The following is a 144,179-nucleotide window of genomic DNA, read 5'->3' as shown; positions in this document are numbered from 1 at the left end:
ATCTTTTGAATGTTTTGCTAGTACTTCATAGAATCGTATTATCTATCATCTATGGAAGCTAATGGATTACTGTAATTTGGATATTGCTATCCAAAGATGACATCACTCAATGTAAATTTATTTCTATTGTATAGGTATATTTCTGTGGTGTTTGCCAAATGTGCAATTTTATAATCTTTTCAATGTTTTGCTAGTACTTCATAGAGTCGTATTATCTATCATCTCTGGAAGCTAAAGGAATCTGAAATAAAAAGTGTGATGGACTACTGAAATGTGGATGTTGCTGTGGGATCTTCCTAGAGTTTGAAAACACCCCTTAGGTAATTGAGATATGTTATATTGTTACCGAGATTTAATTAATCATTTATACCTTTTGAATTCATGTTGTGGTCGCCTGGTGTCATGAAGTTATAGATGTGTCTTGAATGTGCTGAATAGTGCTCATAGTTTCATTATTAATTTTTTTATTGCCGCAAGCCTTTGCTAATAAACACTCTGATCGTCTGATTTATTTAACATTAAACAGGGAAAATGGAAAATCTTGAGTGTTATTGGATGTATGATTGGTTTTATGTTCGAGGGAGTATTTAAGTGCAGCACATTTACATCCCCCCTCCCCCCCCCCCCCCCTCTTTCTAACTCTTTTTGTAAATTTTCTGGACTTCGTCTTGCATCTTTGAAAGATGATCATAGGCTGGCCCAGTCGGAACTTAACTCGTATTGTCTGAAGATGAAGGAATGCGATTCTCAAATCTCGAGCATTCTCAAGAAGGAGCGCAGCAATAGAGTAAAATTTATCCTGGTGTGCTATTCTTCTTCGTGATGTCTCTTATAAAGTTGTTGATGTTTGATCATTTTCCTTGTTTTGGTATATATTTTTATTTTAAAAAGCATACAGCAGAAGAAGCTAATAAGATAGACAAGATGGCTTTCAAAACATTTCTTCACTTCCATGTCATCTACAGTTTGAGATAAATTATCTATGTATATCACACCATAAATTCGTAGTCCCTCTATCCCATTTATATCTTGCTTATTGTCCTTTAATGATGAGAAATATCCTTAAACCAACTGTTTTGGCGTGTATGTTGTTTGTTGGTCTCCGTTCTGGTTTTCTTTTGGCTTGTTTGTCCAGTCGGCTTAAAACCTTCAATTTACCAGTAGCTAGGTCTTTTTCAATGATATGGATTTAGAAAATGGGGAATGTGGTACTAATATTAATTTTCCCTTTAGAAATGAATGCGCTAATATAGTCTTGAAGCCGAAGCATGTCTTCCTTTGAAATAATATTTGTTTGAGTTTCCTTTTGTACTGAATAATTGCCCCACTACAATCGAGGAAAATTTTCAATCAATATGGTTTGATTTAAATTTGATGGTAGAATCTATCAGTGAATATGATATCATTTCCTATAAGGTGTCGGTGTTTAACTAGGTTGTAAATTAGTTAACGGTTTATCGGTGCGGGGGAGGATTACTCAATTTCCTTATTGGATAAACCGTTAACCCGTTAAGGATGATTATATTTACATTTTTAACCCTAAGTTTATAAAAGCCAATGTAGCAGAAACATTAGTTAACCCGTTTAGCTCCATACTCAAAAGTAGTATGGAGCTTTGACTTGATGTCAAGAAATAGTAGTTAATAAGATATGCATTTTGTTTTCACGGTATTCTTGGTGTGAATTTAAGGGCGAACTAGAAGGACTAAGATTTTTAGGTACAGTTAAATTAACATGGGTAAATAGAAAAAGAACAGAAAACAAACAACAATCTGTTTTACCAAGAATTTATCAATCATATGTTTTTTAGCATTGCAAATTATCTTTCACTTCCTATAGTTTCTTAACAAGTTTTACTGTGCTTTTGCATTCTCTTTTCTCTCTTGCCTTCGGTGTAGTATGGAGGACTAATTATGTCTGTAAGGTTACAATTTATCCTAAGTTCATTTCTGGATTTGTACTTGTTGTAAATGAATTAATTACCTTTGTTTTTATATTTTCCTTCCCTTTAATTTGAATATAACAAGTTCAAGTGGGTGAATTAGCTATAACAAGAAATTAGTTGATACACCACCCGGTAACTGTTCAATAATTGCTAACCTGATACCAAACCAACCGATAAGCCGAACCGTTGGCTAGTGGCTTAGTGCATTTAAAAGCCGATAACCAATAAAACTAATTATCCGCCTGATAAGTAGCCCTAGTGTTAATCAACCAGCTAAAAACCAAGTAACAATTGTAGCATTATTTTTGTTTGATTGAGTTGATAATTTTTCTTAGAGAAGTCGTCACCTAAGTAGCTTAGAAACATTGAGAATCTAGAGCGCAATTGTATGTATGACAGGCTAGATGTCCTTAATTTATGTTGCTATTGAGTAACTTTACTTTGGTACAATGTATACTAGCGAATTTCATCAATTTCTATGTCTTTGTGAATCTTGCCTATAACTTTATTTCACTGCTGGAACTTAGTTACTTTCATTTTCTCTTTGCTTGCCATTAGATGGATGTATCATTCCACATTATAGATCTCTTTTGTTTGCTATGAAGCTAATCTATTACTAACTTTCGTTTGTGTTAGGTGCTAGCAAACCATGCAAGGATGTGTAGGCAAGTCCCTTGAAGACTCTGATCCAATAATGCGACACTAGTATTGGGAAAAATTGTAACTTAGGCTTGCTGAATGACAGACTCACTGCGCTACCCAGAAGAGGATTTTTCTCCTACATACTTCTAAGTGTTTGCTTCTCAAGGAGTATACTAGTTGTGGGAAAATTGCAATTTGTTTTTTCATATTGAAATGTTAATTTGCTAGTTTGAAAAGAATTGATTAATTCTTGGTGTAGTATTTTACTCCGGACTCGGTAACTCTCTAGCCCTTCATTAGTTAGGCTTTTTAATTTTGACTTTATTGGTTTTGTTGTGGATATTCGATTTGACTATATAATTATTATATTCATTGACCTTGTAAATATTAGTTTATATGAATTTCAATTATTTTTAAGTGTATCTAATAATTTTGGTAAAATAAGCTTGAATAGGGTGTATTTAAAATATTAAACAAAAATATTTTACAAATGTCGCGAAGGATTAGCGACAAAAAAATTTGACACCAAAGCAGGCTTAATTGGCACTCAAAATAATTTGCGACGCATAGCGACAGAATATTTCGTCGCAAAGTAAGTTGAATGACAAAATTTGTTACAAACATAGGGACAAAATTGATGAAAATAGCGATGGATTTTTCTGTCGCTAAACTTAGCGATGGATATGATCCGTCGCTAACCTTGCAACGGATTTGATTTTTCCGTCGCTAAGAGGTTAGTAATGAGCAAAACAGTCGCTAATCCGTCGCTAAACTGATTTAACTATGGAAATATGCTATTTAGCGACGGATGAATCGCTGTTTTTTTTGTAGTGATCTCCTGTTGAACATGTTGCAGGAACTTCAGGAGAAAGAGGATCAAAAGAGAGGCCAAATATTGAAGAGGAAATGAGGGACAAGGATGCTACAAATTTTCAGAATCATCAAGGGAATCAGAATTACTCAGGAATTTCTAGATATTCAAAGTTGGATTTTCCAAGATTTTCTGGAGATGATTTGAAATCTTGGTTATTCGAAGTGGAGCAGTTTTTTGACTTTGACAACATTGCCATGGATAAGAGAGTTGGCTTGGCTGCAATACACTTTGAAGAGGAGGAAATCCAATGGCACCGGTCTTTCATGAGGTATAGACAATATACTTACCCTCCTATAATGGGATTAGTAGAAAGGTTTGGGTCTGATTATGATGATCCAATGGAAGAGATCAAGAAAAATAAACAAACTGGTTCTGTGAAGGATTATCAAACTGTATTTGAGAGCAAATTAACTAGGGTCAATCTTTCATAAGAAAATGCAATTAGATGCTTTATTGGTGGACTTAAAGATGAGTTGAATAGAGCAGTTAAGTTGGCAAGCCCTACCACACACTCTCAACTATATAGGACTGTTAGAATTCAAGAATCATTCTTGGATGCTAAGGCTAAATCTTACAGACAGTCTGCATAGAACTAGTAGTTCTGGTTATGGGTACAAAAAGGTGAATAAACAAAGGGTCCAAAATAAACCCTTGTTACCTACTCCTATGGGTGATAACTTAGTTGCAATAAAGGAGTTGTCAGGAGAAGGTTAAGCATAGAGGAAATGAATGAAAAAAAGAGCTCAAGGATTATGTTACTTTTGCCCAGAAAAGTATGTAATGGGGCATAAGTGCAAGAATCTGAAACAACTCTACTTGTTAGAAGTGGAAGAAATAGTAGTGGAGTAGAGGAAAGCTTCCATGGTAATGATGAATTGGTGGAGGATGCAGGATTGGAGATGATAGAATTGAATTAACCTTTGGAACAGATGGAAATTTTTGTGCATGCTTTGAATGGATCTTTTGGTTTCAAAACTTTGAGAGTTACAGGTTATAGTTCAAGAAAACCATTGCACATATTGATTGACATAGGCAGCTCTTATAATTTCATAGATCCTATACTAGTACAGCAGTTGGGCTATAGTACCAGATCTAATACACCACAGATGGTTGCTGCAGCAAATGGCAATGATATGAGAGTAGATCAAGTATGCAAGATCACTTGGTTGCTGCAAGGTACTGAGTTTTCAACAGAATTTTTAATACTTCCATTGGGATCCTGTGGCATGGTCCTAGGGTACAATGGTTACTCACATTGGGTGACATCAAGATGAATTTTAGCAAACTTACCGTGGAATTTTGGTACAATGGCAAAAAACACCTTCTCAGAGAGGCTGGTAAGCAAATTACCACTTCTGGAGCTAGAAAACTTGAGAAATTTTTAGGTAATCTGTCTCAAGATTGTATGATATAAGTAGTTCCTTTTATTTGTCATAAACTACAATGGCATGCATTAGAAACTAAAGAGAATAAGAAGGCAGAAAAGGATCTTAAACTACTGAGTCTTTTAAAAGAATTTGCTGAACGTTTTTCTAAACCAACAACACTGCCACCTTCTAGAGGGATATTTGACCACAGAATTGTGCTACAATGAGGAACTGAACCTATAAACAAAAGGTCGTATAGGTATCCTTCAGTCAAGGAGGACATAATTGATGGCTTGGTTAAGCAAATGTTGGACCAAGGAATTGTGCAACCTAGTTGTAGTCCATTTGCTTCTCCAGTTGTACTAGTTGGTAAGAAAGATGGATCTTGGAGATTATGTGTGGATTACAGATATCTTACTTGGAGATTATGTGTGGATTACAGATATCTTAACAAACACACTGTTAAGAACAAGTTTTCTATTCCTATTGTAGAGGACTTGTTGGATGAGTTGGGAGGATCCAAAAAAATTTCTAAGATTGACCTTAGGGTTGGTTATCATCAATTGAGAATGGCTAAGGATGACATACCAAAAGCTGCTTTCAGGACTCATTATGGACATTTTGAATATTTAGTAATGCCATTTGGTTTGTCAAATGCACCAGCAACATTTCAAGGGTTGATGAATGTTGTATTTCAAGAGTTTCTCAGAAAATATGTGTTGGTCTTCTTTGATGATATTTTGATCTATAGCAAATCAGGACAAGAGCCTGTGGAGCACCTCAGGTTTGTATTTGTGGAAATGAAGAAACATCATCTTTTGGCTAAAGTAAGCAAATGTTTCTTTGGAGTTCAAAGAATTGAATATTTGGGGCATTTAATAACTGAGGAAGAAGTATCTACAGACCCTCAGAAGTAGCAGTGCAGAATTGGCCAACTCCTACTACTATTAAGCAACTGAGGGGTTTCCTGGTTTTAGCACGATATTATAGGAGTTTTGTCCAAGGTTTTAGTATTATCACTAAACCTTTAACAGATCTGTTGAAGAAGGATAGCTTCAAATGGTCTTCTTCTACAGAATCAGCTTTTAACCAGTTGAAAAGTGCTATGGTTCATCCTTCTGTGTTAGCACTTCCTGATGCTAATAAGACATTCATTGTAGAAACTGATGCTAGTGGTTATGGCATAGGTGTTGTACGGATGCAACAGGGCCATCCTATTGCTTTCTTAAGTAAAACTCTATCAAATAGACAACATGCTTTGTCTATATATGATAGAGAATAGTTAGCTATGGTTCATGCAGTCACTAAATGGTCACAATACTTACTTGGTCAGAAATTTATCATCAGGACTAATCAAAAGGCTCTGATACCAATGTTAGCAGAATTCACATGAATTCTATGAGAATTCGAGTAAATGCGCATAGCTTGACAAGAATTTAATGGAATAAACTCGATTACTAAGCTCAATTTGATGGAAAGATAGAAATGTACATAAGAAGATAGGAATTGTATATTGAGAATCAAGTAATATGTATTGAATGATTGCAATGAATAGAGAATTCAACTACTTATAGCTAAACTGAAAATTGGAAGCTCAACTACTTGTAACTAACTTTCTTGCCAAAACTTAATTCAACTAACTTTCAAATTCTAGCAACTAACCATTGAATTTCCAGCTGTAAATTGAATTTCCAGTTGTAATATCTAATTTCATGCATCACTCTATCGATGAACTACCATCAAATTATTCTAAACAAAATTAATAAGTACAACACTAGTTATGTTTTGTCGTCTATAAAATACTAGTCTTCGATTTACAGCTACATTTACCAAAGTAAGTGAATTACACCACCAGAGAAAGAATACTCAATAGACTTCCCCTCTAGTTTGATACCTAATACCTCTCTATGATTGCTTGACATTCTCAGATGTGTAAGATAATGTATGCTTCCTGCCAAAACTTGCGGTGCGTATAATCCTTTAACCTAATGGAACAAATATAACTGTGTGAAAAAATAATAAATGGAATTCACCACTATTTTTCAGTTGGTTGCATAAAGAGTCAAGTGACCTATATAGTTCTTCACAAAATCATCTAATGGAAACATACTCACACTATTAAAAATAGAGGGTTTTCTCACCGACATTCAGTGGGAAATTTGTGCTATAAAACATGATTTTCCCACCTCATTCCCACCGAAATAATTCACTGGGAAAACGCATAGTGGGAAACAAGTTCCCATTAAAACGCTGAGAAACTTCATAATTTTTTCGTGTGAAAAACACTACTATTTAGGTTTTTTCCACCGACATTCGGTGGGAAATAGCCACCGTATATTTTTCAGTGGAAAATTAGTAGGAAAATAGATATTTTTTAGTAGTGTCATCTATGGTTGCTTTGGCGGAGGCGGAATAAATACACTTCAATATATATAATGAGCTTATGGTAAAATTCGTTACTGAGTTCTCTCAAGGGTAAGCATAGTTGGGCAATGCATGAAGTGGAAACACCCATACTCATCTTCTTTTCATTTTGGATCACTTATTTTCCTAGTTTGCCAAGACCAAAGCTTAATTGGATCACGCTCCAGGACCTAAAACTCATCATAGTATCTGCTTAAATAAGCAAAAAACACATTCCGAATTGTCCCCAAAATCAAACCGAAAGATGTATTCGATTGACAACAGGTAAATACTCTTGTTTCAATTGGGGTAAAATGATGATGGCTCCTTTGGGCGCATCAAAATCTCTTAAGATCCAAACTAGAGCAAGGCCTGAGGTCTTCTAAAGGACAGGGAGAGACTTTAGCCTGAAATCTCAAGTTCACTTTCAGTTTCCTGATTGACTTAGGAGGAACCTCATATTCCTGGTATTCTACTCTCTTCTAATAGATATTGAAAGGGAAAGCTGAAATTTTGGGATAAAAGGAGTGTACATCATCCTGACTTGGATCCCTTGAGGGTGAAAGAGGACATCCATTGTCTGTAGGATTCTTTCATAGATATTGCAAAAAGGTATGTTGCCATTTTGAGAGGATTAAAAAACATTAGAGTAATGTCCAAATCCAATAATTTAAAATTGTTGCACTTTAAGAATTATTTTGGTGACTGGATTCTTCCTTATAAATTTCTCGTTGTGAGGTACATATATAACCGGGAAAATGTCCTATGACCCCTTTGGTCATTTTAAAAGTGAAATAATTTACTCCCTGAAACGCTATACCCAGATCTGAAGAATGTAGTGAAATGCACGCGCCAACCAGCATTTAACACATGTATTTTCTTATAAATCCGTTTTTTATTAATTTTTCCCTAATTCTTCTTCTTTCCAACATACTTCCACCATTTTTCCACCATTAAACGATTTCAAAGCTCCAAATTGAAGAAAAACTATAAAACCATCATTCAAAGGCTACCAAAAATCAACAGACAAAGTATTGTTTCATTGAAAACCAAAAATTAGGATGAATTCTTCTTACCCAGCAAGAAGAAAATTTTACACTAGCTTCAATTAAAAAAAAAAAAGTAGCCGAAATTGAAGAGGAAGATGGACCAAAATCCGGTGACTTGTTGAAGAGAAGAAGAAAGAAGAGAGAGAAAATGAAAAAGAAAGAAAGAATTTAAAAAATCAGAAAATTAAATAAACATACTTATAAAAATAAAGTTTTAATAATCTATTGTTGTCTCACTCTCTTTGAGAGAGTGAAATACACTTTCTTTGCCACCTCAGCATTTAGGGAGTAATATATTCCACTTTTAAAATGCTCAGGGAGTAATAGGATCCCCGCAAAGATTTAGTGTGTAATTGAAATTTCGATCAAAACGTTAGGGGCTCATGTGGTCATTTTCTCTATATATGTATCTGCATATTAAGACTTCATTCTAGGAAATATATATACAAGGTTATAAGAGATATTCGCTAATTATGGATCCCTATAATCATGATTTACTACAATCATTATGGCTCCCTATAATTATGGTTTACTACAAGAGTGTTTTCCACAGCCCCGAATCTCCATAAACATTTTCCTAATAGTGCCTTGCTGAAAACTCAAACATCGCTCACCCCTATTCCCCACATTTGTTTGGAGACATAGCATCCTCACTTACAAGGTGAAACATTCTAACCCCATTTGTTGAATCCCATTGAAAGTTCCTTTAAAGTCTTCCCAATTTACCTGTGATGTTGGCTGGTTCATGAAGCAATGACATGAAATACATAGATGAGTACTCTTAATTGAAGTCCAGAGATTTCAGGCAATCCTTTTTTAGCTAAAAAGAAGGAAAAAGTTACATACAAGAATGAATCAGATGAGCGCCATGGTGCTGCAACTCAAAATTTACAGCGAAAAGCTTCCACAGCCAGAAAACCACTGTAAGGGGGAAAATGCACATGCAACACCCCCCCCCCCCCCCTCCCGGCCACATAGTTCAAATATGTATATGTGAAATTTCGCGGAACTACTAAAATGCCATTTTTAGGATCTGAAGGTAAAAAAGAAATGAACCTGGGATAATCCAGCCATAAATGAGTAACTCCATTAAGATTGAAACAGACTTAAGATTCAATGAATTGTAATTTGTAAAGAACCATAAACAGATGGCTTAGAACTGAAAATTGATGGATAGTTGCTTCACCAAAGTGGGATGATATGAATGTTCTCAACTGATCCTATTGAGTCTGGAAAGGAAGATGCAGATGGTCGGCCATCATCATCCTACTGCCACCAATTAGATAAATTTAGTGCTTCAATCCGAGACTGGTGACAAAGAAAACAGAATATAAATTGATTACCTCCACTTCTGAGGACTCTAAGAGAGTGTTTGCCCACTTATCATCATAACTCATGGAAGGTCTAGAAATAATATTCTCCTCCTCAACATCAGGAGCATCAGCAGCCACCAGCAAGAACTCATTAGCCTAGAAGCGAGAAAAACTCTTCATCAAGCATGACAAGATTGACTGAAGGGTTCTGAGACAAGGATATTATAATGCAACATCTAATATTTTGTACTGAACAAGTAAATATATCTATGCCGAAACAATTCCAGCATATGAAGAAAATATATCAGAGCTTTTAGCAATTAAAACTTGCCATGCTTGAATGAAGAAGCCAATTTCGGATACAAACAAAAGGAGGGATACAAATGACCAGTATAGAATTACCGGGACATTCAGACAGTAAAAAGCATATTAATAAATATGATAAGGAAATATATATTAAAAGATCTTTCTAAAAGTTTAAACTTTTGAATAAGATGGTTCATGCAATTCAACAAAGGATGTCGATGAGACTTTTCCCTATAACCTTTCCGGGCTCCAGTTGTAATGTATGAATCGCCTCATTCAAAAGTTCTATGTTTTATTTGAGAAAGAGATATTTATTTCTTTTATTACAATCTCAAGAATCAACCACACCAAAACCCAATAATCAAAAAGTTATATGTTTTGTTTGAGATGGCTACAATTGATCCGCACATCTCTAAGGGCCTGTTTGGAAAGCCACCTGGTAATTGGAATTGGTGTAATTACTAGGGTAGTAATTACACAGCCTAGTAATTACACAGTAGTGTAATTATAACAACCTGTTTGTTTGTCATAATGTAATTACAGTGTAATTACAAGCGTCTTTGTTTGGTTGCACAAGGGTAATTACACGGTCAATTTAATTTAAAAATAAAATTTAATTATAAAAAATTTAAAATTAATATTTAAAAAATATTTCCTTTATAAATGATATTAAATTAGTTATTTAATAACACATTGCTTCTTGAAAATATATTAATTAATAATCATATATTTGTAACTAATATTGTAAAAATAATTGATATATATTTTTCAATTTAATATTTAATTTTAATTAATTATAAAACTTAAAAGATGACTTTTTTTGTGAGAACGTCATGGATTAGATGTTTGACAAAAAAATAATATTAATAAATATAATGCCATAACATTACTCAAATGTTTGACATAAAAAAACCATCAAAGGTAAGTAAAAAATAAACAACATGCAATGTGAAAGCAAATAACTTAAAATTGGAAATATAACCTAAATTCAAAATTCAAAAGAAAAAGTAAAATATAATACTCTTATGTCAAATTCCAACATTACATAACTAAGTTCCAATGTAACTTAAGTAAATAATTCAAAAGAAAGGAAAAGTATAAGTCTATAACCCCATTCACAATGAAATTCTACTTTAATAACGTCACTCGTTATATGTCAAGTTAAGACACAATGCTAAAGCTTTTCCTCATAAATAGAAGAAAAGGGACCATCTTTTTTTCTTTTTTGCGACGCGATGCGTGACGCCCAGGCAGTGAAAAGGGACCATCTTGTTTCCTGATATCAATCAACTTCAAATTATAGATTAGATGAAAATGATACGAAGTTTCCGATCCATCACAACCCAAACTTCACTATAAACATCAGTCCATAATATCAAGTAAGCCGAGCTTCTCCCCTCGGACATTTCACTATGACACTAACACCCACCCCAATGAACCTAGCTTACAATTTAGAGGTATATAACCTAAGTTGCACGGACTCGAGTGCGTCCGCTACGGGTACTGATCCGAGTGTTGGATTCGGCAAAATCTAAATTTTAAGATTCAGGAGTACGGATTCAGGTATGGATACAAGTGCAGGAATTCGGCCAAAAAAATTCAAAATTATAAAAATAGAGCTGTAAAGACCCCAACTTCTTCTTTCAAGCTCTCTGGTTCTTCCCCTCAAAAGAGAAAAGAAAAAAAAAGTCATTCAAGGCCTTCCACCAACTCTCCTTACATATCGCTGCTATTGTCCGCCAAAAATCAAAACTCAGAAAACAACCTCTTGAATTCTTGCTTCTCTCTGTTTGGTATGAAACATGAATCAGCGAATATGAGACAAAAGGACTATAATATTGAAGGTGTGTCATTTGTCATGTCTGAAATACTCTATGTTTTATCTTTCATTTTGAGAAATCAAAATTTCAATTTTCCCCCCAAAATTGTTCATGGACTCCGGTCAAAGTATCCGAAGTTGGTTGATCATATCCGAAACGTATCCCGCACCCGCACCTTGTCGAAACGGGTGCAGCAGGCAAAAATGAAGAATCCACGCAAGTTAGTATATAATTGCCCAAGGGTATAGTATCAGATAGAAAATCTATTAAATCACATGTTAGAAGCTTATAAGCTCTTTTTTACCAGATAGAAATATTTAAGAAAACATTACACATCACAACTTCAACCTCCTACCATTTAACAAAGGAATTAAGAGCTGAGGCCCAGAAAGTGATCCATATGAATACTTGTGTGCCCACATTAAAAGGGTGTGATAAGGATACGGCACCTCACATGGATTCCTTAAAATACATTAAAGACTAGTAAAATGACATACTCGTACTGAATATTTCGATGCGCTCATACTAGATACATACCCATAAATAATTCTGAAACCTAGTCTATAATTATGATGACCACAATCATTGAAAAATTGTTAGTATCATCTTTTGGAAAAAAAAAAGAAGTTCTATCCTCCACATTCATTTAGGGACAGGAAATACCACATTCAATGTAGGGGTAAGGCAGCGTACACATTACTCTCCCCAGACCTCACTTGTGGGATTACACTGGGTGTGTTGTTGTTGTTGTTACAAACTTTAAGATCCATCTTCATTAAACCTCACTTCGTTCTAAGGTTTTCTTTCCCTTACCAGCTCGAGTCCATGTCACATTAAATGCTGGTTTTCCTTCTAATTTCAGCTCTCCTCCTAATTGGTCATTTCCCAACTTGATGAAAGAAACTCTATTGTTGCCTAATTTCGAAGCTAAAGGATCTCCATTGCTATACACACGCACGCACATATATATAGCAATAGTATGATGAATCAAAACCATCAAAATGTACACATACAAACTTAACTCAAAACTATAGTTCATGTAAATGAATATGGAATCCAACATATTAGGTGATTAGCTATGAAAAATACCTTCTTCTTTTAGTGTGAAAAATACCTTATAGTGTGAAAATGGATGAGAAATTACAGCAATGAGTAGGGTGTGATCTGTTGGTAGTGAAATAAAAGGAAAGGAGACACCAAATTGGATTTCTGAAATTTACAGGGGAGAAAAGGAGGGAGAAAAAGATATTTAACTTCTTCAAATTATTCCTATTGTTCTTCTTCCTGAAGGAGTTGTTTGATTACTAAATTATTCCAGAACTATTATCCTCGTATTATAATTTTTGGACTAATTTATCTCACTTGGGAGGTGGATATAATAATCATGTATATCATGATTAAGTCAGAGATTAAATTTATAATGTATTTGATTGACGGTTTAATGTTAGGTAAAATGACTCAAATGACTATCTTATGGTTGTTTTCTATCATTTATAGCTATCCTTTTAAATATTACCATTTGTAGCTATGTTTTCCCAAATTAAGGTATTTTTTCGAATGTATTTGATGCGTGTAAATTCATAGAAACACAGTAAAAAAGAAAACATATACCTTGAATTTAGGTCATAACGGTGGGATCATTTAATTAGTTATTAATTGGTATTTTTTACCATACTCTTCCACAAAATCAGATTTAGATTTCTTTTCCATAACCGTTTTCTATTCCTTCATCCAATCTTCAACATTCAAACGTAAAAAATCAAAAATTCAAAATTTGAAAACATTCAACGAGTCAATGTATTTGAAGTTTTCAATATTGATTTCGTTTTTTTTACCCATGTATTTGATAGCATAACTATTGTATTTGAAGTTTCCAATCAAACTCCATGTATTTTATATTAAATATCATGTATTTGTGTGAGTAACAATTTGCATCACCCATGTATTTAGTGGTAATATATTTGAAGTTTTCAATATTGATTTCGTTTTTTATTTACCCATGTATTTGATAGCATAACTAATGTATTTGAAGTTTCCAATCCAACCCCATGTATTTTATATTAAATCTCATGTATTTGTGTGAGTAACAATTGGCATTACCCATATATTTGGTGGGATTAATTTGAACAAAATACATAAATATATAGAAACTTACCATGTATTTGTGTCAGTATATTTGAAACTAGATGAGCCCATGATGGAATTAATTTGAACAAAAACACAAATATATAGAAAAACTTACAAAAATACATTACCACAACAATTAGTAGTTATATCATAGAACATACACAACTACATATATTTTTCATCTTCTCAAAACCCTAAAAAACTTTCTCTCTCCCCTTCTCTCGTGTGCGCCGCCATAACCACCACCACGGCCTGGAGCAAAAACAATCACTTCCACCAAGTTGATTTTGTGGAAGAATCATAACACAAATAGCAAAAATTTCACGAAACAAAGGAGATGGGATAGAACGTGAAAGAGGCACACTTTGACCACATATGCCTTGAATCGAAATAGCCTCCGAAAATACGTTTCGGAGCAATACCCCAAAATGGAAAATCGAATGAATGATTTTTAATAATTCACAGGCAATAGAATCGAGGTGACGACCGATATATCGGAACTTTAAAAGAAGAAAGAAGAGTACTTTAAGGCTTCTTCTTTTTTTTTTTTGAAAAAAAAGAGAGGAAAGAATACTACGAATCTTCTTGATTGGTGAAAATGGAAGTGAAATTTTTGCAGAAGGGTGAAGAGAGGAAGAAGACGACTATTTCACTGGGCATTTACAGCTTTTTCCTTTTTTAAAAAGGTAAGAATTTATGAAAAAGGAGAGAGAATGGTAATGTATATTAAGTGATTAATATTGTTACCATTAAAAGGGGATATGGGATTGTGGGTGCTAATTTTTAGGTGTATTGGTGAAATGGTAATTGAAAGTTACTGTGTAGCTATAATAGTTAAATTAGAAAAGTATTTAGTTATTATTAGTAATTAAAATAAAAAATAGTTATTACCACTAATTATGTATTAGAAGTAGGTATAACGCGTAAAAATTCCTTAATGTTATCACGCCTATTAAAAAGCCCGTAAGAGAGTAACAGATGATAGCTCCCTCTCACATCTTTGTGGACTTGGACCAGGTATTAGGCCATGGGTTGGTTCGTATTAGAATGGGCCTTGGAAGTCCACGTCAATAAGGATTAAGTGCAACAATCGCGTTTTTAGACCTCTATCTAAATACGGTAAATTGCGTATATATACATATTAAGGAGAAATATTTACGAAACGTGACGATAGTTTTTTATTTACAAAACATAACATTACAAACCCATAACAAACATATTTTTTTTTTTAAAAAAAAAAAAAATATATATATATATATATATATATTTTATTTTTCATTTTTTTCGCTTAAAAATTTATGTATGAAATGTGTATATTTCGCTCAAGGCTTAAAAAGTTTGCTCAAAATTTAGTGTATGAAAACTGTATGAAATGTGTATATCTCGTTCAAGGCTTAAAAAATCACCTCAAAATTGTATGTATGAAAATAGTATGAAATTTGTATCTCGCTCAAGGCTTAGAATTTCACTCACATTTTCGTGTATAAAGTTCATGTTAGATTTCTCTAAAATTAATACAATTACAACAATATTATATACAATTTTGATACAACATTCAAGACTTAAAATAATCGCTTAAATTTTTGTGTATGAAATATGTATATCTTTCTCAAGGCTTAAAAAATTCGCTCATACATAAACGTATGAAATGTGTATATCTCGATCAAGACTTAAACATTACGCTCAAAATTTTATGTACGAGAATGCTATAAAATGTGTATGTCTCGCTCAAGACTTAAAATTTCATTCACATTTTGTGTATGAAAAACTATATTAAAAATTTCGCTTACACATACACATTTCATATATTTTTCATACAGCTTTCATACACAAAAATTTGAGGTAATTTTTTAAGCCTTTGAGCAAAAAAAAAATATTTTAAAAAAATATATAAAATTGTTTTTTTTTAAGTTTAAAATAAATTTTTTTTTAAAATAAAATATTTTTTTTTAAATTATTTTCTGAAAATAAATTAAAAAACTAAAAATATATGAAAATCCGTCATGTTTCGTAAAATATCGTTATGCTTTGTAAATAAGAAAAACTATCGTCACGTTTCGTAAATATTTCTCCTTAACATGTATATATACGTAGTTTTCCCAAATAAAGAATACTCAGTGGGTCATTCGTACAAATACCCTATTTCGGGTGGTATTTAATTTTTGTCCTTCGGCACTTTAAGTGGCCAAAATTACTCCTGAGATTCTGGGTTCGAACCCCAACAGAATATTTAACAAAAAAAAAAAGGCAAGGAAGAATTTTGTAGCAAATTATGCCTAAGGCCTAACTTCTGCAGAAACCCAGCAAAGTAAAAAAAATCGTAAGGCAAGGTTTCATAGCAAACTATGCCGAATCGGAATAAAGTTATGCCTTAAGCTATAGTTCTCATAGTTTTGTAGGATTCTGTAGAAATTAGACCTTAAGATATAACTTTGCCCGAATAGGCATAATTTGCTACGAAATTCTGTCTTGCGATTTTTTTTATTTTTTTTTGCCACTGCTGGGGTTCGAACCCCAATCTCTGATTTCATACACCAGTGAATAAGGATACTTTGGCCCACAACTAGGGGCAAAATTAAAGACCACCAATTTAAGGGGAAAAAATTAAAGACCAGTCCATATAAAGGGCAATCCGCGCAATTTTTTGATACTCAATCGTTTTATTATCAACTTCAGATATGCAGGTTGAAGAACGATTTGAAGTCGGACTCTGCAAAAACAATAAAAGTAATGATACATTTATTAAGCCAACCGTTTTGCACTTTGCAGGATAGTCAAACAGAAAATAAATTTATGCAATACCACCGCCAACTTTGAAAATTGGCTGCTTATTTTTTTCGGTAAAATAGCCACTACTGATATATTAACATGTATCTGCAATAACAGTTGGCTGCTTATTAATCCTGTGGGTATTATTATCAATTATGTCAAATCAAACTCCATATAAAACTTTTTAAAAGAAAAAATGGTTGGTGGTACCTAATAGCTTAGGCAAATTCTGATCTAGTTAGATAATGATTTACGAGTAAGATGTAGCACCGACCAATTCTCAATAATATTCCTAAAGTTGCAACATAGTCAAATATTTAGTCAAAGAATTATGCTTTGAATGTCTAGGTCATGATCAAAGAATGTTATTACGTGTTATTTACTTGACTTTGTTTTATTTAAATATTAACCTATTTTAAGTCACTGCTTCTTAAGAAACAAGAGAATTTTTAATGTAACTTGATCTTTAAATAAATATGTCCACATCTGAATTGTTTAATTTTTTTTTTTTTTTGATCATTTTGCTCTTTTAGTTACACATATCATTCATGCATTAAAATAGTACTAGTAATTAGTATAAAGATATTACATCTTGACTTCGTAATATGTACGCCTATTGATGTTAACCAAATAGAATAATAATATTTTTTATTGTATTTATTTATTTCATGTTGACAAGTTTTCCGACCAATATTAAAAGATTTTTTTTATTAAATTTTCAATTCACCAATTTTCTGCAGTTATTATATATATACTATGACAAGAAAAATAAGAATATATTTTGAGCAAAATATACTATCGATAAGTATAATAACAACACGATCCTCGTACAAGTTAAACTAGTTTCAAATTGATATATTGTTGGAAACAAGCTACAGTACTAAAGTTCAATTCAAACTTATACAGGTAAAAGTACTAAGAAAGAATATTTAAATTATTAATTGGTTGATTGACCAGGTCATTTAGAGTTTGCTCAAATTTTCAAAGAGGAAGTGCACAATTGACTTGAAATTTTATCATACAAGTTTTTGATTTAATATAAATTGTAATTGCGAAGGTTCTGCAATATCTGGTGTAACTTCAAAACTTTCATCTTTTTGACTCACTATATTCTTGTCCATTAATCGTTTTTTAGTAGTCATGATCGAAAATGGGCGTAATAAGTTTTTTTTATTAATTTTAAGATTTTGAATATAAGGACGATTGACGGTAAAAATTTATATGTAGCAGATGTTTACACAACACTCAATTTATCATGATTAAGTGGTTTTATAAAGTGAGAATATGTAATAATTAACCATGGATAAGTGAGAGAACTCTATATGCAAACACATGTTATACATCTATTGGTTTGACGTAAACACCCGACACCATTAAAAAGATTTCACATGTACCTTGAATTATTAAAATTATTTTCAAAATAAATATTGTTATATGAGACTCTACACCTATTTTTATCCATGATTTTTTTTTTTAAAACACGGCAGCAAACTCTCTTCTATTTTTACCTGTAATACTTCAGAACTCGTGATATATGTTGGAACTATTACTTTGCTCATAGAATATTATTTTTTCGGTGAACGCAAAATACTACTATGTTGTTCATTGAAAACGAATTATAGTTATCTATTTAATGCTTAATGTAACCACTAGTTAGCGATACCCCGTGCACAGCACGGGCCCAACAACATTAACTTTACACGGATAATCTGTTTTTAAATCTTAATTACAATTATTTAAGGATACCTACATTTAATTTAAAATATGTTGGAATTAAACTAAGATTACTAATCCAAAGTTGTTTAGGATTGGTATTTGGTATTTATTTAATTCATACTTAGTTAAGATTTATTTGTCTAGTTCATATTGGAACGGGTTTTCTAGTCCTAGCATATGTTGGTTTTCTAGTATTATAAATAGGGATGTTATGTCACATATTTTCATTGTAGTGAGATTCAACAGTTTTGAGTTATTAAGTAAAGTCTCCTACCTTCTCTCTAGTTTGATAAATTTCTTCTATATAGCCATTGTTAAGTCTTCCGCTTGTGCTTATATTTTTCCTTGGAGTATTTTTATTTCCTTCAAATTGGTATCAGAGCCTGTGAGAGATCCGATCAAAGCCGGCGTCAGATCCGTTCAAAGCCTTGTGTGAGATCCGACATATAAAGAAATATGAATATTCCATATTTACCGCATTGTCGCGTTTTTGTGTTTGATGGAAAAAATAATTTTGAGAGTTGGTATCACAGATGAAGAATTTCTTCAATGTTGTTGGACTATGGTCCATTATTGATGAAGGGTTCGTGGAAATCCCGGAAAGGCACAACATTGGTACGGTGGTAGAATCTACACAATTGGAGAAAGATATGCAATTGAATTATAAGGCATTATATTACCTCAATAGCAAAATCCAATTGCATGTATATAACAAATTTTTGTATGCAAAATCAGCTAAAGCGACTTGGACAATTTTGGTGAAATCATATAGACGTCTTTGCGACGTAAAGAGAGAAACTTGAGCTTTGGGAGACAAGATGAGTTGGTCCGATGAAACCAACGAGAAATCCGTCAAAGAATTTTTTGTAAGAAAGTAAATTGTTAATGATATGAAAATCAACGGAGAAGTATTGGAAGAAGTTAAAGTTGTTGAAAAGATATTGCGTCTCTAAGATTAGAATTTCACATTAAGAAACGGATATTGAGGCAACCCGGGATCTTAATACGTTGAGAGTTGATGATCTAGAAGATGAATTGGTGGCATATGAGATGCCATTGAATCAACAAATACATGAGATAGTGGATGAGGCATTGCAAACAAAGGATGAACCAAAAGATAAAGAAGAGTCATCGAATCTGGCAGAAATAAATGAAGAAGGCCAGCATTTAGAAATTATGGAGAAAAGAAGAGAATGTAGAGGTAATTTTTGTTGTAGTATAGATGTCTTTGATTGCAATGCAGAATCCAATAATGTTCAAATTGATTTATCAATGATTTGCAGGATAGCTAAAAGGATAATTTGATTGGGATGATGCTCTTTCGGTAGAGGCTACTAGTGTTTTAAGTAATGAAATATGTAATAGACATGATTGGTCTATACAATGTGGGGCTATTGAAAAAGGAATAGAAGTACCCGCCATTATCACACAAGAAAAATTGTTTAAAGGTATTGAAGATGAATCTAGTGATGAAAGAAGCAAAAGAGTTCATCAAGAGCAAGTTTTTGATGATCTACCCAAAATTGAAGCAAAAATAATTAAGGGTCCAGATCCACAATTGACGTGCATGATTTTGGATATTGAAGACGCAATCAATTTTGAACCATTATCTGAGATTGTATATTTTGAGGAGCTTGAAGAAAAATTATTTGTTGATGATATTGCTCTACCACCTATTGAAAGGTCAACTAGAGTCGGATGGGCACGCAAGACCAAGTACAAATCAAGTGAAGAAGCAAATGATTTTAAATCAAGACGAGTTATTGAAGGATACAAAAAGAAGAAAAAATATGCTCATGATATTTTGAAGACGGAGAAAGTCAAATTAACTTTGAATCTTGTTGAAGAGGAATCGAATCCGACTAAAGATGGCACTCGCAAGTTTGTTGATGCTACATACTTGAAAATTGTTCGAGTCCGAGCGGTTAACTTCTACAAGATATGATATTGTTAATGGCACGCTCAAGGTTGAAGATCTTGGTTTAAGGGAGGCTATGTTGAAATTAAACCAAGATTACTAATCCAAAGTTGTTTAGGATTGGTATTTGGTATTTATTTAATTCATATTTAGTTAGGACTTATTTGTCTAGTTCATATTGGAATGGGTTTTATAATCCTAGTATATGTTGGTTTTCTAGCATTATAAATAGGGATGCTATGTCACATATTTTCATTATAGTGAGATTCAACAGTTTTGAGTTATTAAGTAAAGTCTCCTATCTTCTCTCTCTAGTTTGATAAATTTCTTCTATATAGCAATTGTTGAGTCTTCCGCTTATGCTTATATTTTTCCTTAGAGTATTTTTATTTCCTTCAAAATATAACACTACTTTACTAATAATAGCAAAAATAACATGAAACATAATGAATTATGCTCCAATCTTTCCCATTTTAGATTCAGAGAAAAGTTATCTAATTAAGTAATTACTATATTAAACATGCAAAAATAGAAATAATTAGTTGATTATCTTGTAACTTGTAATTGTTTACATCTATATTTTAAAAAATGTAGAAATTGTGATTCCGTGATTAGATAAAGATTTCTCTGAAATTATTATAGCAGTTCAACTTTACATATCATGTTCCTGTGTAGCTAACTCTTTTGATTTTGCTTTCAAATTTAAATGCTTTTCTCTTTTATAACTTTTTTTTTAATCACAATTTGCTTCTTTAATACAGAGATTTTTTTCTACACCCATTCCTAAATCTAATAATGTACATTAGGGGAAAAAAGAAAAAGAAATTAAATTCGACCAGGTTAAAACATTAGAACTAAAGGTAATAAGAAACCACAAGCAATTTTTAAACTTTTCCATGTAAATGAGAAGTACCCCACGGTTGCTAACTATTTTAAATTTCGTTTGTCCTTTTGGATATTTGGGTGACATGCATAATTCACCATTGAAAATAATGAAAAGCTGTCAAATCCGAAATATAAGTGGGACCCACGTATAAGGAAGTTGTCCATAGATGGCCTATCCCGCGCACTTTGGATTATAGATATTTATATATATGTAGTTGTGTTTGGATAGTGATTTTATATATATATATATATATATATACACACACACGATGTTCAAAACACGATTAATATAATATTGTAGTTTGTCTTTCCGTATCTAAAACTTTATTATATTCGTGTTTGCTACGAAAAATATATTAATACTTTTAAAAAGAAGACTTGTTTAAAAGAAAACTATTTTCCTCTCTTTGAGATAAAACAATAGCAATATTTAAGCATTAATTGATACTTTCAATTTTAATTCGATTAATTTAAAGGTGTAAAATACTTATTATTTTTTATCAAATTTTGATTTGGATAATTCTAATTCAAATTATAAAATTAATTTTACATGTTTAAAACGAAACAAAGTAAAAATTGATTTTTTATTTAAACGAAGAAATGCTATTTTTTAATTTTTGATAAATATTCTCGGTTTAGCTCATTTTACTTGTCATATTGTCTTTTGCATGATTTTTTAAGCAAACGTGAATTAGAATTATGATTTGACTAATTTACCTTATTCATTATTTGATCTCCATTTGATATTAATCTCTTTTCCCATTTATTAGAGTAAGAATAAAAATGAAAAAGTAATTAAATTCTATCTTATTTTAAAATATAAATATTTTAAGTATATTTATTTTAGTAAACATAACAAATAAATGACATGGCGGAATAGCAAATACGACGAATTAAATATCTAGATTAGATCTCGCTAATATAAAAAAAGAAAGGAAATTGTATGTATTTGCCTCTTACCTTTTGAAGAAAAACAATAATGTGGGGTCCATATTTTTTTCTATGCAATAATTTCATTTGCTCCCACTAAGGGTTAATACGCATGTGACAGTGAATCCACTATTATTGACTTGATGGGGATACTTTGGGAATTACATGAATACTGTTTGATTTTTTAATATATGGGATGCACGTTTTTTGTTTTTGTTTTTTGACATTGCTTATTTTTTTAATATGGGATCCACTTTTTTTTCATGAGTTTGGAGAGGGTGGGGTTTTTTTTTTTTTTTTTTATGAGTTTGGAGAGGGTGGGTCCACTTTTTTTCCTTTTTTTTTTTTTTTTTTAATATTGCTTGGCGTTTTTAGTATGGGGTCCACCTTATTTTTTTTTAAGAGTGACGATGACGAAGCATGGGCAACCGTTGCTTATATATAGTAGAAAAATAGAAATATAATAAAGTATTTCTATCTACTTTTTAGAAGAGTTGGTAATATAAAGTATAAAATGTCATTTTTTGCCCTTAAATAAAAAAGTGGGACTAAAGGACGGACAACGATCTTGCTTATAAACCGGCTATTCTATATATATAAAGTAATACATATATATATATATATATATATATGTATATATTATGTTCAAAACACGATTAATATAACATTGTAGTTTGTGTTCCGTATCCAAAACTTTATTATATTAGTGTTTGCTACGAATACAAAGTTGGTAAAATCTATTAATACTTTTTAAAAGAGAAGACTTATTTAAAAAGAAACTATTTTCTTCTCTTTGAGATAAAACAATGGCAATATTTAAACATCAGTTGATACTTTGAATTTTAATTCGATTAATTTAAAGGGGTAAAATATTCTATTATTAATGTATGTAGATTGGGCCTAAACAATACCTATTATTTTTTATCAAATTTTGATTTGGATAATTCTAATTCTAATTATTATATTAATTTTACATGTTTAAAATGAAACAAAGTAGAAATTTGATTTTCTATTTAAATGAAGAACTACTATTTTTTAATTTTTGGTAAATATTTTTGGTTTAACTCATTTTACTTGTCATGTTGTCTTTTGCATGGTTTTTTAAGGAAACGTCAATTAGAATTATAATTTTACTAATTTACCTTATTAAATATTTGATCTCCATTTGATATTATTTTTTCTTTTATGACATTAATCTCTTTTCACATTTATTAGAGTAAGGAAAAAATGAAAAAGTAATTAAATTCTATCCTATTTTAATATATAAGTATTTTAAGTATGTTCTTTGCATAATAATTTCATTTGCTTTCACTAATGGGTTGATACGCATGTGGCAATGAATCCATCATTATTGATTTAATGAGACACTTTGGAAATTACATGAATATTATTTGATTTTTTAATATGGGATTCACTTTTTTTTTTTTTTAATATTGCTTGATTTTGTTAATATGAGGTCCACTTTTTATTTTTATTTTTTTATATTGCTTGATTTTGTTAATATGAGGTCCATTTTTTTTTTTTTTTTTTTTTTTTTTTTTTATATTTTCGATTTTCGATTATAAGGCCCACTTTTTTTTTCCGTGAGTTTGGAGATGGTGGGTTCCACCTTTTTTTTTTTTTTAATATTGATTGGTGCTTAGTATGGGGCCCACACTTTTTAATTTTTTTATATTGCTTGATTTTGTTAATATGGGGTCCACTTTTTTTTTTCCGTGAGTTTAGAGATGGTGGGTTCCACCTTTTTTTCTTCTTCTTTTTTTTTTTTTTTAATATTGGTTGGTGCTTAGTATGGGGCCCACACTTTTTTTTTAATGGAACGGACGACGAAGCATGGGTCCAAACCCATGCTTCTATATAGTTAAAATGCTATATACTATATAGTTACAAGTCGTAAAGACGGCCCAAACGTTATATTTAAGGAAAAGTTACACATTTGGTCACTTGGTCAAAATAATCACATTCTTTAGTCAAATATACAAAAAAATATATACTATTTTGTATTATAATATAATATATACACAAAGAATAATTTGCTAGTTATTATTTTTAAATTTATTTATGGCAATTTCTCTACGTTTAATAATATTCACATATATTTTATTTTGATATTTTCATTTAATATATACTCAATTTTTTAATTTAATTTTTTTGGACGTTTACTCACTTCTAAACTAATCAGACATGCTTTCTCCCTAAAGTTCAAGCAAAAATAAATGAACTTCAGACATTTATTACTTCCTTCATATTTTATTTTATGCGATATCATATTTTTAATTTCAAAAAGAGTCCCTTATTTATAATCTTTAAAAAATTCATTTAAAATTCTCATTTTTTAATAATAAATTAACCCAAAAAAATAACGACAATGACAAGGCTTAAAGGGAAAAAAATATAACTAAATATTTTTTTACCTGTTTTAGCTTTAGTTAGGTATATCAAATGCCAAAATTTGATACTCTTAACTACTTTCAATTAACATAAAGCTCAAGTCCAAGAATAGGAGTACCCCTTTTTTATTTTTTATTTTTTTCAATCAGCTCAAAAATCTGATTTTCAAGCTTCCAGGAGAATATCTCACAGGCACAGCCAATAGGAGTACCTTTTTATCCTTTGGGTGATGGGCTGATGAGTGATGACTCAAAAGTCTAATTAGGACATAAGCGATAGAACATGGGCCCTCCAAAGGGCAAAATTGTCTCTAGATAACAATGTAAGCCAGCAGAACAAACAAACGATGCATATAAATATAACTGAAATGACCAGAATGCCCTCAAATTGCCAAACCAGGCATGTCGACCTGGTGCTTGCTTACCCCCCTTTATTAGTAAGTAAGTAATATCAAAATAAGTTAACGAGCTGCACAAACAAAAAGAAAAAAGTTACAAATATAAGGACGATTCCCTAATAGAAGTACTTATTTTAAAAAAGTGAAGTATTTGGTCAAGTTTTTGAGAAAAATAAGTGTTTTTTGGGAGAAGAAAAGATTTTTTTCGTAAACTAAAAAATGAACATCTTTACGCCCAAAAAGACTTTTGATAAAAATACATTTAGAAGTACCTTTAAAAGTTTGGTCAAACACTAATTGTTGCTCAAAAGTGCTTTTTAAATTAATTTGGTCAAACACAAATTGTTTTTCCGGAAAAGTACGTTTTTGAAAAGTGCTTTTAAAAAAGTATTTTTCAAAATAACCTGATTTTAAAAGTTTGGTCAAATATGTTATAAATAACATTGAATGGCGCGTGTTTTCGCATAAATTCTTGTCACTTAATTATTTTCAATTAGAAATTTGGATAACTTGATATCATTAATTATGCAATTTTATTTTTATTTATTACATAATCATAGTAAATTAATAATATTTGGTGCAAACTCAATGTGAATTAGCATTTTCTTGGGAAAAGACCATCTCTATCAAGAAATTACATATTCGCAATCATCAAAATAACAAGTACATAACAAATGTCTTTTATAAAGTTTATCACATAATTAAAATTAATTAATATATTAATTTATTACTTAATCTTAATAAATTAAAGGGTCACTTGGTACGTGGGATAACTCGAGATTAAGTTTGTGGTTAGATTTATACTGTATTTGGTGGATGGAAAAGTTTTGTACCGTCATCCAAATACAATATATATAATCCAAACTTAATCCTGAATATCCCATATCCCATGAAAATTGAAATTATTTTATCCAATCTTTAAAATAAGTCAATCACAAAATAATTTGTCCATGAACCAAATGACCCGTTTTAACACTCTTTGGGTGCATGCACCTTTGAAGTCTTTTTTCTAGCTTAATTGTATCACATAGTATAATAAGTTTTATATTGCAGATGAAGGTAGAACCCACCAACCAAGTGGGAATGCAAGGAAAGAAGAGTAAGGTAGGAGTGACCACACCAGATGTCTCCTCACTAAAAATACCAGACCAACACTTGCAAACAATGTAAACAATAATAAGTACCTGCTACAACGCGAATTCGACAATCGGTTCCGCTTTGCATGCCCCTTGGTAATCAACAGGAGGTTTTCCAGGTGCAAACACCTTGATGGTAGTAAATACGTACGCGTAACGAATCCACTATTATTGAGCAATGGGATACTTTAATTACATTTAATATTGTTTGATTTTTTTAATATATAGGTGCACGTTTTTTGTTTTTGTTTTTTGACATTGCTTATTTTTGGGATCCTGGGATCCACTTTTTTTTCATGAGTTTGGAGAGGGTGGGGTCCACTTTTTTTTTCATGAGTTTGGAGAGGGTGGGGTCTACTTTTTTCCTTTTTTTTTTTGTAATACTGCTTGGCGTTTTTAGTATGCGGTCCACCTTTTTTTTTTTTTTTTTTAAAGTGATTGACGACGAAGCATGGGTAAACCGATGCTTTTATATAGTAGAAAAATAGAAATATAATAAAGTATTTCTATGTACTTTTTAGAAGAGTTGGTAATATAAAGTACAAAATGTCATTTTTTTGCCCTTAAATAAAAAAGTGGGACCAAAGGACGGACTGTGATCTTGCTTATAAACCGGCTCTTCTATATAGTAGTAAAGTAATACATATATATAAATATATATATTATGTTCAAAACACGATTAATATAACATTGTAGTTTGTGTTCCGTATCCAAAACTTTATTATATTAGTGTTTGCTACGAATAGAAAGTTGGCAAAAATTTATTAATACTTTTTAAAAGAGAAGACTTATTTAAAAGGAAACTATTTTCTTCTCTTTGAGATAAAACAATAGCAATATTTAGGCATCAGTTGATACTTTGAATTTTAATTCGATTAATTTAAAGGGGTAAAATATTCTATTGTTAATATATGTAAATTGGGCCTAAACAATACCTATTATTTTTTATCAAATTTTGATTTGGATAATTCTAATTCAAATTACTATATTAATTTTAAATGTTTAAAATGAAACAAAGTAGAAATTTGATTTTCTATTTAAATGAAGAACTACTATTTTTTAATTTTTGGTAAATATTTTTATTTAACTCATTTTACTTGTCATGTTGTCTTTTGCATGATTTTTTAAGGAAACGTCAATTAGAATTAGAATTTTACTAATTTACCTTATTAAATATTTGATCTCCATTTAATATTATTTTTTCTTTTATGACATTAATCTCTCTTCACATTTATTAGAGTAAGGAAAAAATGAAAAAGTAATTAAATTCTATCTTATTTTAATATATAAGTATTTTAAGTATGTTGTTGTACAATAATTTCATTTGTTCCCACTAATGGGTTGATACGCATGTGGCAATGAATCCATCATTATTGATTTAATGAGACACTTTGAAAATTACATGAATATTATTTAATTTTTTAATATGGGGTGCACTTTTTTTTTTTTGACATTGTTTGTTTTTTTAATATGGATTCACTTTTTTTTTTTTTTATATTGCTCGATTTTGTTAATATGAGGTCCACTTTTTTTTTTTGATATATATTTGATTTTCTTTAATATAGGATCACTTTTTTTTTTGGAGATGGTGGGTTCCACCTTTTTTTTTTTTTTTAATATTGGTTGGTGCTTAGTATGGGGCCCACACTTTTTTATTTTTTTATATTGCTTGATTTTATTAATATGGGGTCCACTTTTTTTTCCATGAGTTTAGAGATGGTGGGCCCACACTTCTTCTTTTTTTTTTTTTTTTTTTAAGTATGGGGCCCACACTTTTTTTTTTAATGGAACGGACGACGAAGCATGGGTCCAAACCCATGCTTCTATATAGTTAAAATGCTATATACTATATAGTTACAAGTCACCCATGCTGAGCACGGGCCCAAACATTATATTTAAGGAAAAGTTACACATTTGGTCAATCGGTCAAAATAATCACATTCTTTAGTCAAATATACAAAAAAATATATACTATTTTGTATTAAAATATAATATATACACAAAGAATAATTTGCTAGTTATTATTTTGGTGCAGCTATTTATGGCAATTTCTCTACGTTTAATAATATTCACATATTTTATTTTGACATTGTCATTTAATTTATACTCAATTTTTTAATTTTTTTTTTTGGACGTTTACTCACTTCTAAACTAATCAGACATGCTTTCTCCCTAAAGTTCAAGCAAAAATAAATGAACTTCAGACATTTATTACTTCCTTCATATTTTATTTTATGCGATATCATATTTTTAATTTCAAAAAGAGTCCCTTATTTATAATCTTTAAAAAATTCATTTAAAATTCTCATTTTTTTAATAATAAATTAACCCAAAAAAATAACGACAATGACAAGGCTTAAAGGGAAAAAAATATAACTAAATATTTTTTTACCTGTTTTAGCTTTAGTTAGGTATATCAAATGCCAAAATTTGATACTCTAACTACTTTCAATTAACATAAAGCTCAAGTCCAAGAATAGGAGTACCCCTTTTTTATTTTTTTCAATCAGCTCAAAAATCTGATTTTCAAGCTTCCAGGAGAATATCATCACAGGCACAGCCAATAGGAGTACCTTTTTTATCCTTTGGGTGATGGGCTAAGATGAGTGATTGTCTCTGACTAAGCCAGCAGAACAAACAAAAAGTATAAATTAGGACATAAGCGATACAGGCATGTCGACCTGGTGGTTGCTTATCCCCCTTTATTAGTAAGTAAGTAATATCAAAATAAGTTAACGAGCTGCACAAACAAAAAGAAAAAAGTTACTAATATAAGGACGAGTCCCTAATAAAAGTACTTATTTTAAAAAAGTGAAGCATTTGGTCAAGTTTTTGAGAAAAATAAGTGCTTTTTGGGAGTAGCAAAATCATTTTTTCAGAAGCTAAAAAAATAGCTTATGCCCAAAAGCACTTTTGATAAAAATACATTTAGAAGTACCTTTTAAAAGTTTGGTCAAACACTAATTGTTGCTCAAAAGTGTTTTTTAAATTAATTTGGTCAAACACAAATTGTTTTTCCGGAAAAGTACGTTTTTGAAAAGTGCTTTTAAAAAAAAGATTTTTCAAAAATAAATTTGATTTTAAGTTTGGCCAAATATGCTATAAATAACATTGAATGGCGCGTGTTTTCGCATAAATTCTTGTCACTTAATTATTTTCAATTAGAAATTTGGATAATTTGATATCATTAATTAAGTAATTTTATTTTTATTTATTACATAATCATAGTAAATTAATAATATTTGGTGCAAACTCAATGTGAATTAGCATTTTCTTGGGAAAAGACAATCTCTATCAAGAAATTACATATTCGCAACCATCAAAATAACAAGTACATAACAAATGTCTTTTATAAAGTTTATCACATAATTAAAATTAATTAATATATTAATCTATTACTTAATCTTAATAAATTAAAGGGTCACTTGGTACGTGGGATAACTCGAGATTAAGTTTGCGGTTAGATTTATACTGTATTTGGTGGATGGTAAAGTTTTGTACCGTCATCCAAACACAATATATATATAATCCAAACTTAATCCTAAATATCCCATATCTCATGTAAATTGAAATTATTTTATCCAATCTTTAAAATAAGTCAATCACAAAATAATTTGTCCATGAACCAAATGACCCGTTTTAACACTCTTTGGGTGCATGCACCTTTGAAGTCTTTTTTCTAGCTTAATTGTATCACATAGTATAATAAGTTTTATATTGCAGATGAAGGTAGAACCCACCAACCAAGTGGGAATGCAAGGAAAGAAGAGTAAGGTAGGAGTGACCACACCAGATGTCTCCTCACTAAAAATACCAGACCAACACTTGCAAACAATGTAAACAATAATAAGTACCTGCTACAACGCGAATTCGACAATCGGTTCCGCTTTGCATGCCCCTTGGTAATCAACAGGAGGTTTTCCAGGTGCAAACACCTTGATGGTAGTAAATACTCCGATTCCATACTCCTAAATCACGATTACAAGTGTCAGTTTTATCACTTCTGAATTTATCTGAAAGTATAATACAGAAGCCTGAAGTCCGATCATATTGATACTCTGATGACGCTTGGCATCTTTAGAATTAAGAACATGCTCTGTGGGATTTCACTGGGTATGTTGTTGTTGTTGTTGCCAAACTGCCGTGTCCTTTAAATGCGAAAAGTGCAAAAGAATGACAAGGTTTATGGAACTTGCAAAGAAAAGCAAGAAATAAGACCCATTAATTGATAGGAGGCATAAACGTGCACAGAAAGATGTGAAAAATGAGAAACGCCATAAAGCCAGTTCGAATGACATTTGGAAAGAGGTCAACAATTCCAAGTCCACAGATTCAACCATACTGTAGTGTCTTTTAAATTCGAAAGTGCAAAGGAATGACAAGGTTTATGGCGCTTGAAATGAGACCCATGCTTCTTTGAACTGTAGCGCACAATATATGAGAAATTGAAAAGTATCCAACATTTGTGAATTTAGTACAATAAAAATTAAATTGCAATTAAAACAACTCACCATCCAATATACAATAATGAGTATATTGAAAGGGGCGACAAATTCTCTTTAGAATCACTTCGTGCATCATCATTTGAAGCACAAACTTCTCTAAAGTGCATGGCAATAACCCCTTGCTTCACATAGTTTTCTCGCTTTAAGCGACGAAGTGGTGCCTTTTAATAACACTAAACCAAATTGGCCTAATCTGACTTTACTACTCAGCTTCTTCCCCTATTCTTTTAGATTGGAATCTTATTCTTTTAGATTGGAATCTTACTCAGGCTAAGGGAGCTATAAGTTAATAGAGCGTGGAGCTATTTTAGATTAGTTCACAATCCTCCTAGTATTATTCTCTTTCTTAGAGCAATAGGAATTACATGAAATTAAGTCCTAAAAACCTTAGTAGATGCTGTGAAAATCAAAATAGAAGTGAACCAAGTAATTGCAACTCCCACACAGGTTCAATGATTCTTTAACTGTATTGACTGTTTTGAAGATTCTTTAAATATGTTAATATGTCAAGGATTTTAACTACGTCCTGAGAACTAAATGTTTCAAAAAAGCAAGCTAGTTGCATGTTTGATGAATAGAACCTACGTGAGATGGATAGACCTCTTGTAGATATTTTTCTCCTCACATGTACTCTAGATATATAATCTATTCAAGGAACTTCCTTGTCATGTTAATATATTCCTGAATTAATAATTTCCAAAGCATAGAAGCCCAAAACTGTGCGATCGGACATAATTTGAGCAATATCTATCTCTGTTACATGAATCTGGGAACGAATATGTATTTGTTATAGTGTAAGTCTTTGGAGGGTAGGATCACATATAAATATAAAACAAAGGGTTCGAAAGAAATCATATTTCCCTCGAAGTTTTGTCCGGTTGGGAAAGACAGAACTCTTGTGAACCAACTTGATAAAGGGTAATGGTAGGGACTTTTTCAATCACTGCCTATTCTCGAAAGCATGTTGGCAGGACGCCCTTTTTTCGGACTGTCTTATTTTCAAGCCTCCATGGCACTCTGGGGTATTATGTGCAGTTAATTTTAGTGTATCTTGAAGAATTTGCGAATGGTTTTTAGTTGAACGATTTTAGCAAGACAGAGTAATATACATCTAACTTCTTTTTTTCTTTTTCCAGAGAAAGATGACATACATCTCACCTTTACATGCTCTTTCAGTTTTTATCAATCATCAGTTATCACCATTTCATTATATCTGGTCCATAACGAATATCATACTAGAAGGTTTCATTTCATCATCTCAATACATCCTTATCTAAACTTCTTGCAGATTTCAATTGTTCTTGTTCCAGTTACATGACAGCACACACTCTATAATTGAGGAGGTAAATAGATATGCATGTTTAAGACAATATTAACTAAACGATACCTGTACGAGGTATTTGTGTGCATCAGCATCGAGAGCTGCAACAGTGGCAACACCTTCCAAGATGGGAGCTACCTATTCCTATGTGGGTGTCAGAGCTCGACAATTACCATACGAAGGCGCAAAGAACTCAACAAAAACAATACGATTTGAATTTAGCACCTACAATCCCATTAAAAGTTCAATTTAAAGCAGTTATGCGGTGAAAGCAAGACGTGACGAATGTGTTGATTACAATAGGAAGCTGATATAAGGCAGTAAAACACTCCCAAAGTAGGATATAAGCACATTTAATAAAGATTCAGATGGGTACTAGTTTTACCCCTGAAAACACATATTTTTATTTGGTTTAGTTTTCTTTTTTAAATGACAATTGATGTTTTTTACTCTTTTCAAATACCCAAACATAAAATATATTTAAGTTTTGCAGTGCCAAGGTAGTCTACAGATCATTACCACTAGCATATAGGAATTTCATTTCAATAAAGCATCATTATTCTCTGGTACTATCAGAACACATGAATGGAGTATAGCCATTAAGTAACAGAACATAAACAACAACAACAAAACATTAATAACCCATTTCTAGAAAATTAAATGGTGATTCCAAACAAAAATAAAGAATGCCATTTAAACAATGAAATAATTCGCACAAAACTCAAACCGCAATTCAATCCTTCCCCAAATATTACAGAAACAAACACTGATCTCGCATTTAAACACATACATAGATTTTTTTTTTTTTGAGATGGTAACAAACTGTATTGAATCAAAAGTGCCAGTGAAAGGCCATAGTTACAGTGAGTCTAGCTAAATCTGCACAAAAATAATAAACTAGCAACTAGGGTGACAATAGAATTTGTATGAGCTTCTCTGTGTCATCTATGTACTTTTCTTTACACCAAAAATACGCAAGTCGAATACAATTAAGCTCTATCTTCTGGATAGGGTTGCATTTGTTATCAAAACATCTTGAATTCCTTTCCTTCCACATAGTCCACCATATATATCCTGGGATCATACTCTAATACTTTCTTTGAGCTTTAGTCCCTCCACTTCTATTCCAACTAGATATCATACCTAATGTATGAACTGGCATTGCCCAACTCAAACCAATATTAGCAAGAAATATGTCCCACAATTGAGTAGTCACCCTACAATGCAAAAAAAGGTGACTGTTTGTTTCGGCATACAGTTCACATAAGTGACAGGTAGAGCCAACTTGTATTCCCCTTCTTTGTAGTCTGTCTTTTGCTAGACAAGCATTATTTACTACTAACCAGACAAAGCATGCCACCTTGTCTGGTATGTTTGTCTTCCAAATTTGTCTCTAAGGCCATTGTACTTGAAGACTGTTGTTGTGATTCATCCAAAGGTATGCTGTATTGACTGAAAAGACTCCTGATTTGTCTCGCAGCCATCCCACCATAATCTATCTTGCTCAGGTAAGACTCCATTGAAGAGATTAAGTGTGCTAAAGAAGGCACGGAATCTGTCTATTTCCCAGTCATTCAAAAGTCTTCTGAAACTAAGGTCCCATCCTTGGTTGTTCCATACCTCATTGATATTAGCCCTTTGCTGCTGATTTAGGATGTAAACATCTAGATAAAGGTGCCGGAGAGAGCCATTACCTAACAAGTTGTCACGCCCCGAACCATGGCCTGGGCGAAACACGGCACTCGGTGCCATACTGCATGTGACCGAGCGAACCACATGGCTTGTTGAATCATCATGAGGCATACATGAGCAGAAATATAGCATGAACGTGATGAGCTTTTATAAAACATGAGATGTCATAATAATTTAATGAGATACTTGTTTAAATCATAAATGCGGAAATAACACGAGTTGAGCCAAAGATGGCTAAACACCTTGCATGTCTAACATAACTAAACTGACTAGCCTATGAAACCTCTATTCATGAATCTTGACTGGAAAACGTACTTGCTGGGACAAGGCCCCCCAGCATACCTTTAAATGCATGACTAGTAAAATAAAGATAACTGACTAAACCCCGAATGAGATGGGGCTCACCAATGAGCTGATACGAGCAAATCTGCGAGCGGACGCGGCACCCGTAAATACGTACCGCATCGCGAAACGCAGCCCCCGGCAATAAAGGGACGTCAAACACATTGAATGTACTGGTATGTAAAGCAACTGAAAGAAATAACATGGGACATAGAATAACATGATAAGAACTGAAACTGAAACCTGGACATGAACATGAGCATGAGTACATATATATATAACATAAGTAAAACATGATAAGTAGGGAGAGCATTTCATAAACCGACCATGTGATATCACCACGTGGGTACGTGGAGTCGGTACCTCGCCGGGACCGAAAGAGAGCCCCCATACCTTGCCGGGGTATGAGGTGGTAACGTGCCCGATGGATCCATTCAGTGTAAAATTAAGGTATCGTCCTAACTGGGCGGAGCGATCCTTGTCCTACGGTGGCTACGTAGTTTCAGGCTATCTGAGCCTTCTCGGTAATTCGTGCAACTCCCAAAACATGAACATAACATAGTTGGCTAAGAAGCCCATGATTTTCGTGAATTAACTTGTACTTGTCTTGTAATCATGATTTCACGAAATAACTTGTAAACATGGTTTCATGAAATAAACATGATTTCATGAAATAACTTGTATTTAGCATGTATGTATCTTGAGTCATGGCATGAACATAGTTATAAAATACAATTGCATGAAAACTTGTAGACATGTAGGATATTCATGAAATAAGCATTTTTATTTAAAAACATGCATGCAAGAACCCATGAAATACAAGATATGGATTTTCATGGATTACGGACAGATTCCCAATAATCATAATGAGTATCAAGAACACAATGATAGAATAATAGCAATTCAAACATAATATAGTCATAGACGTGGACCTAGGGTTATCATGAGTGTTGCCACCTAATTTTGGCTCGACGTGCTTAAAATTAATGTTTTGGGGGGCCCTGATTCTTTAAAGAGCGCGAAATACATTTTTTACACATTTTACATTTTTCGATGATTTATTGATAATTGTCCTCATTTTAGGAGTTTTATCAATTTATTATCATTTTTCAAGAATCATTATTTTTGCACATGTACGAATACTACCATTTTTTGTGCAATTAATAATTGTTTCTTAATTTTATAGCAGTACATTTTTATATCTTATACATTAATATTTATATTTTATACTTACATTATTATTTAACTATATTTTAGTACAGTCCGTCGGTGCAGAGAAAACCGGAGCAATTAATTTTTTAAACACAGATAAGATTTAGCACATGGTTTTAAGAAGCCATGGTTTTGTGAAGCCCATGGTTTTGTGAAGCCCATAGTTTTGGCACATGGGTTTGGATAAAAAGTGGTTTACCTTTGCCTATATAAAGGAGGACTTCCCCTCTCATTTTTCTCACCACTTCACACTACCTCACATATATTTTTCTTCTCTCTACACTCTCCATATTTTCTTTTCATAGGAAGACTAGCAAGACTAGCATCTTCCTCCTCTCTTTTATTTTATTTTATTTTTTTCTCTTATTTTTTCATACATTGTCTTTACGCTTTTATATACCTTGTCTTTACGTTCATTATATGCATAGCCTTTATATTTTTATATACATCACATACATTGTCTTTATATTTATTCAAGCATTGTCTTTATATTTATTCATGCATTTGTTTTTATATTTGTTCATGCATTTTGTTTATATTCATTCATACATTGTCTCTACATTTTCTCTACTTTTTCTTTAAATTTGCATACATTTTTTTTACTCCCCTATAAATATTTTTCATACACTTGCAAGCATTTTCTTTTACCTTTTTGTCAATATCATCACATTACATGCTCATTTTTCTTTTATTATTTTTTACACATTTTGTTCTTTATATTTTCTCTACATTGTCTATACATTATTTTTACATTTACATATATTTTCATTTTTTTTATTCTTATATTTTTTACATATATCATATACATATACATTCTTACACCGTGTATACTACACCAATTATAGGGTCAAAACAAGTTTTATCTCCCTTTTGTCAAGTTTAATAAATTTTATGTCAAATCGCTTTTTTAAAGGGCTTTATGTCAAATCACTTTTCAAAGACTTTATGTCATATCACTTTTCAAAGGCTTTATGTCAAATCACCTTTTAAAAGCTTTATGTCACATCCCTTATTTTTTTACTTTTTCAAACTTCTTTAACTAACATATTTTTCTTTCATTTTACAATTTATTACAAATATTACACTCTTGGCCGATGAAGAAATTTCCGTCGATTTCCAAGGCCTCCCATGTACAAAAGACGGTTTTTTTTATTTTAAGTTTATTCATTATTTCTTTAATTCATTCGATAGTTATTTATTCTCTTACTAACACTTTCACTAAGTGTTTATACAGGTACCCGGAGATACATTCTGAAGACGACACTCGGAAGGAATCCGAAGATTTCATCGAATCACTGTTTGTATTTACTTTCGGCATTTTTTTTTATATAACTGTACAAAACATAAACTCATAGTATAGTGGGAACTTTATTTTTGAAATGACGGGTTGATATATTTATTTACTCATCGTCTTGTTTGTTAAACTTAAAATCGTCATTCGCTTTAGGCAAGACTTAGGCCGTCAATACTTTCATAACTAGATTAAATTGATTTGGTATAAATACTTTGTTAAATAAATTCACACTTTTGACGTTTAGGTAAAAATACTAGTCCATCCCTTATTTTATATTCTTTATATAGTCTTAATGCAACTTACATTTTATATTGTATCGTATACACTAATACATATTTTAATTAAGTTAAATTCACATTTTGACGCTAGGCAGATATTAAGTCGTCCATTTACAAATCTTTTATTCTTTAGAGGCATTACACATTTTCACTCATTTTTTATCCACAATTCCTTATACTTATTTTTTACCAATACTTTTTACAATTATTTTGTTCCTTATTCTTTTGATAGGATATTCATTAAACAAATACTCTTTTTAACTAAACGGTAGGAACAAGTCAAATAAACTTCACTTTTCTGAATAATTTCGTTAAATAAAATCTTTACACCAATGAATATTCGTAAATTATTTTTACATTCTTTATGCACTAATATACCTAGTTATACAATTCTTTATACATTTTAGGTTTGACGTACACTCTTTTACACTTAAAATATGTTCTTTATATGTTTAATATACATACATTCTTTTAATAGACACATTACATAGACGCACATTCTTTATATCCTTGATATATTTATTTTTACATAGTCTTACATTTTTTTTTATATTCTTAATATAGTTATACATTCTTTATACTAACATATATATACACTCTTTGTACTAACATATATACTTTTATACTTACGAGGTACATTCTCTTTATACTCTTTTATATATTCTTTTTTTTACTGTACATTCTTTATAAATACTTGATATAAATACATTTTTATACACTGTATATACTTAGGATATTATCACCTAGTGTAGCTTTTTCATGAAATCATAACATTTTGAAAACGATTAATAATAATGATAAAATGATACAGATAATCCCCCTCTAGTGTTCGATTAAACTAAGTCTAAGGACCTGCCTTTGGGCAGTTTTGAGGGATGCTTAATACCTTCCCCTCGGGGTAAATAAAACCCTTATCTAGAATCTTATAGGTTTCATGGACTAAAAATGGAGTAGACACACAAATACATATAGGTTTCCTATTTTTCCTTAAAAAATTAGGTGGCGACTCTAACTCTTTTAAAAACCAGTTAGAAGAACCGTGAAGTTGCAAACTACATTGGACCCGTTCAAAATAGGGCGTAACAATGAGCATAGTATAGAATAAAAACCCTAGTTTTGTAAAGTTTCATACTTTATGGATTAGGAGGCGTGGGGAAGAACAATGATGTTCCCACACGTAGATAGTAACTCTACATACCTTAGTCGCTCCAAAACTTGAATTAAAGACTTGAGCTTTGAAGAAGATTTCCAAAATCTTGAATTCTTGAACCTTGAGATGGGTTTTATTGAAAACCCTAGTTTAGGAATGATGATTTCTTGTTTGGATTATTAGAGTATATGTTAGAATTGAGTTGGAATAATTAGAGTAGGCTTACCTTGGTGTTCTTGATGATGGAGGAGGGTAGGAGGTCGTTCTAGGGCTTGAAGGAATGAAAAATAATGATTTGAACTGATATGGACGAATATATACTGTTCTGGAAAATTGCAGTTTACGTCCAGCAAGGTACTGGCCGTATTTTGAAATACTGGCCGTATTTTGAAATACGGTCCGTATTCCGTATGGACTGCACTGCGTCTCTTCATTAAAGTGTCCATAACTCTTTGCACAGATGTCCGTTTGACCCCCATAATATACCGTTGGAAAGGTATTTCAAAGCTCTACAACTTTCATCAAGGAAGTTTTCCCAAATTCCAAATATGTTTTGAAATACGGGCTGTATTTTGAAATACGGTCCGTATTTAACGATGTAACCTCTAAGTGTCAAATTCCAGAATGCTCAGAAATCTTTGGTACCAGTTTACGACTTGAAATACGGGCCGTATACTGAAATACGGTCACTGTTCATGGGCGTAAACCACCATCTTACAACTGAAGAGGAAATTTTCAATTCCCACATTCTTTATCGGGTTTTCTAAGTCTGGGATCATGGTCAAAGCTTAGGTTAAAAGTACGGGGTGTTACACAAGTTGTCTTCCCATAAAGAAATATGCTGCCCATTCCTAACTTTAAATCTGGTATTAATGCTGAAGATATTCTAAAGATTTCTGATAGTCCTCCAAACACTAACCCCATAGACAGTGCTGACAGCTTTGGTTTTCCACGCATGGTCCTCCCCCATATTTTTCTTTAATCACCTTCTTCCTTAATGATTGATCTTCATTTGAGAACCACCAGAGCCATTTGATAAGTAAACTTTGATTCTGCTTCCTAAGATTTTTTATAACTAGCCCTCCTTTTTGTTTGCTTAGTGTCAGAATTTTCCACTTGACAAGATGGATGCCCCTTTTATATTTGTTGCCTTGCCACAAAAAATTGCTTCTAAACATATCCAATCTCTTCTCAACTCTTGGAGGAATGGGAAAAGAGAGACATCATGTAGGTAGGTAGAGCATTAGGACAATATTTATGAGAATTAGCCTGCCACCCAAAGAAAGGTACTAGCTCTCCCATCTTGTGAGTTTTTTCTCACATTTCTCTAAATCCCCATTCCAAATGTCCAAAGATCTGCTATTTGCACCAAGTATCATACCAAGGTAGGTTGTCGGCAGAGATCTCACTTCTCCTCCTAATGTATCAACACACTGCTGGAATTGTTGAGGCTCATTTACTGGAAACATTAAGCTCTTTCTCCAGTTTATATGCAAGACACCCCTTCAAAAATAGTGACGATGATTCTCAAAATCTTCATTTGGTCAGCATCTGCATCACATAGGATAATTGCATCATCTGCATACAGCAGATGTGTAATCTCCATGCTATCACCTTGCCTGCTACTGACCTTGAAGCCTCTAAGCCAATTTTTCCTTTAAGCTGTGATCAACATGTTATAGAGACCCTCCATGGCAATCAGAAAGAGGAAAGGAGAAAGAGGGTCTCCTTGTCTCAATCCTCTATGTGAAGGGAAAAAAACCTTCAGGAGACCCATTGATTAAAACTTAAAATCTGATAGTACTGATGCAGAATTTTATCCAATTCACCCATTTGGTGCCAAAACCCATTCTCTTAAGCATGTTTAACAGGAAACCCCAGTTCACATGATCAAAAGCCTTCTCTACGTCTAGCTTGCATAGGATTCTAGCTCTGCCCTTTTTTTTTTCTGGAGTCTAGACATTCATTTGCAATCAATGCATATAACCAAATAGGATTTTCCCTTCAACTAAAATCAAAGTAAATTTACATTTAATAATTGGGTATTGAATGAAAACTGAAGAAAATAAAATACCTCGAACTTAAAGTTGGATGCAGTTAACATGTGGCAGACTTGCTGAAAGAATAAGAAATCTTTGGAATATTGGGTGAGTTGAGTTATCATTCGTATCCACAGTATGAATATCAGTAAACTCTAACTGGTGATTTTCATTTGGATCTATCTGGTGATTTTCATTTGGTTTATAAGAAATAACATGTCCTTGATCATCTAAGAAATAACATGTCCTTGATCATCTAAGTAAATAACGTTACTCAAATGACGAGTTTCATGCTATTGTAGCTGTTGGTGACTTTAATTGATTACTCTTTGACTCGAATGACGAGTTTCATGCTATTGTAGCCATTGGTGACTACGAGAGAAATAGTTTATTCAAAGTGTGGCAGTGAGAAGGTATCGTGACCCAGACTCGTGGGAGCATAGGTACAGCCTTGGAGATAGTCTGTCACCAACAAATAAGTATTATCTTAAAATGTCACTCTACATTAGTCAAGGTGGTAACGTTATTTGCTTAGATGATGAAGGGCATGTTATTTCTTATAAAGCAAATGAAAATCACCAGATAGATCCAAATGAAAATCAACAGTTAGATCCAAATGGTATTCATACGGGTGATGCAAATGATAACTCAACTATAGTTTGCTGGAAGAATAAGCAATCTTTGGAAAAAAATAGTAAGGCTAATGAGGTAAGGATATGTATCTGTAATATTTACCCACGTGCCAGTAAAGTTAGTTTTTACTGTATATAACTCAGCAATATGGTCATTATTATTAATGAGATACCCAAAACCGAAAGCAATATCATACGATGAATGTTTGCCCTGTCGTCCTGGAAGAAACTACGGTGAATGGATTGAACGGGTTCCAAAGGTAGGAAGTTGATCCATCAGCGTCGGTAACAAAACATCGCCACGACAGCTAGACATAATACGAATTGTGGATATGAAAGGAAAGGGACTGGGCAGACCAAATGGTATTTGGGGTATCATAGGTGAAAATGATGTTATCACTATTAGGTGTACAGAAACGAATGAAGATAGTATGACGTGAAAATCGAAGATAAATCTTGGAGAAGTTAATTGATCCGCCCATTGTTTGCAGGTAGCCAAATCTGAGAATCGATAGGTAACTCAGGTACAATGACCGTTCCCTATTCGGCTTCGACTTCTTGATTTGGGAAAGACATTGTATGGTATGGTGTTAAGGTGTACGAGACGGGCGGAGAGATATACAGAAACCCTAGATGACGGACTAGATTTCACCCTTCCTATAATGTTAGTGGTCTAACCTAATTTTTCTAACTTAAAGCCCGTTACCATCTTTTAGATGGATTAGATTATAATCCGAAAAAAGTGAGTCATAATTTTTCTAACTTAAAGTGGATTAGGCCGGAAAAAAGTGAGAATAAAGTTATTTTATAAATTAACAGTTACTTGTTTGGATAAAAGTGCTTAGAGTGTTTTTAGAAATAAGTGTAGTATTGCAATTAACAAAAAATAGAAAGGATAAAAGGGTAAAGTTGTTGGTTAAACCAAAATGGCTCTTAAGCCAAAAAATAAGTTGGGGTTGAGCAACTTCTTAGTTTTGACTTATTTTAAGCACTTTTTAATTTAATTTAAGTTGTTTTCTATTTTACCAAACACCCAAATAAGTTAAAATGGCTTATAAGCTGGTTTTACCAGCTTATAAGCCAATCCAAGCGGGCTTTTAAAATTATGGGCAGGTGCAAATATACCCTTTTTGCTGACAGAATTTTTTTGAAAATCATTTAGCTTATTTTTAACTAAAAAAAAAACCACGTGGCTTTTAAAAAAAAGTCTATCCATTTTTTTTCCAGTAGACAATATTTTTCTGAAGTCACATGGTAAATTTTTTTTTGGTGGTTCGAGTTTGGTTCGTTTAAAAAAAAAAAAAAAAAGAAATTTTACATGGCATAGCTAATCCTCAGAGGTATTTATGGTTAATAACTACTATTTGCAACAATTACATTTTGTAGCTACATTTTTGTTTCATAGCTATATGTAGTTGTATATATGTATTTGAATGTATTTGGTTTTAAATGAGTTATATGTAATTATATTTTAGAGTGTCTTGTATCCTTAAATGATGTAGCTTTTTTTATACACTCTGTATATTGAGTAAAATAGTTGTATTGCATTGAAATTTTGTGTATTTAATTTGATATAATTCATTAGTATCAAATTTTGATACAATCAAATACATCAAAAAATATATGTATATGAATGTATACTTACTTTGAATGAGTTATATGCAGTTGTATTTGAATCATTGTTTTGGGCAACGTACTACAATAGCTGAATACATGTGCATGTGCATTTAAATTACTTGTATATGAATGTATATTTGCTTTAAATGAGTTATATGCAGTTGTATTTGAATCATTATTTTAGGCAACATACTGCAATGGTTAAATACACATGCACGTGTATTTATATACATATGTATTTATATATGGCGGAATACATATTTTGACTGATTTTATGTGTTGTTTGTTTCATTTATATACATATGTATATGGCTGAACAGTGTATTCAAATACATACGCCTGCTCCTAAAAACTAGCTACGAAATGTAAATTTATAAAACATAGCTACGAATTATTAACAGCTCCTAAAAATAGTTATTTAGGTAAGTTACCCTTATTAAAAAGCCAATCCAAACACCCTCTTAATCACAATAAACGATTACACTCTATTTGGATGGTTGTTTCTTGTGGTTCATTAATGTACATTATGGTATGGTATAGTATGGTAGTGTATTGTATTGTAATGTACTAATGAATACAATGTTTGGATAGACTGTATAGTTTATTGTGGTTTAATGACATTTTTATTATTTGGTTTGACAACATGGTACCATACAATAACATGTAAGTTTACGAAAATAGCCTTAGCTAGTATAACTATTAAAAATATCAATAATTACTAGGATAACCCAATTAAAGACGGAATAAATAACTGTGCTCATCATTTTTTTTCCTTTGACTCTTTCAGTTAAAAAAGCAAATAACAAAATTGCCTGAGGATATCTATATCGTCAAGATGTTGATTACTTCAACTTAGAAGTACCTACATAAGGGCTACAAATCGTTACTTTGATTTAAGTAGGTTGGGGGGGGGGTTGGGTGGGTGGTGTGGGGTGATGTGGGTGGATGGTGGTGAGCGGTAAAGGGTGGGGTGGGGTGGGGTAGGTGGGGGTGTGATGGAGGGGGTGGGTGGGGTTTGCGTGTGATGGAGGGGTGGGTGATTGTAGGGGTAGGTGGTTGTGGGGGGTGGTGGTGAAGGGGTAAGTGCGTGGGGGTGGGGTGGCAGAGAGTGGGTGGGTTTGGTTGTGATGGCAGGGCGTGGGTGGGGGTATAATGACTAAATGAACTACATAACCATGCAAAAACCACCAAATCTGTGGTTACAAAAATTGAGAATTTCCATAGCTATATAACCATGAGATTATAACGGATTTACAATACCATACAACATAATTTTAAGAACAATGCAAACAAACATGATTTTCTAGAAAATCATACATTAATGAACTACGGGAAACAACTATGCAAACAAGGGGTAACACTCTTTGGTACATGCACCTTTGAAGTTTTTTTCTAGCTTAATTATATTACTCCTCCATCTCAAAATATTTATCGTCCTTACTAAAAATATTTGTCTCAAAATATTTATCGTTTTATTTTACCAAGATAAAATTAAGTAGTTTCTTTTTCATTTTACCCTCATATTAATTACATCAATGGGCTGATTTTGTAAGTTCACATATCAATATTTAAGAGATTTCATCATTAATGGAATAAATATTTATTGAGGAGAGAAAATATGATAAAATATGTTAAGGGGTAAAATAGTCAAAATGCTAACCTTATAAATGCTTGGACATGTAAATGAAAAATGCATAAATATTTTGAGACGGAGGGAGTACACAGGTACAGCCCACCAACACCAAGTGGGAATGTAAGGACAGAAGAGAAAGGTAGGAGTGACCACACCAGATGTCTCCTCACTAAAAATACCACAGACCAAACACTCCAAAAAAAAAAAAAAAAAAACTCATATAGTAGCTAATAACACATTCATTCATTTATTTACTCTTTCTAGTCTTCATTTTCCCTTCTTCTTCTTCTTCTTCTTCTTCTTCTTTTTCTCTCTACTTTTATTATTATCTCTCTTTATACGTCGTCGTTTATATAGACTTGGTTTTTACAGCTATTTTGGGTGTTGCTAAATCGATCGGTTTGTTTTTGGGACATATAGCATAGTAAACAATCGATATTCCAAAGTCAAGTCTTTGTCGATCGAGGTAATTTTACTATAGATTTTACACCTCGATCACTTAATTTGTTGATTTTTGTGGTAATTTTCAGCTTTTGTTTCTAACTTGTGTGCTGGGGTTTTGGGTATAGCTTTAATTTTTGCCTGCTTATGCTTCAACTATCTGACTTTATTTTTGTGACGCGTTTCTGCTGTAATTACGATTAAACCCCTCTTCTTTGCTCTCTTTATGTTTTTTTGTTCATGTCTTTTCAACAAATTTCAGTTAATTGTCCTATTAATTTTTAGTTGATACACACATATATATATATATATATGTGGGCGTGTCCGCGTGTGTGTAATTTTGTTTCAGATGTTTTAGGCTTCTGAAGGTTTTTCTGCATGTAATTCAAGAAAGTTTTAATTTTTTCTGTCTCTTTAGCCCCAAAAAGAATATTTGTGGTTTTACATAATGAAGAGGGCATTAATTTGCTTTTTCCCAATTCTACCCTTGCTGTTTTATGAAAGCATATAGTTATTAATTATGATTTAAGGATTTTAAATAAGGGATATAAAAAGGACAAGAGGGAAGTAGTAAATGATTTGTCATCTTAATTACTGAGTCATTTAGCTAATTTTGAAGGCATTAAATGAACTGGAAGTTGAGGATAATCTCTCCTTTAAATAATATACTACCTCCATTTGAAAACAAGTGGTGTTTTTAGCTCGGGCACAAATCCCTTAAGAGATTACTTAGTCCTAGAAAGTAAAAGTACTTTTACTAACTTAACCAATCAAATGCCTTGATATAGAAGTAGCTTTTTAACGGTTTCTTGGTTATGTAAAACTCCATTTATTTAAATCATAAGGGTAAAATTGAAAAAAGAAAAAAATTAATGCCTTCTTGATTTTGTGAAACACCAATTATTTTGAAACAAAATGAAAAGGTAAAACACCAACTTTTATGAACTAGAGGGAGTATCTTACCAGTCAGTGAAGACTGAAGAGGGATTTTTCTTGTGTCGTTTGTTTTCATCAAGCTTCCATGCTGTGTGTTCATTTTGAAATCAATCTTTGTTTATTGTGTTTTGATGCATGAAGTTGGAGAAAAGAATTTTCAACAAACGAGCTCTGATTTTTCATGGCTTTTTACAGGGTTGTTGAGAGTTGAAGTTTGACTTACAAATCCACATGCAGAAGAACCTATAGTTTTTTAGCTGCAGCTGCTTGACCGGAAAAATGTTGGAGGCTCCAAAGTTTGGGGGACTTAATATAGACTTAAATGAAAACCATGATCATTATGGATTGTCGCAAAACTTTTACCATAAGCTTGGTGAGGGATCAAACATGTCAATCGACAGTTATGGGAGCTTGCAGATGAGCAATGGTGGAGGTTCAGTTGCAATGTCGATGGATAACAGCAGTGTTGGATCAAATGATTCGCACACTCGTATTTTGAACCACCAGGGTCTCAAGCGTGTCCACAATAACTATTCTGTTGCAGCTAGTGTAAATAAGGGGAAAGCTTCTCATGGGTTGAGTGACGATGCCCTAGCTAAAGCTTTGATGGATCCTCGATTTCCTACCAATGGGCTTGAGAATTATGATGAGTGGACAATTGATTTGAGGAAGCTCAACATGGGGCCTGCTTTTGCTCAGGGGGCTTTTGGGAAACTATACAAGGGAACTTACAATGGTGAGGATGTTGCTATCAAGCTTCTAGAGAGGCCAGAGAATGATCTTGAGAGGGCTCAGTTGATGGAGCAACAGTTTCAGCAGGAAGTGATGATGTTGGCAAATTTGAAACATCCAAATATTGTTCGGTTTATCGGTGGATGCCGTAAACCCATGGTGTGGTGTATTGTCACTGAATATGCTAAAGGAGGATCAGTTCGTCAATTTCTCAATAAGCGACAAAATCGATCTGTGCCCTTGAAGTTAGCAGTGAAGCAGGCCTTGGATGTGGCAAGGGGTATGGAATATGTGCATGGCTTGAATCTGATACATCGTGACCTGAAATCTGACAACCTACTAATTGCTGCTGATAAATCAATCAAGATTGCGGACTTTGGGGTTGCTCGTATTGAGGTGCAGACAGAAGGAATGACACCAGAGACTGGAACATACCGCTGGATGGCTCCGTAAGCTTCTAACCTTTTGGCTGCCTTGTTAGATGTGATTGTCTTATTCTAATCTGGTCTTTTGACAAAACCATAATACAGAGGTCCGTTGTCCCCCGCGCTGCTGCCGCCCCCCTCTCGAAATGTTAAATTAAATATAACCATAACACAGAGCTATTTCGGCTGTTCCGTCGATTTCTTTTATGGTTTCAGTTTCCTTGCTTTTAGTAGAATTATTCAAATGTTTTGCATACTTTTGTTTGCAATACAAGTGCCTTTAACTTATCAAAGAGAACAGAGAATGGTAGCAATAAGATATGTTTATGTTCCAACATGATATTTGCCTGGACATTTGTTTTTGCACTGTATCTTCTATCTGATGATCTAAATATAGCTACACCTGCTTTGCCAAATATAGAATTAAAGTGAAAATGATGGGTTTATTTTTTATGATCAAGAAACCCTTTTGGAGCCAATCCTTTGGGCCAACCGGAATCTTGAAACTCGGGGATGATGGGCTCGCCCGTCTACCTGCAACCTTTGAGCCAATCTAAGCTTCCGAAACTCAGGGATGCTGGGCCCGTCCTTCTACCCTCCTCGTAAATTTCGTCTGGAGTCAACCCTTTGGGCCACCCAGAGCTTTCGAAACTTGGGGATGATGGCCCCGCCCCCTACCCTCTTAAATATTGGCCTTAATTGCTTAGTGAAGGGCTCAAACTTGTGACTTAGACACAAGTGCCCCATCCTTTGCTAATTGAGCTAACCCCTGAGGTCAAAAAATGATGGGTTTAAGAACTGTATGGCCTTTTCAAAGAACCAGATTGATTGTGCCTAATGTTCATATTGTATGCATGGTATTGCTAAGAGAGAGAAGTTGTTTCTTCCTGTCAACCTTTAAACTTCCTCTTGCTAGAAATGTCAAAAAGACTTTTTTTTTTTTTTTTTTTTTTTTTGTGGTTTTAGTGTGCTTCACTCAGTCTAGCTCATGGAATTCGTTTTTGGGATGTGTCTGAGAGAGATGAACCGTAGTTCACGCTTATGTGTTTAAGTAATGTTCTAGTTAGAACAGTATACAGAAGCTCATCTGTCACCTTTGTTTTAAACTTTCAAAGTGTAAAGTTATTATATGTCTTTTGGCTTCACCGCTTCACCATATATTTGTCTCTCATCTTCTGTTACCTCCTATACCAGTCTTTGGTTTTTATTTCATCTGACCGAACTCTCTGATAATAAATTGTTCATGGCGCTTGTTCCATGTAACAGTAATTGAACTGAGAAATGTTAACCATTTGTGTTTGGTAGTAGAAGGCACTTCAGCTTAAGTGGTTAAACTTATTTTTTTGGTATATCATCTCTTATTCTTAACTTAAAATTCAATAGAATTAGCTCCAAAATTAGTGTTTCCTTTTATAACTTGGTCTCCAGGCCAACTAGCGTGCACCCCGAGTATTCACCAGGTACCTGCTACCTCCCGCCAATGCAGTTACTGGATTACTCGGTCCACCAAGGCTTAGGCAGATGCAAATGGGAAGAAATCACATAGTGCTTCTGTCTAAACCTTGGTCTCCAAGGTTTGCACCACTTCATTGACCACGAAGCCACACCTTGCTCCAAGATGAGTTTCTACTCCTTGCCCTATTTCAAACAATTGAAGTAAGAAGAGTAGATTGGCAAAAATACAACTTGTATTATCATAGCATTTACTATCTTTTGCTTTGAGATTGTTCCTGAATATGGCTACTGAGAGTACATCGAATATTTTAGTTCAAGTCCTATGGGGATTTCTGGTTTTAATGCTTCTTATGGAAGGTTAAGTGGGCATGGAAGACTGAAGTAGAGCCTGTTATTCCTTGTAGATCTTTTCTAGGATATTAGGTGCAAACAGTGTCTGGACATAGGTGACTATTTTGAAATTTACCTGGTGAAGCTCGACCTATGTTTAGTTTTTATTATTAGGTCTAGAAATCAAATTTTATAGGTATTTTCATTGTAGATCTGCCTGGCCGCGTGTATAAAATGCTTTATTGTGATTGATGATAGCTTCCAAAATCTAACTTCACTAGGCCTATGAGTGACTCTTTAATGTGATAGATGACTTGTATCATCCTAACCTTTACATGTCTTTGGAAACACATTGAAATTTAATCGTTTTCTGCTCTTGGTAATGCATGAGGAAAATTATTTTGCAGACTTAGTGTTAACTTTCCAATCATAAAATATTAGGTTTTTACCTTAAGATGGAAGAGATTAACTGCCTCTTCATGAATTCCTTCGAACACCTAAATGATCTCAAATGGACTTTACAGTTCATGGTGTAAGTTATACAGTTAATAGAAATTATCTATTTAGTAGTCATATAGCTTTGGATTGAGGCATAGTTGTTATTCTAATATAAATGATCTTATACTGCATGGTTTGAACTGATAAATTCTTTAAAATGGAAGTTAAGGCAGCCTTCTCCCTACAGGTGGGATGTGGTCCCCTTTTAACCCCGGTACTCAGGATTCGGGAATACCTTTCTCTGTGCCCTCTCATATTTCTGAGAAAATTCTTTGTTCAGTTATGCTCACCCACCTTAAAAAGCTCTGATGCTCACCCACCTCGAAAAGCGTTGTAGTCGGTGTGTGGTTTGGGGGAGGAGGGGGGGATGATGAATTTTATTTGAATATAAAAAACGTGTTTGAAACCTCCTGGTTTAAGGAGACATCCGTAGTACCTCCTCCCCTTGATTTGGTGCCTTGCTACTTTTTAAAACAGGTCCTACGGTCCTAAATTTTGCCTCTTGGTACTGGGCTCTAATCTGGTAAGTTGAAGTCCCTTGGTTACATTCCTTAGTTTGGTACATTTTTGTGATCTCATTATAATTGTACATTTAATGTGGAGAATAATGAAAGACCTTTGTCGAAAAGGTGCTTTTTATTCCAAAACGGCTGTTGTAGCTCCTTTTTAAAGTTTCTCCTTTTTTTTTTTGGGGCTCTCTCTCTTCGGCTCTCTTTCTCTTCTGGAGGCAAAATCGCTTGAGCAAAGATCTTGTATATTCTTGTTCCAGAGTCCCTTGTGAATATTGCAGTAGGCGGTTCTTGTTCGTGCCCCTAGTGTGGATTATTCTTCATGGTACTTAGGATTTTGTTCAGTACCAGACTGCCAGATACAACCGCCTCAGCCCTCAAGGAGTTTATATATTCCGTCTCTGAAGTATCGGAAGGAATATTTTATACACTTTAGCCTTTTCCCTCGCATCGGATTATGTCAAACTTTTCTGCACTCGGAATCCTTTTAAATCTCACTTTAATAATGTTGAAACTTGAACCACTTCCCTTCCAGTTTTCTCCTCCGTGATATGGTCTTTGCATCACTTGAGATAGTTTCGAATATGCTTTTAAACTAATAAAGTTTAATTCTACAGCATATTTAGGTAATGGAACTTACTATGCCTTCCACCTTATCAACACAACAACCCAAAAAAAAAAAAAAAAAAAAAAAAAAAAAAAAAAACAAACAAACTTTTTATGCCTTCCAGCGTGTTTTAACATTTTCTTTATTCTTGTCAAAGCAGGCATTTCTTTAGACGATTGGAGATCTATAATTAATTCTTCCGACTTTTTCTGTTTCTATCGGTGATCGCTTACTTCCAAGCTTGATTACTTATAGACTCATGAGAGACTATTGTTCATTTATCCTCGTCATTTGAACCCATGGTCTTGATAGACATATTTCACTAATTTGTAACGGTCATTATTTGTTTGCTTCTTTTATGCTGAAACAAAAATAATTCAAATCTTCTCGTTGCCTAAAAATACCAAAACGGTGTCAACTATACGAGATATATGACATCGAATATCTAAAAATTCGACTATCTATTTCATAAGAGAGGGATGTATCCTTGTCCCAAAAAAAAAAAAAGAGGGGGATATATCCTTTACATTAACGTACAAATAAACAAAACATCTCCTTTGACTGAACATGCTGATCTCTCGATTCCTTCAGAAGTGTGACTATTCCTTTCTTGCCCCCGTATCCAAAAAGTTGTACGTTCTGCTATCTTCCACATCTCCATCCTCTCCACCCTCTACTTTTGAAAGGGAGCACAATTATTTTAGAGGGTACCCTAGTGTTACCATACACCCATATCATATATATTTTTTTGAACGATGGTGTTCGAGTAGCTTGTGTGAGTTTCTCGACTACTCCATTGATTACCTACCACCTCCTCCTACGTGCTGGGAAACCCTGGCACCAAGGTTTCAGGTGATGAGAAAATCATCTCACAATTTTTGAACCTTAGTTTTCCATGATTTTCGAACCACTTCTTTGAAAGTTAGACTGTACCATTGGGTGGAAATGTGCAAGTTCTCTCTCAAAATCCTAATGTTCTACAATTCTCTGCATCCACCCATGCATCTTACACATGCAGAACCAACGTTTCACTAAATGTCTCCTCAAATTTTCCGCTGTTAGGTGGCATCCCACATGGCACCAGTTTTATCGAAAGCTATGATTTTGTCCCTTAAAGCAATTAAAACATGTGAAGCAAGGGGTTATCGCATCATTGGTGAAGCCATGCGCTTCAGAGAAGTATGTGATTCAAGCAATGATGTGGTAAGTAATCCCAATAAGAAGCCTTCAGTTCATTGAATCTCAACTTTGAGTTAGATTAATATTGACATGATTGTTCATAGGATGCTCAAATTAGTTATTTTAGTTGCACTTTGATTACTAATTTATGTATCTTGTTTTTTTTTTTTTTTTTTTTACTTAAAAGAAGTATGTGTTTCATCAAGCCACCTGCACCATATCACTTTTTGCAGTTTTTGCTTTTAAACACACACATGGCACACTGTAAAGAATGCCCCTTATTATGTGTTTCATTCACATCTAATTATGATTCATTGAGAAATATATTTGTTGCTTGCTCCATAACTTTAGGAAACCATCAATGTCATTCCCTCATATTTTTGTTTCTTCTTCCAATATGCGTTCATTATTCCTGTTGCAAAAGAGAGAGGGACAATGTTCCTAGTTGTGGTTTAGCATTGTGTGTGCTGTTGTGGGCTACTTGAGTGCATTTTACTGTGTTTTGCAGGGAGATGATCCAGCACCGACCATACACACAAAAAGTTGATGTTTATAGCTTTGGCATTGTTCTGTGGGAGCTCATTACGGGGATGCTTCCCTTCCAGAACATGACTGCTGTGCAGGCTGCGTTTGCAGTTGTCAACAAATGTGTCCGTCCAACCATCCCCAGTGATTGTTTGCCTGTCCTAGGCGAAATCATGACTCGCTGCTGGGATGCTAACCCTGACAACAGACCACCCTTCTCTCAGGTGGTCAGAATGCTTGAGGTTGCCGAAACAGAGATCTTGACAACGGTCAGAAAGGCCCGTTTCAGGTGCTGCATCAGTCAACCCATGACTACAGATTGATGTGGAAAGAGAAACAGTAGGCAGTAAGGGCAAGAGTAAAGGATTTGGGAAGGCTAAACAAAATTGATTCCGAAGTCTGCCATTGTGTATCTATGAGGCATAATTTCTTTATTCAGATAGAAAAAAGGGGAGAAATTTATGATAAGAACTGTTTGATTTTGTGTTGTATCTTCTTTTGATTTTCCTTTTCTCCTTGAATTTAAGATTCTGATTAGTGATAATAGAAGAGTATGTGTATTTAAATATACATGTCCATTTGTGGCCTACCTTTTATTTTACTTTGATAAAATTTTATCAGGTGCAGAAGATGGTACATGCAGATCCACCCCGCAGCCAACCTTTTACACTCCTGATGTTTAAATTTGTTTTGCAGAAAATGTGGGGATGTCGGCAATATGTTTGCTTCAGATGTGGTAGGTCTTATCTTCTTTTTTCTTCTAAATATAAAACAGAAATGAGGAAAGTTGACCATAAGGAAGACGTGTGTGGTGGGATACTATTACCAAACATCCTGCATTCAACCTTTTTCTGAATCTTCAGTGATTATAGTAATATATTTTGACAGTGTTTCATGCCTTCTGACTTTTCTTTCTTTCAATAACCAAATTGAATACTGTAATCTCTTTGACATCGTGCTAAGTCAAAAAGTGCTACTTTATACTAAAGTGCGGGAACAAAGACTTCTTTGTTGTCTGCAATTCCTTCTTCGTATGATTGTGTGCAATTTATCAAGTATCCTGAGGATTCTAACTTCTATGTTAATTTTTTGTTTTTTAGGAGTTTATAAAATTGCTTATTCAATTTAGCCAGACCTGAGTTCAAGCGGGGAAAAAGGTATAATTGATCAAGCATGCACAATTGTATTCAATTTGTTCCTACTCCTATGTTTATTAGTCATAAATTGGAATTCTATTAACGCTGTGATTGTATCTAATATTCAGAAAGGTAGATAGAATTTGGAAAAGATCGAAGACATATATTTGCTATCTGTGTAAAGACTAAAGATAAACATACGTTTGGTTTAGTCGATGAAACGTGATTCGATCAACTCATTATAACGTACCAATAATTGGTTTCAAATAATCATTTTTATTGAGAAGATAGTTACTCCATTAGTTTACAAAAGCAATGTTCTTTAATGCAATAGCCAACTGTCAATGGGAACTTAAAAAAAATTAATTTAGTACCAAAGGCACTTTGTTAAATTTGGTAACACAGTCCATTTGAACGTGCTATCGGTATTTTGAAATAGTCAAACTTAAATACTATAAGCAGAAAACATATCATGTGCTATTTGGTGAAAATAATTTCGTTCTTGAATTTGACAAAAAATATCAAACATCAATACATTCGCTCCCTTGGTGATTTTCGTTGGTGGATGCAGCTGATAAATCATAGTATATGAAAACTGTATCAGAATTCGCCATTTTCTCTGAGCAGAGAGTATCATTCTCTGTTGCTTAGTTAAGAGTTTTAAGAGTTAAGTTTAAAGATCACAAACACATGAGAGCTAGATAAAAGTCAAGTATTTTTTAATACTATACTGAACTTAAGCGTGACAAGACATCGACGATAATATGTTAATGTGTGTTTTCATTATCTTCGTATTATAAGCAAACAATAACTGAATCAAGAAGTACTCCTAAATTATAAAAAGATTAGCTCGGTACTTGGTTGCATTACCTTGAAACAACAAAGTGAACGAGTCCTCCTAAGTCCTAGCCATCAATCATATCATATGTAAGTGAGGGAGCAAATGAACTGATATCACCATTAATGTAGCCAATAGAAGAATGACATATTATCTACAACATATCCTTTTAAATAACAAGATACACATAAAATCCTCTCTCTGCTATTACTACTATTAGAATTGGTCTCTGCTGATTTTTCTTAGGCATCAGAGCTTCCTCCCAGGGGATACTTGGCATTCATTTCTCCCCCGCCAATTCAGACTTCGTTTTAACATGTAATCAGAGGCATAGTATAGCCATGGTTTGATCTTTCTCAACTAAGTTTTGAACGACCACGAGTTACAGCTAGGGGTGTATAAAGAAAATCGACAAGCCGTACCAAACCGACAATCTTAATTAAACCGAGAAAAAAATCTTTCTAGTGATTTGGTTTGACTTGGTTTGGTATTGAAAAAAAAAATCCGACCATAATTGGTTTGGTTTGAACTAAAAAAAAAAGGTCAAATCGAACCAAACCAACCCGACATTACATATATATAATTTTAAAAAATATTTTATACATATAAATGTTTGTTTGTAATGTAATTTATAAATATTTTTTAAGTTTTTTTTTTTTTTTATAGGTTTTGTCTTTTAACATATTATTTCAAGCGTGGACTTCGAATTTTGAATCGTCTAATAAGTTTAATAACCCATAGATGTTAGTAACTCAAATATAGTCCAAATCAATACTAATGCTAACAAGAGAAATTCAATTCTAATCTAGGACTGACTATAACGTTCGATATCTACTCTTCAGTTTTGCATTGGTTTAGACAGTGAAAATACATAACTTAATTTTTTTTTTTGTCATGTAATTAATACTTATTAGCCGTATTTATTTTAGCATGACTTAGTATTTTTAGATTATGGCTTATTAATTAGCAATATTCATTATCTCTTTTGTTGAATCTTTTATTACAATGTCATCACACATATCACGTTTTGTGTTATTTTCGTAAGAAACACCTTACTTATATAGTTGTATCTTATTAGGACTACATAAATATTTGAAGCAAAAGCTATATGTTTTGTATAAAGAGTTTTTCAAAAACCCCCCAAAAAAACCGAGAAAACCCGAGGTTGAAGAACCCAACTTTTGTTGGTTTGGTTTGGTTTGTAGATTTAAAAAGCCGACACAATTGGTTTGATTTAGTATTTAAAAAATTCGAACCAACGCGATCCATGTACACCCCTAGTTACGACTTTGGCAAGTTGTTATCCTTGAACTATTAGAGCTTAACACGTTCAACGTGACACTTCAATAAATTTTTATATAACCTAAATAATTTTCTATATACTCCGTACTAAACGATTGCACCTCTAAATATGTATGTTGGGAGAACATTATGATCTTTTGGTTTGGAAGGAAAATGTAGTATATGAACCGGAATACTAGTTTAGGAGATTTATGGATTTCTCCTTTGCAGAAGCGGATCTGCAGTAATCCGGACTTGTGTCATCGTTCGACAGAAATCCTCAATTTCTCACAAGATGGATGAATCATTATGTTTTCACGCACCTCGATATCTTCAAAAAATGAAGTTAACTCTAGTCGTAATATTAATTAATGTAGAAAAACTATATGTTTTTTTTAAATTCATAATGGTGTATTCATACATTATAAGTATGCTTTAGGAGGAGGACAAGTTAATGGGATAAATAACACTCCTCATGGGTTGACCCGATCCAAAGGGCTATTTCTAACACCTCCCACTCTCACTGAGTATTCAAGCTTCATCAAGCTAAGGAAAACATAATTTTCTTTAAATTCTCTGCATCATTTCATACATGATAAATAGGCCGTGCGACCGCATACTATGAGAGCACATTGCTATCTCTCGTAGTCATAAATGAGAATCATCATAAAAAGAATACTTAGTTTCCTGGATCATTTAATTGGAATCATATTGATACATCTCACTTTGATCTCATGTATCATAATTTGTTGTATTCACAATTATGACCCATAAGTCATATCCGGTACCAGCAAACACAAACTAAATGAGATTTTGTTAACAATCTTCTCTTTCCACGAGTCTCTCAACTCTAGTCATGCTTTGCCAAATCGAATCTCTCTTGGTCATTTGGTCGCATGCTAAGATAGCGAAGATTCGAGCCACTGATCGGAGTCGTAAGGATACTCAATAAGTCTCACATACAATAATTAAGTTGAGATAAAACTTATGTTAACCCTTTTTGTCGACGTTTGCACACATGGTATGAAACACGTGCTACCATATTTTCTCCTTTTCCATGAAGTGTATGTCTTTATCTCATACGATTAATTGATTTTGTACTATCAAATATTACCTTAACATCGTTGGCGTCAACATATGATATTCAGAAACCATATGCATCTTAACCGAGTTCCTTGATCTACTCGATCAACATGAACTCACATTTGACTTCTCGAAGTAGATTGGATAAAACTTATTTCCACAATAAATTAATTAATGTAAAAAACACACGAAATATTTAAATTTATTTATAAATATTATTATATTGTATTTATAAAATTATAAAATTTATGCCTACAATTCGTCGGTTTAGTTCTATTTTTTCTTTGCTGTATTTTTAATAATTAAATCACCCCAAATCAAACATTATGAGTATTTTAAAATCTAAAACCAAACCAAATCAAACTCAATAAATATCCGATTTATGTAATCAAATTTGATTTGATTTTCATTTGGATCTATCTTTTCATCAATCCGTGAACACCCTATAAGACATGTATATTTCGTACACAATACTATATCTTTGCTAAAATGGGATACGGTGTTTAATATTTGTGTCTGTCCAATAATGGAAAGTTGTTGTCAAATAAGGTACTATTTGCAGAATAAAGGTATATTCAATTAATTTATGCCCCGTCTATCAGCTGCACTGCACCACCCCCACACCAAGATTCCTTGTTTACTTGTCACTCTCCTCCTTAATATACTTTCGGTTGCACATTTTGCTAGTGTGTTGAACCCAAACTATGTCGAAAATGATCATGGATTTCTCCTCTTGCTTGTCCTTACCATCATCTTTTGTGCCTAATGGACATTGCAATAGTATCAAATACCGATCATGCTACAATAGCAGTACTAAGTCCAATTTGTTGAAGCTCAACAAACACTTGTACTCCCACTCACGCAATTTCAAGATTCAACTTCTTCCTCGAATTGATGCTCAGGTGAATGAAATTCCATCATTTTTTTTTTGTGTTGTGTTAGATCCTTTTTTTCTTTTCTTTATATATATTTTATTACCATAACTTTTAGAGAAGTTTGTTGATGACAGTCGAATTGCTTAAAACAGTGTTGTTATTGACAGTGATCACTAGAAATTTATGGATAGGAAAGTAGAAATGCTTGAATTAAAAGAGCAAACTTAGATATGTTTGGGAGCTACAGATTTAGAATACCCTCTTTTAATAATTCCATATTTGCTTCAGCTTTCTGGGAACCCTTAGGTGGTTAACTTAACTACCTAAAGACGCTTGAGAACATGCGCAAAAGTTTTCCAAAATTTGAACCGGAAGTGTCTAATAGGAACACGTTATCATGTATTCAGGTGCTCAATTGGAACAAACCGTAGTTCGAGTGTCTAAATGAAATTTATTGACAAGTTTAAGTGGCTGTTGATGTATTAAGCCTTTCTGGTTTTTGGGTTAAGAAGCTTGCCATCATTTCAGTTAGTTTTTCCAATTATCTCCTGGACTTCAGTTTGTTTCTCCCACAGTTGGAAGCTGAGCAACTAGAAGGTACAGAAGCCGATTGTGAATCTGAAGGTCTTCGGTGGCCTTCTCCGAATGATGAAATTCAATTCTGGAAAAGAGAGTTCCCATCTTGGGACCTCAGCTCGGATGCTCCTGCTGGAGTGGAACAGGATTCTGATCTTTTGCACATTGTTCATGTGACAGCTGAAATGGCACCTATAGCAAAAGTTGGGGGTCTAGGTGACGTTGTAACAGGACTTGGACGTGCCTGTTTAATGCGCGGCCATAAAGTTGATGTTATGCTTCCTTTCTATGAATGTATTCCAAAGAATTGCATCAATGAGCTAGCCTTGGTTAAAACTTACAACTCATATCATGATGGAAGCTGGGTCGCCTGTAATGCATATCGAGGAGAAGTTTCAGGCGTTCCAGTGACACTTATTGAACCATCCAACCACTTCTTCAAGGGAACAAACATATATGGAGGGTCATACAATGAGTTAGAGGCATACTTGTTTTTCGGCCGTGCTTGCCTTGAATTGATGCAGGTATTACAGCACATGAGTTTAAAATTGCTTCACGGTAGATGTATAGAAAGATTAAAACTAAACTTACTCCAATTTGACAATTCTATTGGAACATTTTGGGTTAATGTGTTTAATCCTCTGACTTATTGAGCTACATCTAGGTGAAGTGTGGAATTTTTTATGTGATGATGACATGCCATTATGATTTGCTGCCTCGATCAAATGCAGTCCTAAGTTTAGTTGATTAGTTGCAGTCTCAATTCAGTAGGTTCTTGATGTCCGAATGTTTCAAACTTCCTCCTGTATCTCGAGTTGATGTCTTCCTATAGCTTTCATGCAAACAACGTTGTGACTGATTGTACTGGTCAACATCCTGTTACAGGTAACTGGAACACAACCTGATATCATTCATGTACATGAATGGCAGACAGGTGCTTTACCTCTGTTCTACTGGGATATGTACCATTTTCTCTCACTCCAGGTATGATCTAGGGGCTTCTGTTTTTCATTCCCTTAATTGATCTGAAGCAGATCTATCTATCTGTTTGTTTCTTAGCATTGACATCCTGTGCAGAAACCGAGAATTGTATTGACTATTCACAACATGGAGCATTACGGAGAATGCAGGTACACTTTCAGGCTACAAATGAAGGAAGAAATACGGGTTCATTATTCTAATACCTTTATGCTCCGTATATATCTAACCTCTTGAATGATGGTGTAGTTTAGTCCTAGGAGACCGTTGCACACCATAAATTAATCCCCTAAACACTTAAGCTGATGGAACAATAAAGAAACTGCAGAAACAACAAAGTAGACCATATCTAGGATAGTCTTTTGTCCTCTTAGTGATTTTTCAAATCTCAGTTTGCAGTTGTCTGAATTGGTGTCTATTCTCTTTTAGTATGGGTGAAATATGTTAATTGTTGATTATGCCTTGGGGAATAACTTTGGAAGGTATCCAATATAGAGAAAGGTGAGTTAGTATTTCTATATGATCAGATTGCAACATTCTAGGAGAATAATTCATAATATTTCATGTATATATTTATTTTAGGGGAAGTTACACATTTGGCCACTCAGCAAAAAATATTTACAGTTGTTAGCCTATAAACAAATATTATACACTAATTGTACATATATTATACATCTGCCGGCTATATTTTTGGGCGTGACGGCTATTTAAGTTAATTTTCCTTTTGTTATAGGATATTTGTATTAAATGTAGGATTTTTTCTTGTTAGTTGTAGAGACTAACTACTTAACATATTGTATGTAGCCCAAAATCTATTGAAGAGCTATTCTTCTACAGTGTTAATCAATCAATTGAAAACATAGTCTCTTCTCTATTCACTTACTCTTCAACTTTTCTTCACTCTCTCTGTTCCTTCTACCTTAAGCAGTTGTTCTACAAAAGAATGTGATTGCATGCATGCAAGCAATGCACATACACATATACTTTCTGTTGTCTGCTCACTTTGGAACCTCTGGTTTGCTTAAATGTTTGTTTTTGTTGTCACGTTTTGTAAGAATAGGTTTCTTTCTAACTGACACGCACTTCGGAACTTGGCTGGTTCTCTTGCATGGTGGTTTTGTTGTCATGTTCTCTTAACAACTCTGCTTCTTTCTAACTGAAAAACTCTTTTTTTGTTTTATGAGTGTTACTGCCTCTCTACCTCCCAAGGTAGGGGTAACGTCTGCGTAAACTCTACCCTCCCCAAACCCCACTTTGTGGGAATATACTGGGTATGTTTTATTGTTTTTTTGTTTTGTTTTGTTTTATGAGTGTAACTGCCTCACTACCTCCCAAGGTAGGGGTAAGGTCTGTGTACACTCTGCCCTCCCCAGACCTCACTTTGTGGGAATATACTGGGTATGTTGTTGTTGTTGAGTGTAACTGCAAACTGACTCTAATCATAGCGATGTAACTGCAGCTGAAATCCAAGTACTATCTCATCAATTTGTTGTTAATATAAGAGGCTATAGAGATTCTTAGTTCCATCAAATGCTGCATGGATTTGATCTGTCAAACATACATATTCCTTCTGCTCCAGTTCATTGCTATATAACACTTTGAACTGAACTATGTAATGGAGTAAAATTCTTGTAGTTTTTTTTTTTTTTTTTCCTTTTCTTTCTTAAAAAAGCCATGATTCGATCTGCTGTTAAGCTAAAACTAGAAGGATGTGAAGCTATAGTTGGTAGCTGCATCTGATGCAAATATGCCTTTTAGATTTACCAAATTCTTTTCATGGGCTTTCTCCAATTTCTTTGACAGACAAGAGGAACTCAGTAAGTTTGGTCTTGATGGATCTTCCTATGCAACTGAAGACAAGGTGTTCTCATTTATTTAAGATTTAGTTATCATAATTTCTGCAGTCTAAGTTGTTTTTTCAGTTAAAGATATTATCAGGAAATGCTGTGTAGTGGTTTATAGCTCTGAATGTGTTATATTATAGTCTTTCAGCGGCTTATTTGTGTGTTTCTTTAACCATTAGGGTACTGTTCTTCGTTACCTTGAATAAATTGCTTTTGTTCCCAATGTGGCAGGCTGTAGATGATCGCACAGTTGGCCATAATCCAGAGAGGTTAAGTTTGTTGAAAGGTGGCATAGTATACAGCAACGCTGTAGTGTAAGTTAGCTAAATCTAGTGCAGCTACCTAATTTTCCTACAAGGTTTACTTTTTCTTGGTGTGAATAATTTTCCCCAATTACAGTTACCAATTTTGTTTTTATTTTTTTTTTTAAATTCCCCAATTGACATTGGTCACAGTTTAATAAGCCAATTTCCCTTTTCATTTCTCCCTAGTCCAATGTTTTCTTCATAAATTAAATTAATCATATTACTCCCTTTTCCTTTTCCTCTAATAAGAACTATAACGTCACTACTCATGTTCCTACTTCTCCTGATTTTCTTCTTGGTGCCATCTCGTTTATACCACCTCTTTTGCGAAGCAGAATAAGAGATAATCTCCAGTTGCAACTTTATATTTCTGAACCTAATATCACCCGAATCACAAGGTGACAGAATTAACTAAATCAGAGTCTGCCCGATTGCCATCCTTGTAGAAGCAGTGGAAGGAATTGCTTGACTAGTTCAACTTAGCAAGGGAACAATCTTTGTTTTACATGGTTACCCATATTGACTTCTTAGCAAACGATTTTAGTATGGGAGTATCAAGGCCTGAGCTAAATAAGTTATTTGCAACCTGTTTTATTCAAAGTCTATTCTTTCGTTTAACGTCTCCATTTTGTTAAGAAATATGCGAACACGCTAGAGCCTGAGCTAAATAAGTTATTTGCAACCTGTTTTATTCAAAGTCTATTCTTTCGTTTAACGTCTCCATTTTGTTAAGAAATATGCGAACACGCTAGATGAAGGATACCTTGCAAAGACATGAAAGATGAGAAGGCGTGGAAAGGATATTCTATAAAGCACCACATTGATTACAAATGTTAGCACAAAAGGCTTGAAAGATAGAAAATATTCTGATATATTTCTACAACAGCTACCAGGTGAAACCGGAATAGCTATCAAATAGAACTAACACAATTTAGAGTAAACAACTTCAAACATAAGGGAAAGAATAGGGAAGGTTATTTCACTATTCACGTGAGTCACATATTGCGCATTTACCGCTTTCGAATTTTTGAAATTGGATTTATACTTTATCGACTTATTTCATATCATGGTTCAGGTGTTAAAAATCAGTGAGGTCCTAATAAAACAAATAATATTAAAAAATTTGAATCGCCAAAAAATATTTTCCAAATATTAAAAAGAAGAAATACTCGATTAATATGGAAATTCCATTATTTTCTAAAATTATTCGTTCAAAGATTATACATCGATCTATTTTTATCTATCATTAATATTCCCCCAGGCGGGATACTTAACGCGTTAGCTACAGCACTGCACGGGTCAATATGCACAACGCCTAGTATCCATCGTTTACGGCTAGGACTACTGAGGTATATAATCCCACCTATGTTGCCCCGAATAGAACATAGAACGACAATAAAACAATAAAAGAGAAGAAAGACGGATATTATAGATATCTCTACACATGTTTAAGCCATACAAACCTTCTTTTCTTATAAGTGTTGCCTTATTCTGGATTCACTTTGGGGAAGACTCACTTTGTGTTTCGCAAACTAAGATGACTCACACTCTAAATTAGACATTTTAGAGAGACTTGGGACTATCTTCTGTAACTTGGAAATATATTGATGTTTCAGACTGTTATGAAGTACCAGGCATGGTTCCTACAGTGTAGGTCAGGGTTCCCATGGTACTTCTTCGTGGCAGGCAGGCCATGGCAGTTATTCTGGGTAGTTTGGTTCTTCACAGCACTCCCAACCTGATATAATGAGGCACCAAAAGTAAAAATCGGACTGAATAACTGATACAAGTCTTGTGACTTATGTCCTTTTCCAATCACTTTCCCCGTACAGAAGTCGTGCAGAACAACAGAATAAACTAAAATAATTATAGAACTTAGGTTTTTGCTTAGTTATTAACAGATGCCAGATTTTATGGACAATCAGGTGCACAAACCCTTGTAGTTAAAGGAAATGAAGGAAAAAGTGAGATGTACCTAATAAATACAATTTGCTTGTACTAACCTTTTTTTTTTTTTTTTTTTTTTCTTTTCTTATGTCTAGTTTGAAGTCTGATTCTTGGGAAAAATTCTGAAGTTTCCACTCATAACTCTACTAGAGGCTATCCTGAGCTTGTAACTGCCATTGGAATACATTTTACCAAATACAAGATGCATGAACAATCTCCATTTGTTATGTCATCGAAAACAGAAAACTATCTTCTTTCTTTAATTTCTCCTGTTAATTTCAGTACAGTTTCACCAACCTATCTGAAGGAGACACTCTGCTCTGGATGGCTTTCTAGTGCTTTGATGAGAAACCGTGATAAGTAATGTCTTCAACACTCTACTTTAATAATATTGTCTTGTTACATTAAGTTCTGTGTCATTAATCATGCTTCAGCCTCTCTTTCTGAATCTCTGTAGAAATTAACATGTGGCCATTTAATATCATGTCAATTACTATTAAATTTCTCTTTTACTCTTTTTTTTTTTTTTTTTTTTTTTTTTTTTTTAAAAAAAAATCTGTTTTCCTAATAAAGCTGTTTTAAATGAGTTATATTGTCATTCAGGTATTCTGGCATTTTAAATGGGATTGATACTGAAATGTGGAATCCAGCAACGGATGTTTATTTGCCTGCTAAATTTGATGGTAACAATTTCTGTGATGTTGTAGAATTACTTAGACACCACTTGCTTTGAGCTACCATTGCATATGTTTTTGCCGCATCTGAGCTACCATTGTATATGTTTTTGCCACATGAGGGATGCTAATGTTGATATGGATTCAAACAGATTACATGTTACGAAAGAAATATTAGAAAAGGTCACCTCATCCGTGTTGGACATGCGGAAGCACAATGGAGTTTATGAGATTGACTTCCTTTTTCCTTTTCATTTGTTTGAACAATGTAGACTCGGGGTTCATGCAGAGGAGTTCAGCAGAAAATTGTCACAGTCAGTGTTGTCCATCAACAGCTTCATGGACAACAAATTAGGGTGACTTCACGTTATTTCCTGATAATCATTGACCCAATGTATTTCAATAAAGACAAGGGCTGGAAAGGACTTTAATGAAAACCTATTACACAAGGCTTACTCAGTGGATATATGGTTTTTAATCTTGAGTCATTGTCTAGGTCTTAGGGTAATGCATAAGAAAAGATAGTTGTAACTGTTTAAAGACAAAGATTGTTGCTACTGCAGGAATTTTCGTTCTTTCGATGAAAGAAAGGATGCTATACAACATGTCAGTTTTTTCCAACACTTTGCATATTATTGGGCACTGTTTAATATCATTATCAACTTACGGAATTAAATGTAATGATTTCTCAACTATATCTACCTATTAAGGGGGTTTTGGAGGTTGGGGTTTTTTTGGGGGGGTGGGGGAGATCAAAATTTACTGATTTTATTTGCATTGCTCTGGTGTTTGCTTTCATGTTGTCTTCTTCACTAGTTTATATTCTTGGAACTATGAGACACTAAGAGTTTGCACTTAAAAGGCATTGCCGTTCAATCACAGGTAACATGAGAGCTGTCAATTAGTTTTCATTCTTTAGTGGTTTAATACTTTAATTGGACATGAAACTGTCGATTTTGTGATTTCTAGTCCATATAAAATATAGTATAGAGCTCAAATCCCAGAAATGGGATGAGAAAAGTAGGACAATCTTTACCTAATCCAAAAAAAAAAAAGTAGACAAATTTTTAATGAAATCTTTTTGGCTTGTGTATAGGAAGTAATCCTAAGCAAGTCTTTTGGGAATTTCAAAAGCTCTTTGATCATAGCTCAGGGGCTTGTTTTTAGGCTCTATACTCTGGTTATACCAGCTTGCTGCTTTCTTGAACCGATTTCCATGGTCACAGGAAATTACCAAACTCTTTATGTGTTTTAGGAGCCTCATGATCCACTCCGTTAATATCAATTGTGATAGTTGTGTCGTAGGTAGTAACAGTCATTGGTTATTGAATCTCATTGAGTTACCAAAGTGCGGTATGATGTGAATTCGCCGGCAGAAGAGAAACATATGTATCTAGACGTTCACTCAAATATTTCTACTAAGTCTTCCTGAATGATCCCCATGTAGACGTCCAATCCACATTCTTCTTTTTCAGTTAGAACAAACCATGATTCAGTATTTCTGGTATTTGGATGTTCTCTACACACATTTCTCGCGCTTAGGAGTATAATACTCCTTTCATGTCTGACTGCTTTGGGATGCTTTTACTCCTTTTGAGCATATTGCTTCAGATTCTAAGAGAAGTCTCACGCATCAGACCTTCTCTACCATGCCATTTACCTTGATGTCTGTATTACCTACGACAACTTTCTGTTATTTAGGAGTTAATTTTCATCAGCAGATTCACGCGACTTGACTTGGACTGCTTCACTTAATACATTTCACTTACCGTCTGCAAACCATTTCCAGTCAAGAGCTTGGTGTCCCCATGGTTCCCCCTTTGACATTTATCTGTTTGTTTCTTCATTACTTATACTAAGCCTTTCTTTTCAAACCAGAGCTTAGGAAGTTTGGTTTTTATTCTGTGTATAGAGATTATGCAAAAGAACAAGTTCTGCATGTTTGATGCAATCATGAGCCAAAAGGTTTATGCCACTAGGTCGTCCTCTATATGTCCACGAGTCTACCATTTGGTGTTCCTCTGAGCTTAGCCTCTGCACAAAAAGGGATGTACAATCAAGCGAAAGTACCTCCTTCTTGGCCAAAGGAGAATGTGTGGCTTTCTCATGGTTAATTTCTCTTGTGAACTTCTTGCTTTGGATGTTTTCTCGTTTGAAAATACTTTTTTGATTTGTTATGTAACAAATTTTAGCTTCAAGGATATTTTCTTCAACTTTCTTCTTATTTCACTTTTGTGTTTTAGAAGCCAGCAAAACTGAAGGGAAGAGGATATGCAAACAATTTGTTCAAAAGGGACTTGGTCTGCCTTTTGAAGACATCAAACACGATACTTGTGTGGCTGATCAAGTTCCTTTGGTTATCTGCATTACTAGATTGGTTGCTCAAAAGGGTCTCCATCTCATCACTCATGCGATCAAGCACATTGAAGAGCTAGTAAGTGTTTGTCCCCATCTCGTCCTTTTTGCCAAAAGTGCACCTATACACAGGAAAACAACCATCCGATCAGTCAAATTTATACATAAACAACACATAGGATACATTTTTGTTATGAAGATTCAATTAGATGGTCTTTTATCATTTTATGGGTAGATGAGACATTAAGATGATGTGAGCTCGACTTTTCCATCATAGGCACAAAACTTGTTGAACTACTCTCGGCACTTCCTAAGATATTCCTGTGTCTAAACTATGACAGATGTGTAGAATCCTGATTCGTGTATCCAGTTTCAGATTTTGATATAAATGCCTACCAGTTCCCCACACTGGGGATATAGGTCACCTGAGCAAGGGAGTTGGAGAATAAAATGGCTGTATGGTGCAAACAATGTTATCTTACTCAAGTCTACAGAGATACACATGCGTCTAATAGTGCTCTATTACTGTCGCTTTCATCGTTTTTGAAAAGGTAACATTTGTTGTATATATATAAAGACTGCACAAAATCTGTGCGGAGGAATATAATGAAGGGGTGGGAAACCTTTAATGACAACATTGCTTTTAAGGTTGGGGATGGGAGTAGAGTTAGTTTTTGGAGACAAAACAAAGTGGTGTGGAGGTTTGGTGCTAAAGAATGATTTTCCGAATTTGTATAGGGTTTCTTGCAAAAGGGAATTGATTGTATAGGGGGACACAAGGGGGTGGAATTTTTTGGGATTTAAGATTCAGGAGGAATTTCCAAGATTGGGAGGTGATCGCGCTTAGGAGGGATTTCCAAGATTGGGATGTGATCGAGCTTCAGAGATTACTAGCTTTACCTCACAACCAATCCGAGCCAGTCGACGTTGCACCCGATGCTTTGAGTTGGGAGGTGGGAAATAACAAAGTGTTCTCCGTCAAGTCCTTCTATGAGAAGCTCCTGGTTAGGACGGAGGTTAGTTTTCTGTATGATTCGGTTTGGATACCAAAGGTGCCGAGGAAGGTGTGCTTCTTCTCGTGGTTAGCTACTAGAGGGGTGATTTTGATGACGGAGAATCTTACAAAATGAAAGGTTGTTTGCATAAGTTGGTGTTTCCTATGTAAGGAGACAGGTGAGGGCGTGGATCATCTTTTACTACATTGCAAAATAGCCACGAGGTTATGGTGGGATATCTTTAGATGGTTTGGCGTTTGTTGGGCTATGCCAAGATCTGTGAAGGAGTTGATGTTTAGCTGGAAGAGTGGAGCTAGAATAAGAAGGCACAAGGCTTGGAATGTTACTCCTCTTGCGTTAATGTGTATTTGGAAAGAGAGAAATAGGAGAGCTTTTGAAGGGGTGGAGATGAGCTTTGCTCAATTGAGGATAGTCTCCGATCCCTTATTTTCTTTTGGTGCACCCATGTAGTTCCTGTTTGTATAGAGGATTGAGTGTCTTTTGGAGAGAACCATATTTTGTAGGTTTCTCCTTTTTTGGTATATCTCTTGTATACAGCCAAGATGGCCTGTTTATTATCAATGAAATCTTTTACTTGATATAAAAAAAAAAAAAAAAACATAGCACCCAACAAGGTAAAATGTTTTTCTTGGTTAGTTGCTAGAAAGGCATGCCTTACTCAGCAGGTATTGCAGAAGAAAGGATTGCCAGTTGTTCCCAGATGCTTTCTGTGTATGGAAGCCATAGAAACAAACAATCACCTTTTCTGCATTGTAGATTCACTGCCCAAATCTGGGCCATTTTTTTTAGTTTCACCAAAATGAAGTGGACAATGCCAGAACACAGCTGATTTGCTGAGTTTCTGGATTAGAAGAGGGGGAAGTAAGAATCAAAAGAAATGGTGGAGGATAATTCCGGCTTGTGTATGGTGGACAGTTTGGTAAGAAAGAAATGGGAGATGTTTTGAAGATAAGTCTAATTCCCTTCAGAGAGTGAAGTGGAATTGTATTGTATCTTTCTACTTTTGGTGTAAAGAACAATGTATAGAAGATGTAGAGGAGATTTTTCAGTTTTTAGGATCCTTGTAATCTACTGTTTTCTGTTTCCTTCCTTTCTTTTGTCTCCTTTTGATGGGTGCCAGCATTCCCCTAAATGCTGAGGAATACAACAGTACCAATTTCAAAAAAAAATATTTTAAAAAAATAATAAAAAAAAAAAATTGCAATTTTGCAGCTTTTCGTGGGATTGTCTTCTAAATTTTGTGGCCAACTGATAGGGTGTTGTTTTGACCATTGTAATTGAAGTCAGCTGCTGGCATGTTTTGCAGGGTGGACAGATGGTTGTTTTGGGGAGGGCTTCAGATGGTCGAGTTGAGAGAGAATTTGAAGGTTTAGCAGAATTGGTAACCAAAATTTCTAAACTTGAACTATTCTTCCTGCTGGCTTGCTGTGGTGGTACAGACTACAGACGGTTCTTTTCTCCATCATGAGATGGAAAATGAAAGCATTCACCACTGATATAGAGTTCATTATGACCGTTTTAATTTTTCCTTCTTATTATTATTTTCTTATGATTTTAGAATGGAATCATTTAATGATTTAGATGTCAGGTTCCAGATCAAAGTGCTGCATTTTGACCTGAAAGAAATGCCAATTGATAAAGCAAAAAAGAAAAACGAACAGAAAAAGGATAAGAGTGAAAGAACTGAAAGAATAAGTTAAGTAAAATTTACAGCACTAATTGCTTATTGATGCATGTTCCCAAATTCTCCTCTGGAGTAAGCTAGAAGTAATAAGCAGTTAGTGATTTCATATGTTAACACTTAACAGATATAATTCCATCGTGCTTATAATTTTCAACACAACTTACACATTTTAGAGAACGAAGTGTTCTGTATTGAAGGAGTCCAATAGATCTGGTTGTGTTTTTGAACCTTTTTGAATGACCATGCAATGGTGATATCACTTACTTGTCCTCTTTGTAGCATAACAAGGGCTCCAATATCCGTATCCTTTTGATGTACAGGTAACTATTTTTGAATTCAATTGATTATCTAATATTCCTAAGCTTCAACAAATATTAGTGGTAATGCTTATGCATTTACCTGGAGCTTGAACAGAAAATCTACTTTCTTATCTGATTAAGTGAACCTCAAATTATATGAATCACTTGTAAATATTAGTGGTAATGTTTATGCATTTACCTGGAGCTTGAACAGAAAATCTACTTTCTTATCTGATTAAGTGAACCTCAAATTATATGAATCACTTGTAGATATCAATTGAAGGGGAGCCTTGGTGTAACTGGTAAAGTTGCTGCCATGTGACCAGGAGGTCACGGGTTCGAGCGGTGGCAACTGCCTCTTGCAGAAATGCAAGTTAAGGCTGCGTATAATAGACTCTTGTGGTCCGGCCCTTACCCGGACCCCGCGCATAGCGGGATCTTAGTGCACCGGGCTGCCCTTTTTTTTTTACTTGTAGATATCAATTCTTTTTTTATATGAATCACCTGTATACATTAAATGCATGAGGGAAATTTTAACCCGAGTGATCATTCTTTTTCAAATGGTGTCAATCATGAAGCGAGGAGCTGTCCCATATGCTCTATGCTGCTGCAGACATGGTGTTAGTGCCTTCAATGTATGAGCCATGCGGGCTAGCACAGATGATTGGAATGCGTTATGGGGCTGTAAGTACTACGAGTATTACTTATTTGGAATATTTTATTTCACGTTTTACGTTGATAAATCTGGGACAGATATCTGTGTCTTTTTCTGCTTCTGAGTTGCCATAATTATATGGTAGAAGAACTTGTCAGAAAGGTTTTATTTAGGGTTGTGTGTGTGTCTCTAGAAGTATAAAATGGTGGTTGTCCAATTATTGCTACCAAAAACATACTCATTTTGCATCTGTTTCAGGTTCCCATAGTTAGGAAGACCGGTGGTCTCGCAGACACGGTTTTCGACATGGATGATCAATCTCATGCTGAGATTGCTAACGGGTAACTGATCGAATTCTCAAAATCCCACTTATTGTTGTATTCAAAATTGATGCTAGTATGAACTGGGGTCTGAACTTCAACTTTGTGTGTGCGCTTCATAGTGAGGATGAGAATACAAAAAAGAAATAACCGACAAATGTGGTATTTGAAGTAGATCATCAGTAACCTTCATGAAAAATAACTCACACAGCTGCTTTTTGAGTTTGCATAGATTTTCTTTGTCAAGAATAAAATTGTCTTACTGATGTACATGCTATATTGCTAGATTTCAGAGCTAAAGGGTTTTTAAAGAAAGGTGATCCCATTTTTTCAGCTTAAGTAAAATAAATATAAAGCAACCGTTGCAAGAACATGCATGGTTGTTTCAGTCGGAGCCCTATTTTATGTGTTGTTTTTTTCAATAAAAAGATTAACTTGTCTGGTGATGGATCTTTAACCATTTGTAGGTTTGACTGGCATTGTAAATGTGATTCTGAAGTGCTCACTATATTTTCCATGTAGGTTTGTCTTTGAAGGAATTGATGAAGGATCCTTAAACTGCGCTTTAGGACGTGCATTTTCTTACTATCGAGAAAGTAAGTCATTATATCCTTGAATATCCATGTAGCTCTTGTCCTTCTGATTTCCTTGAAAGTATACCGGTTGATTGTAGGCCGTCATTCACCTTAGACATTGAAAATTAACGGAGAGGATTCATATAACTGACTCCAACTATTTTGAGACAAAGATTTAAATGTTCGATTGATCTAATTGTAATGCAGAACCAAATGAATGGAAAGCTGTCGTGCAGAAAGATATGCGTATTGACAATAGCTGGAACAATAGAGCAGGGAAATACATAGATATTTACAATTCCGCAAGAGTGAGATGAAATAATTTCTCAAGGCACAGATCAAGAAATAGAACACAGTTAAGTTTATCTTTAATGTATTTTTTTTCTTTTTCTTTTGTAATACAAGATGAGTGCTGTAGTTCCCTCTGCTACCAGTAGATCCAACTTATGATAAAGCAATGATTAACAAATTCTCCTACTGTTTTGTAAATGCTTCCCTCTTGATTCCAAATCACTAATATGGATCAGAGATGTTTGTCCATGATGACGGCCTACCTGGGCGTGCTCTTCTTCTCTTTCATCCTTATTAATTGTGATGATCCAAGCAAAAGGTTGTGTAATCATGTTTAAACACAACCGATCAATTTCTGTATTTATGTCAAAATGTTGCTGCCCCCTTCTTTAAAATAAGGAAATGATCTTATTGATGTTGGAGAAATGTCTTGACAATAAAAAATATCCGCCAGGAAAGTTGAAGCATACTATTCACATTACTTGCACATGAAATTATTTTATGTTGTTATTGCAACTTTAGGTATCGATCATGTTGATGTAGTGAGTTGGTGACTTACTCCTGTATATAGCTAGCTCGAGTCCAGTTGGTTTGCTTGCTAATCTGATAAGGATAGATTATGAAGTTGGACAAGTATTATCCAAGTGAATTTGGTGATTGCAAGTTTCAAAGTTCGGTTTTTAACTTGGTCAATGCTCAAGAGTGTGGCAGTTGCTTCTCAGCTTGAAGGGAATTAAGGATCTTCCTAGAGTTATGGCTGAGAAATGATTGGTTCAAACTTGATCACTTTGTTCATTTAACATGTGAAGTTGAATTTAAGCAGTGTTGCTACCAATGATCGTTTTACGTATAGAGTTCATCTAAGAATAGATAATAGATAACGTGTTAATTAACATGATATAATGTATGGTCGAAGGAAATTCTTCCACCAAGTTTTCCATGAGATCATCATATTGATCATTAGGAATTTTCAAATTGAGCTAGTACTTTATATCTCCGTATGCATCCCATGTGCGCATGTAACAAATATTATAATTTAGTAAATGGGATTTGGGTGTGTTCGGTACAGATGAAAGCATCTTCCGTTGGTCAGAATATTTGAAAAATATTTTCTTTCCGAAAACAAGTTCCTTAAAAATAATTTCCCTAGTGGAAGTAAGAAACAAGTTCCACAAGTGACAATTCAAATTGATTCTGTCCTCTCCACCCTCAAACACCCCTCATTCCCCTAGCCACAATCCCCACCACCTGACATCTCTACCCTCCTCCCACTTTGTTTAGATTGTATACAAATGCTTTTAGGATTGCTTATATACCAAACACAAGAAAATAAGTAAGAAACCCACTAATTTTCCTAGAAACATTTTTTCATGTTTGATTGATCAAAATAATTTGGATATATTTTTTTTAGGAAAACAAATTCCTTAAAAATGAGAAAATTACTTCCCTAGTGAATGTATGGAAAACAAGTTCGAGAACTGGCATTCCTAATATCCACCCTCCAACATACCCCACCTATCCCCATCCCTCCCACACCCCTAGCCCCTCATGTCAATTTGCCTAGATTATATATAAATACTTTTGGGACAATATTTTTTGTTTATTTTTCAAAGAACAGAAAATAAGTAAGGAGCCTACTTATTTTTCAGGAAAACATTATCTGCGGTAAACATTTTCCTTACCAGACACAACCCGATCCTTCTCCAATGGAGACCATTACATGTATATTGGTTCTCCGGATCATCAATATCTGATAGTGATCGACTAATCAGGAACAATTTAGATTAGACTGTCAAATACTTAGGTTTCATTAGCATGATCTCAAACATGATAAGTCTCTAAACTTGAAAAAAAGCCTTTATCTATTAGACAAACTATCAAATAATAAACATAAACATAATAATGAAAGCAAGAATGCCATGTACCACTCGAAAACCAGTTGATTATAATGTGTTTAGACAATTTCATGATAAATGGCATACCCTATATTCATTACCCAACTCACTAGAAGGAAAGTTCCAAGATATGAAATCCCTACTCTCATCACTAGGAGGAGCAAAATTTTCTTAAAATCACCAAAACTTAAGCGTCACAGAAAGTAGAATGATTTTGTAGCTCAAAGTTTCAGTCATTACCAAGAGGTAATTCAAAGATCAAAGCTTTCTTGAAATCACCAAAACTTATGTAGATCACAGAAAGTAGCATGATTTGTAGCTAAAAGTTCCATCCTTTTCTCTACCAAGCACACCATGGATGTTAACTTTTCATATAGAATCAGGGCATGTTTTTAGCAAATTTCTTGGATGGAAGATAATTAAATTGTTACAGATTTTGAAAACTAACTTCAACTGTATCTATAGTTAAAAATAAAAAAAATAAAAAAATAATAATAATAATAATAAAAGAGCATCAAGGAGCAACATTTTGCATCTAGGAACTTTCTTTACATGTTTCGAAAAGAGCAGCAAAAGTTATGCACATAAATAGCAGAAAATGAGGTCACACTCAAACCCAAGTTATGTATCGCCCATACCCATGTAATCCGTAGATTCACAACAAGAGCAGGGAATAGCTTCTGGATGATAGAGATACCATAGGATTTATTCATCTTAAAGAATGTACAGTAAGCTGTGGGGGATGAACTTGGATGGATCACATTATGAACAACTGAATAAGTTTCATATCCCCATTTATGAACAACCTAAAAGAGGTCAGTTTCTATTTCTCCTTTATGCGATCCTCAGTTCATAAATCATAATGCAAATCATTCAAACAAAAGTAAAGCTGATCTTTTAACATACCGCTCCTACTAATTAAACTGTGCATGTGTGTGTTAATCTTTGTTTCATGAAGTGAGAATGCTTGTAATATAGTTGAGAGATTTGCATATTCTATTCATGAATCTTGATGATTTTAAGTTCATGCACTCTCCTGTGCAAAGCGCTTGCACACATAAGAAACTTAGTCACATAGACAAAGTAGAAGGCACTTACACCTAGTCAAAGGTCACAATTCAATAAAACTCAATTTTTTATTTTGTTTTCAGAATAGACAGCTCTGCTTGGTTTTCTCCATGGAGCACAAATTACAAAAGGCATTGAAACCTCGAAGAAGAAGAATGATGTTTTGCATAATAACCATGCTTGAATCTCAAACTACCAGGTACAACCAAGTTGTAATGTGCCATTACCTTGTGTGACCACACTAAGATACATTTGAAATGCATTTCAAGCTCATAGCCAAAAATATTGGCTAGAGAAATGGTGGTTGAATTTGATCTATGGTTTCTCCGACATTGGTAAGCCTCTTTTTACATGGCCATGCATGCTAGACTCCCATATGAAATCGAAAACACAATTACAACTGAAAGGATGTTTACATATCAATTTTAGATCATAAAAGGAGTTTCCACATGAAGCGCTAAATAGATATGTAAGAGGTGTTTCAAGTTTCTGATAACTTTGTTGTTCAGAATTTGAATATTATTGACAAACAAATGATGGGGGTAACAAATATACCCACAACTCTGATCCAAAATATTCAAGGAATGATGCCACTTTGATGACAAGCTATTCACATTATGAAAAAAAAAAAAAAGGTCCTTTTACACTTTACTCCAATTTCAGGTAAGGAGCCTCTATATGGAAAAGTGGAAAGAAAGGAGAAAAGTATTTGAAATATATAATAATCATGGGACTGATCATATGTTCTACTGTCGATGCTGCTGCAACTGAAACCAAAGATATGGGGAAAGTCTCTCTAATGCCTCGTCATTTCCCGGAAAATATTGGACACTCTAGGTGATAATCTCGGCAAGAACTTAAACAACTGGAAAACAAAAACAGTCTTCTGTTAGAGAATAATAATATGGGTTGCATTGCTTCACTACCATAGAGAAAGTACACATGATAAATGGATTTCTACAAACAACAATTATTAAAACTCAATAAGCAAAAAGAAGCTGACTTATGGTAAAATTATGCCTGAGGATCATGTTTGATATTTTGGAGAGGATGAGTCCTCTCAATCAATCATTTTCTCTTGAAGACAAGTGAACAAATGATTCATCTTTGCTTCAGTCAACTTGCTTTCTCAATCAATATTTTTTCTTTGAAGACGGGCAGAGGAAATTATACTTCTACCTATGTTGCTCGGCTCTCCAAAATATTGCCGCACCCGTGCCAAATCCTCCCAAAATGCACTACTTTAGGAGGATCCGACATGCACACGTCAACATTTTTGAAGTGTTCGGGCAACATAGCTTCTACTAACTTGACTTGCATAAAATATTGTAGTGCCTAGGTATTGAGTTCCTATAAATACTGCAGTGAACAAGAATAGAACTCGTGACCTCAAAGAAAATATGAAACCCCTTAACCATTGATCTAAGCTTCACATTTGTTTTAAGGGGGTTCATTTTGGAATATATACTCATAAAAATCAATTTTAACCTTATATATACATTGAATTTTCCGGCGAAAGTGGTCCAAATGAATCCCCTTCAGCCCACCTAGATCCACCCCTGGTCATGGCACAATATCATTTGCTATCTCTCTATTCAGATTCGTTGTCGTGTAGCTACTCCGTAAGCAGCTGTTTTTTTAGGTATGTTGGAGAATGAACCTTGTGTTGGGAAGAGAAAAAAGTTTTTTTGATATATGAATTATCTATGATACATGTATAGGGAATTGTGCCACCAGGACTTAAAGGTAAGTTCTACAGAGTTGTCGTTAGACCGACACTGTTGTATGGGTGGAGTGTTGGCCACTCAAGAACTCTCATGTCCGGAGGGTGAAAGTTGCGGAAATGAGAATGTTGAGATGGATGTGTGGGTTTACTATGAAAGGCCTCATTAGAAATGAGGATATTAGGGACAAGGAGGGGGTGGCCTCCTTGGCAGACATGATGCGGGAGGCGAGACTGAGATGGTTCGGACATGTTCAAAGGGAAGGCACAGACGCTCCGGTGAGGAGGTGCGAGATGCCGGCGATAGAGGACTGGAGGAGAGGTAGAGGTAGGCCGAAGAAGTATTGGGGAAGTGATCAGACAGGACATGGCAAGTCTTCAGCTTACAGAGGACATGACCCAAAATAAGAGGGTGTGGAGGTCGAGCATTAGGATACAAGGCTAGTAGTGGGATTAGTAGAATTTTCCTTACCGGTAGGACTAGTATTATTTTCGTCATTTTTAATATTTTAATATTCCCGTATATCTTATTCTTAGTTTGCTATTACTACTTGTCATCTCTTCTTCTTTAGTTTTCTTACTTTTCTGATGCTGTTACTACGTATGTTTTCATAATTGTTGTGTTTCTGCTTTACTTAAGCCAAGGGTCTATCGGAAACAACCTCTCTACCTGTCAAGGTAGGGGTAAGGCCTGCGTACGCTCTACCCTCCCAAGACCCCACTTTGTGGGAATACACTGGGTATGTTGTTGTTGTTACATGTATAGGAAATTAATTATGATACATGTATTATTTTAGTTTATTCATGAACTAGGGAAGATAAACTAATATCTAGAATTAAATTAGGTGTATGTACTAGACTATGTACATGCTAGAAGAAACCTATAAATACCTATGTAGTTTAACTATTTTATTTAAGTCAAGTTGAGTGGAACAAAGAAGAAATGTTCGCTCACTTGTCTTCAAGAAAGAATTTGAGTGGTACAGAGTGTTGCTCCTCCCTATATTTCCAACATTTGGTATCAGAGCAAGATTGTCTTGCGAGACCGGTAAAAATTTGGAATTTTCTAAAGGCGAAAGATTTTCTTGAAAGGGTTGAAAACATGTCTTCATTAAATTCCTTTTTACCACCTGTTGCTGTATTTAGAGGAGAAAACTACCACAGCATATAGAGCTTGGAAACTCACTTGTAATTTAAAGAGAAAATATGCTATAGAGAGTAACTTTGACCAAGAAGATAATCCATGAAGGTCAAGGAGGACTTTACAGGTATATGCTTTGTTCACTTTCCAGATTAAAATAGAAAAGAATCCAAGTTATTGGAAAAGTAGCACATACCCAGAGCTTCACACAGGCATCAATTACAACTGGAACCAGGCAGACAAATATGGTTATCACTGATTGATCAACTTCAATACCATAATGCTCCGAAAGGACCTCGAGCAAAGTCTCCCAACCAGATGCGGAGTGATACCTGAACACATTCACCACATTACCCAACATGATGGAGCTCTGGAAGGGTGGCTTCCATTACTTTTAAGAAGTGAGAAATGCTGACAATTTCCAAAGATACAAATAGATAGCCAAAAAAAAAAAAAAAAAGAAATGAATAGGAAAAAGATAAGAGAGTAAAACTAGGATTGGCATCACTAAATGTTGAGGAGATGAGCATAATAATTTTACATCTAGACCTTGCACCTCGTTCTAGTTGAAGTACTTGTTCAACAGAAATTTTAAATTTAATCCTTGAGGAAAGCCCAAAAAAAAGGTGTAGGTTATTTAAACCCTTCGCTTCTGTGAATTCGAAAGTAATGAACGAGAGTTACCTTCTCTTTATAAATTAGCTAACATGGATAGGTGCTATATTTACAGATAAGTTTATTTACAACATTCAATTTGGCCAAAAGCATGAAATAGTATAAAATTTTACCCCAAAAAGATATCAGTAATCAGAATAACCAGAAATGCCTTGCCGGTGTCCGAGACATTATTTAGTATCTTGTAACCAGTAAATTTGAGTAGCTTTACCTGCAGAAATTAATAAGAAAAATTTGTAACTTAGAAACACTAAGACAACTGAGGATGTACACTTTCAGAAACCCTATCCAATTCCGCAAGTAAAATAACAACTATTGAACTAGGGCCACATTTTTAAAGTTAAGATGTCTAAATCTGAATAAATGCTTGACTATTAAGTTATGTCCCTATATTTGGATAGTTAAGACTCTTTGTTTTCTCGGCATCTCAATATGTACAATTTAAATAAAATAAAAATATAAAATTCAAATAAAATAATAGTCCCTTTGTCCCAATTTATGTGAAGGTATTTGACTGGGCATGGAGTTTAAGAATGAAATGAAGACTTTTGAAACTTGTGGTCTAGAATAAGCCATAGATATTTATTTTATAAATCATCTCATTAAGGGTAAAACGGAAAGTTTAAAGTTAAATTATTACTAAATATAGAAAGGTATCATTCTTTTAGGGACTAACTAAAACGGAAAGAGCGTCACATAAATTGGGACGGAAGGAGTAATTAAATATTTTATCCACATAATATTAGAGAAAATCTCAAATTTTTAAATGTTGTTGTAAAAATTGTTTGTTAAATGAAGTACACTCTAAAAGCTAGCAATGGTGGCAGTTGTGGGCGGTGGTGGTCGGTAGTGATAGTTGTGAAGTGGTTATTGTCAGTGGAGGTGGTCGAAATGGTGGTTGTGCAGTGGTGGCTGGTGGTGGTTGTGGTCGTAAATGATGGTTATGCGGTGGTCGCTAGTGGCGGTGCTGGTGGTGGACGTGTTTGGTGCCAGTTGCGGGTAGTAGTGGCTGGCAATGGCATTGGCATTGGTTGGTGGCAGTGGTAAGCAATGGAGGTTGAAAGCGGAAGTAGTATGGCTGACGGTAAAGGTGGTTGGTGGTGGATGCATGATGAAAGTTGGTGTAGTAGTGAATAGAATAGTAGTAAAAGATTACAGGTTACAATAGGTAAGGTACGATCAAGAGCGATATTAGAAAAAAATGGCATTTAAAGAAAACTTCCTTTATTTATCGTAACCAACTTCCTTTATTTATCGTAACCACACCAAGTCCAACCAAGTTTGCATTTCACGTTAACCTCTTTTGCCCAATAACATAGATGATACCAGTATTTTGGCAAACAGATAAATTTTGAAGGAAGAAAGATATTGTTCTGATATTGGGGAGAACTTACTTTACTCTCATTGAAGTACAAAAGAATGAATAGTGAGACCCCAAAAACAAAGTCCGACCATATATTAGCAAATGCCTTGCGATTTTCTAACCTCCACTCATCCCGCAACTCTAACCTGCAATTGCAATGTCTCAGACACAAAAAGAATCACAAATCAATAAAGTCATGTCAGGATCTTAAGTGAGACATGTTTCACTGAAATATTGTTTATTGTTTCATGGAGACAATCAGTTTGTCCACATACGTCGATACATTAGCTCCGCAAAAAAAAAAAAAAAGGTTCATCTTTTTAGCAAAAGAAGATGCTTGGATGTAAGATGTAAAGACAGACTTGACCTAAATATAATATCAACAAACAAGTTGAGGAAAATAGTATGAAGCCCTCTCCAGCTAATAGGCTAACTTAGTCATGTATTTATAGATAAACTGTACAAGTTAGAGTTCAGAATAAAAAAAAAAAAAAAAAAAAAAAAAAAACAAGTTCTATTCTAACATACATGTTACGGGGAGGAATGAACACTCAGCATCCTTTACAAGATCTCTACACTGCAGGTTGTTTCTTTTTTGGTCCAAGCAACCAGAGTCGCCCCAAGGAAAACACAAACCCAAGGTGGAGCAGCGAGTAGCAGACTCTCCAGCAATCCATATCTGAGAAGAGGGTTGAGGAAGATGAGGAACTGGAGTATGATTGCAAGCGATAAGTGGAAGTGCCATCAAGGTATCGAAAGATCCTCTTGACTGCCTGAAGATGACAAGCACGAGGTTGATGAAGAAATTGTGGAAGCATCGTGAACGCAAACTGGAGTCAGGCCATGAAAGAAAGATATATAGAACCCATCCATTTTACGATAGAAGCAAATATTTCACGCAAAGGAGAATGCCAATCTACCTTACTATGAGTGAGAGTTTGGACAGGTTTACCTGATTCAAGTTAACCACTTAAGGATATCAGTAATGTCTTTGCAGTGGACCAACAAGTTGGATTATAACTTGATGCCAAATGTAACAAAGGGTACTCAAGTCTTTCATAGAATATTTGCATTAAACTGATGAGATTAAGTAAGAAATCAACAGTTTTAGATGAACCAAAAAGTGCTAGGTCATCGACATAGATGAGAAGAATGACGATAATCATGAGATTGTTGAAAGAAACGGTTGAGAAAAAAGGTTCACGGCGTTGAAACTATGCATGAGGTTAGTGTTAAACATTTCAGATGATTGAACCTCTTAAATTGCCTCATAAAAGCATTGTCTCGCGACTCCTCATGAAAAAAAGCATTGGGAACGCAAAAGGCCCATGCTCATCGTATGATAGCTTCCCGTCTAGCCTAAGGTACATCTAGGGCTCTCTCCAGCAGATCATGAGAAGGACGGAGGACATACACGTGAAATCTATTGCAGATTGGGCAAGATCATCATCCAGGCTATTATTCCCTGATTGGAGAGAATCTAATATCCTAGAAAAGCAAAAAAGCAAGAGTAATGGCAAGACGAAGCACGAAAATGGAATACTGTTCTATGGCTTTAGCCACATGTGAGCTCATATGGTTGAAGCAACTTCTTCAAGAATTAAAACTCAAAGGACATGAACCACTGATTTGTGACAATCAGGCCACACTGCATATTGCCTCAAATCTTGTATTTCATGAAAGTACAGCACATCAAAGTAGATTGTCATTATATTCACAAGAGATTGAGTTAGGATGCATTGCTAGCTATTTTGTTAACTGTAATCAGTTAGCAGACACCCTTACAAATCTCTTCGAGGCCAAGAATTGATTACATTTTTGGCAATATAGGAGCATACAACATGTACACTCCAGCTTGAGAGGAAGAGTTAAGAATCTAAATATAGAAAGACTTGATCCCTATCCCTGTGTTTATGTAATAAGTGAACATCTAAGGATACAATTATAGGTTTTCCTTTTATGAATTGCTTTTAAACACTATATCAGCCCCTACACTTTGAAAGATTAATCATGGAATTCATTTCCTAATCCTCTTTTTGTCACAAGGAAGGTAGCTTATGATCCAATTTTTCATAGGGTAAAGAAATCCCATACTAGGCAAGGGTTACTATTGTGGTGTAAAGATTGCATCTTCCCAGAATTACAAAAGGAATGGAGGCCTGAAGTAAAAGACATCAAATGACACTTGCAATGTCACGATACTAAGTCAGCATGACCATATTTGAGTCTAAGTGTAAGGACAAGAAAATTGATAATGAATGCGATGTGATTTTAAAACCAAAGAGAACATTGGATTGTCGTGTTCTTTTCCACATGTGATTGAAAAAAATAAAATTGAGCACACATTTTGAACCAATGCATGGCAATCTTTGAATTTATCAAAAGACTCCAATTTTCACGCATTAAACAGAACGTTGTACGATTCAATAAACAAAATGTAGTAAGGGAAAATAGAATTAGAAGGTGCTTGCCAAACATCAGAACTAGATCAATTGACTGAAAAACTGGCAATATCATTAGAAGACTGAAAAGATTATCTGGATTATTTGCCGAATTGATAGACCTTACAAATATTATTTGAAAAAGAACTGCAAAAAATAATCCTTCATTGACTATTATCAGTAAGAAAATTTCCAGAATTTCCCAAATGGTTGTGCTGAAGTGATGAAGAGGTGTTGCAAGATAATGCAATAGCAGATGAGTTGGTCTAGGCAAAAAAAAGAGAATAGAGAGCGTCCGAGTTTCTACAGTGGCGCAACACTTGATTTATCTTCTTGTCCTTGACAAAAAACTATTGGCAGTAAATTTAATACCATGATCATTATTCCAAGTGAAGAGGGTAGTTCTATAGGAAAACCCCCTTTTTGATGTTAGAAATAAAATTTGAGGATCACGGAGGTCTAGAAAAGAAGTGAAGGCATTTCAGTAGAGAAGGAAGAAGAAGGCTATACGGTTGGTTCTGATTTCAAGTTGAAAAGAATAATGTAAAAGCATAGATTGAGTTATTGCATGTATTTTGATGAATCATCCAAGCTGTATTTTAAAGCACGAAGTCAAAACTAAAATACAAATGTCGTCTATTACTACATTTATCAGCTCAAAGAAGAGAACACACAAAGTGGTAGATGTCTTCTAAAGCCCCTTTGTTTTCCTTTTTATACTTGGAATTTGGTTGTTGAATTCAAGATTACCCAATGTGTGTGCAAAAACTTGCTTTCCTTCAAAAATCAGTTGTTTCCTTCATACCAAGTCTTTTAAGATCAGGTGGATAAGTAGGTGAAGAACGTGAAGTAAGACAAGTATGTGAAGGGCAAGGTGTGAACTAAATTTCTTGGAACACTGCAGATTAACATAATTAGAACAGGCATCAGCTGTGGTAAAACTTACGCTTTGTGTCTTAGCTCCAGATACAGCTCCTTTTCAGACAAAGGTGGAGATTTACCAATCTCAACCTCAAAGCGGTAGCGTGCTTGCTCAGTCTTCAGTTCCTTAACCATTTCAAGCTTTTGGTTTCTTCTGACATCGAGCATTTGTGCTGCTAAAGGTACAGTCTTAACATATCTGACCATGACAAATAAGACAGTCAACACAAAGCTTAAATGGGAGTTCCGTTCACACTAGCAACCATCAGCAGGAAAAGTACCTTCTCAAGTAATAAGTACCTGAATAGGAAATAAGCAAGCAAGAGGTGTAATATTTCCATAGAACTATATTGTTGTATTGCCGTTACTCATCCAAAAGTAAAATGTGCTCAAAGATTAAGAAGTCAGCCATGGTAGTGAAGGGATGTATGTTCACAATCTCAAGAAATAAGCTAGAACAACTGTGCTACCAGTCTACTGTCCATGAAGAATTTGTCGCACTATGACGTAGAAACAAGGAAGAGAAAACTTCTTCAAGTAGTTTTGATTAGGAAAATGACATTTGAGTAGGCTTAAAACCATTGGGACAAGTAATAAATGACGTCAAGTAAACCTCCTTTTTTTGGGATAATGATGAAGTAAGCAAAGCTTGCAACAAAAGTTCATGAGAAAGAGCATCAAGGAAGTCATCAGGCTGCCAGAATAAGAATCACAAACTTAATACAACAACACCTCGATCCCAAACAAGTTGAGGTCAGCCACATGATTCCACATTGACCATGCTGCTCCAATTAAGTTCATCGCAAACAAATATAATAATAATAACAACAACAACAACAATAATAATAAGGAGTAGTGCTAGAAGTTCTCTATATTTTCTACTGGTATATAAACTTCAGATAGGACTTAAAGACTCCTAGAAAACATAAAAACTAAAATAAACAAACTAACGTGGCTAAGAGAAAGTCCAAACTAATATGAATCGTATATAGATTTTTTTTCTCCCACTCTGTACTATTTTTTCACTAGGTCTCCGTTGATTCAAACAAATTATAGGTCTTTCGAGACATTTCATTTGATTTTAGGTCTACCTCGTCTCCTTTTAACACAGTCACTCACCATGGTTCTGCATCTACAGCCGGGTGCATCTAGAGGTCGACAATGGACATGAAAAACTCATCTCAAGCAACTTTCTTTCAGTTTATCCTCGATTGTGCTACTTGCACCTTCTGCCGAATGTGGTCATCTCTAATCTCATATGACTCGCACGTCTGTCTTTGTATGCACATTCAGCAACCGTTTACACTAACCGTCCAACATTCACTCCCATATAAGTTACTAGTTTTACGTTGGTTGTGAACCTATTGCAACTCCCCTCCTTTATCTGAGCTTGGGACCTTCGCAAACTCACACAAACTCAATAAGCTAAATAAATGGTATGGAAAGCAAAGGCAGGAGTTATTAGATCATGTAGTTTAGAAATTACTCTTTGTGTTCGTAATAGAATCTAACCGGAAAAGCAAAGGGGACTAGATGGTAAGGCAGACTGTTATATATGGAAAGAGGGTTAGGGAGACAGAAGTCATTTGTATAACTATTTAAATAGTCAAATAGCTTGCCTTAATTATTTATCTGACGATATCAACCAAAAGAAATACTCCTACCCCTAATAAACCAGCACAGTTTTCTTTTTGAGAAGATAAACCAGCACAGTTTTCATTCTGATAATGTTATACATTCCAGCTAGAGATACTCAGAAAAAGACCAATTATAAAATCTTGTTACAAATCCTACATAAGAGCTAACTCAAGCTACATGGACAGCCGAATGCTACCGATAAGATCAGGAGTTACCTTAGCTCCATGAAAACAGAGATCGAATGCTACCGATAAGATCAGGAGTTACCTTAGCTCCATGAAAACAGAGATCTACCATTTTCTGTGAGACATCTTATAAGGGTCTGTGAGACATCTTATAAGGGCATGAATATAAAATATCTTAGATTTGAAAAAACTGATGAAGCAACATTTTTATCCTGCACCAGGACTCGTGATTTTGTTGCCATTGAACTTCTAGAGTTTGAACAAATTTAACTGACATGTTATGGTGCTTTTAGATTCCACTGCAGATCCTCGGGAAATGGTAGCACCTCCTTGGCACATTAAATCAATCATTTATGTAACAGAGAATGGCTCAGTTACCTACAGCGGTTTCAAGGTCTTACCAAAAAGAAACGTAGGGAAACAGTTGATAGTAAAACAAAGTTACATACAGAAGATCAAACATCAATCACTTCAAATATGTAACTGAAAGGCATATAAATGAATCTTAGCAGAAGTTACCTGTCAAGAAATGGCATAAGAACGTAGTCATGAACTACAAAATCCAAAGCCCATGGGACAATTATCAGCACTGCCAAAAACTTAGCCTGCAACATGAAGAGAACAATGGCTCCTAATCAAAAGCTTAAAGAGTACAGTGCAGATGCAATGTTTGGCAAGTTTCAGTGCTGAGAACATGACAATATGAGATATGTTGGATGTTTCTTCATTCATAATCTTTAGAATGAGTCAAGCACAACAAAGAAACAGAAAATAATTTGACTTGCGGAAGCTCCTTAATTCTGGTACCTCCATTATGGTAGCATTAGCTATTACAAAATCCCTTCTTGCGGTTATTGAAAATACTCAACTACCATATGTTCAGTGTACCAGGCAGTGAATTGCAAAAAGCTTTCGCATATGTAATTCTTGGACCTAATTGTTCTACATTCTAATAGGTTTTCACAAAATTTTCACCTAAGCTAAGTTGACGAGAAATTGAACTATAGAGCAGATAGAGATTATAGACACTAAGGGGTCATTTGTTGGGGTGTATTAGGCAGAATAATGCTGGTACTAAATTTTAGTACAATGTTTGGTTGCATATTTAAGTCTAGTACAACTAATACCAGTATTACTTATACACCCTATTCAGTACTATTCTTATACATAGTAAACCACGACATTAAAAATATCAATACTCTTCCTTTTCTAATACACCTTATTCAGTACTATTTACGAATTAGGCAATGCATGTTACTTAATACAACAAACTACACAGTCGATAAATAATAATCCCATCATTACTAATATACCCTAGACAGTACTATTCTTATACACCCTACCAAACGACCCCTAAAAGCTTATGGAGACTAATTTGAGGGGGAAAAAACAAGCTGAGAATGAGAACCAAGTAAATTGTAGAGTACAGCACAACACTAGAATAACTGCACTCACAGAGTTAAGTGAAGCATACTGAAAAATACGATCTTCGTATAGCATATCATCATCTTCCCTGCCGAGTACCATATCCCTCACAGATTTAACCAAACCCCTCCCAGGTATTAATTCATCTTCCTGCATGTTATCTTCAGATTCTCCAATGGTGCCATTGGATTCTTGAACCCATGATGAACCATTACCTAAATCAACAGTTCCATCCACAAGCCAATCATCCCACTTCCTATTCTCCTCATTCTTTATATCTTCTTGTGCTTCCCTTATCTCCATGATTGCTTCGGCTCGTCTCTTCCAAGCTTCAAACTTTTCATTCTCTGATAATTCATCATCATCATCACTACCTAAGCCTTCAGATTCAAGTCCATCAAGCATATCCTCATCTTTAAGTCCCAACCAATTCTCATCATCTTCAAGAAAGAATTTTCTCCACCAACTTTTCTTCTTTGAATGCTTCTTCTTTGCATTTGGAGTAGAACCAAATGATTTCCTCCTACCCCAACTAAAGCAAACAGAATTTTTACCCACAAATACTGAGTTGGGAGAGCTACTTTTCTTGAAAGATAGCAAATTTTGACATAAGACCATTGAAGTGCTCATTAAGTACATATATAATAAGCCACATTTTTCAGACTCATAGGGCAGTAAAAATGTAACACAATTCAAGAAACTGCATATTACTTGTCCAAGAAAACATTGAAGCATTCAGTAAAAAAGCACCCACACTGTGCAAGAGAGCATTGAAGAACTAAGAATAACACTGATAAGATAACCAAGAAATTTAACACCAAAAGCAAGAAAATGAAGAAAAAAAATGGAACCCCAAGTGGGTAAAGGTTTAAGAAAATAGATTTTTTTGACAATGGTTTAAGAGAATAGAGGAACTACTACTGCTCTGCTATTGTTTATGTGGTAATGAAGATAATTTGAAGGTGGAATTGTCAGTATTAGGAAGTAATGGGGCCAATTGTTGTGAAGCGAAAAGGAGTAGTAGCGTAGCGGGAGAAGAATTGGATAACGGATTTTGGTCTGTTGCATATAAGATAAACTTATGCTTTCTTTATCTGTTTGAAATTTTTTCTATCTTTACTTTATTCCAAACAAATTAGGCCGTTTTCTGAAATAGCCACATAATCGTACCTGATATTAGATACCTTTACACCTTCATCCTACGATTTCTTACTATTCCAATTTATGATACTATACTTTTTTTTTATGACATGGGAACCGCAGCCGCTACCCTTCGGATGCGCACGGAATAAACCCAGCTCCTGTGCAATAGTTCGCAAATCACACAGGAGAGATAACTTGCGCTAGACAAGCCCCGTACGACAAGCTCGACCCAGAAGGCAAATCCCCTGCTGTTGTAGGCAGGGGGTTTCGAACCTAAGACATCTATTATGAAAGCCTCATCTTTCAACCAACTGAGACCTTCAATTTATGATACTATAATACTACTACTTCTTTGTCTCGAATCAATTGAAAACAACCCTTAACCTTCACAAAGTAGGGGTAAGGCTGTGTACGCACCACCTTTCAATATGAAAGTTTATTTCACACAGCTTTAATTGATTAACAAAATAAATTCATGTAGTTAATCAAATATATTTTGATACGATATTTTTAACAAGTAATTTTTACTTATTAAATTAGTAATATAAAAGAACACATTCATCTAATTAATTTTGATATGACATTCTGAGTAAGTAATTTTTAACTATTAATTTAATGTTTTCCTCACAATACTTACATAATCGACAAATTAAACTATTATTATAATTTATATTCTCTTAAATCCTTGCATTTTTATTTAAATAAAAAAAGTCTACTTTCACCGATTTGTCATTATTGTAGAAAAAGATATTAATCACGTTAATAATAAAATTATAAAAACTCTTTTATTCGGCCATTCTCTAAGAAATTCTCTTCTACAAGGACTTATTTTTTCAACTGCACCCCACATAGCTTTCTCTCTCATTCTTTATTTTCAACACCACATAAAAAAGTGTAATTTTTTTTTTTTATAATACCAAGGAATAATTTGTGATACACAATAAATAAATTAAGGAGGTAAAAGACGGATAGATAATCAAGAGAAGTAAAAATGTGTGCACTTTCAAAAATGTTAGGACTACTATGACATTTATACATGAATTACGGGGTTAATTAAGCAAAACATAGTTTTCACTCCAGCTAAAGAAAGAACCAAAAAGGCATAAATGGAGGCTAGTTTCCATTGTGCAGTGTAATACTAATTGCTAGGGTTTTTATTATTAGGGAGAGAAAGATGAAGCCAGTGGTGGGGACAGTAGTGTCAAACAAGATGCAGAAATCAGTAGTGGTGGCTGTTGATAGGCTTTTCCATAACAAGACTTACAACAGATATGTCAAGCGAACTTCTAAGTTCATGGCTCATGATGAGAAAGATGAATGCAACATTGGTGACCGGGTATGTACCAATTCTTTTTCTATTTTTCTCTTCAAATTTTGTAGATTTGGGGTGTGTTCGGTATGAAGTAAAATATAAGTGAGTTTCTTATAACTATTTTCTTGTGTTCGATATGTAAGTAAAAAATATTATCCTAAAAGTATTTGTATATAATCTAGGCAAATACTATGGTGCGGTGGGTGGGAGTGTTCTGGGTAGGAGTGGGGTGAAGATGAGGGTAGTGAAGGGACAATCAATGTAGAATGCCACTTGTATGACTTGTTTAATTTACTCGGGTGGGGGTAGGGGAGGGTGGGGTGGGTGGGTTTAACAGAACCAATTGATGTTTGTATTGGATTACAAATAGAGAGAAATCGGAGTAGGGTGAGTGGAAGTGGGAGTGGGTGGGGTGGGGATGAGGTGAGTTCGATGGTGGGTAAGAGACAATCGAAGGGGAATACCACTTGTAGGACTTGTTCATTTTCCTCATTTTTAAGGAACTTGTTTTCTAAAGAAAATGTATTCTAAAAATTTTGACTAACCGAACATTAGAAAATGGAAAACATTTTCCGGAGAATGTTCTCCATATCGAACACACCCTTGATGTTGAGGTATTGATGAAGTTGCAAATTCAGGTTAAGTTGGATCATTCGAGACCATTGAGCAAGCGTAAGCATTGGGTTGTTGCTGATATTTTGAAAAGAGCAAGAATATATGTGCCTCCATCAAAATCTGTATCTGAGATTGACAGTAAGACGGGAGTGTCTTCCAGTGCTACTTAGGTATTTCCCGAACTTATGCCCATCCTTCTAAAGTTTCTGATTTTCACCAATTTAAGATATTCATTTTGGTGCAAGGGTCTATATACTACTACTTCCAGTTGCCTTATACGGATTTTTATTGATTGTGCTTCCCTTATGAAGTGCATTTCTTCATTTTTAGCTGTGTGCCTTTGATAGCTTATAAGCTACTCCATTGTTATTCTTACTTGAGGTTTTTCTTCTGTTGGTGAAAGAATTATTTCAAGTAGATTGATTCGGCTCCTTAGCATTGTTTCAATACCTGTGTGTGCCATTTATGAATTTAAACTGGATTTGGATTGTTCCCTGTACAGCAACTGGAATAGAAGTTAGTCTTTGTGAATCAGCAAGAATTTTCTCTCTACAGTTTGTTCATGAAACCAATATATGTAGATAAGATCTATGGGTACAGCCGTACAGCTATGTGTCCGGTTCATTACGGGTAAGTGTGTACTCCGGGTAAAATCAAATTTTAGCTAGTGCTTTTAACACTAGTTATACTCATGTCATACGCCTTTTAGATGTGTCGTCAAATCAAATGAAGAGTCAGTGCAACATAGGATCAGACCAGATATGTAGTGAAGTACCTTGGATAGGGAACTTTCTGAGAAGATGAGACAAGTTTTATTTTCAAATTGCTTAATGACCTGAAATTAAGCTAGATAGTGGAGCAGAATTGCTAGTAGTGATCTAGTCAGCGTTTTTGAACTCTGTTCACATTGTTAAAGAACACCCATCGGGCTTCTGTTGTGTTACGGTAACACTGTTACCATTGAAATGACTAAAGCCATTTCTGCCATGCTACCAGTTTCTGCCAGATTTTCTTCTTGTTTCAGTTTTGTTTATGTATTACTCTTGTATTTTTCATGCCTGTTTTGAAAAACGTTTTTATTGAGCTGAGGGTCTATCGAAAACAGCCTCTCTACCCCTACAAAGGTAAGGGTAAGGTCTGCGTACACCCCACCCTCCCCCGACCCCTCTTGTGGTATTACATCGGGTTAGTGTTTTGTTTGCGTTGAACGAATAGGTAGTTGAGAGGAATAGGGATCAATTCACACTTAATACATACCTTTACTATTTTGTTTTTTAGAAAAAAGGTAGTTTGTACTTTACTAGATTCTACAGTGACCAATCAAAGCCCAGTTTTGGAATCCATCTGTTTTGGATTAAATAGGTTCAACATCTAGATTTTGTTGCCCAAACTCAACTATTTTTGCAAAACCAATTTATTACCAAGCCATAACCTCTGGATGCCACCTAACATCTAATACTAAACTTTTTATCAAAAACATCTAATACTAAACTTTTATCGACAGAGTTGAATTCTATGTGTGAAGGATATAATATCGCGGATATTAGTCTGTCATGAAACCTAGGCATAATCATAGTTTCTCCCCTCATGCTTTTCAATGCATTTTTCTTTCTAGATCCTTTTCACTTCCCCCTCTGAGTTTCTCTTGTTCCACTGTCACATTTCCTCTCTTTGTTCTTTTAATCTCTCCCAGTTTTAATGCTGCCTATCCCACAGAAGGCATAGTGTTTTTGAAGGGGGTGGTGGAGAGGCTTAAAAACACAAGGAGACCTAGTCGTTTGAGGAGTATTTTGAAATTATGCTGCACTATTATTGAAAAATGAGCCCAATGGTCCTGTTACCGAGTTATTTGCGGTTTTTTTTTTTTTTTTGGGGGGTAATTATGATGTGCTATTATTAACAATATGAGCAACTGGCCATCTTCAAAGTCGTATAAACTTACGTGATTCCCTTGATCATCAGGTGAGAGTTGGCTCAAGTTTACTGCTCCAACTTTGGAATGCAATCCAAAGAGCCACGCACATCTGCCAAGGAGGATCTATAGCTGTTCATCTGCATATGGATTCAGGATATCGATTGACGTATTGATTGTATTACTAAAAGGATAGACACTCCTCTCTTGTGAAGCAATTCTTCCACAGGATATTGAACTTATATTCAGTTTGGAATAAACTCACCAGCCTTCTTAGATTCTTTATCAGCAATCTGTCACCTTAAGTTTCGACATTTTGTCAGCCCTCAGTAAATTTAATTGGTTAGAATGTGTCATAAACGAGCATTAAATATCAGACATGGACGGAAACATCAAATTCTACAGCTTTTTACATCCTGCCGTGCAAATAAAAAAAATCCAGAAGTTAGTTTTCAAATGATTTTTCTGGCTGGAATGTAAACTTTAAGAATTAGTTTTTCAGTTATTATGAAGGATCGGCTCCTTGACTGCATTTCCTACTCTTCCATATCTCACCTCATTTGTTTCCCCCAAAATAAAAAGGAAAAACCCAGAACTTAGTTTGTGTTGAGTTCAAATTAACTAAAATTACTAACCGTTCTATATAGTGAATTTATAATGGAATGATGTGATGAGATGCATCTACTATGGTGAGAACCAAACCAGTGGTGTGCTAGACTATGGGATCAATCAAACATAATGAAGGAACATGGCTTCTTCTCATAACAAAGTTATTCTTTTGATTTCGATTTGAAAGACCATGTTGAGCCACAAAGTCATCATAGTCTGGTGGGTTGGGATGGTGCTATCCATTTGGACCCAACATATCATGTTGAAAGGATTTTGCTCAAATGTGCCTTCTATGAGCTACTTAGGTCCGTTGGACTTGCTTGTTCCTCGACAAACTTAGACTTCTCCTAAACATTAGGGACAACTTTGATTAAAAACTCTAATCCTTAATGCTCGTGGTCTCTTGAGATGTTCAAGGCTCACAAATTCAAATGTTAAGCAGAGGATAGCATCATCCTTCCCTGCCTTCTCATTAAACTCGAACAAAGTCAATCCCTTTCATGGGACTGCAGACATGTAACGTACCTAAGGTGCATCAATCTTGAATCAAGATTAGTTTTTTAAAACTGAAACTAATGTACCCAACAATGAATTACTCTATAATCCAACAGTCATTCTTTACCTCTTCTCTTTGGGTCGACGCAATTTTGAGATGTATGTCATGGGCCTATTACTAGAACACTGTCATTTCTCAATATTCTTCCCTTCCAGTGAATGTCATGGCACAAAGGAAGTCTAGTTATCCAGCTTAGAGTTGTTGGGTGCAATTAAGGATTACAAAATCTAGTCATCTAGCTCAATTCTGCTGAATCCGTAGCTTTTTCTCAGTTTTCTTTCTTTCATGTCGCGCCTTACATCTTCCACTCCGGGCCAGTTTTCAGATTCAGCATATACCAAGCTTAACAAAGCATAATTAGCAGCATTTTCGGGTTCAGATTTGGTAAGTCTATGAGCCAAACGTTCTGCAACTTCCAGTCTTCCATGTAATTTACAAGAAGAAATCAGGGAACTCCAAATTCTGTCGCTAGGTTTCATAGGCATTCTGCTAATGACCTCACTGGCATCTTCTAGCTTACCTGCCCTTCCCAGGAGATCAATGTAACAAGCATAGAGCTCCACAGTAATTGAGAAACTTTTATCCTTTAACGCTTCATCAAAGAGCTTCTTTCCCTCCTCAAACAGACCACAGTGATTACATGCTGATAAAACTGCAAGTAAGGCAATGGAATCAGTCTTTATCCCCCTCCCTTTCATTTCATGAAAAAGTTCCAAGGCCTTATCTCCAGAACCATGAGTCCCGTAAGCACTGATTAATGCACTCCATGATGCAGAATCTCTTATAGACATCTCCTCGAAAACTTGAGCAGAGTCCTTGAGAAAACCACATTTTGAGTACATATTTATGAGGGAGTTACCAATGAACAAATGTGAACTAAGACCACTTCTAAACGCATAGCCATGCGTTCCTCGTCCATGGCATACTGATAATAGATTAGTACAGGCAGAAACTACTGCCAATAAAGTAACATCATTTGGTTGAGTTCCAGTCAACTGCATCTCATTGAAAAGCCTTATAGCTTCTCGACAACTAGATTTGTTTCGTGAATAGCACGTTATGATAGCAGTCCACATTACCACATCTTTCTTAGTTGACCGATCGAATATACTCTTCACAGCCCGCAATGCTTCCCCACATTCAGAGTACATGTGTACAATAGCAGACGAAAATTTAGAATCCAAGTCAAACCCATAGCGAAATGCATATCCATGAATCTGTTTTCCATACTTTAAAGCACCCAAATGAGCACAAGCTGGTAATATACTAGTCAATGTAACTCTATTTGGTTTAACATTTTCCAGCTGCATTACGCGAAATAATTCAATTGCTTTCGCATACATCTCCTCAGCTATGCATCCAGATACCATGGCAGTCCAGGACACCTCATTTTTCACTTCCATACCCCGAAAAACACGAAAAGCCAAATCTGGCTCACAACATTTCCAATAAAAGTCTACCAATGCAGTTGTCAAAAAAACCGAACTTTCTATTTTTTCATCAACTATTGTAAGACCATGAATAGCTCTTCCTAGTCTCAAATTCTTGGTTTGAACACAAGCAGAAAGAACGCTCGCGATTAACTCAGGTTTTGGCACAAAATTCTCTATATACATCTCCTTAAACAACTCCAATGATTCTAATAAATACCCATTTGAATAATAACAACTTATCATTGAATTCCAAGAGATGGTATCTCTTTGCGGCATTTTATCAAACAGTTGGAATGCATCTTCTATTTTGCCAAATTTTGCATACATTGATATAAAACAATTGGATATTGCGGATTCTGAAGAATACCCACTTTTTATGACATAACAATGAAGCTGATGGCCTAATAATTGGTGGGTTTGTGTATGAGCACAAGATTTGATGATTGAAGGAAGAAGGAAAGTGGTATTACTTGCATGGGAGTGAATTTTTGCAGTGTAAAGTTCGAGGGCTTGATTGTATTTTCTATTTAGAATTGATTGTTTGATTGTGTTGTAAATTTCTGTGAAGGGCGATGTTGATGATAAAGTTGATATGAATCTTTTGGTTATATTTGTCATTTTATTGTTTGTTCAATCTGATTATTTCTTTCGGCCATTTCCAGTTTAGCTTGTAGACCTTTGGTTCTTGGGACAAGTTTCAGAACACATATTTATCATAAGTTAATTGTGATGAGAAAGATAAGAGTTCATGCTAAGTGTGTTGAAGAAAATTTGAAAAACTATACCAATTCATAAATCAAATCAAATCAAATTGACGTGAAAGACCCAACATTAGTTTGGTTAGATTTTAAATTTAAAACGGTTGACGATATTTGATTTGGTTCTTTAGATGACAAAAAGCTTGTCAGTTGTTTGAGTTTTGTCTTCTTCTATATTGAAATTATTTAGGGGTGAATTACTGAATTATGAATTGTTTTAAATTAAGGTTAAATAAATTTGAAAGCATATATCGATGTAAGGTTATTTGATTTATTAAATTGAAAAGTAATGTTACGCCACTATAGAATTCTCATAGTTATATATGTTTCAATAGATAATCCATTTTTCGATTGTTGTTAAAAATATATATATTGACATGAATTTTTATCTCTAATTCTAGTAGATGGAATGAATTAAATTTATATTTCAGGTGCATAAGATGGAAATGGAAATAAAAGACGCTTCTTTTCGGTTCGATTTGGTTTGTACTTTTAACATAACAACAAAATTAATTCTGTTATTTTAAGGTAAAAATGGAATCATATGGAACTGTAAACACCCCTATTTCAGGCCAAGACATCCTCGATTGTGGTATGCAGTACTTTATTCTCTGATACAATTTCCAATCAACATCCATGTACAAAAGGTGATAGACAACTTGTTAATGGACACAACTCCCTAGCGTCCGCTTAGCAAGATTTGATTAGCTCATGCTACATAGCAGGATCACCAACTACTTCCATTAACAAATTAGAAACCTAAGAAAAGGGGAGTATAACATCACAAGATTGTCCATAGCATGAGAATCAGAGCCAATGCCATACTTGTACAGCCATTTCTCCGTCCTGCGCCTCCATAGTATGGTTCGATCATGATAACAAACCTGCAACTTGGAGTCGATGGATCTGACTTTGTGATTGTCCCAAGCCCTGAGAACTTGCAGGCCACGTCAAGCTGATTGTTTATCTGATAGTAGCTATTGAATGCATACGAAACGTTTCCTCGCGCATCCAGGCCTCCACAGGATGTCTCGTATCCAAGGCTTGTGCAATCAGCAAGTGCACAAGCATAACTCACACTAGGCACAACCTGGGGGTCATCAAGCTTAGCGCTAGGCTTGAGCACACACCATTTCCTTTCCAGATACTTTACATTACTAGCTGGAACTAAAGATCCAGAATTTGTGGTGCCAAGGTTTAGCGAGTATTTTGGTCGCCCATCATAGGCGAATATTCCCCAGTGACGTTCGAAATTCCCGGGCTGGATACTTTTGGCATCCTCATCAATCAGACTAAATAGATAGACATCAATGGGTCCGGGCCTCATAGGTGTGCCTTTTCCGTCTGATATATGAGCCATGAACCCTTGGTTGAAACGCTGTGCTAGTTGTACGTTAGCGTTGCGGTCCCCATCTGTGGGCCAACCAATTTCTCCAACCATAATAGGTAAGTTCCCGAACCCATTCTTCTTTAAAGCCCACACGAGAGTGTCATGATTCGCATCAAACATGTTGGTGTAGATTGCCCCACCATCAATTATAGGTGTTGCTTTTCCATCAAAGAATGCATATTCAACTGGAAAGTTGGAATCTGTATACAGGCTTATGAATGGGTAGATATTGATAATAAAAGGGCACCCGTTATCACTTAAGAACTTGACTATTTGGATCGTAAAGCCATGGATGTCTGCTCGAAAATCACCACTTGATGGCAAGCTACTAGCGCTCTCATAAACATCGGCATTGAGGGGGACCGTGACCTTTACTTGATTACCATGGCCAGCCTTGACGAGTGCAGTTTGGACATTTTGTAGAGCAGGAAAAGTTGTTCTTAGATAACTTCCATTATATGTTTCCAAGAACGGCTCATTTCCCACTGCAACATACCTACAAAGCAGTGTATGTACACATTGAGGTGTATGCTTATAGTACAACATATGCTTCGTCATAGTAATTTAATTCAAGTGGAAGTCATGGTCTCACAGAGAATAATAGAACAAAACAGAACAAGAAACAGAGAAGAAAAACAAAGTTAGGATATGATCAATCTGGTTACAATGAGTTCAATGAAATCCTAATCGCTGATTCCCTCCCCATGAGAAAGGAAATTGAGCATAAAATCAATAAAGCTATTTAACAACAATCATATTAGAGCTAGCAATCTCATGAGGATTGCCGATTTGCTAAACAAGATCCCATATAAGAAATAACTCAACATCATCAAAAATATATTGTATATTTTGATAGGGAGCTTCACTATCTGTAACAGTAAATTAGAATCTATTAGGACGTTTGCTTGCCTATAATTATGTAAATCTCCTACAGCTCGAGGGAATAGCAAGCTGAATGTTGCACACAGTTCTCTTAAATATCCTCCTCTTTCACTACATTATGAAACTGAAAAGTCCTAGTATTTTGCGAAACGTAAATTGCGGCTTTTAGATATCCTTTTTTCTGTTGCTCATTTCCCATAATGTATCAAATAAAATATTCACGAAATAAAAAGAGAGAACTCTAGAAATGAATCTAAGCAATATATGGAGAATGATAATGCTGCAAATTTGTACCTTTATGAAAATGGACCACTAGCCAAACAAGGTCCAATACCATCAATAGCATACATGAGGCTTTGGAATGACTTCATGGCTTACAGAATACAGTAGCCCGATTGCATGGTCTATTATTTGCCTTTAACCTAACCATCTTAAAATGCTATAACGCCCGCCCAAAATCTCAGATAGATGATTACAAGTTATTTTATCCTGTCTCATAATGTCTCACATAAAAAAATTAATAATGGGCACTCAAGGTTTACCAACAAGATTGCACAATTTTTTGGATTTGTTCGTGTTGCCTACAATTCCTGGACCAAAATTCTCAAAAATAGGTCAAATCTAGTATTTTTCCTAACAGCTAACAAACGATAAGTATCTTTCTGGGAGACTGAAATAAGAATATGATAATCTCGATTCTCTAACTTATAAAATCTCAGCAACCTTGTTAACCTCAAACAATTTTCAACCTACTTTATGAAATTTTAAAATTTGGGTGTCTGCATTAAAATGGTAGGTCCTTATCCCACATGGCATAGCACTTGTTTCATACTTAGTAACTAGCCAATAAGCTGAAATATGACTTCCCCAACTGATACTTTAGCGAGGCTCATTGTCTATGCAAACTTTTTGATATAGTACTGTTACAAATACATGATTCTGGCAATATTGTGTCAAAACAGACAACTCATATCTCAAAAAGATTAAGATGAAGATTTATGTTGTGTTGAACCCAAACAAAAAAAAGATACATCTCAGCAATTACTTATGGAAAATATAGGAATTTGAGCTTTCAGATAGAACTAACAGAAAGTAAATTCAGTAGAAGTGAAAGACATGTGAGCAAGTGAGAGGTTCACCTGATGTTCACATTGTTGTCAGAAAGATGGACAGAAATGTTCTTGGACACCCATTTCTCAGCAGCTTTCAAGCTGGCCAAGGTTGTAAGCATCTCATTAGGAATACCAACCATAACTTCAATCCCAGAATTGCCCAAAGCCTTAAGTGTGTCATAATCAGCATCAAAAAGTTTAACCTTTTGGAACCCATTGTCTTTTAGCATTTTGACGACTATTTCAGGAGGCAGATTGTGTGTTGACTGTGTGCCCCAGTTGACTCCTATCCCACAAACTAAGGAAACCATTGACAAGATTATAAGACACAACATCCCAAATGACTTGGAAAAAGCAAAAAATTCCATTTTTCAAATTGCCCCAAAGAAAAAACAAGTTCAAGAACTGAAGAAAGTTCAGTTCATTTTTTCTACTAGCTACAAGATTGAGAGTCAGTAGAAGATAAATCAAAGTAACCATGAACAAGAAAGAAATTAGTTTGGAATTAGAGCAAAATAGAGATAGATATTATGCAAAAGACTGAGATCCAATACATAGCGTAAATAAGAAAAAATACAAGATTCCTTAGTCATGAGAGCCTCACAAAACACAGCAATACATGAGGAAGAATAAATGTTTTAGAGCTTCAAAGGAAAAGGGTATAACAAGAGTTAATTCAACTACAAAACCAGAGCAAAGAAGAGTAATTTGAAAGCAGACAACAACAAGATTGTTGTTTGCAGCTTACAGCAGCCAAGAAAAGAAAGAAAAACAAGATTCACAGATTATATAATGCAGTTTAGCCTGAAATTCCACTTCCAAACAAAAAGGTGAAGAGATTAGTTCGAAATTATAGTGGGAGAAAAGGTAGAAGCAAAAAAGGAAACCAACCAATAATGCACTAGAAATTTCTAGCTTAACACAAAAGAAGTGCGCTTTTTTCCTTTTAACTAAGAAGAGGAAAGAGGGTAATCTAGAAGAACAGAAAGTGGGCCAAGTGAGTCATCATAGACAAATTGAATGAGTTGAAGGATCCAGATACTTCTGTCCTAGTTAATCAATGAAGCACAGCTAAGAATCACTCTCTCATTTCTTGTTTGAGCTGAATCTTATCAAGTCCAAAAGATAATGCGTGCATGTTTTTATGGCGCGCGCTATTAACACCTTAAGGTAAAGGTGTCAACCGGTTCCAACCGGAACCGGTTATGGAACCGATTAATATCATTTAAAAACCGAACCGGTTAAGCGTTCGATTTAACCTATATAGGTTTACGGTTTTAAACTCCAAACGGAATCGGTCCGGTTTGGAGTGTTTAAAATATTTTTTTTTTTTTTTGTATTATATATATATATTATAGTATTTATTTGTATATTGTAGGTATATTTACATATGTTATACAACTTTATAATTAAAGTTTAAATATTTTGACTAACGTACCTTAATAAATTAGTCAATAATGTAATAGTATTTTTCGTATACATATATATGTATAACTTATATATACTTATATATATGTATAACTTAATATATATACTAATATATTATATATATATATATATACTTAATATATATTATATATATGTATAACTTAATATATATACTAAATATAGGTATAACTTAATATATATACATATATACTATATATACTATATATACTTAATATATATACTAAATATGTGTATAACTTAATATATATACTATATATATGTATATATATGTACTATATACTATATATACTTATATATAGGTATAACTTAATATATATACTATATATACATATATACTATATATACTTAATATATATACTAAATATATGTATAACTTAATATATATACTATATATATATTAAGTTATACATATATATATAACTTACATATACTTATATATATGTATAACTTAATATATATATAGTATATATACTTATATACTATATATACTTATATATATATATAACTTAATATATATTATATATATATAACTTAATATATATACTAAATATAGGTATAACTTAATATATATACATATATACTATATATACTATATATACTTAATATATATACTAAATATGTGTATAACTTAATATATATACTATATATATGTATATATATGTACTATATACTATATATACTTATATATAGGTATAACTTAATATATATATATATATATATATATATTATATATACTATATATACTTAATATATATACTAAATATATGTATAACTTAATATATATACTATATATACTTACTTATATACTATATATACTTATATATAGTATATACTATATATACTTATATATGTTTAAGTATACTATATAACTTAATATACTTATAAGTATATTCTTAGTATATTTTAGGTATATTCCTAACTTAATAAAAGTAAAAATATGAACACAAGTAAATAGAAGTAAGCTCAATGAGCCATATTTTTATTCATTCTTGGATAACATTTATTTGCAAGTTGTATTTTTTTTTAACTTGCAAATAATACATGAGTTGTACAAAAATAGTAGAATAATAAAATCACCAATTTTGAACCATTTCGTTAATTTCCCCACATCATATTCGGTCATGGAAATATCTTCAAAGTCTTCCATTTGGTCCGGTCCACTAGCTATCAAATCTTCAATTTCTTCGTCTTCGCCTTCCTCCGCTTCCGAGTTTTGGTTGCGTCGCTCCGATCTAATCCAATCTCGAATGCACACTAGTACTTGCAAGCTAAAGCCGGATAATGAATGTCTATGGTCTCCAATTTGTGTCTTCCTTGGCTAAATGCGCTCTCCGAAGCCACGGTTGATACTTGAACCGTAAGGATATCTCGAGCCATTCTTGAAAGTACCGGATAGCTTACCTTGTACTTCTTCCACCATGCTAAGACGTCCACCTCATCCGGTTGGTTGATATCTACATTTGGGTGCATCAAATAAAAGTTATATTCATCAAAGTTTGCAGTAGAAGAAGAAGTTGGTGTGAATGTAAAACTTTTAAACCCGACAAGCCTTTTTTGCTACTTTGAGAAGTAGTAGGCGTGGAGCAACGGGTGTTGCACGTTCTTCCAAACTAGAATAATGAGTAAAAACTTTTCTAAACTCATCATCAATAGCGAGTTCGGCTTCGGCTAAAGATGGTTGAAACTTCAATTTCTAAAAATGTATAAATTTGACTAACCAAATTTTTAGTATAAGACAGTTTTAAACAAGGATTTAAAAGGGAACCCAATATAAATAAAGTTGGGATGGGAAAAAAATACTTCTTAAATTTGATTATCATTTCAAAAATAGCCGCTTGATACCGGGTTTATGTTTATACTCTTGTAAAACTCTAGCTATTTCCGCTAAGTAGGCTAAAATTCCGGTTGCCGTGGGATAAAATTGTCTAGAAAAAGCAAGAGTTGCATTATAAAAAATTTCTAAGAGTTCAATACATTCTTTAACATCTTCCCAATGCATAAAATTTAACCAATCCTGACTATCAGTATTATATTTGTTGTGAACTTGTTGCATGGGAATCCTATACTCATATGCTTGTTGTAGCATAATGTAAGTGTAGTTCCACCTAGTCTCAATTTCTACTTGAATTTTCCTAGGTCTAAGGTTATTTTCCACACAAGCATTCTTAAAATCTCTAATTCTTCCCCTATTAGCATTACAAAAAAAAAAAACGCAACAGCATTTCTAACTTTTTGAACGAATCATCAAAATGCACAAGACCATCTTTAACAATTAAATTTAAAATGTGACAACTACATCTTACATGAAAAATATTTTTTAGAGGAGGGTTTATTTCTTTTTTAAAAGACCAAGCGCCTTTGTATTATTAGAAGCATTATCTAAAGCAATACAAAGTGTTTTTCTATAAATGTTAAAAAATCTCATAATAGTAGACATTGAATCGGCTAAAAATTTTCCATCGTGACGACCTTTTCCTTCGTCATATAAAAAAGCTATAATTCTTTTTTGCATAACCCGATTGTCATCAACCCAATGACATGTAATAGCAAAAAAATCTAAATGGTTAATACTAAGACCCAAATCGGTAAGACAAACATTACAATTTAAAGAATTAAATACGTGGCGCAAATAAAATCTATATTTTTTAAACAAATCTATAACATCGGCTCTACAAGTACTTCTAGGAATACCCTCAAATAACGGATTATAACAACGTTAAATGTAAGTAACAAACCCCAAACCCGAGGGAAAGGAAAATGGTAAACAATCATAAGCTACCATTTTAGCTATTTCTACACGTTCTTTTTTCTTGTCATACTTAAAATTTCTACCGGTTCGTGGGTCTATCGTCATTTGAATCCCCCCACATTTGAACCCGTTTGCTCTCCCCAAGCATCCATATGTTTGGTTCTCATATAGAATTTAGTGTACCCGTTCCACCATCCTTACCAGTTCCTTGCTTAAAACTAAATACTTGTCCACATATGTTACATGTAGCTGATTGGTTTTCCCTATTCTTAGTCATAAATTTTCAAATTTTAGCTGTTGGCTTACGAGTTCTAGGCGGTTTGTCTTGTGTATGTGATTGTGCAGACATGTATCTCCTATGGGATTTTCAGGGGGTTGTGTTTCATCATCATCATTTAAGTCTTCATTAAAAGTGTCGGTAAAATGTTGTTGCATTGCCTCATGACCTAAAAGTGGATTATTTCCACCAACATCAATACCTAAATTAAGTGTTTCTTCCACAAATGTTTCCTCATTAAGCGCACCCCTAACAAAACGACTACTACTACCGGCACCACGTCTTAATCTCTTTGACATAATTAAATAGAATTAATTTAAATCACAATCAAATAAATCACAAGAAAATAAATTACAACAAATTAAATTGCGTAAATTAAATTGCTAGAATTAAATTGCAAAAAATAAAGATAGAGTTGGAACGAAGGTACCAAATTGCCGGATTAATTTCCAACAAAGTCAAGGCGGCTAGAATTGCAAATTCACCAAAGCTACTTCGGATTGTTGCAAAATCACCAACTCCACCAACAATATTATAATTGCAAAATTAATAATTGAAAGTTGAAACTATAATAAGACTTTGTGGCTAGTTATTGCAAAATAATTATAATTGAGAGATTGAGATTTGAGAGAAAGATGAAGAAGAGTGAATTGGTGTGAATTAAAATGAAAATGAAGAAGGGTTTATATAGGGGTGGGGGATGAGTTAAAGTGTTAAAAAAAAAAATTGGGGGCCAAAAATTAACAAAATGGCCGTTTGGCAACGGCCATTTTTGCAAATAGACCGTTGCCAACGGTCCATTAACGGACACAGTGGCCCAACGGCTCTTTCCTTTTCTTTTTTTTTTTTTTAATTTTCACCGGTTAAACCGGTTTAACCGGTCCGGTTTTACCGGTTGCGGTTCCTAAAATATTGGAACCGGACCAGTAAAAAATTATACGGTTAACCGGAACCGTTTAACCGGTTCTACCGGTTCCGGTTTCGATTATAAAACGGTGTGTTAGCCGAACCGGTTGACACCTTTACCTTAAGGTTGTAAAATATCATTTCATAATTATCATATATATAACGTTTGAATAAATTGTAGAGTATCATTTCTCGTTGTTACATAATGCCACATATCAGCAATTTAATCATTTATATTTATTTTGTATTAATAAAATCACTTAAGTTAAATTAGCTTTCCACATAGTCAGTATTATTGAAAAAATTAAAGGAATAACTAATATCTTTTTTTAAAAAAAATATTTTTATTACATAAAGGTAGGGGAAGGGGAAATAGGGAGGGGATTACAATGTGAGGATTCAAACCCTCACCAATAAGGTGAAAGTTCAGGTAGTCAACCAACTGAGCTACTAGATTCCTACAATAATAATAATAATAATAATAATAATAATAATAATAATAATAATAATAATTAATATCAACTTTCACTTAAGTTTGATTTCGTAATACTTAATTTCTTTGTGATTTATGATAGTATTAACTCTTTTATTGGAATTTGTAACAATTCTTTTAACCTAATTAAATGAATATAAGAAACAATGATTAAATAAATTTGTCTTTTATCATATATTTTTGTTTAATTAATTTTGTAAACATCCCCTTTTTTCAAGGAAAAATCATTTCCATATCATTGTCCATCAACTTCTAAAATATGCATATAAAAACAATATTTTTCTACAGGCACAAATAAATGGTCAATGAGAAATAAAATTATGACTTACTAGATGTTAATGTACCCTATAAATATCGTATAATAATATAAAAGAAAAACCTAAATTACATAGAAAAGTTGCCTAAATATTTGACGAAATTTCATTTATTTTATTTTAAAAATGATTGAATTGAATCAAAACTAATTAAAAAAATTTAATCAATCCTATATAATATTTAGCTAAATTGAAGTAATTCAATATTTCAATTATAGTCAATCATAGTGTTGACGGCTTGTTTCATCCATTTTTTGTCTTTTTTTTTTAAAATTGATTGAATTAAATCAAAACTGGCTAATTGTTCCCCAATCATATCTAATACTTATCTAAATTTTTGTGAAAATTAAACTTTTTCAACCATAGTGTTGACTACTAGTTAAATTCATTGTTTTTCTTTTAAAAGAAAATTGATTGAAGTAAATCAAATGTAACGACCTGCTAGGTCGTTGTGGGGGATGACTTAGAAAACTACAACTCCGTTGGGAGTTCCGAGGCCACGGGTGAGTCCGTAACATGTTTTTATACATATGTGCATGTTTGGTTTGCGTCTGTAAGGCCTCGTATTGGTGTTGGGATTTCTGGATGAAAAACTGGTGGAAAAACCCGAGTTACTGGTCAAAATGGACCGCTGCAGCGGTGGTGGGACCGCTGTAGCGAGTCCATCGTAGCGGGGCGAGGCTCACCACCACGAGGAGTCGGGCAATAATAAGGTCCGCCATAGCGAGAGGTTTACAGCTATAGCGAAACCGCTATAGCAAGACATCGACCGCTGCAGCGGTCGACGGGAGGCAAAATCAGTGTTTTATATTCTTTATTCCGAACCCATTCCCTACATAACTCCAAAATAGCTTCCAAGAACTCTTGTGGCGAATTTCTAAGGCTAGGGCTAAAGCACTCTTGAAAGGTAAGTCTCGACCCTTTACTTTATTCATTTCATCATCTTCTTAAGTCGTACATGAATTAAGGATCCTTTAATGGTGGGAGAAAAGGTTAAAACCCTAGAAACTGCAAACCCTTGAATAATTGATGGGTTATCGATTTTATTGTTGTTTAATCATCTAGGAGTATAGATTATCACTTCCTAAGGTGAGAAATTGGTTATAAACAGTGGAAATTGTTGATTGAGACTAAGGGTTCCAATAAAATATTGAAAGGGGTTGAATTAAGTGGAAAACCCATGAATGGATAGAATATAATTATTGGGATTGATGTTAGTATGAATTCACATGTAGTGATAGTTCACCCATTTAAAAAGGGGTAGAAGTAGTTGGGTTCTCTTCCCCAATTGTTGTTTGTTAAGTAGATGATCTATTACTCACTTAGCATTATGATTGCTAGAATTTGAACGTTCGGAAGCTTTGCGAAAGGGGAAAGCTGTTGCGGAGTGATTGCATTGTCCCAGTTCTACTTTGAGGTAGGTTACGGTCTACTTGACTTAGACTTTGGTTAGTTGATTGTATATGTTATGAAATTGATAGGAGAAACATGATTAGGGCTTCGGACATAAAGTGTGGTTGGAAATTGCTTTATTTGATATTGGTTGATTGATTATGTGATTAAATGTTATGATATGATAAAGAAGGAGTTAATGAATACTCTTCTTGTTGACTTGGAGTAATATCTTGTTCATGCTTTTGATGAATTGATTCTTGAATCTTGATATGACTTGTGGCATGGTGACTTATGTTCTTTGATATTGATGCATTGATTGTTCACATTCTCAGTTGATTGTGGAACGGAAATACATTGTGATGAGAAAGGCAATATAAATATTAAAAGGCACATTTGACAGGGGTGAGGATGTGGTCTAGTTATGGGCTCATGATCCGAGGTCACTTCTGGAGCGAGTGGTACATGGATACCATGGGTCCCCTGCAGGTCATGGCTATTTGGGAAAACAATATCATTTAGCATGTGCATACGGATATATGACAGAGTTGAGATAATTCGTGAGTTACGATTGAGTTGGTAATGACATGGGTTGAGATGCTATCATTGTTGCATTGCATTTCGTCGGACTTATATTATTCTTGTTGATGGTTGTGGCTGGACTTATCTTATTCATGTGTTGGCTGATTCTTGTTGATAGTTTCATATGGTTATGTGCTATTGTGCCTATCTGTCTATTCTATTGATTTTGTGATTTTATGCATAATACTAATTTTAGTAGGCCTATGATATCTACCAGTACATAGTGTTTGTACTGATACTATCTTGCTGCATTCTTTTGAGCGCAGCTTCTTGTCACGACCCAACTGGAGGGCCATGACCAACGCCTGACCGTACTAGTCAAGTACTATCTAACGTACATTTGTGACATCAATATGGACATAGGTGGGCCAGTAGGACCATCATATGATACTTAATAGACTCATAAGGAAAACGTGTCTGTATTAAATAGTCTGAAAGTCTCATCTATATGGATATGTTGGGCATACTGTATGAGCCAACAAGGTTGTCATGATCATCTGTGTGAGAACATATAAAACATCAAGTCTGGACATCATCTGACTGTACATAACTATCTACAAGCCTCTACTGGAAAACATACCATAACGTGGTCGGGACAGGGCCTCTCCATACGCATGCATATGTACATATGTATATATATAGTATATATATATATATATATATATATATATATATATATATATATATATATATATATATATATATATATATGCACACACACACACGGCATCTCCGAAGCAAATGGAGTGCAACAATCTTAACCGCCGAGGCGACATCTTACTAGATGGATCACCAACTTTGTATCTCGGGACTGCATGAAACGCATGAAACCCCAAACAAAAGGGGAGTCAGTACGAATAATGTACCGAGTATGTAAGGCATGAAAACAGCATATATAAGAATTATGAAAGGAATGTGATACATGAGAGTTAATCTGTATATCTGAATGTGTCTGTATAACTTTGTATATCTGAAAGTGCCTCTGCGGACGTATGATATGCATGCTTTCTTTCAAAAATCATATACTTATATCATAATACCATACTCGGCCATATAATATAGGCTCGGTACATATACCCGGCCATATGTTATCCGTACCCAACTGTAGTGGTGTGCAAAGTAAGTGTCGTACCCAGCTGTTACACCTCGAAATTTTTTTCCGTTGATGCACAGTGAATAGGCTAATGAAGAGTACGACGTATATGATGTCTCGATAAGTAAAAAGTAGCATTTGATGACCTTAAGTAAGATTTCAAGGGCATTCGATGTTAGACGAGAGAGATTGCCAAGAGAAGACAAAGCTTACGATAAGTATCGGAAAGAATCTATGAGTAACGAGTTAATGGTGACTTAAAGATATTGTGAAGGAGAGTTATAACGTCCCTTAGATTGGTATTGAGGTGTTAGACAAGTGCCAAGAAGGTTCCATAAGGATTGGAGATCAAACGAGTCGACGAGAACAAGATCGGAACCACTGGGCATTATATGGCCAGACATACTGGCCGTATAAAATATACAGACCGTATGTCCAGCCGTAGGTTCAGCCCAGAATGGCATACCTCACTGGACCAAATGTACAGTCCAGACATACAGCCCGTGAAAATTATACGGACCGTATGTTGGTCCGTACATTCGGGTCGGGACAGATTTGTGTATTTAATGAGGGTTCAAGTTTTATTTCATTTCATTTCATCTCTCACTCCCTTTCTCTCTAAAACATCTCTCCACATTTCTCCCACAAGTTTTCAATATAATTAGTGATCAACTTCATCAAACCAAGTGAATCAAGTATAAGAAACTCATTAAAGTTCATCCAAAGCAAGAATCCAAGTGAGGGAAAATCTAGGGTTTTGCTCAAGTGAGATATTTGCACCGAGGTTCAATCCAACGCCATCTAAGGTAAGTTTTATGATGTTTCCATGTTGTTTAAAGTATTAGGAAGTTGAAACACTTGGATTACATAAGGAAATAAGAAATGGGTCATGAATGTGTGAATAGTATCACTTTTGAATAGATGTTTGAATGAGTTATGATTCTTGATACATTATGAATATGATCATGTTATAAATACTATTGAGAGTGTGGAAAACGACATTGTATGTGAATGAACGTATTTTCAAGTTATGACTATGGATATGGAAAGTTGAAGTGAATTGTGAAGTAAGAGTAATGTAGATGGCTAAAGGCTATTGTGAGAACATTGTGAACGTTATTATTGATGTTTGGGAGTTGATATGTAATACGAGGAAAGTCGTATAAATAAAGGAGATGCTGCCCGATTTTCTCTAGAATTAGTCATGAATGCTAGATGCTATCCATCATCTAATATGAGTATGCACTTCAATGAAGGTAAGAACGTGAGCCTTGAAGAGGAACGCTCAAGTGGTAGAATAGTTGCACGAAAAGGTATGTAAGGCTAACCCTTCTTTCATAAGGCATGGTTCTTTGGCCAAATGTTCATCTTCTTATGAGTTCATGATACTCTCCAATGATCCTAGCTCGAGAAGCTATGAAGCTAATCATGCTCCAATGATACGATTGTACTAAGTTCCTTATACGACGAGTAATACTCTAAGAATAGAAGGTAACGAAGGACGATAGTGAAAAGGATAAAGATAGATATGAGCTTACATGTATGTGTGCCCATGAGAGGCTATTGTGAACCCCTAGCTTATATGGCCGGGTAGAATATGATAAATATAGTAAGTATGTATATATGTATATCTATGTGACAACGCGCGCGCACCACTGCAGTTGGGTACAAACAAACCTGAGCCTTGGTAGGGGCAGACACTGAGCCTTGGTAGGGCCAGGTACGTGAAACACCGAACCTTCGTGGTCGGGTATGCTATATAAAAACTATGTATATGACATCTATATGAGTACGAATAAGCTATATGTACGATATCTATAGGAGTACGACTATGCTATGTATATGGCATCAATTAGAGTACGAATATGTCAAGACTATGTAAGTGTCAAGTAAGGGCTATGAATATGCAACGTATATGATATGATATATATGAAAGAAGATATGAATATGAATATGAAAATAGATACGAAAGGTAATTGAGCAAGGATATGAATGTATGTATGCAAGTACGCAATAGAAATGGTACGTCCCGAGGTAAGTGCTATGATGATGATGCTATTATCTCCCATCTTATGTTATTTCATATGTTATCCATTATGCTTCCATATTGATGTTGATCATGCTTTACATACTCAGTACATTTTTCGTACTGACGTCCTTTTATTTGTGGACGCTGCGTCATGCCCGCAGGTGGCTAGGGAGACAGATTTGATCCATAGTTGTATTATCTCAGGGACTACATAGCGGAGCTGTAGCTTTTGGTATAGATTCTTTTGTGTATATATTCATGGGCACGGCGGGGTCCTGTCCCGCCCATATGTTATGATATGATGTACCTTTCTTAGAGGCTCGTAGACATTGTGTATATGGTTAGATACGTTCGGCCTTGTCGGCCTATATTTTGGGATGTTCTTTTGATCGCCTTGTCGGCGCATGTACATTTATATGGGCATAGATGTTATCAATGATATAGATATGTTGTTGCTCAACGAGATTAGAATGATGATGAATGAAAAGCATGATATAAATTACGTGGCTCACCTAGAATGTGATGAATAAGTATGTTAAGGGGTGCCCGGGTGGGCTAGCACCGAGTGCTCGTCGCGGCCCTCAGGTTGGGTCGTGACACCAGCCAACTATAGCGCGGCTCGGTGTGGTAAATAAGTATATATATATATATATATATATATATATATATATATATATATATATAATGCATGAATGACTCATAGGAGTAACTTCTGGGCCTTTCGGAGTGTCGTAGGGTCGGTAACCTCCGACCATCGTTATGGAACTAGCATCATCTATATGTCTTACTTCTACTGAATCAATGATCACAAGTTCAAATCAAGAATCATCAAAGGTAAGTAGTAACATTATTGAGAATCCGAAGAACATAAGTTTTCTAACATTCTTAGAGTGAAATCATTATGGATAACGTTCGTTCGTGCGTTTCGTTCTTTTCATAAGATTCATGCCAAAGAGAAAGAAGGGATAGCCTTAACATACCTTGGGGTCTATCTAAATGTCCAACGTCTGCTTCTCGAGCTCTCAACTCTACAAACAAGGTAACATATGTTGTAATTAGACCATATACATCTCTTACCATCCATCTTAAATAAGTAGGTAACTTAACAAAATTCGAGCAGCATTGCCCCTATAATTTTTACTCCAATCCAACTCTAAAACAGCCCACAACATGCACAACATCATCTACAACAACAACAGAAATATACAACAATATAAACAAGTGAAAATCTCTTCAAATTTCCATCCAAAATCAGTCCACAAGGTAGCCATACCAATAACTACTTCATGACCTTTGTAACATGGTTTTTCCTTTCTTTAAACTAGAAAATCTTTCCATAACGACTTAATAATCAAGTTAAGATTGTAAACTTACCTTAAATAACAGAATCTCCAAGAACAACTTCGTCTTCAACCTCAAATACGCAGCCACGTACCAAGCAACACGAATACTATTCTTTCCTTACTAGTTCCGTGAACCTAAGGTAATTTCTTGTGCAACTTGGATGGAATTTAGTTGAGAGTTGTTTGGAGAGGATTTAGGGGTGTTCTTCAGATTAAGGATATGAAAAATGAAGGGCAATTCGTGATATATAGGCACTTAGGCTTTTCTGGAAATTAGCACCGCCTTAACTTTGCGTCAACACTGTTGACGACCGTCAACTTGCAGGCGTCAAGTTGCAGCAGCTGATTCTCAGGGCTGATTGACGGTGCAAGGTTGACGGACCATCGACCATGTTGACGGCTCGTCAATCTGCCCGTCAAGTTGCACAGTTCTCGACCTTCTTCCGACGTCGATTCGTTTAACCTCTAATCCATTCGATACTTGTAGTACTCGAACTTAAACATTTATATGCAAGGGTTAAACATGTCTAATACCTTATAATCCCAAAGACGAACCTTAACGCTCGAAATCAAGGCGGTTAGTGTGCTTTACAATTCGATATGTCTAAATAGAAGATGTAGCACACTTATTCTCGATTCATGTTAACTTCGAATTCTTGCATTCTCTAGAAGGCATATGGGTGATCACACTGCACTTTAAGACGTATCCATAAGCGGCTCATATGACTCTCAAGACAAATTCTTAATTTAACCCATGTCGAGTAGATTACAATAGAAAATCCCGAAGCAAAACCTTACCCTCGTTACTTAACTCTGAAAATCCTAGAACTCATCCTACTCATACAAGCTCGCTTATGTCAGGAGATGGCGAAATTTTCCTGAGATGTCACAATTGTGATCCAGAGACATCTACCAGACCTCATATTTAGCGTGAGGCCAGTTCCTGATCAGGTCCGAGGGTGAGCTCCTATCCATGCTATGCCGCCTGAATATCTTTCTTACTTTGGATGTCTATTTCATTTCAGACGTTTATGATTATTTCATACAGTTGTTATTCTTTAGACAATTACATTTTAAAGTCCTTGTACGATGACTTTCGGATTTTGGGATTGTAATAGTTAGGACTTCCGCACCTCTATTTATTTATGGCATGACTAGATTAGTTGAAGATTTTTATTATCATTATATCCTTGAATGTGTTAAAATTGATTAATTAGATGATGATTGGTTAAGGGGATTTATTCGCCCATTAGGAGAATTAGTGTGGGTGTCACTCGCGGCTATTTGGGTCGTGACATCAAAATTTGCTAATTGTTTCTCCATTCTATCTAATACTTAGTTAAATTGAGATAATTCAATAACTCAATTAAAGTCAACCATATTGTTGACTAATTGTTACATTCAGAGTTTTTTTTTATTTTTTATAATAAATTGATTGAATTAAATTAGCTATTACAAAATATTTATTCGATCTAATCCTATCTAATGCTTAACTAAATTGAGATTATTCAATGTTTCAATTAAAGTCAATCGCAATGCCGTCTACTTGTTACATCCATTAAGTTTTTAAAAAAAAAGTTGATTGAATTAAATTAAAACTTACTAATTGTTACTCAATCAAAACTAATACTTAGCTAATTTGAGATAATTTAATATTTCAATTAGAGTCAACCATTATATTTCAATTAGAGTCAACCATAGTGTTGACTACTTGTTACGATTATTCGTTTTTAATTTTAAATGTTGGAATTGAATCAAAACTTGCTAATTGTTACTCAATTTTATCTAATACTTAGTTAAATTGAGATAATATAATTTTTCAATTAAAGTCAATCATAGTGTTGATTACTTGTTATATCCACTTCTTTTTAAAAAACAAAATTGATTGAATTGAATAAACACTTAGCAAAATGTTTACTTAATCATGTCTAATGCTTAGCAAAATTAAAATAATTCAATGTTACAATCGAAGTCAATCATGGTGTTGATTACTTGTTACATCTCGTTGTATCGTTTCAATTTTATCGGGTGTGCCTGAAGGGATGCAACTTGTTACGTCGATTATTTTAAAAAAAAAAAAAAGTGATTGAATTAAATCAAGACTTGCTAATTGTTACTCAATTATATCTAATGCTTAACTAAATTGAGATAATTTAATATTGCAATTAAAGTCAACCATAGTGTTGAACTACTTGTTACATCCATTATTTTTAAAAAAACTAATTGAATTAAATCAAAACTTGTGAATTGTTACTCAATCATATCTAACTTACCTACATTGAGATAATTAAATATTTCAATCAAGGTCAACCATTACCATAGTGTTAACTACTTGTTACATTCACATATCTATATAAAAGAATTGATGAAATTGAATCAAAACTTAGCAAACTTTTTACTAAACATTATCTAATACCTAGCTAATTTGAGATAATTCAACATTTCAGCTAAAGTCAACCATAGTGCTGACTGCTTGTTACATCCACTATTTTTTTTTAAATTAATTGAATTATATCTAAACTTGCTAATTGTTACTCAATTCTATTTAATAAGAACTTAACTAACTGAGATAATTCAACATTTCAATTAAAATCAATCATAGTATTGAGTATTGACTACTTGTTACGTTTAATCTTTTTTAAAAAATAAAAAAAAAATGATTGAATTAAATCAAAAGTTGTTAATTGTTACTTAATCCTATATAGTAATACTTAACTTAATTGAAGCAACTCAATGTTTCAATTAGAGTCAATCGTAGTGTTGACCACTTGTTACATCCACTGTTTTATTGATTGAATTAGATCTAAACTTATCAACTGCAAACATCTATATAAAAGAATTGATGAAATTGAATCAACAGTTAGCAAACTTTTTACTAAATTTTATCTAATACTTAGTTAATTTGAGATAATTCAATATTTCAATTAAAGTTAACCATAGTGTTGACTACTTATTGCATCCATTATTTTTGTTTAATTTTATTGAATTAGATCTAAACTTGCTAATTGTTACTCAATTCTATTTAATACTTAACTAATTGAGATAATTCAACGTTTCAATTAAAATCAACCATAGTATTGACTACTTGTTGCATCTACTCTCTCTCTCTCTCTCTCTCTCTCTCTCTCTCTCTCTTTAAAAAAAAAAATGATTGAATTAAATCAAAAGTTACTAATTGTTGCTCAATTCTATATAGTAATACTTAGCTAAATTGAAGCAATTCAATGTTTCAATTAAAGTCAATCATAATATTGACCACTTGTTACATCCACTGTTTTATTAATTGAATTAGATATAAACTTACCAGCTGCTACTCAATCCTATCTAATACTTAACTAAATTGAGAAAAAAATTATGTGTCAATTAAAGTCAACCATAATGTTGACTACTTGTTACATTAACTACTTTTGTTTAAATTGATTGAATTAGATCTAAACTTGTTAATTGTTACTTAATTCTATTTAATACTTAACTAATTGAGATAATTCAATGTTTCAATTAAAGTTAGCCATAGTATTGATTACATATTACATATTTTTTTTTAAATTGATTGAATTAAATCAAAAGTTACCGATTGTTACTCAATCCTATACAATACTTAGCTAAATTGAAGAAATTCAATGTTTTAATTAAAGTCAACCATAATGTTGACTACTTGTTACATCCATTGTTTTATTGATTAAATTAGATCTAAATTTACTACTCCCTCCGTCCCATAATAAGTGTCACCTTAGCCAAAAACATGCATATTAAGAAACCAATAATGCAATGTGAAGTTTACTAAATTACCCCTATATAATAAAAATAAATTATTTTTTTCTCTTGATTAGAGCATGTATAAGTAGTAAATCTTTTGACATTGGAATCCAACAATACCAAGTTTCTATGTGGCTTCTTCAATCATCATTTAGATGTTACTTTAACTTGTCACTTTTTGTCTAAGGGTAGAATTGAAAAAAACTAGCCAATTTGTGTCTTGGTTTCCTAAAGTGACACTTATTATGGGATAATTTTTTTTGGCTAAAGTGACACTTATTATGGGACGGAGGGAGTAATTGCTACTCAATTCTATCTAGTACTTAGCTAAATTGAGATAATTTAATGTTTCAATTAAAGTCAATCATAGTGTTGACTACCAGTTAAATCCATTTTTTTAGAATTTTTTTTGTTGAAATTGAATCAATAGTTATTAACTTGTTTTACTTAATTTTTTATAATACTTAGCTAAATTGAACCAATTTGATATTTCAATTAAAGTTAGCCATAGTGTTGACTTCTTGTTGCCTTCAATATTTTTTTTTAAAAAAAATTATTGAATTAAATCAAAACTTGTTAAGTATTACTTAATTATATCTAATCTTTAGCTAAATTGAGATAATTTAATGTTTCAGTTAAAGTCAACTAGCCGTGGCAGCCATGGCTGCGCCCTCAAGCCTCCATGTACAAGGAGAAGAGAGCATCAGGATTTTAGATTAGATTATGTTCTAGTTGACTCATTTTTTCGTCCCAACCACATTGTTGACTACTTGTTACATACATTTTTTAAAATTAACGAAATTAAATCAACATTTAGCAATTTTTTTACTCAATCTTAATTGAATAGTAAGCTAAATTGAACTAATTCAATTTTGAACTGACTAGCAAAACAAAACATACAAAAAATTCAACTTTTCAAGGATCATAAAATTAACAAAGAATTTTAATCATAATTAAAAATAAAATAAAATATATGAACTTCTGTTATTTGGAAACCATCAGTTTTGTTAGCTGACACATAATTATTGAGAAACATCTGATCAACACCATGATTATTATAAGAAGGAAAAAATTCCTTAGCCGTTGAATTGAGATTGAGTTTCTCCAACATGTTAACAATATGTTGCCTAAGCTAATTATCTAATTTATCAAATGAAGATATTTGTAGAGTAGTATTTTTAAAAAAACTAGGCATGCAAAAATTTATCTAATCAATGTATTAAAAAGAGAAGCAATAATTACATTAGAGAGAGAGAGAGAGTGTGAGATTCAATGCATTGGGAATAAACATACTCTCTCTATTTCAATTTATGTGAACTTATTTTTTTTTAGTTCATACCAAAATGAATGATCTCTTTTCTAATTTGGAAATAAATTCACTTTATGAATAATTTACAGCCACATAAATATTCAAGACTTATTTTGAAACACAAATTTTAAAAGTCTTCCCCCTTTCTTAAATGTCGTGCCCAGTCAAATCGGTTTACATAAATTGAAACATAAGGAGTAATAATTATCTTGAGGAAGAGAGTGCAATTTGAATTTTCATCTCTGCTTTTTCATAGAGGTTATTTTTAGTATAGAAAAAATAGTACTCTCTCTGTTATAAAAAAACTGTCTTAATTTGATTTGACACGAATTTTAAGAAATAAAAGAAATTTTTTAAAATGTGTGGTCCAAAATAAGTCTTAGATATTTGTGTGACTGTTAATCATTTCATAAAATTAAATTATTTCTAAATATATAACGATGTCAATCTTTTTGAGTCAAATTAAAAAGAAAAGAAAGATAATGTTTTTGGAAAAAAGGGAATAAGAGATTATTATATCCTCAAAAGTCACGCGAAGTTACTTTAATATCCTCAAAAATCGTGTGAAGTTACTTTAATATTTCAATTTGTGTCAATGAGTTATGCCAAATATAATTTTGCGTACCTACAATCACCCCTACTTCCTTTCACTTCTTTCACATCAGCCCAAATCTTTTATCTGTTTTATATGATCGTCTTTTCGTGTGATCACCTCCTTCCTCAACCACGCACTTTCTGACAACGCCGAACTGCTTTCTCTATGCTTTTGTGCTAAACTATTTTTCATCATATCTCTGGTAAAATGATGATGAGACAACTCCGCCAAGGACAGGGGAGAAAAATCAGATCCCAAATGTTCGTCCTAATCCCTCTAACTTGAACGTGTTTCTCACGAAACTGATAGTGTTAGTGTGTGATTATTATTATTATTATTTTTTTTTTGTAAAATTAAAAAGTGGAGCTAAATTTTTTATGGATTTAAAAGCGTAAGATGGAGTTCATATTCTCACAGAAAGAAGTCTCACAATAGTAATATCAGTTTTATTTAGAGGCCGTTTAGTAGCTAGTTAAAGTTATACAGGTATTAATAATACATTAATTAGTAATGAGAGAATCTATATATTAATTTATGTAAGTATTAGTAATGAAGGATTTAGTATAATTCATGTATTAATTTTTCATATATTAATTATTTCACCTTTTACTCTGCATAAAATAATACTCCCTCCATTTCAATTTATATGAATCCATTTGACTGGGCACGACATTTAAGAAAGAGAGAAGACTTTTGAAACTTGTGGTTCAAAATAAGTCTTGAAAATTTGTGTGACTGTAAATCATTCATAAAGTGAATTTGTTTTCAAATTAGGAAAGAGGTAATTTATTTTGGCACGGATTAAAAAGGAAATAGGTTCAAACAAATTGAAACAGAGGCAGTACATAGATTCCTAACATATACATTTATTAGTTATGCGGGTTTCTAAATTGCGAACCAAACACCATATTAATTTTATACATGAATAACTTACCTCATAACTAGCTACCAGACGATCCCTTAATACATAGTAAAATGTAGGCGTGGGCACAGATTGGGCCAACTCGAAATTCGAACTTTTTAAATATTTGATTTAGATATTTGGATTATGTATTGGAGTTCAGATTTTATTTTTAAAATTTATGAATTACGGATTGGATATGGATTTAGTACTTCCGAAATTTTTATACCTTATATCTAACCCTACCTATATCATATGTGCCCGGTACTAATAAGTCTAGTTTCTAAAGGTCCAATAAATTAGTACCTAAGGTTCTACCCATTAAAATATTAAGTCCAATATACAATTTTCTACTAAATCAAATATAATATAGGGTTTCTTACTTCTCAAGTCTCAAAAGTCTCACGTTAGCGTTATCCACGATAGAGTTCTTTGTTATTTTTCCAGATGAATACTTAGATTTTATTTTGTTCATTTTGACTTTTCCATAATGCTTTTATTTGGTATGGATTTACTATGTTGGACATGACTTGGATTTGTTTATCCTAATTTGAATTGGAAGGCTTTTTTTACTGAGCAATTAAGATTTAGATTTACATCTATGAAACTAACACATGAATTTCGTTTCTAATAAGTTTGCCTTAAGTATCAAGAGTCAAATCCGAAAATTCAAAATATCCAAACCGAACTTAAAATATCCAATCCAATCCGAATTTATTTGCATTGTAATTTCTTCAATTCGAAAATCGAATATCCAAACCAAAAATTTCATATCCAATCCGATAGCCCAAACTCCCACCCCTAGAAAGATGTTTAGTGAAGCTCCTTTTGTGAGATGAAAAAGTGGAACTAGAATTTATGGACTCGAAAAATGAATGATGTGAGTCCACTTTTGTGTATCACAAAAGAAAGTCTCAAGCAATTAATATCACTTGTGTGAGGCACATAGTAAATTTTTGGGAAAAGGATCAAATATACCCCTCTACTTTGTTTTATTAGTTAAATATACCCTTCGTTAGTGAAAGTTAATAAAAATACCCCTGCTGTCTTCAAACTTTACACTTATACCCCCATTTGGATGGAAATCCCTAAATCCTCTCAAATTACCCAATTTAAAAAAAATTATCCACTTTTTTTTATTGACCCCCCCCTCCTCCGTCCGACCTGCCTATCATCATCATCAAGCTCTAGCTTCATCTTCTTTCATGGAGGAAAAAAAGAAAAAAGCAAGGACCCACTCAAATGGTAAAATCTCAAAACTCACATCAAATTTCATCTTTAATTTCAACTCCAAATCTTGATGCAGCCGGTATGCGGCCTTTTCGCGTTGCAATATGCAAGGCAGTATTACCCTTTCCATCAATAATTGTAGCCAAAGTAGGATCTGATTGAATAAGCTCATTAACCACATCAACACTTTGGCCTTTGACAGCGGTTTGTCCCTTTTTATCTCTCCAATTTAGAATCCGTTCTTCTTTGCTTAAAATCGCCTTCACAACTGCAACATGCCCATTTCTTGCTGAAGCATGAAGCCCCGCTTTGCCATTGTTCTTCGGTATTGTGGCTAAACTGCTATTAGTCTCTAACAGGAAATTGACAAATTCAATATGGCCTTGTGCAGAAGCAGTGTGCAATGCTGTGGAATTTGACTGATCAAATGTAACTGATAGCTGAGGAAATGCCTCCACTAGTACCTTCACCATTTCTGCCACCAAAAAAAAATCCAACCTTTTAGTATCGTGATCAAAACTTCATTACTAGTTGAAGTAGAATCATAGCTAAGGATAAAAGGAAAATCTAATTTTAAACAGAAAAAGAGGCAAAAATACCTCTCCACTATACGAAATATTTTTATTCATGTCCTTGTTAGCAAATCATGTTGTATTTGACTTGAATTAACAGAGCTTCAATCTAAAGTATTGACTCCACCAAGATATGGAGTTGGATTTAAAAATAAAATTTGAGGTGAGTTTTGGAATTTTTACCATTTGAGTCTGTCCTTACTTTTTTTTTTTTTTTTTCTCCGTGAAAGAAGATGAAGCTAGAGCTTGATGATAATGATAAGCGGGTTGGGCGGGGCGGATCAACAAAAAAAAGTGAGTAATCTTTTTGAAATTGGATAATTTGAGAGGATTTGGGGATTTCCATTCAAACAGGAGCATAAGTGTGAAGTTTGAAGACGGCAGGGGTATTTTTGTTAACTTTCACTAACGAAGGATATATTTAACTAATAAAACAAAGTAGAAGGCTATATTTGACCCTTTTCCCTAAAAATTTTCCTTTATGGGTTGTTTGGTACACGGATTAAATTACCTCGAGATTATAGTCCTGCCACTAATTTATCTCATTTGAGATGTGAGATAAAATAATCCCAAATTTGATGAGATAAGATGGAATATTACAAAAACTAAGGGGTAGTTGGTACGCGGACTAAATTATTCCGTAATTATAATTCCAGAATTATAATCCTGGGAGATGGGATAAATTAATCGCAGGGTTAATCGGATAAGGTGGGATATCCCATTTTTAAATTTTGGGCTTCATTTTATAATTTGTTTGGTAGGGATAAATTTATAGCTTCAATCAAATATGATACAAAATTAATCTCAAAACTAGTGCATTTATTCGCGCTTTGCATGGTAATTATTGTTATTATTTTAGTATTATTAAAATCATAAAAAAATATGTATATAATTATTTTGCGGAAAGAGTTTGTACAAAATATTATAGATTAAATATGAAAAACTCAATCTAAAATGGTACATGTAAATTTAAATAAGAAAATCATATATAACCACCCAACATAGTAGAGTAGAACACTTCAAAAATAGAAATTTCAGATAAGATGAGGAAAAATAATGTGATAAAAAATTTGCATCTAAAGTATTTAAAAATTTTGTGCCATATATATGATGGTAAAAATTAGAAAAATATTCATATAAATAATAAATTCTAGCCGCGCTTCGCGCAGTTATAAAAGAGTTTTAAGATCTAAAATCTAAATATTTTTGTTAGAATTAGAACTTCTTAATCTAATGTTTTGAAACTTAGACTTCAGTGTGCATATGTAGGCATTTTACTACATAATTCTTGATCTAATTCTATAGTGGATACAGTTATACAGGTGTTTTGAATAGTTATTTAAACTTTTGTTTTTCTAAAGTTTCTTCTATTCAAATAAAAAAAAGAAAGGAAAAGTAGAAAAAAGTAAAACAAAAGAAGAAGAAAAGAGATTAAATAGCAAAGCAAGTTTTCGCTATGTATTTCTTTATTTTCCGATCATGGTTCTTTTTTTTTTTTCTTTTTTTTTTCTTTTATAATATTCCTTAATCTCATACATCTGAATTTTCCTCCCAAAAAATGAGTACTATTTTGCTTATTTTCTTTTTCGCCCCTAAGCAAAATAATCCATTGTCACATATCAATTTAAGATAATCAAGAATTTTTATATTCAATAAATAGTTAAAAGGATTACTCTATCCAAAAGAGTATTTAAAATATATATATATATATATATATATATATCTAAAAGCCTGTAGATTATGCAAAATTATTGATTTAATTTGACTTTGTTAAAATATGAAAAGAGCTGGGAAAAAAACTCCCTCTGTTTCAACCACTTGACTTATGTGAAAAGAAGGAAAAGATTTGGGATAACAATCAACGGGTTTTTCATATAAGATTTTGAGTGACATGTTATAAAGGCAAATTTCAAATTTCTTGGAACTAATTCTTAATTATGGCAGAATCATTCAGAGATATACGTCGTATTCTTAATGATTGTATTTATTTTCTTTCCTTTTTCTAATCAATTCTGAAGTGTAAACATATTTTGTCCCAAATATAATGTTCATTCGAACCATAATTATAAAATATGTACATTTGTGGCTTAAAAAATATATTCCGATAAACATTTCTTACCTTCAAATTTATAGGTCTATTCCAGTGCTTCTAGTTATCTCTCACTTGTTCCTGAATATTATTTCCACACCCACCGGAATTTTACTGTTAAGAGAAGATAGAGAACGCCAAAGTTTTGTGATCTGATGTGACAGAGAAGAAAGTAAATATTATATTAAAGAGACGAAGGATTGACCTGCGAGGCTGGGCAACCATAACTCCGCCGCTTCTGCATTTACCGCCAGTTTCATGGTCGCACAGCTATTTTTTACAGCTTCAAAGTTGCTGCTACTTTTTTTTCCAAATCTTTCCTCCTTTACATCTTTCAAATTAGGTTTCAATTAGTTCTTCCCGTTTTTGTGTTCTTCATCCCTTTTTTATTATCTTTCTTTCCTACTCTAGTGTTAACTATGTTTTTTTTTCATTCAGAATGAGTAGTTAACTATGTTTTGGTAGCATATATGTGTGGAAACTTGAAAGTTCTCTTGAATCTTTCGTTTGATCCAGTGTATAACGGTTTCTTATTCCTTCTTAATTGTGTCATTTAATGCTAAGAACAAAACTGAAATGGAGGTATCAATCGGTGTGTCCTCTTTCTTTTTTAGAATTTTTTCTTACCTTTGTTGTGTTGTTTTTGAAGCATAAAAATCCAAAAAAAAGGAGAAAAAAGATAAATGCCAATAGAGACCATAGAGAGGTGCCACATAGGATTGTCTATGCCTAGCTTTATATTATATATAGATTAGTGCAGGAATATTCCATCTAATTATACCGTGTACCAAATGACTCCTAAGTTTGGACTTCATTTTATTCTCTCAAACAAAATACTATAAAATTAATTCCCGAAATATCCAATCTTATCTCGCGAACCAAAACCTTTAGGGGTCGTTTGGTTCAAAAACAAATTACGCAGGGATAAGTTATCTTTGGAATTAATTACGTTGGGATAAGTTATCTTTGGGATTAATTATTCTGGAGTTATTTTTTATTGATTGTTTGGTATGGTGGACTAAAAGTATTATACATTGGATAATTTTTAAAAAGAAGAGATTTCTTCCTTATCCCGGGATAACTTATCCTGGGCTAACTTATTCCACCGTATGACAAGTATAAGTTATCCCAGTATTATTTTTACTCTTGAAATAACTTAACCCATGATTACTAATCAAATAAGAGATAAGAAATTGTTAAATTCTTATCGTAGCTATTTATGTTTATCTTCGTACCAAACGACCCCTACCTCTTTACCTTTTTGCATATATAAAATAGGGTCTTACAGGTTGAACACACAGTTTTGTGGAACAACAACAATCACCAGTTTTGTGGAACAACAACAATCACCTAATGGTACCATAATTTCTCTTTCTTTTCCATAGCAGTCTACTCTCTCCGAGACTTCAAGTTTCAAATTTTAGTTGTATTTTTATTTTTATATTCTGCAGGCAAATCAAGTGAGGTATGATCAGGATGACTCTCTATATGTGGAACCATGGGGAGGTTCTCGTGGATGTGAATGGAGTTACAAGCTGAAAGGTCCTATAAAGAATATCTTCTTTGCATATTATGATGGTGTTATTAACTACATCAAGTTCCAAACCATAGACACTGAAAGAGGGGTAACCATTGATTCTCCAAGGTTTGGTGGAAATGGTAGGAGAGTATCCAAGGTAACTCACAATTTTTTATTTTTTTTTTTGGTTAAAAGGTGACAAGTTTGTTACTCTTTTCGTCCACATTTACTTATCTAATATATTATTAAAAAGAAATATTTATTTTTATTTGTTCATTTTTTTTTTAACAAAAAAAAAAAAAAAACAAAAGGTGCACAACCCCTCGAATCATCGTGTAACTTTTTGCTGGAAGATGAATAAAACTGAAATTGGAATTTTTTTGGAAACTGAAAAGTGAGGTGTAACTTTATATATATCAAGTGATTTTACACATAAATATAACCTTTGATCCAATGTTATCGGCTTCTGTCGACCTATAGATAAATCTCTAGCTCCGTCCCTGATTACTCTCTTCTACTGTATGAAAAGAATTTCGATTATGTGTATAACCTTGGTCAAGTGAGTTGAACATTATTTGATTGTGTTTTTTTTTTGCAGAGTGACTTTTGAGAAAGCACCAATGGAACATTTGACAGGAATAACAGGGACATTGGGTCGTTTTGAAGGGCATTTAGTTGTGAAATCTCTATGTTTTATAACAAATGTAAAACGCTATGGACCATTTGAGTCTGAACGTGGTATTGGTCAAGAGGAAGACCTTTTAATCTGACCATGAAAGGTTGGGCTATTGTTGGATTTCATGGGCGTGCTGGATCATACCTTGATGCTATTGGTGTCCATTTGCACAAACTTACTCCTCCAACTTTGCCAATGGCACCTGACCAGAAATCTAAAGAAGAAGAAGGCTGGGAAATAGTCGAAGTTTAAGGAATTTGGGGTTTTAGTGATGTTTTTTACCTACTGATGTTGCAAATAGCTTAAATAAATATGATGTTGTAACTTATAGTGGTAAACTGTGAATCGTAGAATGTGTGTATCTTTATTCCCTACTATTCTCCCTCGATTAAACCCAAGCTTATATTGGTCAGAGATCCCCCGACACTTGGGATTTTTGCCCGACTTTAATTAGTTAAGGCTGTCCGGTGGGACAGGGGACGGGATATGCCGTCCCGTAAGCTTAGTGGGGACATGGGACTAGGGTTTCGTCCCCTCCTTATCCTCTTTAGTCTCGTCTTGTTCCACTTAAATTAGAAAAGTCATGTTTATATGACTTGAATTTGTGATGTTAATAATGTAAGTTTGAAATTTATTTTAAATTCGTCTCCATTTGCTCTAGGGTAAAATAGTATATATACATTTTAAGGAGAAATATTTATAAAACGTGATGATAATTTTCTATTTACAAAACATAACATTATAAAACCTATACAAATACACATTCTACAAAAAAAAAACCTATTCCAACACCCAAACGGCACCACCGCTGATGGTCTTTCGGCCGACAAGGGTTCCGTCCATCCTCCGGCGGTGGAATCCATCGGAGCTTTGGCAGAGAATCGACTAGGTCTGGTGGCGGAGGGAAGAGGATAGCGAGGGTGGGGCTGGCGGCGTGGTGCCGTTAATGGCGTTGCTTCAACGGCTAAACACCGAAATAGACAAACACGGCCAGATTTAAATATTTTCTGGTGAGCATTAAATAAATGTGTGAATCGTGTATGAAAGTTGTATGAATATACGTATTGTATTCATACACTTCGGCGTGGTCTTTGTTAACAGCGTTGCTTCAACGGCGAAACGTCGGAGATCTGGTGGCGGAGGGAAGAGGATAGCGGGGCTGGCGGCGTGGTGCTATTAACGGCGTTGCTTCAACGGCAAAACGTCGGAATAGACAAGCACGACCAGATTTGACTAATTTCCGGTGAGCATGAAAAATATGTGTGAATCGTGTATGAAAGTTGTATGAATATACGTACTGTATTTATACTCTAATCATACACTTTGCAGAGAAAAAAAATAATTCTGGACTCAATATACTTGACTTCATATAGTATTCATACACTGTCAAGTTTCGTAATTATTCTTTATGTTTTGTAATTAAGAAAAACTATTGTCACGTTTCGTAAATATTTCTCCTTAATATGTATATAAATATGTGATTTTTATGTAATATATTTCATCACGTTATCAATTTTTTAAAATAATTTTTAGGGTTAAATATTTAACTTAATATAGGTTAAAAAAATTCCACTAAGGCCTCCCTCCCATAGCGTTTCTCCCTGATGTCTCGTCAGTCTCACTAAAATCAAACCCGTCCCATCCCGCACCACAATCGTCATGTTCCTTCACGTTAGAATTCCTTATAATTAATTACTCCATTCGTTTTAATTTGTTTGACATTTTTCGCTTTTCGAGAGTTAAACGAGTTGTTCTGACAGTAATTTTTTGATACGTCTTTTAAATTTTTAATTATCGTGACTTATAGTACTTTTTTACGTAGCATTCAAATATATAAATTTTATTTCAAAAAATTTAAAAATTTATGTTCAAACATATGGTCAAAATTAAAAAATTTCACTCTCGAAAAGCGAAAGTGTCAAAGAAATTGGGACAGAGGGAGTATTACATTCAGTAACATCAGAGTAATATTTTTATTTGCTCATGTTATAGTTATTATCCAGTAAATATTTTAGTTATGTATTATTTTTGTTGAGTTACTTTATCGTTTACCATTAAATAAACATGAGGGTAGATGAAGGTAGGAACATGGAGCATTTTGACTATTTCCTCTTCCATTAATAATTACATTGCTCTCTTGCATTAAGTGAGCATCTAATTGAAGGGTATTCGAATTGTGGCATAGCAAGAGAGATGATCTCTGTATTTGTTGTGGTTGTAAAATATTTGCCAGGCGGTAACAAGAACCTTCCAGCGTTCATGCTCGACTTTCGGGAAACACCAAAATAAAAGCATTACATGAAGAAAAAAAATCAGAAATTTATTTACTTCTCCTATCTTGATTTTTTTTTTAATAATGATTATTATCTATTTTTCACTAATTAAAGTATATTATATCCTGATCCTATTAAAAATCAGTTACCAATGTGATAAAAAATTAATTCAAATTAACTACAAATTCAAGTTTAAACATAGAAGGCGAAGAAAAACTTCTGAAAACACCAATAGCTATCAAATTCAAGCCTGTATGTTCTAGAAAAAATTACTCCCTTGCTATATAGAAGTGGAAAAAAGAAGAAAAAAGAGAGAATGTTGTTTCATTAACATACTAGAAACATGATCAACGAGAAACAAACATCTCAAAAGGATGTAATCCATCGGAATGGAGCGCAAGGTATAAAAAGATATTACCAAAAGGGATGATCAAAAATTTATATACCAAAAGGGGTATATAACATTCACGATATACCCCAATATTTTATTTGCTCAAAAAAAAAAAAATTAATTGTATAACGTTATGATCCACGTTATACAATATATATTGTATAATGTGGTGATGTCCGTTATACCTTCATATATTTGTAAAATATATTGTATGCATCCACGTTCGTTATATTTTCGTTTTCTCTTTGTTCTAAGTGCTCAATTTTTTTATTTTTAGTCCACCATGTGCTGTCCATTACCATCTTGACACCTCCTTCCTCTTTTAATCTTTTAAACATTTATGTACCTTCACTTTCCTATAGTTTCGACTTTATCATCAATCTTATCTACCATCTTTGTGTGTTACAAATATTTTTGCATTCTCCATATATATATATATATATATATATATAGAGAGAGAGAGGAATAACTTATTTTTGGACCATTAGCGCAAAATAGCATGCTTTTTTTTGACGTTGGATAACCCAAATATTTCTTCCATGTGTGGCGAAATGTAACATTTTTTTTTTTTTTGCATTTCTCTTGCAATTCAAATAGTTTTTTTTTTTTTTTGCAATTCGTGAAATTAATGAATAAAGCGATTTTTTTTTATTTTTCGCGTGAATTGATCATCTAAATCTTTTTTTTTTTTTTTTTTTTGCATTTCGTGAAATTAATGAAAGAAAGCTGTTTTTTTTTTTTTTTTTTAATTGAATGAACTAAAAGCTCGATTTTTTTTTTTTTGTATTTCATGAATTAATGAATTGATTTTTTTTTTTTTGGAATTAATAGCAAGAGAGAGATGTATATGTAATTAAACAAAAATTACAAGTTTAATTAATCAATAGTTGATAATTTGTGTTGCTTCAATTAAAAAAAGCTTTTAAAAAATGTTGGTTGAGTTTATTGGTCGGAACTACAATTAAAATACTAAAAAAAGAACCTTAAAGATTGATTAAAAAGGTATAAATTTATATTATAAAATGTTCTTTTAGTTAGTCATTTTCATAGAACAACGATTAAAAAAAGATGAAGAGATTGTGAGGAAAGTAAGATTGTTAAATATAACATAAAGATTTGTTCATTTGTTGGGTATTTGCTATGTTCAATAAGCATAAAGCTAATTTTCAAATTAAAAATGTTATAGAAAATTAAACTTGTCATGAATTTTTTTTTTGTACTAGAGAAAAAAAATCAGAAATTTTTTATTTACTTCTCCTATCTTGATTTTTTTTTTTAATAATGATTATTATCTATTTTTCATTAATTAAAGTACAAAAAAATATTATATCCTGATCCTATTAAAAATCATTAACCAATGTGATAAAAAATTAATTCAAATTAACACAAATCGAAAAAAAGTTTAAAAAAAGTTTTGTTCGAAGCAAAAAAAAAAAAAAAGCCTATTTCAAAACTTAACGAAATGAAAACACCAATAGCTATCAAATTCAAGCCTGAAATATGATATAAAAAAAAAGCATACTATTTCTAGAAAAAATTATTTTTGCCCGAATTCTCTCTCTCTCTATATATATATATATGGAGAATGCAAAATATTTGTAACACACAAAGATGAGTAGATAAAAGTGATAAAGTCAGAAACTATAGGAAAGTGAGTACATAAATGTTTAAAAGATTAAAAGAGGAAGGAGGTGTCAAGATGGTAATGGACAGCACATGGTGGATGCTAAAACAGTAGAAAAAAATACTTAGAAACATGATCAACGTGGAGAAACAAACATCAATTAAATTTTTTTTTTCAAAAGGATGATATACCCATTTTGGTATATAAATTTTTTATCATCTTTTAATAAAAGCTGAACCGACTCTAATCCATCAAAAGCTGGAGCAAAAGCGAGTGCTTTGTTCTTGTTATTGTCCTTCTTGCTTTCACCAACTACATTATCTGTTGTTGCACCAACATTCAAGATTTTAGTATTTGTTGAATCCATCTTGTTCTTGTTTTGTTCCATTATCTTAACAACTGGAAGAGGCAATGGCAGTTCGTCCCCAAAGTAATCGGCACAAATAACCCAATTTTGAAACAAAGACATTCTTCTTTTACCAACAGTGAATGCAGAAATATGGGATCAGTTTATAAGAGTGATTTTGGAGGAATGCAATGAGAATTTGTGAGGATAGAAAAATAATGAAAGTAGTCTAAGGTATATATAGAGGAGACAAGGGAAGTAATGTTAGAGTTTAACCAAATCCGGAATGGAATAAGAGTTGATTAACCCAGTTTTGCATGGAAAACGAGTTGCTTAATATTTACTCCGGCATGTAATAGGATTTCTAAAGTTGTCTTTAAAATTTCATCTTATGCATCTTTTTATTTAATTACTTAAATTAAGTAACAGACAAAATTTGAATGTATTTAATTAAATAAAATGAGAGTAGAAAATTATTGTTAAGAGATCCTGGTAGCCATCCACATCACTTTCTGCATAGAAATTCGTTTACTCAAAATGCTTGTGAATTCATACACAATTAGAGTTCAATTATAAAGTTGCTTTTTGTTTATCACCGGGACATATAGTCTAGTGGTATCGGTGGAGATCTCTACACAAAAAGAAGAGTAGAAAACACATTCCTTCATACCATACACACCCCTAACATAATTATAATTAAAATCTTGTTTGATCAGCTATACTAAAACTACCAAACAAGTATGCCTTGGGTCGCCCTAATAAGCTTAGTTGAATCGAGAAATTTCAGAGGCTGCATTCACAGGTTTCCAACACTATGTATCGAACACACGATAAAAGAAAAATTCTGGAAAAAATGAGCAAGAAAGACATTAATGCTCCTGTCGATTTACTATTGCTACAGACAGCGCGCGCACACACACACACAAAAAAAAAAAAAAAAAAAAGTTTAAACCTAACCAGTTTGTTGGGAAATGTATTCATAATATGAGACCCCAAAAAGATAGTTTTGAAAGTTACTTGGATGAAAAACTAAAACTGCTCCATAGAGACATTGACAATTGAAAGAGCAAAGCATGGGGAAACAACAAAGGATTCTTGTTATTTTCATATCAAGTAAGAGGACATAAGCTTCCAACTAATTTTCATGTGAGATGGCATTGGTGCTACAAACCGGAGGAGATCTGGTTTTGATCTATAATCTGCATCTAAACAGTGATTTTTTGTTTTTCGACCGTGAAGCTCAACAAATTTGGCAATATTTGGGAGCACAAACTCCCTACAATGCAGATGTAACAAAGGGACCTTAGACAAGACACTTCCTTTCTGAACATCCAAACCTTCCGGCCTCTTTAATCTGTAGGGTTTCCCTGTTGTCGGTTCAACATCTACTCTTGGCATCTGCTTCCATTTGCGATGGACAAACCAACCGTACTTGTAGTCGCCCACAATTGGAGTTCCAAGGGCTTCAGCGCAATGAACTCGAAGCTGCAAAAGTAGCAAACACAAAATCATTTTTCCTATTCCCTCCCTTACTAACAACTAATTACAAGAATAACAAATATGGCCTTCTCAGTTATAGTTGATCTACCAATGAACTTCATCATTGAGTTGGCCGTCCAAGACAAGATAGACACACAAAAGATCCAGTAGTAAAGCAGCTTTCTACCCACACTTAATGCTGTCGTTTGTACTGGGGCATCCTCCTCACTAATTGAGATGTTGATAATAGGGCAAAACCCCGCATGCTAAAAATATTACTCATCATATTCCATAATACTGCTTTATGGAAAATCTTAATCCCTTATTCTCATATTGGGTTCATCAAGCAAGATTTTACTAATGGTCCTAACTTAGGGATATACTCAGGACATCTCTTAGACTCTTACAGCACCACAACTTAGAAGATTCACTGCTTTTCACAGGTACCACAACTAAAATACCTAATACACATCTCCCACAATTTAAAAGATGAACCGCTTTTTTAAAGGGACCATAACTAAAAAAAGAAAGAGGTCCAAGGAACCTGATGTTTTCTACTTGTATGAGGGCGCAACTCAATCCATGAGCATCCATTGATCATTGGACCAAGCAGCCGATATTCGGTAACAGCCTCCTCAGAAGCTTCTAATCCTGAGTGCTGAGCCAACATGACTCTCTCAGTTCTACCATCATCAAGAACCACCTGCAGTCAACAACAAGAAGCACAATGAACACTCATTCTACTTGACCAAAGCCTGCACATGTAAGCAAGGGAAATGGAAAACCTTTGTAAGTGGTGCAGAGATCACGCCTTCCTTCTCCTTGGGCGAACCAATTACCAACGCCCAATACCTCTGATATGTTGATCCACATGCATCATTCCATGCCTGAATGCCAGTCAAAGCTTTATGCATCAAAAAAGAAAATCCAACTCAACCAATGAAGTCAAAACAGATATTCTCACCCATAACAAAATACTAACCCTCACCCCCTTGAAGAAGGAAAGGAAGAAAAGACAAATGGAAAATGAAGATGGTGCCTATGTTGCAGACTAAATACCTTAGACAGGGACTTGGACTTTTTTGTGTTGCTGAACAGCAAATGCAGATAGGAGACACTTTCTTCCGTTCTTCCCATTAAATGGAGGCCACTGCTCTCTCTATCAAGACGATGTACCTTCACAATATATGCAGTCATCAGCAAAGCTGAACTTAATCCAAATTAACATCAGCAGACAATTGCTTCTTCACCAACAAAGTAACTCCCCATTTTTTACTAGAAGCACCAGGATATCTTCAGAAACATTAGAAGTAAACAGATTTTCAAAGTTTACTTAATAGCACTTCCACAATGCTTAACTTACCAGCCTAGGACCCTCGTCATATTCATAAGACAATGCTGCGGCTGCCAACGCATCCATGCTATTATGCACGGGAAGGTTTCCCTGTAATTAGTCCAATAATCAGGAATGAAGGTAAAAGGTTGAAAAATGCGGTAGTCAAGATCACGCAATAAAGAACACCTAGAAACTAACCTTCACAGGCAGTTTAGGGGGCTTGTTTAGAACAATTATGGCGGGGTCCTACAATTTGAACAATTAATTAGTTACAGGAAACAAGAATAACCTTTGGTGCATAGTTCCACCAAACCATTTCACCAAATGAAATTAAGAAGCAGAAAAAGTAACCACAGTAGTTGTGTCATCTCTAACTACCTGAAATAGTGGAAATCAAATGTAAAATTCCAGAAAAGAAAGCAGAAAAATGAACAAATACCTTGTAAAACACAAGCCTTTGCAAGTATGCTATCTCATCAGCATTGGGGTACAAAGTGCCACTGGGTATAACATCATAGCGTTTTGAGATTCTTGTTTCAGCAACAGATATGGGCACATAAATTCTTGCACCAACTTCCATGACATCTGAATGCTTAATCTGAAAAGTCACTGTGAATATGTCAAATAGGGGAATCCATCGGGAATGTAGCATGGGTTCCAAAAACAAATAGAAGAAGCCCTTAGTTTTTGATGTTTGTATCTTTCAACATCCAAAATGAAGCTTATACTGCTAGAATCATACAAGCATCACTACCTTTCTCAACAATCTCGTTCGCCCTTCCTTGCTTGTGGATGACTCATTAAAATCTAATTGGACCTGTCGATCAAGAAAGATAAGATAACTGTCGCAATATTCATCACTACAACAAACTAAAGATACTGTAGCCATTAGACCCTCCAAAAGGGTAAGATAAAGGTCATATTCTAAACACATAGGAGAAAAGGAGGAGCAAGACAACTGCAAATTTAACAGATTTTCTCTACCTTATGAAATAAAATCTCTTCTTGATGTTATGGTGATATAATCATATCGTATCCAGCTATCAAGCGATATAATTTAGATACTGGGGCTGAACTAGCCATTAGCACACGTAAAGACTAAGAACAAGAATATTGCAAATTAACATACTACAGGATGACGAATAATACGTCATTTATCCACGTTCAGATGAGCTTGTCATTGTTAATCCATAAAATTGTCCTTTGTGACTTGCATTTAATGTCTCTCTGCACAACACTGTCACAAGCACTATGCTAAACATTAAACATGTAGTGGTTTCTTTTTTTTTTTTTTTTTTTAATAACAATTAACAAGGTGTCCGGATAAGCTTGTGCGCACCTCAACTATTTCATCGGGTACCTGCTATCACCTAGTGTTTTTTGTCTCTGCTGGGATTTCAACCCTTAGTAGTTGTACAAGGAATCGCTGGGAGAGGCGTGTAATTTACTAAAGACAGAAAAAGGAACTACCATGCATTGACTAGGTGGAGATTTTATAGAAGAAATATCACAATAAACTCAGATAGAAGAAGGACCAGAAACACTTATACTTACGAGGCCCTTATTAAAATGGGACAGGATGACCGAGCCTGTTATCTCATCAAAGTAGTATTTGATCCAGCTAATGGCAGTAACATGACGAGATGGTTGGTCAGGACCGGTGGCCGCTTTCTTTCCTGGCAAAGGATGGCCAGGAAATGGGGGCAAAGACAATAGCTGACTAGGCTTTGCACCCTCCTTTTGACGGCCCAAATGCGTTATATTGTTTGACACTCGAACCACAGGTTGAACACGATTTGCTAGTGCAGAGTGGCCCGCAGATCTATAATAGCGCCTCACCAGAAATAGTAAGCAACGACTCACATCTTTGTTGCACCTCATCACATCCTAGACCTTATCATCTGGAAATTAGAAACATTGAGTTAAGTCCAGATAACAAGATGCAGAACAACCCCACCCAAAACAAAGGGATGGAACAAACAGAAACAAGACACATAATTATCAAGGTTAAAATACTGAGCAGGACAACCAATTCAACACACAGTAAAGTTGGGGGTCATATCAAGTATTTAGAACAATTACCAAACAACGCTATAAATCTAACAACACTTCCGTGTGAACTATGACACCTTTGCAACTCAAGATCTTAAGAGTTTTCCTGGTAGAAGCAGGTCATATCCAGTGTTTTTGAAGCAAGAAGAAAAATTGACAAGGGCCCCTACAGCTTTAAGCAAGAAGCAAATCGTTCGCTTCATTGAAGTGAAGCGCAATCAACAACAACAACATACCCAGTGTAATCCCAAAAAAGGGGGATCTGGGGAGGGTAGAGTGTATGCAGACCTTACCCCTACCTTGAAGCGCAATTTTACAAAATATGAAAATAAATCTGGCACAAATAAATAGAATAACTCAAAAAAAAAAGAACTCAACAAAAACAATATATATCAACTTTTTCGATTTAAGAACTTAAAAGTAAAGAGTCAAGCAAATCTTTCAAGTTAAGCTGATTTCATATAACAAAACAAAAGATTATCAGAATTGGAAAGAAAAAAAAAAGATAGCTTTAAAACAAAGAAAAGCAAAAAATCCTAGCAGCTGAAGCGAACGCAACTGAACAACAAAGAAGGAGAAGGAGAAGGAGAAAAAAAAAAAACACAGCAGCCAGAAGAATAGAGAAGGGGAAAAAAAAAAAAGAGAAAGAACAAAAAATAGCTTTAAAACAAGGGAAAAGGTGCAAATATACCCCTCAACTTTGTGATTTAGAGCAGATATACCCCTCGTTAAAAAATTGGTGCATATATTATATATACCCTCACCGTTACACAAATGCGCATATACACCTTCACCGTTACACAAATGGTGTATCTTTACCCTTTTCATTAACAGACCTCTATGTTTCAAACTAAAAAGTATTTACCTCGTTTTTTAAATAAAAAATTACCATTTGGCTGTTGATAATCAGTGACCATTTTGAGTACTTGCTCTGTACAATTTTGACAAATGCGCTATACAGTGACCCTTTTGAGTACTTGCTCTGTACAATTTTGACAAATGCGCTATACTAGAATCAAATGTGCTTGAATTTTTCTGGTACTACTATTGAATGCTGGTGTGTTATTTGTAATTACTGATCATTTTCCACTTATACTGTGTTCTCAGCAAAATGCAGAACGAGGATCCTTCAAGTGATGAACCTCAACACCAGCACCGCTGATGCAGTTACAGTCCTGTATGGCAACAAAAATTATACTTCCTTTGATACAACTTCACCACACTTGGCTGACAACCCATTTCTCTCACCTACCTCAACTCACCAATTTGATTCTTCCGAATTCATCCCCAACTTCTACACAACTTTCACTCGCAGCTCAAGTTCCCCTTCCCTAACCTCCTTTCACGATACTGATGACCTCATCATCGATTGCCGAGCTAGCTACGTACCAGCAACTCTACAATTGGTACACTCCCTGCCTCACACATCTGCAGGAATCTACCAAAGAAGTTGAAGCTCTTTACCAGGAGAATGAATCTCTCCGGCTAGTCAACACCGATTTGGGTCGGGCAATAAATAATAGGTTACTAATTTTTAAACAGCCACGTGGTAATTTTTTATTTATAAAATCAGGTAAATAATTTTTAATTCGAAAAATAGGGGTCTATTAATGAAAAGGGTAAATATGCACCATTTGTGTAACGGCAAGGGTATATATGCACCACTTTTTTAACGAGGGGTATATATGCTCTAAATCGCAAAGTTGAGGGGCATTTGCCCCTTTTGCCTTAAAACAAAGAAAGAAGGGAAAAGGGAACAAGAAACCTACCAGCTGGTGCAAAGAAATTGAACAGCAAAAGAGGGCGGAGAAAAAACGCACAGGTCCTGAATTTTTTTTCTTCTAAAAAATCAGACTCTTCTTAAAACACATATGAAGATATCACTTCCTCTGCTTTTCGCTTCTGTCCAAGAAGTGACCGCTTCAGTGAAGTCTGTTCACCTCGCATTCTAGAAGCGCTATCTGCTCGCCTAACCTCGCTTCATTGCTTAAAGAGATGACGTGACCGCTTTTCACAACACTAGTCATAGACATAGGACTTCCCAACTTTCTCTACGTGGTCAACAAGCCAAGCAGATAGCGAACAAAATGTCAAATGCTATATTTGGTACATTATTATTCTACTTCTATATGTTTAATTTCTTCTGCGGTGCATATATGGTGAGTGAGTAGGGAAGAGATGATAAAGGAAGCAATATGTCGCCATCTGTATCTAAATGACTGCCTTTAAGCTCCTACAAATGCATTAGCAAAGCGCAGTGCCCAGTATAAAGAAAACTTCAACACGTACTGCACCTGCTTCGCCTACCCCCTACTTAGAACCAAAACAAATTCACTCTTAATGACAGTATAAATTGTTGCATATGCCATCTTTCTTTTTCAGCCTTTGCATTAATGCTTGTTACATACTGCACTTGGCATTCTTGTTGATCTGTTGTGAAGGAAATAGTGACATTAAGAAGTTATTCTTGGGCTTATTTTGATGAAATAGTATTTATCATCATCGTAATTTGCTAGAAAACAGTCGGGCTAACTCGGGTAATCGAGCAGGCAACAAGTCTTAAGCCTCAGTGAGTACATGTGCGATGGAACAACGCCGAGGCAATACTAGCACAACGGCTCACAGATAAATTTTTGAGTACTATTATTCACATTACATGACAGACACTAACAATACATATACTCATAGTAGCTTGGTTCACACCAAGAAGCACAGAGTCAGCTTATGAACTCGCCTTGACCCTATACTTTGTCAATTCAATAGGAACATTAAAGTTGGTAAATGAGTGGTGTAACTAGCATGTTTTAAGCATTATATGATCATACTCAAACCTGCTATAATTTGATGCCAAAGGATTACCTATCTCAGCTGCGAGACCATTTTTCAGCTTGAGCAATCTGACGAAACACTTTAAAACCAGCTTGAACTACCTAACTAACATCACCAAGTAATTTCTTTTTTCAGCCTGAGAATGTTACTGCATAACTGGTATACTGCACTCCAAGTGATGTAGGTTAACCACTGCTCTAATTGATTTTAGGCTAAATACTTAGATAGCCCCTTAAACTTGGCATGTTTTGTAAGATAGCCTTATAAACTTACAAGGTGACAAGTTAAACACTTCTACTTGACAAAAGTGAATCTTTTAAAAGCTCATATTCATAAGAGCAAGTGCGTGAAGACACTTGTTGCTAACATATTTACTGAACCAATTATTAAATGACACATGCAATTAAATGTAACTAGAAAATAAATACAATATAAGTAAATATATTAAAAAAAAAAAAAAGGGACAAATATTTAAGATCCTTTCCCTGCCTCTTAATTTACCAAAAGCCTGATCGTCCCCCATCTTCTTCTTTGTACAATGACCCTTTTTCATAAACTCCCTAAAAACACCATTAAAAGGATAAGATATTTAAGAATCCTACCCTACAATATCCTGCCCTCCTGCGTCATTTCTCTGTCCAGCAACCCCCTTAAGTCTTTTCTCATAAACCCCTTTCCCTCTCATCATCTTGTCTCCTATAACACAATTAGAATTCGTCTACTATAGCAAAGGATCTACAAATAAAGAAGGATTTACAAATAAAGAGAATGATTAAAAATTATATCCACAATTTGCTTTAGCTAGTTCCTTGCCTTATAAGTTCTTTGAATTTTACGACGGTCGGAAAATTATATCAGCAGTCAGGAATAGTTCATAGGTGTTAAACAAACTGAAATTGGACCATGCGCTAAACAATTCATTTGCCGGCGGAGCATTTCTACAATGCAATTCCGCGAAAATCAGACAAAAAACAACAGACTGCTTCTTCTTTCATTTGGTCTGGCTTTCTGTTTCTATGTTTAGGATCCAATACTTTTGAGATATCAATTGATATGTCCTAAATGTGAAGTGAGTTTCGATTTTGAATTTTGATAGGGGAGAAAATTTCAGGCGCAGCAGCCATTTTCCGATCATTAGCTCGTTGGGCAAGATGATGGAACTTTAAGCCTATTCATATATATATAAAAGAGTAAAAGTAAAACTCTCACGCGCTTTATATGGATTTTGAAACGCACAATTTTCCACTTCAGATAATTGTGTTTGAAAAACTCACTTTTGCCAAGTAAAAGTGTATAATTGGTCACTTCATAAGTTTAGAGGGCTATCTTACAAAACGTGCCAAGTTTAAGGGGCTATCTAGCCTTGATTTTACTTGCATATGAACAGGTGAATGTATCCTCAAAATTGCATTAAGGCACAACCTTACAATACTACCCTATTGAATTGAAGCACAAACACACCACTCACATGGACTAGAGACTAGCCGGGAAGAGTAGTTCACAGTGAAATATCTCAATTCTGCAGCTAGTTTAGTTACAAACATTGCCCACAGTTCATTCAACATTTCCTTTTTCACGTCTAAATTATGTATTAGACATACTAATATCCTAACCCATTCATCTGGTAATCTTGGTTCAGACTCTTCGCTATTGGGTAAAAGATGCCTCTTCTTTACATTCATTGCGATTCTTTCTCCACGAATATTAGAATTTGAATAGTCTTATTACTTCAAAGAAGCCCGGTTACTCCTTTAAAAAAAAAAATCATGCATAAAGGATCACAATGTAGTCGTACCTTAACCCCAAAACAATGAGAATCCATCTTAATTCCATAATGATAATCAATTAAACAACAACCCGATGCCAAAGAGTGCTCTTCACAGGTGAGGGCATCTTTGACTTGCGCGAGCTGCCAAAACACTCTTAAGACCTACCCAAATCACCCCACACTTGCTCCCAATCACCTCCTAATAATGCTCGGTTGCGCAGACCTCACCAGTGCATAAACTCGTCTCAAAGACAATTTGTTGAACATGTTGATTGCTCTAGTTATTGAATGTAGTGTGTGCAACAAAGGTAATGTTTCACCCTCCCGAATTAAATGGAAAATATAGTTCATCCAATATCATAAATAGCGACCAAAGTAATTCCATTTGTGTGTTGCCACAAAGGCTAGTCAGAATTTCACATCACCACTCCCACACTTTATGCTAATGCATGACACACAGACAGAAAAATTGATTCTTCCTGATTAAATGCATTGGATGAAAATTACTATACCATCACAACTTAAGACTACTAAAACATATGGGAGACAAATAAGAGTAACATTAACTAGTACTAAAAATAACAGAAAACTAAGATATGGGAGTTGAGGAATGAAAACGAACAGACAGTATAATTGTGTTTTACCATGAAAAATCACTTCAAAAAGGGATGAGGGTTTTAGCTTGAAGTAGAGATAAGACAGAAAGGAAAGTATAGGTAAAAAAGCACACGACAGTAAAAGAGAAACATACCATATAGAGGAGCTTCTGTTCGACGGAAGTGACGACATTCCCGATTTAGGGAAAGATTTATGAATAGTTAAAACCCGGTCTTAAACCCAGAGTTGCCCCTAAAGTGAATTAACTCCAACCAAAATTGCATTTTTTATTTAAATAAGGTTGAATCTAGTAAGTCAAATAATGTAGGGACCGAAATAAGAATAAAGCAATAACTGAAGGAGCAAATAGCAATTATCCAAATTAATTTTATTACGAGTTGGCATATGGTACCTGGTGCCGACTAATTCGGATTCGCGCCGCGTAAGACCTATTTAAGGAGTAAGTGGTTAGGTCATTTGCAGCTTTATCCTTATTTTGTTCTGGTGTTTAATTTTTGCTCCTCGTGACAAACAACTTTTTCCAAAGCATAAGTTTGATTTTGAAGAGACAAAAATTTAGACCAACCTATTTGAAGGGCAAACCTTCAATCAAATGCTCCCTAACATGATTTTCCCATAACGAGTGCACAATCTTGAGACATCTGGTTAAAGAACTCTATCCATTCCACCACAACGGTTATTGATTTATTACGAATTTGAATAAAAGTGTTAGAATACTTTAACACTGAAAACAACCTGATTGTTGCAATATTTCTAATTGTAAATGAATTCAAATACAAATTCATTTAGTCTCAACTAACTTTAAGTACTAAATTGATTAGATATATTGTTTTAAAATTAAATTATTTATTTAAATAATAAATAATAATTTTAACTAAAATTTGTAAGTAAAAACACACTTAAATAATGCTAATTGCTAGCTATTGATATACGTGAATTACATGCTTTCAATAAGTTTGCTTTTGATTGCTAGCTAATTAAATACAAGCAAAGTTTTTGTGATACACTTAAAAGTACAGTTCTACAAATATCATACCGATCACATATAATGTGAAACAAAAAAGTAACCCATAAACAGCTTTTTAATAATTCAAAGATAATTCTTCATGTATAGCATAGTAATAACAGATGTTAAAAGTGTTCAATTTTAGTAAACATAAAAAACTAAATAAGTCAATTACAAGTTTTACCCCTAATTTATGCCGGTCTTTAATTTTTATCCCTCAAGATAAATAATTTTTTCACGGGACATAAATTTAAATTTTCCCTTCATAATATCTCACAAGTTATGCCGCACCCTTAAAAAACGAGCACAAGGACAAAAATTAAAGACCAGCCCACATTTGAAGGGCAAACCGTGCAATTTCTTCAAACTAAATCTGTGCATGTACATATATCCAAAGGATCCTTTAAGACCAATTCCCAAACATAAGGGACATTTTCTTCATTTTTATCGTTTTATGATTCACCTGACAAACTCTACTAGTCCAGTGTGTGCAAAGTGTATTAGGTTTCAGACGAGGGCTTGATTGCGTTACACATGGCGGCGCCGGCAGATATGGCGAAGGTTGAAGGATGCGATACATCAATGGCGAATACAGTAAGGATATATATTGGTGGTTTAGGCGAAAGTGTGACGGCTGATGATTTGAAAAAGACATTTTCAACACCACAACTCGGAAAAGTGGAATCTATGGATATTGTGAGAACTAAAGGACGCAGCTTTGCTTACTTGGATTTACTTCCTTCTTCGGAAAAATCTCTACCCAAGCTTTTCAGCACGGTATAAATATTTCTCTATATCGCTTTGACTCTGCATAATTTTACGCTCTATGTCTATTTTTGAAAATATTGACGCCTTGTAGCCCATAATTTGAGTTTGTTATCTTGATTTAGCTTATATTTATGTATAAACACCTTTTATACACTATTATACAATGTTGATACATTAAGTATAATGCTTTCCCCTCAGGTATAATGTTGTATAATGGGCTACATGGCGTAATATTTTTGAAAATTTCCCTTATTTGCTTGCTGGTAATGCATTTTTAGTAACTATTTTCATAGAACCCAGCTATATGGTAAATTGCCTGTTTTCGTTGCATAAATACAAGAGTTGGTGCAAATAGCGTGAATATACTGGCTTAGTGGTCAATGAAGTTGAAGAAGAAACATGAGGTCTCAGGTTCAAATTTCAGCGGAGACAAAAATACTACTCTCTCCGTACCAATTTATATGAGGGTGGTACGAAGTTTAAGAAGAAAAAAAAAGGAAAACTCTTGAATTTTATGATTTAAATCAAGTCAAAGAAATTTTTGCGGCTAGAAATCATTCCATTAAGGGTAAAATCGAAATTTGAGAATTATATTATTGCTAAATATAGAAAGGTGTCTTTCTTTTTGGGATTGACTAAAAATGAAAGAGTGTCATATACATTGGGACGGAGGGAGTAGGTGATTTCTTCTCATCTGTCTAAGCCTTGGTGGACAGAGTCAGTAGCGGGTATTTGTGGAATTAGTCGAGGTGCGCTCAAGTTGGCTCGGACACCATGGTTATCAAAAAAAAAAAAAAAAAAAAAAAAAAAAAAGAAAAGAAAAATTAGTGGTATTTCTAGTCTAGGATAAAAAATGAATAACAAAGAAAACGGTAGCCGGTACTGTGGTGGGAGGAGGATAAGAACCAGGATAAAGATTCCTAACTTGTTAGCTACTTGTTGAGAGAGAGAGAAGAGAGCAATGTATGGAAATTAGGGCGAAAGAATGCCCTATGCATAACAAAGGGTAGGAGTGAATGTAGGAATGCTAGTATATTTTAGAGCTTTTGTGAAGCAAGCAGCCCAACTCTTGTCAGTGAATGCATCATCTCGTTAGGTATTGATCACACCCTTCCCTTCGGGCTGCAAGACATTACTGTATGTTGTTTCTCTGTGGTGGCCATCTGTTTGCCTTGTAACCATTAGTATCATATTCTGTGAACGTGTCTCTCTGGTATTAGGATAACATAATCAATTTGCAGAAAGTGAAAGAAGTCTTTTCTTCTAAAATCCACTCCCGAAGTGACATTATGGAATTTGGAACTATACATTTCTTCTTGACTGCCTTTGAGGCTTTGACAGTTGTCGTGACTATAAAGGCGGGGTGGGTTGGATGAACAAACTGGAGATGTTACAATACTCCATTGGCATCCCTGGTATAGTGATAGAATAATATTAGGCACATCATAAGATACCACAGCTTTTTGTGTTTTATGGTTCACCTCTGAATAATGAGTAGGAAGTTCGATCCTTTTTATTTTTTATCTTCTTAGTGAACTGGCACACTTAGCTGTCCACATTTGGGATTAGGAATGTAATCAAAAGGGCTTGCCCTTGTCCCTGTCTCCCAGTATGTGAACCACGTGTTCTTTCCTTCCTTGTAAAAAAAGGTCTTTGTATGGTATGAGTGAGATCCCTTCCACACGGGACTCCCATATCCAATGACAGACTTTGCTTGAGAGTTTTGGGTTGCCAAAAGGAATATTGGTGAAGAAAAAGAAGGTAGCATTGACATTGAATGAGAATGCCTGAATGGGTAGACTGAAATGGTCTCACGAAGCCGGTCAATGGTAGCCTAAGAACAAGTCAAAACTATGTACTTTGACATTGTCACATCGTTAGTTTTAGCTCTCTTACTGGAAAAAAATATTGTTGTCTTGTTCACCGCTTTGGAAATACTACCATTTGTTTCTTGAATAAAAGAAGCTGAAGACCGAATCTCGTTTACTGCATCAGCTATTCTCCATAGTGAACTCCAATATCTAGAAATGCAGAGCGCCAAAGATCGGTGATGTTGCCATGATCAGTGGCAATAGTGTACTCGATGATTCAAGGACTTGTTTACTTGCATCAACTTCCCCTTTTTTCTTGCTCTATACCGAGGATAGAGGTTCCTGATGAGAACAAATTGCAAGGCGTATGAAAATATTATTTACCGTCATAAAGAGAAAAAAAGCTCCCAGACACTTTTCCCAAGGCAATGACCTAGAAGGTCTCTTTGGTCGGTGCTTTTCACTCCGGTGATCCTTCTGATCACCGGAAAACACCCCTTCTCTCTCCTCCTCTCTCTATCTCTATCAAAACCTCCCTTTCTTCTCTCTCTCCTCTTTTTTCTTTCTTCCTCACCTGTTCGAATTACTGTTTTTTTTTCTTTCAATCTATGGGGAAACAAACTTTTTTTATATCAGGGGATAAATCTTTTGAATTAATTAGCATAGGGGACTCTCAGATCAGTTGGTATTCTCTCATCGAAAGGAGTAGTCGCTTCACTAGCAGAATTAATGTCGATGAAAAGAACTTAAGATGGATTTGCAATGCTATGAAGCAAGCATCAAAGGGAACAGGGGATCTCTACAGAAGATGGGGAAGAACTGAGCAACAATTTCTTTACAGGGTTTATCAAAATTACAACATCTATGGTAGATTTGTAAGACTGGAAGTGTGGCAAGGCGAAAGGAAATCAGCGGTGATTATTCCGGAGGTGAAGTACAACATCGGCTGGGTAGATATTGCAGACAAAATCCTTCGATTCTTGGGAAGCCCCAACATCAATGGACCATTCCGCCCACCTTCTCCTTTGAAGAAAACCTTTTACGATGCTGCAAAAATTGGAAAATGGCCGGAAAAGTCGACATTCACATCTCCAAAGGTGGGTGAAGCAGAGCACCCCCTCTCCAGGTGCCTGATTGGCGTCTTCAACGATCCTTTCAACATCAGCCCCAACTCTGAAATCATTCAGAAATGGTTTTTGAGTAGGTGGAAGATCAGCGCTGGACTCAGAGTAACCCCCGTGGATCATAATTGTTTTCTCTTTGAATTTCCATCTAGGCATGAGGCGATGAGAATAATAGCAGGGGACTGGTTCTGGAAAGGGAGACACCTTGCCCTTCAATGGTGGACTACGGATTTTGGCACAATCTCAGAGTCCAATAGGCCGGAAAATATATGGGTAAAAGCTTTTGGAGTTCCTCTCAATGCATGGACATCGACAACTTTCAAATCCATCGGGGATCTGTGCGGTGGTTACATTGGAGAAGATGAAGATACGAAAAACAGGAATCACCTTTTATGGGCTCGAATATGCATCAGAAACACCGGAACAGAGATTCCGGCAAGAATTGGAGTTGTTCTTGGAGGTTTGAAATTTGAAATTGCAATTATCTCGGAGTACCGGTCCAAGCCAATACCCAGTGGTCACTGTGGGCAATCAGAGATATCAGATTTTCCAGAGAATTCACGTGCTGCTACAGCTGGCAGAAAAGGGAGGGGCCCTACATTTGCAGACAAGAGTCATGTGAGGGGCATGAGCTTGAGGTTTAATGAGCCAGCAAAACATATAACCAAAGTAAAAGCCCAAGCCCAAAATTTTAAAGGAAAAGGGGTATTGGGCTCATTTAATGGTTACTACTCAAAAGGCCCACATCAGAAAAGGCAAAGGAAAAGACCTAATTTTACTTCCTATTGGAAAGCAAAGGGGAATACAGCCGACCCATGTATACAGAGGTGCTCCCCCTTTGAGCATCAAAATTCCTTCGACCCTTTGGCAGCAGAACTGTATGCGAACAGCGTCATGAGTACTGAAGAAAGAGGAGAGCCCTCCGATGCGGATGATAATTCAGAGCAGACATCATGCATGCCACACCAGGTCGAATCTGATTTGGAATCAGACCTCTCTTTGAACTCTTTCAATGATTTTCTTCCCCTTCCATGGTACGATAGAGTAGACCATTGCATGCCAGTGGTGGACAAGCCTACAGTGATAGAAACATCGAGATGGACAAAAATTATGATGGTCAAAGCTTTCAAAGCATTTGGGGTCAATGCGGCAGGATTTGAACACGACATCTTTGATATTATTCTAAGGATGGAGGAGAGACGAAAGGCTCAATTATTGGCACAACAGCAAGAGGCTAGGAGCAGTGCAAGTCAAAAAAAGGGGAGGAGTAAAGGGGAATCAGAACTTAAAAAATTGGCATGGGGGCTTCAGGACAACAATGAAAGAAAGGGTAGGGGCAGGTTTCAAAACTCTTCTTCCAGATGAAGGTTAAAATCCTTAGCTGGAATGTGCAGGGCCTCAATGACAGGAATAAAAGGAGAACAGTGGAGTCTCTAATTCGAAACTGGAGAGTTGATTTTGTTTGCCTACAGGAGACCAAAATTGGGGGTTGGAATAATTATTTGTCTAGTCAAATTTGGGGAAGCAAATGGGCTTCATGGGCTGAACTCAAGGCTAACGGGAGCAAAGGGGGAATAATTGTACTGTGGGATAGGAGGCTGTGGAATTGTGTAGCTACTCATCTAGGGGTTTTTTCAATCACTTGCAGATTTGAAAGCTTAACTGAAGACTTCAAATGGGCACTTACAGGGGTGTATGGACCACATACAAACCCTGAAAGACTTGAATTTTGGCATGAACTTGCAGCTGTCAGAGGTTTATGGTCGGATCAATGGGTAATTACTGGAGATTACAACGTTTGCAGATATGAAAGTGAAAGACTTAACTGCTCTAGGAGGTCCAAGGCAATGCGTGATTTCTCTAACATCATTCAGGAGCTGGAACTAATTGATCCTCCCTTAAATGGAGCTCAATTTACTTGGTCCAGGGGCGAGAACCACAATCAAGCCTCAAGAATTGATAGATTCTTATACTCAAATGAATGGAGTGATGCATTCAAAGATGTGAAGCAGGTAGCAATGCCTAGGGTAGTCTCAGACCACAAACCAATTGTCCTGGAAAGTGGTGATTGGGTACCAAATCCCTCTTATTTTAAATTTGAAAACATGTGGCTCAAGTATGAAGGGTTTATGGAAATGGTAAAGGAATGGTGGCAATCCTATACTATTTCTGGTTCTCCGGACTTCATTTTTATTCAGAAGCTTAGGTTCCTGAAGAAGGACATCTCAACATGGAATAGGGATGTGTATGGTGTGCTGGCTAATAGAAGACTCAAGGCTCTGGATGATCTCAAGATATTGGATCAGATAGCTGACCAGAGAGTACAAACAGCTGATGAGAAGTTCAAAGCTTTTAATCTGAAACTAGAGCTCCAGCAGATTGCTCTAGCAGAAGAGATATCTTGGAGGCAAAAATCCAGGTGCTCTTGGCTTAAAGAAGGGGATAGGAACACCAAGTACTTTCAGAGAATTGCAAATTCTCAAAGAAGGTACAACTGCATTGACAGACTCTTGGTAGAGCAAGAACTCATAGAGGACAAGGATCAAATAAAGGAGGAAATCTTGAATTACTATCAGTCTCTATATACAGAAAAGGAGCCATGGAGACCAACAACAACTTTTGAGAATCTGACCTCACTAACAGCAGAGGAGAGCGAGGGTCTAGAGTTACCTTTTGAAGAGGCAGAAATTTTGGCAACACTAAATTCTTGTGCTCCTGATAAGGCGCCAGGGCCTGATGGGTTTACCATTGCTTTTTTCCAGAAAGCGTGGAACTTTATCAAATCAGATTTAATGGGGGCTATCAATCACTTCCACCTCAATTGCCACATGGAGAGGTCCTGTAATGCTTCTTTCATAGCCCTCATCCCCAAAAAGAAAGGGGCAATAGAGCTCAGGGACTATAGACCTATTAGCCTAATAGGAAGTGTGTACAAGATTGTGGCCAAAGCACTAGCAGAGAGACTGAAGGGGGTCATCAGCAAGCTGATTTCAGAACAACAAAGTGCTTTCCTCAAGAATAGGCAAATTACAGATGCTTCCTTGATTGCTAATGAGGTTCTTGACTGGAGAATCAATAGTGGTGAATCAGGTCTTTTATGCAAATTAGACATTGAAAAAGCTTTTGACCAATTGAGTTGGTCCTTCCTCATTGATATCCTAAAACAGATGGGATTTGGAGAAAGATGGATAAGGTGGATAAAATTCTGTAT

The 144,179-nt window shown here is 34.3% G+C and overlaps 9 protein-coding genes across 29 annotated transcripts in view; 5 read left to right on the top strand and 4 right to left on the bottom strand.

The window, feature by feature from the left end:
• Nucleotides 1-3,009, top strand: part of LOC132037047 (uncharacterized) — a 4,153-nt gene extending 1,144 nt beyond the window's left edge. For 2 of the 11 annotated variants that reach the window (XR_009409748.1, XR_009409746.1), the window contains exons 2-4: nucleotides 205-320; nucleotides 684-802; nucleotides 2,582-3,009. Coding sequence is in view for 1 of the 11 variants with exons in the window: in XM_059427480.1 (XP_059283463.1) it covers nucleotides 661-802; nucleotides 2,582-2,623 (184 nt within the window). In the remaining 10 variants the exon portion in view is untranslated. Of the gene's footprint in view, nucleotides 321-660; nucleotides 803-2,581 lie in introns of all 11 variants that reach the window. The other 9 variants (XR_009409747.1, XR_009409743.1, XR_009409745.1 and 6 more) reach the window with 8 other exon arrangements.
• Nucleotides 3,010-45,289: 42,280 nt separating this feature from the next.
• Nucleotides 45,290-51,908, top strand: LOC132037035 (serine/threonine-protein kinase STY13-like). Of its 2 annotated transcripts, none has more exons than XM_059427473.1 (2): nucleotides 45,290-46,261; nucleotides 48,998-49,694. In XM_059427473.1, the coding sequence occupies exons 1-2, from the start codon at nucleotides 45,360-45,362 to the stop codon at nucleotides 49,050-49,052; spliced, it is 957 nt and encodes a 318-aa protein (XP_059283456.1). In that variant the 5' UTR covers nucleotides 45,290-45,359; the 3' UTR covers nucleotides 49,053-49,694. The 2 variants fall into 2 exon arrangements, with proteins under 2 accessions (XP_059283456.1, XP_059283455.1); XM_059427472.1 differs by lacking the exon at nucleotides 48,998-49,694 and adding an exon at nucleotides 51,324-51,908 and having other exon boundaries at nucleotides 45,292-46,261.
• Nucleotides 51,909-56,191: 4,283 nt separating this feature from the next.
• On the top strand, nucleotides 56,192-70,321 carry LOC132037033 (uncharacterized). Of its 6 annotated transcripts, none has more exons than XM_059427468.1 (15): nucleotides 56,194-56,580; nucleotides 57,129-57,653; nucleotides 58,015-58,113; nucleotides 58,207-58,259; nucleotides 59,911-59,968; nucleotides 60,183-60,265; nucleotides 62,486-62,563; nucleotides 62,807-62,886; nucleotides 65,121-65,311; nucleotides 67,555-67,629; nucleotides 68,212-68,252; nucleotides 68,810-68,915; nucleotides 69,145-69,227; nucleotides 69,729-69,802; nucleotides 69,880-69,993. In XM_059427468.1, exons 1-15 carry the CDS (start codon nucleotides 56,383-56,385, stop codon nucleotides 69,894-69,896), a joined length of 1,761 nt encoding a protein of 586 aa, XP_059283451.1. In that variant the 5' UTR covers nucleotides 56,194-56,382; the 3' UTR covers nucleotides 69,897-69,993. The 6 variants fall into 6 exon arrangements, 5 of the variants coding, with proteins under 5 accessions (XP_059283453.1, XP_059283451.1, XP_059283449.1 ...); XM_059427466.1 differs by having other exon boundaries at nucleotides 56,195-56,580; nucleotides 65,124-65,311; nucleotides 69,989-70,321; XM_059427469.1 differs by having other exon boundaries at nucleotides 56,196-56,580; nucleotides 57,113-57,653; nucleotides 69,989-70,321.
• A 3,108-nt stretch (nucleotides 70,322-73,429) lies between these two features.
• Nucleotides 73,430-85,652, bottom strand: LOC132037030 (chloroplast envelope membrane protein). Of its 2 annotated transcripts, XM_059427462.1 has the most exons (7): nucleotides 84,578-85,643; nucleotides 83,642-83,727; nucleotides 81,325-81,498; nucleotides 77,969-78,083; nucleotides 76,688-76,785; nucleotides 76,096-76,231; nucleotides 73,430-73,900 (listed from the first exon to the last, which is right to left on the bottom strand). In XM_059427462.1, exons 1-7 carry the CDS (start codon nucleotides 85,280-85,282, stop codon nucleotides 73,832-73,834), a joined length of 1,383 nt encoding a protein of 460 aa, XP_059283445.1. In that variant the 5' UTR covers nucleotides 85,283-85,643; the 3' UTR covers nucleotides 73,430-73,831. The 2 variants fall into 2 exon arrangements, with proteins under 2 accessions (XP_059283445.1, XP_059283446.1); XM_059427463.1 differs by lacking the exons at nucleotides 73,430-73,900; nucleotides 76,096-76,231; nucleotides 76,688-76,785 and adding an exon at nucleotides 78,466-78,710 and having other exon boundaries at nucleotides 77,965-78,083; nucleotides 84,578-85,652.
• A 1,169-nt stretch (nucleotides 85,653-86,821) lies between these two features.
• On the top strand, nucleotides 86,822-89,814 carry LOC132037028 (uncharacterized). The gene is made up of 3 exons (XM_059427460.1): nucleotides 86,822-87,026; nucleotides 87,641-87,787; nucleotides 89,580-89,814. The coding sequence occupies exons 1-2, from the start codon at nucleotides 86,865-86,867 to the stop codon at nucleotides 87,785-87,787; spliced, it is 309 nt and encodes a 102-aa protein (XP_059283443.1). The 5' UTR covers nucleotides 86,822-86,864; the 3' UTR covers nucleotides 89,580-89,814.
• A 1,098-nt stretch (nucleotides 89,815-90,912) lies between these two features.
• On the bottom strand, nucleotides 90,913-92,950 carry LOC132037027 (pentatricopeptide repeat-containing protein At4g31070, mitochondrial). The gene is given in 1 exon segment (XM_059427459.1): nucleotides 90,913-92,950. A coding segment is annotated over 1 exon segment (1,833 nt). The 5' UTR covers nucleotides 92,746-92,950.
• A 484-nt stretch (nucleotides 92,951-93,434) lies between these two features.
• Nucleotides 93,435-97,349, bottom strand: LOC132037025 (glucan endo-1,3-beta-glucosidase 6-like). The gene is made up of 2 exons (XM_059427458.1): nucleotides 96,297-97,349; nucleotides 93,435-94,771 (listed from the first exon to the last, which is right to left on the bottom strand). The coding sequence occupies exons 1-2, from the start codon at nucleotides 96,635-96,637 to the stop codon at nucleotides 93,667-93,669; spliced, it is 1,446 nt and encodes a 481-aa protein (XP_059283441.1). The 5' UTR covers nucleotides 96,638-97,349; the 3' UTR covers nucleotides 93,435-93,666.
• A 29,902-nt stretch (nucleotides 97,350-127,251) lies between these two features.
• Nucleotides 127,252-136,551, bottom strand: LOC132037014 (RNA pseudouridine synthase 3, mitochondrial). Of its 3 annotated transcripts, none has more exons than XM_059427446.1 (10): nucleotides 136,393-136,551; nucleotides 130,547-130,893; nucleotides 129,747-129,809; nucleotides 129,432-129,590; nucleotides 129,191-129,238; nucleotides 129,020-129,100; nucleotides 128,716-128,832; nucleotides 128,442-128,543; nucleotides 128,201-128,359; nucleotides 127,252-127,662 (listed from the first exon to the last, which is right to left on the bottom strand). In XM_059427446.1, the coding sequence occupies exons 2-10, from the start codon at nucleotides 130,871-130,873 to the stop codon at nucleotides 127,282-127,284; spliced, it is 1,437 nt and encodes a 478-aa protein (XP_059283429.1). In that variant the 5' UTR covers nucleotides 130,874-130,893; nucleotides 136,393-136,551; the 3' UTR covers nucleotides 127,252-127,281. The 3 variants fall into 3 exon arrangements, with proteins under 3 accessions (XP_059283429.1, XP_059283430.1, XP_059283431.1); XM_059427447.1 differs by lacking the exon at nucleotides 136,393-136,551 and adding an exon at nucleotides 135,669-135,827; XM_059427448.1 differs by lacking the exon at nucleotides 136,393-136,551 and adding an exon at nucleotides 133,904-134,992.
• A 1,088-nt stretch (nucleotides 136,552-137,639) lies between these two features.
• LOC132037013 (protein REPRESSOR OF SILENCING 3) overlaps nucleotides 137,640-144,179 on the top strand; it is a 12,590-nt gene continuing 6,050 nt past the window's right edge. For both annotated transcript variants that reach the window (XR_009409731.1, XM_059427445.1), the window contains exon 1: nucleotides 137,640-138,042. Coding sequence is in view for 1 of the 2 variants with exons in the window: in XM_059427445.1 (XP_059283428.1) it covers nucleotides 137,800-138,042 (243 nt within the window). In the remaining variant the exon portion in view is untranslated. The remainder of the gene's footprint in view (nucleotides 138,043-144,179) is intronic.

The sequence above is a fragment of the Lycium ferocissimum genome, chromosome 11, assembly GCF_029784015.1.
Source record: "Lycium ferocissimum isolate CSIRO_LF1 chromosome 11, AGI_CSIRO_Lferr_CH_V1, whole genome shotgun sequence".
In the NCBI taxonomy this organism is placed as follows: Eukaryota; Viridiplantae; Streptophyta; class Magnoliopsida; order Solanales; family Solanaceae; genus Lycium; species Lycium ferocissimum.
Note: the sequence above shows the minus strand (reverse complement) of the source record. Positions and strands in the feature narration are given on the sequence as shown.

What these genes read in the sequence shown, in the direction of transcription:
- LOC132037014 (XM_059427446.1), bottom strand. Translation starts at nt 130,873, where the DNA reads ATGAGGTGCAACAAAGATGTGAGTCGTTGCTTACTATTTCTGGTGAGG. An exon ending in TCTCTGCACCACTTACAAAG is followed by an intron (nt 128,360 to 128,441) that starts GTTTTCCATTTC and finishes TGTTGACTGCAG; the next exon opens with GTGGTTCTTGATGATGGTAG. An exon ending in ATACAAGTAGAAAACATCAG is followed by an intron (nt 127,663 to 128,200) that starts GTTCCTTGGACC and finishes CTACTTTTGCAG; the next exon opens with CTTCGAGTTCATTGCGCTGA.
- LOC132037030 (XM_059427462.1), bottom strand. Translation starts at nt 85,282, where the DNA reads ATGCTTCAATGTTTTCTTGGACAAGTAATATGCAGTTTCTTGAATTGT. An exon ending in CTGGAGCTAAGACACAAAGC is followed by an intron (nt 78,084 to 81,324) that starts GTAAGTTTTACC and finishes TTGCAATTGCAG; the next exon opens with GTTAGAGTTGCGGGATGAGT. An exon ending in ATGCCTGTGTGAAGCTCTGG is followed by an intron (nt 73,901 to 76,095) that starts GTATGTGCTACT and finishes TTTGTTTTCCAG; the next exon opens with TTGTTTAAGTTCTTGCCGAG.
- LOC132037033 (XM_059427465.1), top strand. Translation starts at nt 56,383, where the DNA reads ATGTCGAAAATGATCATGGATTTCTCCTCTTGCTTGTCCTTACCATCA. An exon ending in TTGATGAGAAACCGTGATAA is followed by an intron (nt 62,564 to 62,806) that starts GTAATGTCTTCA and finishes ATTGTCATTCAG; the next exon opens with GTATTCTGGCATTTTAAATG. An exon ending in TTGGAATGCGTTATGGGGCT is followed by an intron (nt 68,916 to 69,144) that starts GTAAGTACTACG and finishes CATCTGTTTCAG; the next exon opens with GTTCCCATAGTTAGGAAGAC.
- LOC132037028 (XM_059427460.1), top strand. Translation starts at nt 86,865, where the DNA reads ATGAAGCCAGTGGTGGGGACAGTAGTGTCAAACAAGATGCAGAAATCA. An exon ending in AATGCAACATTGGTGACCGG is followed by an intron (nt 87,027 to 87,640) that starts GTATGTACCAAT and finishes TTGCAAATTCAG; the next exon opens with GTTAAGTTGGATCATTCGAG.
- LOC132037025 (XM_059427458.1), bottom strand. Translation starts at nt 96,637, where the DNA reads ATGGAATTTTTTGCTTTTTCCAAGTCATTTGGGATGTTGTGTCTTATA. An exon ending in GACAACAATGTGAACATCAG is followed by an intron (nt 94,772 to 96,296) that starts GTGAACCTCTCA and finishes ACTGCTTTGTAG; the next exon opens with GTATGTTGCAGTGGGAAATG.
- LOC132037035 (XM_059427472.1), top strand. Translation starts at nt 45,360, where the DNA reads ATGTTGGAGGCTCCAAAGTTTGGGGGACTTAATATAGACTTAAATGAA. An exon ending in ACATACCGCTGGATGGCTCC is followed by an intron (nt 46,262 to 51,323) that starts GTAAGCTTCTAA and finishes TGTGTTTTGCAG; the next exon opens with GGAGATGATCCAGCACCGAC.